The 144,179-nt window shown below is 41.7% G+C and overlaps 3 protein-coding genes across 8 annotated transcripts; 1 reads left to right on the top strand and 2 right to left on the bottom strand.

Annotated features, from left to right (window-relative positions):
* The first annotated feature begins 26,828 nt into the window (after nucleotides 1–26,828).
* LOC308103681 (uncharacterized protein) lies at nucleotides 26,829–30,152 on the top strand. 2 transcript variants are annotated; one of them, XM_080453802.1, is made up of 11 exons: nucleotides 26,829–27,219; nucleotides 27,303–27,354; nucleotides 27,498–27,557; nucleotides 27,674–27,724; nucleotides 27,809–27,835; nucleotides 28,085–28,249; nucleotides 28,443–28,491; nucleotides 28,743–28,880; nucleotides 29,012–29,076; nucleotides 29,185–29,270; nucleotides 29,910–30,152. In XM_080453802.1, the coding sequence occupies exons 8-11, from the start codon at nucleotides 28,818–28,820 to the stop codon at nucleotides 30,128–30,130; spliced, it is 435 nt and encodes a 144-aa protein (XP_080309928.1). In that variant the 5' UTR covers nucleotides 26,829–27,219; nucleotides 27,303–27,354; nucleotides 27,498–27,557; nucleotides 27,674–27,724; nucleotides 27,809–27,835; nucleotides 28,085–28,249; nucleotides 28,443–28,491; nucleotides 28,743–28,817; the 3' UTR covers nucleotides 30,131–30,152. Both variants share the same exon structure in this region, with proteins under 2 accessions (XP_080309928.1, XP_080309929.1).
* An 11,721-nt stretch (nucleotides 30,153–41,873) lies between these two features.
* On the bottom strand, nucleotides 41,874–85,819 carry LOC308103670 (serine/threonine-protein kinase PAK 6-like). Of its 4 annotated transcripts, XM_080453783.1 has the most exons (14): nucleotides 85,558–85,819; nucleotides 69,152–69,400; nucleotides 62,374–62,634; nucleotides 62,087–62,228; nucleotides 59,193–59,404; nucleotides 57,901–58,132; nucleotides 57,784–57,858; nucleotides 57,165–57,275; nucleotides 55,823–56,079; nucleotides 53,457–53,590; nucleotides 48,833–48,959; nucleotides 46,602–46,727; nucleotides 44,357–44,491; nucleotides 41,874–43,603 (listed from the first exon to the last, which is right to left on the bottom strand). In XM_080453783.1, the coding sequence occupies exons 2-14, from the start codon at nucleotides 69,368–69,370 to the stop codon at nucleotides 43,436–43,438; spliced, it is 2,199 nt and encodes a 732-aa protein (XP_080309909.1). In that variant the 5' UTR covers nucleotides 69,371–69,400; nucleotides 85,558–85,819; the 3' UTR covers nucleotides 41,874–43,435. The 4 variants fall into 4 exon arrangements, with proteins under 4 accessions (XP_080309909.1, XP_080309906.1, XP_080309907.1 ...); XM_080453780.1 differs by having other exon boundaries at nucleotides 57,784–58,132; nucleotides 85,558–85,818; XM_080453781.1 differs by having other exon boundaries at nucleotides 57,784–58,132; nucleotides 69,152–69,395; nucleotides 85,558–85,818.
* Nucleotides 85,820–89,765: 3,946 nt separating this feature from the next.
* bub1ba (BUB1 mitotic checkpoint serine/threonine kinase Ba) lies at nucleotides 89,766–124,109 on the bottom strand. Of its 2 annotated transcripts, none has more exons than XM_080453775.1 (23): nucleotides 124,002–124,109; nucleotides 121,533–121,620; nucleotides 120,285–120,344; nucleotides 118,951–119,095; nucleotides 117,603–117,799; nucleotides 115,769–115,899; nucleotides 114,181–114,299; nucleotides 112,524–112,574; nucleotides 112,169–112,269; nucleotides 111,670–111,824; nucleotides 110,545–110,651; nucleotides 109,809–109,909; nucleotides 109,190–109,269; nucleotides 105,867–105,901; nucleotides 105,451–105,625; nucleotides 104,408–104,689; nucleotides 99,609–99,734; nucleotides 97,939–98,045; nucleotides 96,414–96,581; nucleotides 94,784–94,914; nucleotides 93,491–93,644; nucleotides 91,393–91,511; nucleotides 89,766–89,928 (listed from the first exon to the last, which is right to left on the bottom strand). In XM_080453775.1, the coding sequence occupies exons 2-23, from the start codon at nucleotides 121,616–121,618 to the stop codon at nucleotides 89,811–89,813; spliced, it is 2,748 nt and encodes a 915-aa protein (XP_080309901.1). In that variant the 5' UTR covers nucleotides 121,619–121,620; nucleotides 124,002–124,109; the 3' UTR covers nucleotides 89,766–89,810. The 2 variants fall into 2 exon arrangements, with proteins under 2 accessions (XP_080309901.1, XP_080309902.1); XM_080453776.1 differs by having other exon boundaries at nucleotides 94,784–94,911.
* Nucleotides 124,110–144,179: the final 20,070 nt, after the last annotated feature.

Genomic DNA, 144,179 nt, shown 5'->3' with positions numbered 1-144,179 from the left:
CCCCTATAAGTGAGATTTGGAAAAATGTACAAATATCTTGGGCAGTGAAACCGCCCCTAAAAGTGAGGTTTGGAAATTTGTACAATTATCCTGCGCTGTGATTGGCCAATCACAGCCTATTCAGGACTGTGATTGGCCAGTGTCACATGACACATGTGCATAGCCCTATATAAGCAAACATAACTTGAAAAAAAAACATAAATTTGTTTTTTTCAAGTTATGGTTTTGTCCAATCATAAAGAGTGTTTCAATAAATGTATTTATCCTTTGTACATGATTGATCGACTCCATTCAGTATTGTGATTAGCTAGCAAGACACCGCCCACTTCACACAGGGTGTGATTTTTTTTAAGACTATGACTAAAACCAAATCAAAATGTGCTGTCAAAATCAACACTGGTTCACAAGTCTGGTGGCTTAGGGCAGGGGTCTTCAACGTTTTCAGGCCAAGGACCCCCTAGATGAGAGAGAGATGAAGCAGGGACCCCCTCTATATTGTATAAAATTGTGTTTCAGATTGAACTTATTTTTTGCCGCTCTTTTTCCCTCTACACCTATAACTCTTTGCCAAAAATAGCAGATCTACAAGCTCACAACGCCTCGCAGTGCGAGGCGTTGTGTGCTTGTAGATCTGCTTTTTTTTGGCTAAAGTTCTCCTCAGAAAAGGGATGCTAGGGTTCAAGTGGTTCATGTAAAAACAATATCACACAAAGATTTGGCGGACCCCCTGTAGTAACTCTGAGGACCCCCTTTCGAAGACCCCTGGCTTAGGGGGAAAAAAAACTCTTGCGGAATCTGTCCGTTCTGGTCCCGATGCTGCGGTACCTTTTGGCCGGAGGGCAACAGGGTGAACAGTCCATGATGTGGGTGGGTATAGGGTCAGTCAGCCGTGATATTTTTGGCCCTTGACAAACTATGTAGCTCGTCTCATGTCTACTTATAGAAACACAGAGCACAAGCTGTAGTCTCTTAAAATACCAGCTGATAAGCTCCTTTTATCTGAACACATGTAGCTCAGACGGCAGGGGTGGGCACAAGCGGCTATTCAACCTCTGTATTTAGAGTACTGGAGAACGTGCCTTTAAAAAATTATGTAAGTATTCACAAGTACATGGTTTTAAAAAATGACTTAAAAGAGTAGTTCACCCAAAAAATGACTTATTTCCTATCGATTGCACACCCCATGAAGCCTTGAATTAATGGTGATTTTTTTTGGTATTTGTCGCATTCCTAAGCCAATAATTTGATGACCAGTCTATCCGGTAGGAGACACAAAGAGTCTCCTTTGTGTCTCCTACCGGATACATGAGCATCTTTAGTTACTTAGTAGATTTTGATTATTATTACAAAACATACATTAACCTCTTCAGCCCTTTATACATTTCGGCCATTTGAAAATAGCAGATCGACACGATTGTGAGCTTGTAGATCTGCTATTTTCATAGTCATTTTATACATTTGAAAACTTGTGAAACGGGACATTCTGCATAATTAGTACTTTCTACTTTTGGTACTTTAAGTACATTTTGATACCAATACTTTTGTACTTTTACTCAAGTAAGTTTTGAATTCCGGACTTTTACTTTTTAGAGAAAAGGAGATAATGAGAAAACAGTGGACCAAAGTCTACTACAGTAGTACAGACTCTAAGCATTCCACTCCATGACACACATTTCCTACACCGCCTGTTTTAGTGTACAGGAGCTTCCCTGTGAGTTTATTGCTAATAATGCCCTTTATTCAAACAGATTAACTATTTTAGTAGTGATTTTAGTCATGATTCTTTTAATAATTATTATTACAATTATTTAGAACTCTATGAAAAGTCAGTGCATTTATTGAGTCTGTCCAAGAACCTGCCAAGTTTACAATTATTATTGGTTACAATTATTAAGGTAAAGTTAGGCTTTTCCATATGGCCTGATTTAAAAATAGATGTTTGACGTACATGAACTCCACTTTACTTGTTATGGGAAATTGTACAATGACAGCACTAATCTGCACAGGTTTTACCTATATAGGCCTCCGTCGGTCAGGGTGACCATGGTTGGCACATCCTATGGGTCTGAGCTCAAATGACCGCATCTATAAGAACTTGTTTTCCTTTCTCAATTCATTCTTTTTTTTACTCACCAATTGTGGCCATCTTTTTGACTGGATCAAGGGCCTCCAACTGTTCCCCATCGTCACGCTTTGGCTCTTGACCTTAAGTAATATTATGCAATTATTATTTTGCAAAAGAAAGACATCTCAGATCTAGCTTATGGGGATATAGAGTGAACCCAAAGTGGTACAAAGCTGAGCCAGCATTTTAAAAGGCTTGAGTGTAAAAAAAATAGTTGGTTTACGGTGTGTGTGTGTGTGTGTGTGTGTGTGTGTGTGTGTGTGTGTGTGTGTGTGTGTGTGTGTGTGTGTGTGTGTGTGTGTGTGTGTGTGTGTGTGTGGGCGAGCTCTAGACGTGGTGAGCAGTGATTAATTAGGTACTGTAGTTACTAGTTACTTTGTAGATTTAGATTATTACTACAAAACGTACATTAACCATTTCAGCCCTATATAAACTTTGGCTATTTGAAAATAGCAGATCTACAAGCTCACAACGCGTCACATGGCGATGCGTTGTGAGCTTGTAGATCTGCTATTTTCAAAAGCCTTTTACACACACACTTTTTTCTCCTCCTACAGATTTCCTCAAGTCTCACCAAAACCTGCACACATGATCTCTGGAGCCATGTGATGAAACACATCACACACAACATTTGTTTGGCCGGATGTTTTTTTTTTGAGGGATGGGGTTAAACTATTCCAAACCTGGGTGGCAGTGCTGTAGAAGGAGAATCTGCCCATGTCTGTTTTCATGGGTGGGTGGTACCAGATCGTTGTTATCGCTCCCTCTAGTTTTGTGACTGTGGGTGTCGCTAACTTTTTGGAGGTTTTTAGTCAGATATGCGGGTATAGGGGGCATTTCGGGCACATTTTCATTTACATTTTGAAGACCAGTCCCATTTTTAGTTGTTTAACCCAGTCTTCTACCCTGAGCCAGCCTAGGCTAGCAAAATGAGTTGGAGAAAGGTGGGTCATGGGCCTCAGGCTGAGAAGCAGTCGAATCAGTTTGTTTTGGGAGGTTTGAAGCTTAGTCTTCAGTGACATTGAGATGTTGGAGTACTAATGTGACACTGCCACATAAATGTGTGAAATAATGTATTTCCTGTCCAGGTATGATGAGTATTGAAAGAAAAAGATACACAAGAAACATAACGTACTTGGTGATAACAGGGAATATGTTGGTTAAGATACGGTTGAATATTTAACACCTAAATGTAGTGTATAGTTTTTTGTTTGTTTTATGTAAGGTGATTATTGCCATTATGATTCATTTTCTGTTGACATGGTTCACTCATAGGGGGAGCTGTTGGGGAAAAAGCAGCAAAAGTTCCACAGGAAGTGAGGTATCAGGAACAGCTAAAAAACTACAGGAAGTGAGGCGGCCGGGGGTTCCATTTTAGGTATTGAAAAAGAGTGTTTGTTGGTGTTTGAGAAAGAGACTCTTGCAAGCCTATATACTAAACCAAAATCAGGAATTGATAAACCACTGAGTAGTGTGGCCAGAGAACTTATGGATCTGGAAGGAGAGAAGTTTGGTCGAGGAACATTTCTAAGGGTTTAGCTCTGAATAAATTCAGAGCTTTTGGACAAAGGAACCCATGTGGCCTCCTGACTTGAAGGTTGGGTGAGGATTATATGTTTTCCTTTTTATGCAATGCATTGCCTTTTTATTTGCTGACTTTGCGGATTATTGGATTATCGGAAAATAGAAGAGCTACAATACTTTTGGATGACTTTTGGGAAACTTTACTCTTTGGAGACATTTAAAATAACTTTGCGTTGCGGACTAAAGATCAGAGTTGGATCATTCTTCATTTGTATTTTGAAGTGTACTGATCGTTTAATTGAATTGAATTATTATTTTGTTTGATTAATATTGGGTCAGATCAAATACTGCATTTAATTTCAAAAGCAGCAATTTTGTGAATAATTTTTGGTCTGCAATACAGTTTGTTTAAGAATTACTGTCGCAGGTACAGCACCTTTATTTCTTTAATATAACTCAGACATACAATTTTATGGTTCTGATTGTTATAGTTGAATGCTAAAAATCACTATTCGTGAATGCCTTACTACACACTATGCCTGTCCCTGACTAAGGATTTCTATAGTCGAATCTGATTGGCCAAATATTGCCTATAGTCGACTAATAGTCGACTGATGCAACGCCACAAAAAAAATATATATAAATATATATGTATTTATTTTTTGTTGAAATAACTGAGATTGGCAAACAAAAGATGTTTTGATGCCAATACTTTTGTACTTTTACTCAAGTAAATTTAGAATTCTGGACTTTAACTTGTAACAGAGTATTTCTACAGTGCAGTATTGATACTTTTACTTAATGGTAGGTGTGACGCCCACCCACTCTGTCTACCAGTGCTAGTCTGTTGTGGATGCCTGGTAGGTGGAGCAGGGAGGCCATCAGCTCTGATCTGGAGCACCTGAGCCTATTGCTCTGAGGGCTTTAAAAGCAGACCGTCCTGTCAGATCCTCTCTCCCCAGGTTGTTTGTTAACCTACCTTGGTTTACACCTTGCATATATATTATATATATATATATATTCACGCACGCGTGCGTGCGCACACACACACACACACACACACACACACACACACACACACAGATTTACACACTCTATGTGTGTAAATCAAATCATGATGTGTATGTAAATCATCAGTTCTGTTAAATCTGTCTACGGATATTTTGTAACTTATCAACTGCACCACAAATGATCTGTTTTTATTAGTGTGGACTATAGTAATCTTCCGACTTTATTCTCCTTCTTTCTTTCAAGATAAACTTTATTTTGCCGCGCTACTACTCCTAAAGTTTGGGCCTGACAGACTGCACAGTATGCTTATGCAGACTGCCTAAATGGTAAATGGTGCATTTATATAGCGCTTTTATCCAAAGCGCTTTACATTGATTGTGCCATCCACCCATTCACACACACATTCATACACCGATGGCGGAGGAAACCATGCAAGGCACCAGCCTTCTCATCGGGAGCAATTAGGGATCAGCGTCTTGCTCAAGGACACTTCGACACTAACTCTGAGGGAGCGCCCCAGCACCGGATCGAACTGGGAACCTTACGGTTTCCAGTTCACTCTACCCGGCCACTCTACCCCTGAGCCACTGCATATCACATAATCACCTCTGTGTCCTGTACAGACCATCATCGGAGGCCGGTCTCTTTGATGTGGGACCTGAGACGAGGGCGTGGCTGCACGTCATTGAGCTGGACATCTGATGATGACACACGAAAGAAGGAAGACGCCTGAGTATCACTTCTGTTTTTAATATATTGTAATATATGTATGATCTGTTTGTTCACAATCCAAACCCCTACGTGTGTGTGTGTGTGTGTGTGTGTGTGTGTGTGTGTGTGTGTGTGTGTGTGTGTGTGTGTGTGGCTGCACCACAAAATTATTCACCTGTGTGTGTGTGTGTGCGCACACACACACACACACAGATTTACACACTATATGTGTGTATATCAAATCATGATGTGTACGTAGATCATCAGTTCTGTTAAATCTGTCTACGGATATTTTGTAACTAATAAGAACAGATAATTTGTGGTGCAGTTGATTAGTGTGGACTATAGTAGACTATAGTAATCTTCCGACTTTATTCTTCTTTCTTTCTAGATAAACTGTATTTTGCCGTGCTACTACTCCCACAGGTTGGGCCTGACAGACTGCACAGTATGCTTATGCAGACTGCCGATCACATAATCACCTCTGTGTCCTGTACAGACCACCATCGGAGGCCGGTCTCTTTGATGTGGGACCTGAGAAGAGGGCGTGGCTGCACGTCATTGAGCTGGACATCTGATGATGACACACGAAAGAAGAAGACGCCTGAGTATCACTTCTGTTTGTAATGTATTGTAATATCTGTTTCATTTTGTCTCGCTGTTGATCTGCAGTGACCTTCAGATTAATTAAACTGTGTGATGAAGCAAGGGAAAGTCATTCATCATTGGTGGTTTTGCTATTACCTGAGGAGGAAATTGCAAGGCAAAATGCATGGTTTCAACCAAAAATGTATATTCTGGAAGGTTTTTTACAGGATGTACACCTGTGGCTATCAGAGGTGAAACAGCAAATGCATGTCATTGTTCAGGAGGAACCACCATTACATGTCACTGTTGAAAAGGAGCCACAAACACCGGTCACTGCTGAAAGTGAAATGTTGAGTGCTGTATATTCTGATGATATTGGACCCCATGACAGTATATCAAATGTTTCAAAATCCACATACAAATCCACTGCATCAAAAGCATCTTCAACTTCATCTTCTCATCATAGCTCAGGCTGAAAAGGCTGCTCTCATGGAACAGGTGGCTGCCTTACACAAAAAAACATGAAATTGAAGCACAACAGGAACAACTCGGAATGCAAAAGGAGCAACTGGAAATGGACTCAGCTGGCAGCAGCAAATGCAAAGGTCCAAGTACTGGAAACCATGGGCCCAAGGAACTCATCAAGAGTGTCATGTGGGACAAACTCAAAGAAAGGAGCTGCTGCTCCAAAGGAAACAACCCCATTCAACCCAAATGTAAATACATACCTACCTGATCAAACTCAACAAAAAGGAAATGTGACAATGGCCAAAACAACCACAATCACAGCTCATTACATGACTCCTCTATTGCAATACTCTCTCCCCAGGTAAAATGTTCAAACCGAAAATCTAATGAATCAAAATGTGCAAACTGAAAATATAACAAATCAAAATGTGCAAACTGAAAATGTACAGGTTCATGGGAAAAATAATGTTCAAGGTCATTTCACTCACACTACACCCCCTGCAGGTGATATTTGCAATGTGCTACGAAGACAAAATGAAATAACTGCTTTATTGGTTAAGCAAAATCTGTATTCCACTTTACCACCAAGAGACATTCCAGTCTATGATGGTGACCCATTGCAATATGAAATGTTTATCAGGGCATTTGAGAGAGGAGTGGAGAAAAAGACTGACCATTACAGTGACTGCTTACATTACTTTGAACAATATACAAAAGGCCATCCAAAAGACCTGATTCAAAGCTGCCAACATATATGCCGCCATCCCAGGGCTATCAAAGAGCAAAAGAGCATTTTGGGAATGAGCACAAGATAGCAACGGCATATATGGAAAAGGCTTTTGCCTGGGCAGCTATCAAAATGGAGGATGTGAAAGGATTGCTGGCATTTTCTCTCTTCCTCAGAGGCTGCTGCAATGTGATGGAAAATATGGCTTATATGGAGGAGATGAACGTTGTTTCAAATATGAGGACCATTCTCATGAAGCTGCCATACAAGCTCAGATAAAACTGGAGGAACAAGGCATGTGAGCTACAGGACAGGCATGGACACCGTGGTAAGCTTTCTGACCTTGTACAATTCATAGAGAGACAGGTAAAAAATACTCTCTGACCCGCTGTTTGGAAACATCCAAGATGCTAAGCAAACTACAACTGTCAAAACCTTAGAAACAGCAGTGCAGTCAAATGGAGTGGAAAGAAGTGTATTCATCAGCTGTCATAATTATTGTCTTTTCTGCAATAAGTGGTCACACATTGGAGCGGTGTCCACAGATGAAAGAGAGAAGACACAGAGAGAAGACGGACTTCTTAAAGGAAAAGGGAGTCTGTTTTGGCTGTTTGAAAAGAGGACACTTAAGCAGAGACTGCACAAATCGTTTAACCTGTGATACATGTGAACAAAACCATCCTGATATACTCCACATTGAAGAAACTGAAAATAAATCAATAGGAAACAATGCTGTCGTCTCACCTCACACATGTGGTCATATTGGGGCCGGTGATGAAACCTCCATCTTCTCCATAGTACCCGTTCAAGTGAAGAGCCACAAGGGAGACACAGTGTTGCAAACTTATGCATTTTTGGACCATGGAAGCACATCCACATTCTGCACTGAAAACCTAATGAGAAGGCTAAACATTACCGGACAAAAAACAAATCTACTTCTCCGCACAATGAACCAAGTGAAGCCTGAGACCAGTCACCATATCTCAGGTTTGGAAATAGCCAAGTTGGACACAAATGATTTCATACAACTCCCTAATCTAATGTGTTCACTCATAAAACCATGCCCGTTTCACAACACAATATTCCAAAACAACAGGACTTGTCACCATGGCCTTATTTGAAAAACATCAAACTGCAAGAAATAGACTCTGGTGTTGACCTACTGATCGGCAGAAATGCTTCAAAGTTATTGGAACCTTTGGAGGTGGTCAACAGCCAGGCAGATGGACCATATGCTGTGAGGACCCTATTGGGGTGGGTCATCTATGGTCCCTTGATGGGAGACGACAATGTCAGGGATGAGACTGGCTGCCCTGCTGCGGCTGTCAATCATATCTCCATCCAGAAAAACAATCAGGACTTCAATGAAAGAACAAGCAAGGAAATGGAAGCCAGGGCCATGGTTAAATTCTACAAGAACTGGAAGTAAAACAATGGAAATGTGGCCAGACAGCCAACTGGAGACAGGAAAATGAAGTGGAGAGACAAATGGAGAGACAACAAGTCCTCAACACACACTGAGCCAATTCCATCAAAGAAACACAAGGAGGAGAAGATGCCAGCTAAAGCTCGCAAAGCACCTCAGACAGCAAGGTTCTATGGAAACACAGATGGCTACCGTGCAGCGGTGCCTCTGGACTTCAACACACACATTCCAACGTACAGATCCCAACACGGGTTATGTACTCGAACCTCTAGCCATAAGAAAAGAAAAAGACTGAAAGACTAATGAACATTGAATGCCAACACTACATTTTTTCTTTTCTTTTGAAATTGGCAAAGAAATTGTGAAAAAAAAGAAATGCCAAAAAGAAATGTAAATTTGATAATGGCTCCTATGTTTTATTTTGTAATTGTGCCGTTACACTTAAGACAATTAGGGGACGGTATGGTGGAGCCATTTCGATGGTGTTATATGATTTGGTAGTTTGGCATTATTACTTTTGGACACAGGGTGGCGGACTCTAGTTTGGACAGCACTGGGTGGTTATTTAAGGGGTCACAGGTGCACTGATTAGGTAGATCACAGGACAGAGGACACAGGTTGGTGAGGAGCCACACAAGTGTGTGTGTGTGTGTGTGTGTTTGCGCGCACACACACACAAACATGTACAGATTTACACACTATATGTGTGTAAATCAAATTATGATGTGTACGTAAATCATCAGTTCTGTTAAATCTGTATACGGATATTAATCAACTGCACCACAAATTATCTATTTTTATTAGTGTGGACTATAGTAGACTATAGTAATCCTCCGACTTTATTCTTCTTCTTTCATTCAAGATAAACTTTATTTTGCAGCGCTACTACTCCCACAGTTTGGGCCTGACAGACTGCACAGTATGCTTATGCAGACTTCCTATCACATAATCACCTCTGTGTCCTGTACAGACCACCATCGGAGGCCGGTCTCTTTGATGTGGAACCTGAGACGTGGGCGTGGCTGCATGTCATTGAGTTGGACATCTGATGATGACACACGAAAGAAGGAAGACGCCTGAGTATCACTTCTGTTTTTAATATATTGTAATATATGTATTATCTGTTTGTTTTTAATATACGTTTCATTTTGTCTCTCTGTTGATTTTCAGTGACCTTTGGAGTTACATCTTGGCAAGGTAACGACACAATCCAAACCCCTACCAAAGTGTATGTTTGCGTGCGCGCGCACACACACACACACACACACACACACACACACACACACACAGACACACATACAGATTTACACACTCTATGTGTGTAAATCAAATCATGATGTGTACGTAAATCATCAGTTCTGTTAAATCAAGATTATTTTGCCGTGCTACTACTCCCACAGTTTGGGCCTGACAGACTGCACAGTATGCTTATGCAGACTGCCTATCACACAAGTAAGACGCGCGAACGCGGGAAGCGAACGCAAAAAAAAGTTTAAAAAAAAGTAACCAATGAAAAAATAAAATACAAAAAAAATCTGCGTTAAAAGGAGCATCTTAGAAAAATACAAATTCACAAAAAAAAAACTTTTAATGTTTTTGAACAATTCAACAAAGTGTTTGAAGTGCCTGTTTCACCCACTTCCGGGGGGCGGAGCCAAAATCGGAGCCCGAAGTATTTGTACGTAGACCCCCACTTAGGGGGGGTAGAAAAAGTTTCGGAGCGATTCGGGCACTTTTCATTTAACATGGGGTTTCAATGGGGAGTTTTTAGGAGCCTTCTCCGGGGCGTGGCTTCCGGGGGAAGGGGCGGGCTTAAACGCAACCTTGACAGGTGTGTTCAGTTTTCAAAGACCTTTCATTTGATGTATGGTACGTCTAAATTGGACATTTACTTATGTCAGAGGAGCTGCACACAGGCAGTGCACACAGAGACACAGAGAGAGAGAGACACAACCCGAGCACGGTTTCATAGTAAGCTCCACTTGCGCGGAGGCGCGCCTCCGGCGCGCCTCCTTCCGCTGCGTTCGCAATAATCACCTCTGTGTCCTGTACAGACCACCATCGGAGGCCGGTCTCTTTGATGTGGGACCTGAGACGAGGGCGTGGCTGCACGTCATTGAGATGGACATCTGATGGTGACACACGAAAGAAGGAAGACGCCTGAGTATCACTTCTGTTTTTACTATATTGTAATATATGTATGATCTGTTTGTTTGTTTTTAATATAAGTTTCATTTTGTCTCTCTGTTGATTTTCAGTGACCTTTGGAGTTACATCATGGCAAGGTAACGACACAATCAAAACCCCTACCAAAGTGTGTATGTGCGCACACACACACACACATACAAACACCAGATTTACACACTATATGTGTGTAAATCAAATGTGTACGTAAATCATCAGTTCTGTTAAATCTGTCTACGGATATTTTGTAACTAATCAACTGCACCACAAATTATCTCTTTTTATTAGTGTGGACTATAGTAGACTATAGTAATCCTCCGACTTTATTCTTCTTCTTTCATTCAAGATAAACTTTATTTTGCCGCGCTACTACTCCTACAGTTTGGGCCTGACAGACTGCACAGTAAGCTTATGCAGACTGCCTATCACATAATCACCTCTGTGTCCTGTACAGACCACCATCGGAGGCCGGTCTCTTTGATGTGGGACCTGAGACGAGGGCGTGGCTGCACGTCATTGAGATGGACATCTGATGGTGACACACGAAAGAAGGAAGACGCCTGAGTATCACTTCTGTTTTTACTATATTGTAATATATGTATGATCTGTTTGTTTGTTTTTAATATAAGTTTCATTTTGTCTCTCTGTTGATTTTCAGTGACCTTTGGAGTTACATCATGGCAAGGTAACGACACAATCAAAACCCCTACCAAAATGTGTGTGTGTGTGTGTGTGTGTGTGTGTGTGCGCGCGCACACGCACACACACACAAACACCAGATTTACACACTATATGTGTGTAAATCAAATCATGATGTGTACGTAAATCATCAGTTCTGTTAAATCTGTCTACGGATATTTTGTAACTTATCAACTGCACCTCAAATTATCTCTTTTTATTAGTGTGGACTATAGTAGACTATAGCAATCCTCCGACTTTATTCTTCTTCTTTCATTCAAGATAAACTTTATTTTGCAGCGCTACTACTCCCACAGTTTGGGCCTGACAGACTGCACAGTATGCTTATGCAGACTGCCTATCACATAATCACCTCTGTGTCCTGTACAGACCACCATCGGAGGCCGGTCTCTTTGATGTGGGACCTTTGACGAGGGCGTGGCTGCACGTCATTGAGATGGACATCTGATGATGACACACGAAAGAAGGAAGACGCCTGAGTATCACTTCCGTTTTTACTATATTGTAATATATGTATGATCTGTTTGTTTGTTTTTAATATACGTTTCATTTTGTCTCTGTTGATTTTCAGTGACCTTTGGAGTTACATCATGGCAAGGTAACGACACAATCCACACCCCTACCAAAGTGTGTATGTGCGCACACACACACACACATACAAACACCAGATTTACACACTATATGTGTGTAAATCAAATGTGTACGTAAATCATCAGTTCTGTTAAATCTGTCTACGGATATTTTGTAACTAATCAACTGCACCACAAATTATCTCTTTTTATTAGTGTGGACTATAGTAGACTATAGTAATCCTCCGACTTTATTCTTCTTCTTTCATTCAAGATAAACTTTATTTTGCCGCGCTACTACTCCTACAGTTTGGGCCTGACAGACTGCACAGTAAGCTTATGCAGACTGCCTATCACATAATCACCTCTGTGTCCTGTACAGACCACCATCGGAGGCCGGTCTCTTTGATATGGGACCTGAGACGTGGGCGTGGCTGCATGTCATTGAGTTGGACATCTGATGATGACACACGAAAGAAGGAAGACGCCTGAGTAACACTTTTGTTTTTAATATATTGTAATATATGTATTATCTGTTTGTTTATGTTTTTAATATATGTTTCATCTTGTCTCTCTGTTGATTTTCAGTGACCTTTGGAGTTACATCATGGCAAGGTAACGACACAATCCAAACCCCTACCAAAGTGTATGTGTGCGTGCACACACACACACACACACACACACACACACACACACACACACACACATACAGATTTACAAACTCTATATGTTTAAATCAAATCATGATGTGTACGTATATCATCAGTTCTGTTAAATCTGTCTACGGATATTTTGTAACTTATCAACTGCACCACAAATTATCTGTTTTTATTAGTGTGGACTATAGTAGACTATAGTAATCTTCCGACTTTATTCTTCTTCTTTCTTTCAAGATAAACTTTATTTTGCCACGCTACTACTCCCACAGTTTGGACCTGACAGACTGCACAGTATGCTTATGCAGACTGCCTATCACATAATCACCTCTGTGTCCTGTACAGACCACCATCGGAGGCCGGTCTCTTTGATGTGGGACCTGAGACGTGGGCGTGGCTGCATGTCATTGAGTTGGACATCTGATGATGACACACGAAAGAAGGAAGACGCCTGAGTATCACTTTTGTTTTTAATATATTGTAATATATGTATTATCTGTTTGTTTATGTTTTTAATATATGTTTCATCTTGTCTCTCTGTTGATTTTCAGTGACCTTTGGAGTTACATCATGGCAAGGTAAATACACAATCCAAACCCCTACCAAAGTGTATGTTTGCGTGCGCACACACACACACACACACATACAGATTTACACACTCTATGTGTGTAAATCAAATCATGATGTGTACGTAAATCATCAGTTCTGTTAAATCAAGATAAGCTTTATTTTGCCGTGCTACTACTCCTACAGTTTGGGCCTGACAGACTGCACAGTATGCTTATGCAGACTGCCTATCACATAATCACCTCTGTGTCCTGTACAGACCACCATCGGAGGCCGGTCTCTTTGATGTGGGACCTGAGACGAGGGCGTGGCTGCACGTCATTGAGATGGACATCTGATGGTGACACACGAAAGAAGGAAGACGCCTGAGTATCACTTCTGTTTTTAATATATTGTAATATATGTATGATCTGTTTGTTTGTTTTTAATATACGTTTCATTTTGTCTCTCTGTTGATTTTCAGTGACCTTTGGAGTTACATCATGGCAAGGTAACGACACAATCCAAACCCCTACCAAAGTGTGTATGTGTGCACACACACACACACACACACACACACACACACACACACACACACACACACACACACACACACATACAGATTTACACACTATATGTGTGTGTAAATCAAATCATGATGTGTACCTAAATCATCAGTTCTGTTATATCTGCCTATGGATATTTTGTAACTAATCAACTACACCACAAATGATCTGTATGATATTTCTTGCTTTCTTTCTTTCCCGTGATCTTCAACACCAAGGCCAACACAGGAGTGGGCACCTGAAATGTCCGAACACTCTTCCAGTGTGGTCGTGTGGACCAGGTGCTGAAGACGATGACAGATTATCGCCTCGACATACTAGGCGTTAGTGAGATGAGCTGGACTGGGCAAGGGCACCTCGTGATGGATGGAGCAACTGTTCCCTACGCCGATGAGCAAATGCATCATCACGGCAAGGCTCTACACCAGGCTGTACGTTTTGATGTGTACGTAATTCATCAGTTCTGTTAAATCTGTCTATGGATATTTTGTAACTAATCAACTGCACCACAAATTATCTGTTTTTATTAGTGTGGACTATAGTAATCTTCCGACTTTATTCTTCTTTCTTTCTAGATAAGCTTTATTTTGCTGCGCTACTACTTCCACAGTTGGGGCCTGACAGACTGCACAGTATGCTTATGCAGATTGCCGATCACATAATCACCTCTGTGTCCTCTACAGACCACCATCGGAGGCCGGTCTCTTTGATGTGGGACCTGAGACGAGGGCGTGGCTGCACGTCATTGAGCTGGACATCTGATGATGACACACGAAAAAGAAGAAGACGCCTGAGTATCACTTCTGTTTGTAATGTATTGTAATATCTGTTTGTTTATGTTTGTAATATATGTTTCATTTTGTCTCGCTGTTGATCTGCAGTGACCTTCAGATTAATTAAACTGTGTGATGAAGCAAGGGAAAGTCATTCATCAATGGTGGTTTTGCCATTACCTGAGGAGGAAATCGCAAGGCAAAATGCATGGTTTCAACCAAAAATTGATATTCTGGTAGGTTTTTACAGGATGTACAACTGTGGCTATTAGAGGTGAAACAGCAAATGCATGTCATTGTTCAGAAGGAACCACCAATACATGTCACTGTTGAAAAGGAGCCACAAACACCGGTCACTGCTGAAAGTGAAATGTTGAGTGCTGTATATTCTGATGATATTGGACACCATGACAGTATATCAAATGTTTCAAAATCCACACACAAATCCACTGCATCAAAAGCATCTTCAACTTCATCTGCTCATCATAGCTCAGGCTGAAAAGGCTGCTCTCATGGAACAGGTGGCTGCCTTACACAAAAAAACATCAAATTGAAGCCCAACAGGAACAACTCAGAATGCAAAAGGAGCAACTGGAAATGGACTCAGCTGGCAGCAGCAAATGCAAAGGTCCATGTACTGGAAACCATGGGCCCAAGGAACTCATCAAGAGTGTCATGTAGGACAAACTCAAAGAAAGGAGCTGCTGCTCCAAAGGAAACAACCCCATTCAACCCAAATGCAAATACATACTTACCTGATCAAACTCCACAAAAAGGAAATGTGACAATGGCCAAAACAACCACTTCATGAAAAATCTGCCAAAGCTCATTACATGACTCCTCTAATGCAATACTCTCTCCCCAGGCAAAATGTTCAAACCGAAAATATAACAAATCAAAATGTGCAAACTGAAAATGTACAGGTTCATGGGAAAAAGAATGTTAAAGGTCATGTCACTCACACTACACCCCATGCAGGTGATATTTGCAATGTGCTGTGAACTGCTTTACTGGTTAAGCAAAATCTGTATTCCACTTTACCACCAAGAGACATTCCAGTCTATGATGGTGACCCATTGCAATATGAAATGTTTATCAGGGCATTTGAGAGAGGAGTGGAGAAAAAGACTGACCATTACAGTGACTGCTTACATTACTTTGAACAATATACAAAAGGCCATCCAAAAGACCTGATTCAAAGCTGCCAACATATGCCTCCATCCCAGGGCTATCAAAGAGCAAAAGAGCTGCTCAAAGAGCATTTTGGGAATGAGCACAAGATAGCAACGGCATATATGGAAAAGGCTTTTGCCTGGGCAGCTATCAAAATGGAGGATGTGAAAGGATTGCTGGAATTTTCTCTCTTCCTCAGAGGCTGCTGCAATGTGATGGAAAATATGGCTTATATGGAGGAGATGAACATTGTTTCAAATATGAGGACCATTCTCATGAAGCTGCCATACAAGCTCAGATAAAACTGGAGGAACAAGGCATGTGAGCTACAGGACAGGCATGGACATCGTGGTAAGCTTTCTGACCTTGTACAATTCATAGAGAGACAGGTAAAAAATACTCTCTGACCCGCTGTTTGGAAACATCCAAGATGCTAAGCAAACTGTCAAAACCTTAGAAACAGCAGTGCAGTCAAATGCAGCAGTGCAGTCAAATGGAGAGGAAAGAAGTGTATTCATCAGCTGTCATAATTATTGTCTTTTCTGCAATAAAAGTGGTCACACATTGGAGCGGTGTCCACAGATGAAAGAGAGAAGACACAGAGAGAAGACAGACTTCTTAAAGGAAAGGGGAGTCTGTTTTGGCTGTTTGAAAAGAGGACACTTAAGCAGAGACTGCAAAAATCGTTTAACCTGTGATACATGTGAACAAAACCATCCTGATATACTCCACATTGAAGAAACTGAAAATAAATCAATAGGAAACAATGCTGTCGTCTCACCTCACACATGTGGTCATATTGGGGCCGGTGATGAAACCTCCATCTTCTCCATAGTTACCCGTTCAAGTGAAGAGCCACAAGGGAGACACAGTGTTGCAAACTTATGCATTTTTGGACCATGGGAGCACATCCACATTCTGCACTGAAAACCTAATGAGAAGGCTAAACATTACCGGACAAAAAACAAATCTACTTCTCCGCACAATGAACCAAGTGAAGCCTGAGACCAGTCACCATATCTCAGGTTTGGAAATAGCCAAGTTGGACACAAATGATTTCATACAACTCCCTAATCTAATGTGTTCACTCATAAAACCATGCCTGTTTCACAACACAATATTCCAAAACAACAGGACTTGTCACCATGGCCTTATTTGAAAAACATCAAACTGCAAGAAATAGACTCTGGTGTTGACCTACTGATCGGCAGAAATGCTTCAAAGTTATTGGAACCTTTGGAGGTGGTCAACAGCCAGGCAGATGGACCATATGCTGTGAGGACCCTATTGGGGTGGGTCATCTATGGTCCCTTGATGGGAGACGACAATGTCAGGGATGAGACTGGCTGCCCTGCTGCGGCTGTCAATCATATCTCCATCCAGAAAAACAATCAGGACTTCAATGAAAGAACAAGCAAGGAAATGGAAGCCAGGGCCATGGTTAAATTCTACAAGAACAGGAAGTAAAACAATGGAAATGTGGCCAGACAGCCAACTGGAGACAGGAAAATGAAGTGGAGAGAAAAATGGAGAGACAACAAGTCCTCAACACACACTGAGCCAATTCCATCAAAGAAACACAGGGAGGAGAAGATGCCAGCTAAAGCTCGCAAAGCACCTCAGACAGCAAGGTTCTATGGAAACACAGATGGCTACCGTGCAGCAGTGCCTCTGGACTTAAACACACACATTCCAACGTACAGATCCCAACACGGGTTATGTACTCGAACCTCTGGCCATAGGAAAAGAAAAAGACTGAAAGACTAATGAACATTGAATGCCAACACTACATTTTTTCTTTTCTTTTGAAATTGGCAAAGAAATTGTGAAAAAAAAGAAATGTAAATTTGATTATGGCTCCTTATGTTTTATTTTGTAATTGTGCCGTTACACTTAAGACAATTAGGGGACGGTATGGTGGAGCTATTTCGATGGTGTTATATGGTTTGGTAGTTTGGCATTATTACTTTTGGACACAGGGTGGCGGACTCTAGTTTGGACAGCACTGGGTGGTTATTTAAGGGGTCACAGGTGCACTGATTAGGTAGATCAAAGGAGAGAGGACACAGGTTGGTGAGGAGCCACACAAGTGTGTGTGTGTGTGTGTTTGCGCGCACACACACACACATACAGATTTACACACTATATGTGTGTAAATCAAATCATGATGTGTACGTAAATCATCAGTTCTGTTAAATCTGTCTACGGATATTTTGTAACTAATCAACTGCACCACAAATTATCTATTTTTATTAGTGTGGACTATAGTAGACTATAGTAATCCTCCGACTTTATTCTTCTTCTTTCATTCAAGAAACTTTATTTTGCCGCGCTACTACTCCCACAGTTTGGGCCTGACAGACTGCACAGTATGCTTATGCAGACTGCCTATCACATAATCACCTCTGTGTCCTGTACAGACCACCATCGGAGGCCGGTCTCTTTGATGTGGGACCTGAGACGAGGGCGTGGCTTCACGCCATTGAGATGGACATCTGATGATGACACACGAAAGAAGGAAGACGCCTGAGTATCACTTCTGTTTTTAATATATTGTAATATATGTATGATCTGTTTGTTTGTTTTTAATATACGTTTCATTTTGTCTCTCTGTTGATTTTCAGTGACCTTTGGAGTTACATCGTGGCAAGGTAACGACACAATCCACACCCCTACCAAAGTGTGTATGTTTGTGCGCGCACACACACACACACACACAAACACATACAGATTTACACACTATATGTGTGTAAATCAAATCATGATGTGTACGTAAATCATCAGTTCTGTTAAATCTGTCTACGGATATTTTGTAACTAATCAACTGCACCACAAATTATCTCTTTTTATTAGTGTGGACTATAGTAGACTATAGTAATCCTCCGACTTTATTCTTCTTCTTTCATTCAAGATAAACTTTATTTTGCAGCGCTACTACTCCTACAGTTTGGGCCTGACAGACTGCACACTATGCTTATGCAGACTGCCTATCACATAATCACCTCTGTGTCCTGTACAGACCACCATCGGAGGCCGGTCTCTTTGATGTGGGACCTGAGACGAGGGCGTGGCTGCATGTCATTCAGTTGGACATCTGATGATGACACACGAAAGAAGGAAGACGCCTGAGTATCACTTTTGTTTTTAATATATTGTAATATATGTATTATCTGTTTGTTTATGTTTTTAATATATGTTTTATCTTGTCTCTCTGTTGATTTTCAGTGACCTTTGGAGTTACATCATGGCAAGGTAACGACACAATCCAAACCCCTACCAAAGTGTATGTTTGCATGCGCACACACACACACACACATACATACAGATTTACACACTCTATGTGTGTAAATCAAATCATGATGTGTACGTAAATCATCAGTTCTGTTAAATCAAGATAAACTTTATTTTGCCGTGCTACTACTCCTACAGTTTGGGCCTGACAGACTGCACAGTATGCTTATGCAGACTGCCTATCACATAATCACCTCTGTGTCCTGTACAGACCACCATCGGAGGCCGTTCTCTTTGATGTGGGACCTGAGACGAGGGCGTGGCTGCACGTCATTGAGATGGACATCTGATGATGACACACGAAAGAAGGAAGACGCCTGAGTATCACTTTTTTTTTAAAATATATTGTAATATATGTATGATCTGTTTGTTTGTTTTTAATATAAGTTTCATTTTGTCTCTCTGTTGATTTGGAGTTACATCATGGCAAGGTAACGACACAATCCAAACCCCTACCAAAGTGTGTGTGTGTGTGTGTGCGCTTACACGCACACACACACAAACACCAGATTTACACACTATATGTGTGTAAATCAAATCATGATGTGTACGTAAATCATCAGTTCTGTTAAATCTGTCTACGGATATTTTGTAACTAATCAACTGCACCACAAATGATCTCTTTTTATTAGTGTGGACTATAGTAGACTATAGTAATCCTCCGACTTTATTCTTCTTCTTTCATTCAAGATAAACTTTATTTTGCAGCGCTACTACTCCTACAGTTTGGGCCTGACAGACTGCACACTATGCTTATGCAGACTGCCTATCACATAATCACCTCTGTGTCCTGTACAGACCACCATCGGAGGCCGGTCTCTTTGATGTGGGACCTGAGACGAGGGCGTGGCTGCATGTCATTCAGTTGGACATCTGATGATGACACACGAAAGAAGGAAGACGCCTGAGTATCACTTTTGTTTTTAATATATTGTAATATATGTATTATCTGTTTGTTTATGTTTTTAATATATGTTTTATCTTGTCTCTCTGTTGATTTTCAGTGACCTTTGGAGTTACATCATGGCAAGGTAACGACACAATCCAAACCCCTACCAAAGTGTATGTTTGCATGCGCACACACACACACACATACATACAGATTTACACACTCTATGTGTGTAAATCAAATCATGATGTGTACGTAAATCATCAGTTCTGTTAAATCAAGATAAACTTTATTTTGCCGTGCTACTACTCCTACAGTTTGGGCCTGACAGACTGCACAGTATGCTTATGCAGACTGCCTATCACATAATCACCTCTGTGTCCTGTACAGACCACCATCGGAGGCCGTTCTCTTTGATGTGGGACCTGAGACGAGGGCGTGGCTGCACGTCATTGAGATGGACATCTGATGATGACACACGAAAGAAGGAAGATGCCTGAGTATCACTTTTTTTTTTAAATATATTGTAATATATGTATGATCTGTTTGTTTGTTTTTAATATAAGTTTCATTTTGTCTCTCTGTTGATTTGGAGTTACATCATGGCAAGGTAACGACACAATCCAAACCCCTACCAAAGTGTGTGTGTGTGTGTGTGCGCTTACACGCACACACACACAAACACCAGATTTACACACTATATGTGTGTAAATCAAATCATGATGTGTACGTAAATCATCAGTTCTGTTAAATCTGTCTACGGATATTTTGTAACTAATCAACTGCACCACAAATTATCTCTTTTTATTAGTGTGGACTATAGTAGACTATAGTAATCCTCCGACTTTATTCTTCTTCTTTCATTCAAGATAAACTTTATTTTGCAGCGCTACTACTCCTACAGTTTGGGCCTGACAGACTGCACAGTATGCTTATGCAGACTGCCTATCCCATAATCACCTCTGTGTCCTGTACAGACCACCATCGGAGGCCGGTCTCTTTGATGTGGGACCTGAGACGAGGGTGTGGCTGCATGTCATTGAGCTGGACATCTGATGATGACACACGAAAGAAGGAAGACGCCTGAGTATCGCTTTTGTTTTTAATATATTGTAATATATGTATTATCTGTTTGTTTATGTTTTTAATATATGTTTCATCTTGTCTCTCTGTTGATTTTCAGTGACCTTTGGAGTTACATCATGGCAAGGTAACGACACAATCCAAACCCCTACCAAAGTGTATGTGTGCGTGCGCACACACACACACACACATACAGATTTACACATTCTATGTGTGTAAATCAAATCATGATGTGTACGAAAATCATCAGTTCTGTTAAATCTGTCTACGGATATTTTGTAACTTATCAACTGCACCACAAATTATCTGTTTTTATTAGTGTGGACTATAGTAGACTATAGTAATCTTCCGACTTTATTCTTCTTCTTTCTTTCAAGATAAACTTTATTTTACCACGCTACTACTCCTACAGTTTGGGCCTGACAGACTGCACAGTATGCTTATGCAGACTGCCTATCACATAATCACCTCTGTGTCCTGTACAGACCACCATCGGAGGCCGGTCTCTTTGATGTGGGACCTGAGACGAGGGCGTGGCTGCACGTTATTGAGTTGGACATCTGATGATGACACACGAAAGAAGGAAGACGCCTGAGTATCACTTCTGTTTTTAATATATTGTAATATATGTATGATCTGTTTGTTTATGTTTTAAATATATGTTTCATTTTGTCTCTGTTGATTTTCAGTGACCTTTTGGAGTTACATCATGGCAAGGTAACGACACAATCCAAACCCCTACCAAAGTGTGTATGTGTGTGTGTGTGTGTGCGCGCACACGCACACACACACAAACACCAGATTTACACACTATATGTGTGTAAATCAAATCATGATGTGTACGTAAATCATCAGTTCTGTTAAATCTGTCTACGGATATTTTGTAACTAATCAACTGCACCACAAATGATCTCTTTTTATTAGTGTGGACTATAGTAGACTATAGCAATCCTCCGACTTTATTCTTCTTCTTTAATTCAAGATAAACTTTATTTTGCCACGCTACTACTCCCACAGTTTGGGCCTGACAGACTGCACAGTATGCTTATGCAGACTGCCTATCACATAATCACCTCTGTGTCCTGTACAGACCACCATCGGAGGCCGGTCTCTTTGATGTGGGACCTGAGACGAGGGCGTGGCTGCACGTCATTGAGTTGGACATCTGATGATGACACTAGAAAGAAGGAAGACGCCTGAGTATCACTTCTGTTTTTAATATATTGTAATATGTATGATCTGTTTGTTTATGTTTTAAATATAAGTTTCATTTTGTCTCGCTGTTGATTTTCAGTGCCCTTTGGAGTTACATCATGGCAAGGTAACGACACAATCCAAACCCCTACCAAATTGTGTGTGTGTGTGTGTGTGTGTGTGTGTGTGTGTGTGTGTGTGTGCACACACAAACACATACAGATGTACACACTATGTGTGTAAATCAAATCATGATGTGTACGTAAATAATAATTTCTGTTAAATCTGTCTACGGATATTTTGTAACTTATCAACTGCACCACAAATTATCTGTTTTTATTAGTGTGGACATCATGGCAAGGTAACGACACAATCCAAACCCCTACCAAAGTGTGTATGTGTGTGCACACACACACACACACACACACACACACACACACACACACACACACACACACACACATACAGATTTACACACTATATGTGTGTGTAAATCAAATCATGATGTGTACCTAAATCATCAGTTCTGTCTGCCTACGGATGTTTTGTAACTAATCAACTGCACCACAAATGATCTGTATGATCTTTCTTTCTTTCTTGCTTTCTTTCTTTCCCGTGATCTTCAACACCAAGGCCAACACAGGAGTGGGCACCTGAAACGTCCGAACACTGTTCCAGTGTGGTCGTGTGGACCAGGTGCTGAAGACTATGACAGATTATCGCCTCGACATACTAGGCGTTAGTGAGATGAGCTGGACTGGGCAGGGGCACCTCGTGATGGATGGAGCAACTGTTCCCTACGCCGATGAGCAAATGCATCATCACGGCAAGGCTCTACACCAGGCTGTACGTTTTGATGTGTACGTAATTCATCAGTTCTGTTAAATCTGATATTTTGTAACTAATCAACTGCACCACAAATTATCTGTTTTTATTAGTGTGGACTATAGTAATCTTCCGACTTTATTCTTCTTTCTTTCTAGATAAGCTTTATTTTGCTGCGCTACTACTTCCACAGTTTGGGCCTGACAGACTGCACAGTATGCTTATGCAGACTGCCGATCACATAATCACCTCTGTGTCCTGTACAGACCACCATCGGAGGCCGGTCTCTTTGATGTGGGACCTGAGACGAGGGCGTGGCTGCACGTCATTGAGCTGGACATCTGATGATGACACACGAAAGAAGAAGACGCCTGAGTATCACTTCTGTTTGTAATGTATTGTAATATCTGTTTGTTTATGTTTGTAATATGTTTCATTTTGTCTCGCTGTTGATCTGCAGTGACCTTCAGATTAATTAAACTGTGTGATGAAGCAAGGGAAAGTCATTCATCAATGGTGGTTTTGCCATTACCTGAGGAGGAAATCGCAAGGCAAAATGCATGGTTTCAACCAAAAATTTATATTCTGGAAGGTTTTTACAGGATGTACAACTGTGGCTATTAGAGGTGAAACAGCAAATGCATGTCATTGTTCAGAAGGAACCACCAATACATGTCACTGTTGAAAAGGAGCCACAAACACCGGTCACTGCTGAAAGTGAAATGTTGAGTGCTGTACATTCTGATGATATTGGACACCATGACAGTATATCAAATGTTTCAAAATCCACACACAAATCCACTTCATCAAAAGCATCTTCAACTTCATCTGCTCATCATAGCTCAGGCTGAAAAGGCTGCTCTCATGGAACAGGTGGCTGCCTTACACAAAAAAACATCAAATTGAAGCACAACAGGAACAACTCAGAATGCAAAAGGAGCAACTGGAAATGGACTCAGCTGGCAGCAGCAAATGCAAAGGTCCATGTACTGGAAACCATGAGTCCAAGGAACTCATCAAGAGTGTCAAGTGGGACAAACTCAAAGAAAGGAGCTGCTGCTCCAAAGGAAACGACCCCATTCAACCCAAATGCAAATACATACCTACCTGATCAAACTCCACAAAAACGAAATGTGACAATGGCCAAAACAACCACTTCATGAAAAATCTGCCAAAGCTCATTGCATGACTCCTCTAATGCAACACTCTCTCCCCAGGCAAAATGTTCAAACCGAAAATATAACAAATCAAAATATAACAAACTGAAAATGTACAGGTTCATGGGAAAAAGAATGTTCAAGGTCATGTCACTCACACTACACCCCCTGCAGGTGATATTTGCAATGTGCTACGAACTGCTTTACTGGTTAAGCAAAATCTGTATTCCACTTTACCACCAAGAGACATTCCAGTCTATGATGGTGACCCATTGCAATATGAAATGTTTATCAGGGCATTTGAGAGAGGAGTGGAGAAAAAGACTGACCATTACAGTGACTGCTTACATTACTTTGAACAATATACAAAAGGCCATCCAAAAGACCTGATTCAAAGCTGCCAACATATGCCTCCATCCCAGGGCTATCAAAGAGCAAAAGAGCTGCTCAAAGAGCATTTTGGGAATGAGCACAAGATAGCAACGGCATATATGGAAAAGGTTTTTGTCTGGGCAGCTATCAAAATGGAGGATGTGAAAGCATTGCAGGCATTTTCTCTCTTCCTCAGAGGCTGCTGCAATGTGATGGAAAATATGGCTTATATGGAGGAGATGAACGTTGTTGGCATGGACAGCGTGCTAACCTTTCCGACCTTGTAAAATTCATAGAGGAACATGTTAGAATACTGTCTGACCCGCTGTTTGGAAGCAGCCACGATGCTAAGCAAACTACAACTGTCAAAACCTCAACCATCATCAAACCAAGAGACACAAGAGACATTCCAAGAAGAAGCAGTTTTGCCACAACAGTAACACCCATAGAAACAGCAGTGAGGTCAAATGGAGTGGAAAGAAGTGTATTCATCAGCTATCATAATTATTGTCTTTTCTGCAATAAAAGTGGTCACACATTGGAGCGGTGTCCACAGATGAAAGAGAGAAGACACAGAGAGAAGATGGACTACTTAAAGGAAAAGGGAGTCTGTTTTGGCTGTTTGAAAAGAGGACACTTAAGCAGAGACTGCACAAGTCGTTTAACCTGCGATACATGTGAACAAAACCATCCTGATATACTCCACATTGAAGAAACGGAAGAGAAATCAATAGGGAACAATGCTGTCGTCTCACCTCACACATGTGCTCATATTGGGGCCGGTGATGAAACCATCTTCTCCATAGTTACCCGTTCAAGTGAAGAGACATAGTTTTGCAAACCTATGCATTTTTGGACCATGGAAGCACATCCACATTCTGCACTGAAAACTTAATGAGAAGGCTAAACATTACCGGATAAAAAACTAATATTCTTCTCCGCACCATGAACCAAGTGAAGCCTGAGACCAGTCACCATATCTCAGGTTTGGAAATAGCCAAGTTGGACACAAATGATTTCATACAACTCCCTAATGTGTTCACTCATAAAGCCTTATTTGAAACGCATCAAACTGCAAGAAATAGACTCTGGTGTTGACCTACAAATGCTTCAAAGTTATTGGAACCTTTTGGAGGTGGTCAACAGCCAGGCAGATGGACCATATGCTGTGAGGACCCTATTGGGGTGGGTCATCTATGGTCCCTCGATAGGAGACGACAATGTCAGGGATGAGACTGGCTGCCCTGCTGCGGCTGTCAATCATATCTCCATCCAGAAAAACAATCAGGACTTCAGTGAAAGAACAAGCAAGGAAATGGAGGCCCAGTCAGGGTAGGATGAAAGATGGACTACCGCGTGAAACGGATCTGTTCCGCAAGGTGGCTTGCCTCCCACAAGAAACGTTGGTGGTTATGTCCTCATACCCTTTCGCCATGGTCTGGAACAGCAATATTAAAGGTTACATTTTCTTTTTCTTTCAGCTAGTTTCCAAATCAGCTATTTGTCTTGTGTTTCAGCATCCTTCTCCCAATGTCACCTCCCTCCGCCGCAGATAAACCATCTCTACCTCACCTCTCGCTTTATCCACCTCTCATGCTTTATTGTCTAACCTTCTAACCTGGGCTTATACTCAAATGTAGTCATTTCTGTTCTCATCCCTCCATGTTGCTTCTAATGAGAATCGTAGCATTTTCAAGCCGTGATTTATTGACTATGGTTCACGTAATTTATTTTCTGATATTGCACTAACATGTTTGTGCTGTCTTTTTCAGGTATGCCAGGGATGTGTGGTTGGAGGATGGAAAGGAGACTGAGGGTACAATTCCTAATAATTGGATCGACAGGGGTAAGGGAACCATTAGATGGCCAAATGCCAAACAAACCCAACTTACAAGATGAGGAAGGTCCCACAGGAGGACTGGCTGACGTTCCAGTTAGTCAAGATAAAGATGACTTAAGGCAGGTTTTGTTTTTGGATCATTTACTCAATAATTCAAGTACAAATAGTTGAATCAATGTTTACAGTTGAATTGTATAACTTCTAGTTAAAGCTTGTGAATGTGACAACTACAACCTGACCAGCCAAGCAGAGGAGGAAGAGGTGATAAGAGGGAAGAGGAAACCTGTTAAAAGACAAGATGATGACTGATGTAGAGTTCATATGTTTATGTTATGTATGAAATATGTTAACAGAAACTGGGCCTCACATTGTAGACCATTCACGTTTTGTACTTTAACAGAATCTGATGATGATCCGGGGGAGGCGAGCATGATGGGTAACTTTCTTCTACCCATCATGTCCAATGTCAAAAATGACAATCAAATGCTTTAATAAGGCTGTCTATTTTAGATATGGATATGTTTATTTTTACGTTATATTGCAGCCGTATAGGTGCCCTCCTTTCCTATCGCATCAAGGAAGTTGCAGTCCAGCCAGGACAACAATGTGTTACTCAATGCTTGTTGAGTATTTATGTCAATTTATGAAATATGATAATGATGTATTGGGTACACACAACATGAAATCAGTTACAAGCTGATTGTTATGTTTCAGACTCTGAAAATCAAGCCCTGGATGGCCTGGTGGATGTCTTGGTGGATACCATGTCTGTCGAGTTGGAGCATGCCGAGGGGTCTCGGCACAGGGAAATGTCTACACACAGTGAGAGTGCATCACATTTAAGCAGTCACCTTTTGTTTACAAATCAATATTTGGTATCTAAGAACATTCTTTGTCTTTTCCAGGCTCCCGACAATGCAAGTGTTGCACCTCGGAGCAGAGAAATGTCCACACTCCGTGAGTATTCACTTTCTCCATTGCACCAACACATTTAAAGTACATTCAGTACAAGGTGTTACATGTTGTGCATACTAAATAAATCATTACCATACCTAATTCACAAGGAATGAGTAAGTAGTTACAGGCTCGATGTGTTTCAGGCTTGCCTCGCCCGGTGGAGCGTGCTGAGGAATCGCGGTGCAGGGAAATGTCTACACACAGTGAGTGTGCATCACATTTAAACATTCACCAATGTGTTTACAAATTGATATTTGGAATCTCACCAATTTGTTTACAAATTGATATTTGGAATCTAAGCACATTCATTTTTTTACAGGCTCTCGACATGCAAGCCTAGCATCTAGGAGCAGAGAAACGTCCACACCCAGTCAGTATAAATATCATTTAAACAGTCACCTTTTTCCTTACAAATCAATATTTGGAATCTAAGAACATTATTTATCTTTTCCAGGCTCTGGACATGCAAGCCTAGCACCAGGTAAGGTTAGGGCACAGCATCAGTAGCGACTGACTTCTACTGGTTGGTGTCCAGCCCTTATCGCTGCCCTAGTGATTTCCTACAGCTTGGTCTATGCCACCTGTCAGCAGGGCCACTGAACTATGTGTATCAGAGGAGATGTGTGATTGTCAACATCTAAGACCAACCAGTAGGGGTAGTCTTTTTCAGTGTGACATGGTATTGTAGTAGTATTATGTCCAAGTATTAAGTCTTTAGTGATGGCTCCAGCCATCAGGCACAGCATCAGGTCCAGGACCAGCCACGACTCCAGGTACAGCAATAGCTCGGAGAAACTCTGTCAGGTCCAGACATGATGACAGGTCCCACCGCAGTGATGGGTCGAGGGACACGTCAGGTCCAGACATGACAGATCCAGGGACATCGTCAGGTATGGTGAGTTGTCCAAAGGCCCCAAGTAATCAAAACCTTTAATTCAGCAAGTAGTATTTTGCACCCATAATTGTTACAATATGACATATTTATTATTTCTCATCTAATATATAGTATATAGTCATCTCCCTTGGAAAGTTTTAATGCAAAAATATCAGTTTGTAATTTCTAAAACGTACTTTTGTTCTTATTACAGGTGCTATGCAGTGAGAGTCCAACATGGGCATTCCCATTGCCAACACAAGGTAAGTTCTGAGCTATTTCAATGAAGACAGGACACTGGCCAAGAAAACTGGGGGACACTTAATTTGCAACCCTTCTCTCTTCTGCCCTTTCTCTCCTTTCTTCCTTTACTGTTCTCTCTGTCTCCTCTCCTATCCTATCGGGACACAAAAACTGCTCTTCAATTATAGCAGTGTTTTGTATCATTGTAGTGTGGTGTCTATAATGTCAGATAACATTTCTTTGTGTTAATATACACTTACTTATTTTTCAGTATACCAGAAGAAAGTCCTGACCATATTAATAGACATTAAAGAACCTGCCTGCAGCGGCCAGTCATGTTGAGAGAATGGAGAACATGGAGGACTTCCAGAGAGAGGAGCAACTCCTCAGTGATGTCCAAGCTTTTAAGGTAGGCTTTACAAGAGCCCAGGTAGGCTTTACAAGAGTCTGGAAGTAATGAACAGCATAAGATGCACTCGCACACTTTATATGTTCCTCTGGGGTATGTCAGTGAAAGTTTTCATGGACTTATTCCAACAGGTGCTGCAACTTTCCCGTAATGGAGGGAAGGACGTTAAGGACTGTGTCCACAAAGTTCTTGACAGGTATGTTTAAACATACACTATGAATTAACCCTTGTGTGATGTTTGGGTGTGCTGTGGTTTTCAATGTCTGAACACTTATTTGGTTAATTCTTCTTTGTTTTTCTTCAGGCTCTTCAGTAACAGTCTGATGGCACAGTTGATCATGAAGGGGAAGGGGGAAAAAGAGAAGACTAAGACTTTTAGTGCAATACAAGGTAAGCCCATATTTCATGTTGACCAAGGACAAGTCTAAATTTAATTGGGTAAAACATGTCCTTCCCTGTTGACATAAAAAAATAATACAATGCCAACTGTCTACCGTTGGCTATCATAACATTTTAAATAACTGTGGTGGTTAGGTGTAGAAGGGAGATGGCTTTGTATTAAACTAGTTGTGGATGTACAAGCAACACATTTTTGCATGTCAATATGGACACTCACAATCAGTTTTATTGTCACTTCCACAATACACACTAGGCATAGAGGGGAGCAAAATACCATTTTCCACAACTCATGGTGCACATAAAAAAGAGGCAAACATTAAAAAGTAGAGAGCAGACAACATTGGTAAAAAAAAAAGTGCTGCTGCATTCAAAGTGCAATATAGATACAGTACTATTCAAAGTGCTATCCATCTTTCAAGATGTTGGTTTTGGGGGCAATATATGGCGAGCATGGGTTCAGGGTTCTGATGGTTTGGGGCAGCTGTTGGATGACCTGCTGGTGCTTCCCCCTGAGCTCTTGAACCTCCTACCAGATGGCAGGAGTTCAATCGATCTGTGTATTATGTCAGATAGGGACTAGGACAGCATGTTGCCGTTGCACATTTTTTATTGTCTTTTTCTACTATGCAGATGCAGTCATGAAATTCGACCCAAAAGCCACAGAGGACCTCATAAGGCAGCATGCCGCAGACCACCTCAAGCATGCTCCAGCGAGAAGGGGAGGCGGAGGACACACAGCAGTCATTAACTTGAACTTTCACTGTCCATTGTGGGGGATCTTAGTGTCACAGTATTGTACAGTACTGTGTATTTTGAACTTGTCTTCTTTTCTGTTCTGTTCAACGAAGTAGCTCTGGTTGGACCTTACCCTGGTAGCTCACTGGCTATTCAGTACAGCACTTGTTTAATGTTTTTCAGTTGTTGTGGAACCGGCCCAAGCAAAAAGAGTCCCTGCAAAGTAGGCTGTGCTATTATGTTTTATTATTATTTTATTTTCATTCAACTAGTGACGTGTAAAAAAAAAAAGAGGTTAACTGTTCTGTTCTGGATCAAGCTTAATCAGCCCTAGTGTGTGTGTGTGTGTGTGTGTGTGTGTGTGTGTGCTTCTGTATGACCTTCTGTATTCAGTCTTGAGCTAGACAGCATGGAACAACACTGTGGGAGTTAAGTGGCTGTCCCGCTTCTGTTCTGTCAAAAATAATTAAAAGCTGGCTTGATCTGCTGTTTGTTTGAATACTTAGTCAGAAAGGTAAACGTCATGAGGTACGTTAAGGCTAAAAGGATAACACAAGTCCTGGGGACTTGTTTCCATTGTGGTCCTATGAACTAGATTCCCTTTCAGGGGGTCTAGTTCCAGTCCACAAATATTCCACAATCATATGGAATATTTGTGGAATACTGTAAATGTGGAACATTTGTTTGCGCAGCGTGTATTCACAAGAAAAATAAAGAGACGATAAGGAAATAAGTGTGTATTGAATTGTGATTTATTTGTAAACCTCTGTGTACTGTATTCCCAGTTTTCAGAAGGTGGCATAACCATTTGATCCTGTTCATTTTCCTGTAGCTTTGTTTGATTAGCTTAGCAGCATGAGCCACTTTCTGAAAATGGGGATTACAGTTATGCACCGAGCCTAGAAGAAGTATAAAAAAGATGTCTATAATTAGTCTAAATTTGACGTAGAAAAGATGACTATTAGTGGAGCAGATTGCTGAAACGATCTTTCACTTGGTGATACAAGCACCAAATTTGGCACACAAGTGCTTCAGAACCTACTCTCTCAGAAAAGTACGTAATCCACTTGAAAAACAAAATGGCCGCCATTTTTCAAGATGGTCGCCATTCGAAGTGGTTTTAAACGGTGTTTGAACTATATCTTGATTGAATAATCCTATTTTGATGGTCTATACATCAAAATATATGTTTTTGAATATGTGAAATCCAATTCTGCATTTACAAAATTTTAATTATTGAATATTATGATGATACAATAGGAATTAAACGAAGAAACACTCTCTCTGTGATGTTTCCAAAGTGATGTCTTGGTACATGACCACCCAATGTAGAGACATGTGGTAGGACAGTAAACTGTGCATATTGCAATTGAACAGTGCTGGAAGATGTAATATGGCTTGTCTGGGGTTGACTAGTGCATTAGAAATATGATTACACTTTTCCGATATATAGGGTAATGTTAACTTCTATGTTTTACAAACAATATAAACAAACTGATTGACTTGTGTTTTTTTTTTCTTTTGGGACCCGCCACCACCCCCCCCTCTACGGAGGACAACTTTATTTTTATTTATAAATAGGAAAATAGAACATCCAAAAGTTTTTTGTTTTTGTTTACTAACTTGCTGTTGATGTACAGCTTTGATTGTTCTTAGTCATCACAATTGCAGGCACACAACTGTGTACACTTGAGCATGAAGCGATTGCATTTGCATCGTCCTCGGCATTCAGTCTTGCAGCCGCACTTTGTCAACTGCTCACAAGTCTGAACAATAGGTGGAAGGGTTGTCCAGAGAACTTGCCAGACCTCTCCATCTTTTTGCCAGCCCCAGTTGGCAGGGCTCTCAGTTTGCATTTTGCTCACTGTTGCCTGGCCCCATATGCAGGCAGCTTGGAAGGCAGAACGTTTCACATGCTGAACAAGGGATGCGCTTGTCGGTGGGATGGCATCATAAGACCTTTGCTTCCGAGCAAACAAGTCCAGTCTTGCCTCATCAACCTTGTCTGTAGTGCTGTGCTTGTCATACATGGTGATGACAAACTTCTCAAGGATGTTGACGTCTGCATCTTCTATGATAGGTGGGTATTGACTGAGCTTTTTGAAGACAGGGCTCACTTCAGGGTAAACCTCCCATGGTTGCCATTCTGTTTTTTTGCCTTTACCACGAAAAGCTGACACAACATCACAGCCAGTGAAGGCGTGGAAGAACAGCATGCCACTGGATTTCTCTGGGCCAAGATTCACTACCATTTCATGAATTGACAACCACCTAATGGACTGACCCTGGCCGAATTCTACCCACATCTTGTCTAAGCCTGCATCCTGAAGACTCGACAAAAACACTGACTGCAACAACAAGAATATCAGTGTTGCATGCCTTAATCAACACAGACTTCATCTGTTGCTTGGCTGCATGGAGAGCATGTGTGAAGATCCTGGAGTCAGCTTCTTCATGGTTGCAAGGGCTTAAGCCTTCAAGGCTGATGAGTTTGTTTGAAAGAGCCTGCTCTCCTTTGGTCACAACTATGACATTGTCGGGACACAGGGTCACTATCTTGTCAGCTAGGAACGCAAAGAGCTCAGTCTTGTTGTCGCTGTCTCGCAGGAAGCTTTTCCAGTTGGTCGGTAGTTTGGTTTTGTCTGTCACTCTACGTCGAACTCCCTTACCTCTGTTTGACCTTGTTTCAGCCTTCAGGCTCGAAGTCCAGTAGACATCAAAAACTATGTCTGTTCGCTCATACTTTGATGAGTATGTCTGGATCTTTGGAACTACATCTTGGATAGCATATTCCTCAAAGGTCTTTGATGTCTTTGGAGACAATGAATTCACAAGAGCGGAACCATCAACGATAATAGCATCACATTCTGGTTGTTTGTCAGGAGGAGAAATGGTAGCTTCCAGAATTTTTGCAAGCTGGTACTTCTGACCGGAGTGGAGTTTCCCTGTGTCACTCAGTGCTGCAGGGAAAGACTGATTCTCTTGCTTGAAGAACTCAAGCAGGTCACACTCTCGTGATTGGCAGGATATAAAGAGCTGCGAGAACAGACAACAGTCGTCTTTGAGTACCTGCTTCTTCATGTCACTGGAAGCTGCAGCTGCCTCTTGGCGAAAGAAGTCAACTTTGTTCGACATCACTCTTATAAAAATTCAATAGAGCTTGACCACAGCATTTCAATGAAGTATCATGGATGTTTCCCTTCAACTTAATGCAATATCTGTGATCAGACAGAAAATGCTCATTTTGAGTCACGTAATAGCAGCCATTTTGAAAACTGGCGGCCATATTGGAATACAATTGACAGTATTGAGTTCTTCCAGTCAGAATACATTCATTTTGATGTTTGGATCATTAATACATTTCTGTTCATTCAAGTTCTACTTCAAAAAAAATAAAATTGCATTTGATGAGGCGGCCATCTTGAAAACTGGCGGCCATCTTGGATTGTCAGCTGGATTACGTACTTTTCTTAGATAGTACATCCTGGACATCATTTGTGCCAATTTTGGTGCTTGTATCACCAAGTGAAAGATTCTGATGGAATATTGACTTAAACTGCCGCGCTATATATATGGACTAGAATAAGCCCTTATATAGAGGTTTGGACGTTCAGAGGACGTCGGATAAAGACGTAATAAAAACGTTCATTCTGCACCCTCCAGGGACCAAAATGGGACGTTCAAAAATGACCTCATTGCACAGTGGGAATAGAATAATATACTGTATATGTGAAAACATCTGTTCCATTCCTGTTGTCCTCTGATGAAAAGGTCGAGCTCGTTTCCCTGACACCCAATTGTTATAATCGATCGTTCGTTCGTTCCGTACCGAAGTGGAAGGGCAACACTGCCCTCTAGTGGATAAATCCAGTTTGTACATGCACATGTTAACCCAGAGTACAGAAGTCCTGACGTCACTCGTCCATCCCCTGGGTCGTAAAGTAATTTCCCTATGGAAAATAACATTGGGTCATCATAAAATCGTCTCGTATAAGAATTGTGGTCCAAAAATAAACAAACTGCCTCTGCGATATTGTCAGGGAGGAGCCTCTGTATCGTTTATGATAATCAGTCACTCATATTTGAAACAGTCCGTTTCTGGCGAAAAAACTAATTCGGCGGAAGTAACATTAGCGTTTTCTCACCGTCAGTTGATGCTTCATATCCATAAGAGTAAAACCGCCGGGGTCATTTGTTTATTTTTGGAACACAGTTCTTATTTGACGCGATATTAAACACGTCTATGGGAATTCAGAACGGGGTGAAAAGGTTTTAAATCTTCTAAAGGTCTAAGGTATTCTCTAAAATTCAAAATGTAGCCGATATGTCTTAAGTAGGCCGAACGTTGTAGAGTTGGAACGGAGTTTGTAGCTAAAAGTATGAAGGACTAGTTAGGGGTCAAAAAACGGGCCGAATAAGTAGTGGCAATAAAGTCAGTGGGCTCGCTATGTATATACTGTTAGGCACATAATGTGAAATGTGTCCTCTGCACTTTTACAAATAACAGCCTCAAATCACTCTAAGGCACACACATTGCCACATTGTTGACCTGACCTGGAATCGTACCCAGGACATCCAGGCCCTCTGGTTCACCAGGCAGGCCCACTAACCACTCAGCTATGGCACTCCGATTAAAATTATATAATTAAAATATATTCAGAAAATGAAAGGCAACAAAAGTCTGACTTTACTAAGTCAGAGTCAAGCTTTACAAAGTGTAAGTTGTGTAAAAAAAAGTCTGACTATACTAAGTTATTATTATTTGTTTGTTTAAGTCAGGCTATACTATCTCCATCACTGAAAATAACATACATGTAAACAGATATAAAACTGCTGTCCTGTGCAGTTGGGGTGAAAAAACACAACCATTTCACTCCTAATAGTACCTATTTGATCCTTTGGGGGAAATGCAGCTTTCAGCTTTACCCAGTTGATGTCTGCCCTCAGAGGAGCAGTTAGAAATGTCTTGCTCAGGGACATTCTGACTTGCTGAGCCTTGAACCTGTTACCAGTGACTCATTAGTCAGTCACTCTATCCATTCACCTACTGTTCAGCTCAATGGGTTGAGACGCAGTATTCATGATCCAGAGGCCATGACTTCGAATCCCTCTGGTGTCTTTTCTGTGATGCTTTCCTTTGCAGACTGGCTTCCAGAAGATCAAGTGAAAGCAACCAGGAAGGCTGTATCTGTCAGCCAACTGTTAGCTCAATGGGTTGAGACGCAGTATGCATGATCCAGATGCCATGAGTTCAAATCCCTCTGCAAAGGAAAGCATCACAGTAAAGACACCAGAGGGATTTGAACTCATGGCATCTGGATCATGCATACTGCGTCTCAACCCATTGAGCTAACAGTTGGCTGACAAATACAGCCTTCCTGGTGGTTTTCATTTGATCTTCTGGAAGCCAGTCTGCAAAGGAAAGCATCACAGTAAAGACACCAGACTGGCTTCCAGAAGATCAAATTAAAACCACCAGGAAGGCTGTATTTGTCAGCCAACTGTTAGCTCAATGGGTTGAGATGCAATACACATGATCCATAGGCCATGAGTTCAAATCCCACTGGTGTCTTTACTGTGATGCTTTCCTTTGCAGACTGGCTTCCAGAAGATCACGTTAAATCCACCAAGAAAGGTGTATCTTTCAGCCAACAGCTAGCTCAATGGAAGAGCGTCTGTCCAATAACTTGACTTGACTTGACTTGAGTGGGTTCGATTCCCACTCAGGTCAAGTGTCCCCGGTAAATTGGGGTAGTGGATAAATTGACTGATATCTGTAGAATAACTTGTAGGAGTGTCCTGGTTCAAATCCAGTCACCACCTTAATAACTGAGACCAAATCTGGTCAAGTGTCCCCAATAAATTGGGGCAGTGGATAAATTGACTGAAATCCATAGAATAACTTGTAGCAGTGTCCTGGTTCAAAACCAGTCATCACCTTAGTAACTGTGACCAAATCTGGCCAATTTGATCTCAGTTACTAAGAGATAGAGGTAGAATAGGAGGAGTAGTAGGAGGTAGAGTAGTAGTAGGAGGTAGAATAGGGGGAGGAGTAGTAGGGGGAGGAGTAATAGGAGGAGGTAAAATAGGGGGGGTAGTAGTAAGGGGGAGGAGTAGTAGTAGGAGGTAGAATAGGGGGAGGAGTAATAGGAGTAGTAGGGGGAGTAGTAGGGGGAGGAGTAGTAGGGGGAGTAGTAGGAGGCAGAATAGGGGGAGGTAGAATAGGGGGAGTAGTAGGAGGTAGAATAGGGGGAGGTTAGTAGGAGGCAGAATAGGGGGAGTAGTAGGAGGCAGAATAGGGGGAGTAGTAGGAGGCAGAATAGGGGGAGGTAGAATAGGGGGAGTAGTAGGAGGTAGAATAGGGGGAGGGAGTAGTAGGGGGGAGGAGTTAGTAGGAGGCAGAATAGGGGGAGGAGTAGGAGGTAGAATAGGAGGAGGAGTAGGAGGTAGAATAGTGGGACGAGTAGTAGGAGGCACAGTGGATGGTTCTGTGTCGAGGTGAAATTTTATTAGAGATTTGCAAAGCGCGTGTGGAGGTGAAATTTTATTAGAGATTTGCAATATAATGCGTGTGTGGAGTTGAACTTTCATTCGAAATTTGCAATAATAGGAAGACAAAAATAGGAGTGTTGGCACTATCCCCCTATTCTGCCTCCTACTACTCCCCCTATTCTGCCTCCTACTAACTCCTCCCCCTACTACTCCTCCCCCTATTCTACCTCCCCCTATTCTGCCTCCTACTAACTCCTCCCCCTACTACTCCTCCCCCTATTCTACCTCCCCCTATTCTGCCTCCTACTAACTCCTCCCCCTATTCTGCCTCCTACTAACTCCTCCCCCTCCCCCTATTCTGCCTCCTACTACTCCCCCTATTCTGCCTCCCCCTATTCTACCTCCTACTACTCCCCCTATTCTACCTCCCCCTATTCTGCCTCCTACTACTCCTCCCCCTATTCTACCTCCCCCTATTCTGCCTCCTACTACTCCCCTACTCCTCCCCCTATTCTGCCTCCTACTAACTCCTCCCCCTATTCTACCTCCTACTACTCCCCCTATTCTGCCTCCCCCTATTCTACCTCCTACTACTCCTCCCCCTATTCTGCCTCCTACTACTCCTCCCCCTATTCTACCTCCCCCTATTCTACCTCCTACTACTCCCCCTATTCTGCCTCCCCCTATTCTACCTCCTACTACTCCCCCTATTCTACCTCCCCCTATTCTGCCTCCTACTACTCCTCCCCCTATTCTACCTCCCCCTATTCTGCCTCCTACTACTCCCCTACTCCTCCCCCTATTCTGCCTCCTACTAACTCCTCCCCCTATTCTACCTCCTACTACTCCCCCTATTCTGCCTCCCCCTATTCTACCTCCTACTACTCCTCCCCCTATTCTGCCTCCTACTACTCCTCCCCCTATTCTACCTCCCCCTATTCTGCCTCCTACTACTCCCCCTATTCTGCCTCCCCCTAGTCTACCTACTACTCCCCCTATTCTGCCTCCTAGTACTCCCCCTATTCTACCTCCTACTACTCCCCCTATTCTACCTCCCCCTATTCTACCTCCTACTACTCCCCCTATTCTGCCTCCCCCTATTCTACCTCCTACTACTCCCCCTATTCTACCTCCTACTACTCCTACTCCCCCTATTCTACCTCCTACTACTCCCCCTATTCTGCCTCCCCCTATTCTACCTCCTACTACTACTCCCCCTATTCTACCTCCTACTACTCCCCCTACTACTACTCCCCCTATTTTACCTCCTCCTACTCCTCCTATTACTCCTCCCCCTACTACTCCTACTCCTCCCCCTATTCTACCTCCTACTACTCCCCCTATTCTGCCTCCCCCTATTCTACCTCCTACTATTCTACCTCCTACTACTCCTCCTATTACTCCTCCCCCTACTACACCCCCTATTACTCCTCCCCCTACTACACCCCCTATTCTACCTCTATCTCTTAGTAACTGAGATCAAATTGGCCAGATTTGGTCACAGTTACTAAGGTGATGACTGGTTTTGAACCAGGACACTGCTACAAGTTATTCTATGGATTTCAGTCAATTTATCCACTGCCCCAATTTATTGGGGACACTTGACCAGATTTGGTCTCAGTTATTAAGGTGGTGACTGGATTTGAACCAGGACACTCCTACAAGTTATTCTACGGATATCAGTCAATTTATCCACTGCCCCAATTTACCGGGGACATCAGTTACTGCGGTGGTGACTGGATTTGAACCAGTACACTCCTACAAGTTATTCTACAGATATCAGTCAATTTATTCACTACCCCAATTTACCGGGGACACTTGACCTGAGTGGGAATCGAACCCACTCAAGTCAAGTCAAGTCAAGTTATTGGACAGACGCTCTTCCATTGAGCTAGCTGTTGGCTGAAAGATACACCTTTCTTGGTGGATTTAACTTGATCTTCTGGAAGCCAGTCTGCAAAGGAAAGCATCACAGTAAAGACACCAGTGGGATTTGAACTCATGGCCTCTGGATCATGTGTACTGCGTCTCAACCCATTGAACTAACAGTTGGCTGACAAATACAGCCTTCCTGGTGGTTTTCATTTGATCTTCTGGAAGCCAGTCTGCAAAGGAAAGCATCACAGTAAAGACACCAGAGGGATTTGAACTCATGGCATCTGGATCATGTATACTGCGTCTCAACCCTTTGAGCTAACAGTTGGCCAACAAATACAGCCTTCCTGGTGTTTTGACTTGAACAACAAACAAGACAAATAATTTTAAAAAAAATGTGTAACAGCATAAATTCATGGGGGGCCCTGACACTACATCTTTTCACATTGGGGTCCACTGCCCAAATACATATCAATTTGGGGGGTTGACATCAAAACATTTTGAACCACAGATTCCAAGGAGACAGCTGTAGGTGAATGGATAGAGTGACTGACTAGTGGGCCACAGGTAACAGGTTCAAGGCTCAGCCACAGGAGCAAGCCAGGATGTCCCTGAGCAAGACATTTCTAACTGCTCCTCTGAGGGCAGACATCAACTGGATAAAGCTGAAAGCTGCATTTACACCAAAGGATCAAATAGCTATTATTAGAAGTGAAATGGTTGTGTTTTTTCACCCCAACTGCACAGGACAGCAGTTTTATATCTGTTTACATGTATGTTATTTTCAGTGATGGAGACAAACAGCACAGATATTCACTGTACTTTAGTACATTTTGTAAACTTATGACTCTGAGTATAGTATAGACTGACTTAAACAAACAAATAATAACTTAGTATAGTCAGACTTTTTTTTACACAACTTACATTTTGTAAAGCTTGACTCTGACTTATTATAGTCAGACTTTTGTTGCCTTTCGTTTTCTGACATCCTGCTACCATAATTGACGAGCCCACTCATGGAGTTGCATGTTGAGGCTCTCCAAGCAGACACATGGCCCAAATAACTCCAAACTTTCCATTAAAATTCCTCAATATTCTGCCTGTGTCCACACCTGCTTCCCATACCGTTACTGTACTTGCAGGATTTACAATTAATATGAAACGCATTATGCCCCAATACTTATGCAAATCACTTCACCAGCTCGCAATTTACTTCCGGATGGTTCTTTTGACAGCCAATCATCATCATCTGCGTCAAAAACTGAGCACCTTCGTTGCCACATCCGTGAAACGGGCAAGAAACAAGCGCTGCCGTGGTCTATGCAAGCTAGCCCCAAAAGCGCGGCCAAATAAGCCCAAAATCCCTTATACAAAAGGCAGACCTGGCTACGCCAATCATGTTCTAGAGATCTACAGGCTATGGGGCAGAGACGTTATGTGCCACACACCGTATCTTAGCAACAACGAAAGCGCTACCCCTCATTGGTCGTGTCATGCTGAGGGCAGTTTCCAGATAGCAGCATCCAATACTCGCTCAGACACACAGCTCTCTGCCGACATCACAGACGCAGTAACGGCAGGGCTCCGTGATAGTTGGCAGAGCTGAGCAGCACAGCACAATCACTGTCATTTCTCCAATAAATCGCCCTGTCATTCCTATTGTCAAGACTTTTAGGTCACTGCAGCCTGCTACTAATGTAACAAATGTTTAAGTCCACTACTGTATTTGAATGATTATTGGCCAGGGGTGCTTAACATGAGCCGTTAGCATGCGGCTAACGCTAACGCAGTTTTACCGTAGCATGTAGCTAACGCTAACGTGGTTGTCGTGGCTGACGCAGCTGTGAAATCACGTTGTCAACAATGACAGTTATAGTGTGGTGAATGTTACTATTCCTGCTCAGTTAGTCCATTGTAGATGGTGCGCCCACATTAGCCCAAAATCGCTTATACAACCCTCATCGTACACAAACAGCATTAGCTGCTATCGTGGCCTGCAACTTGAATTCTGTTGCTGCTGGTTGTTAATGCAGCCTGCTAATAGTGTCTAAAGCATGTATGTGAATGTTTATGTCCATTACTGTGTTGCCGTTACTTGGGTTACATGACTATTAGCCAAGCACTGCCTATAATGAGCCGTTAGCGTGTAGCTAAGCTAACGAACGAGTAGCGCTAGCATGCGGCTAATGCTAACGCTGTTGTCGTGACTGAAACGGCTATGTTAAACATCTTACCAACAACCTGTATGAACGTTAGTCTGGTAAATGTCATCAATGCTACCTAATTAGCCCGTTGAAGAGTTTCATTTAGTGTATTTTGTGGGTTTTTGGGACACGGCAGCGACGCGTTGCTGCACCATCACAGGGCATCATGGGAAATGTAGTCATTTCTGCTAATTTCGGTTCTACTGTTAAGCTTGTGTTACATTACTGCTGCTTAAGGCCCCTGCATGCTACCAAATGAGGTGGTCACCCTAGCACCGTTTGTGACCACCGAAACGGGTCTTAGCTGGACACCACCTGGCAATTCTATGTGGGGCAGAGGTGGGTCTTAACTGGGATGCACATGTGTGCTATAAGTGGGTTCTACCTGGGCCCTAGGCGTATTCCAACCAACCAGAGTGCAGTGGCCATCACTCCAAATGTTGTCACGTCAGGGCTCTCAATACTACACATTGGGGGAGTAGGAGGGGCGCAGGGCGGGCGCACAGATCGCTGAACCAATGGTAGCCCACGGATGTTTTCTCTCAAGATTTTAAATCCGCCCTTCTATGCCACATATCAGACGCGCTACAGGGTCTTAACTGACTGAGCCATGGCCCCACTGGCTACGCCGCTGATATGCGCTGCCAAGTGGGCGCGGGCGCTACGTGGGCGCGGGCGCTAGGGGTTCGGCCCCGCGACTTCTAGTTATTTTAATCAGAGTGCCATAGCTGAGTGGTTAGTGGGCCTGCCTGGTGAACCAGAGGTCCTGGATGTCCTGGGTACGATTCCAGGTCAGGTCAACAATGTGGCAATGTGTTTGCCTTAGAGTGATTTGAGGCTGTTAGTTGTAAAAGCGCAGAGGACACATTTTACGTATGTGCCTAACAGTATATACTTAGCGAGCACACTGACGTTATTGCCACTACTTATTCTTTTAGCTACAAACTTTGGCAGGCTACTGGTCCTACATACTTACACCTAGAACCCCCATTCAAACTTCAAAAATTCCACCTTACTGTGGACATGCATCCTTGAGATGTTTTACTTTGAAATGTTCTGTAGATTTTGAAATATTTAACTTTAAGCGCCCAATGCATTGTCAATTGCAATGGACACAAAGGGAAAAGTACAAACTTTGGCAGGCTACTACACTACATACGTACACCTAGAACCTTATGGGGGTCATGCCTCGGACCCGTTTATTGCTGTTTCACAACGGCCGACTTGCGGGCCTTCATTCCAGACACAGTCACATATAAATTACAGGAAAAGAATGCAATTCAGCAGCATCATTTTGAAACCCCAGATTTATTCTTCTCCAAATAATCATTAAATTCCAGGAGAGACATTTGTTTTATTCTCATATTCACAACCAACACAGCAATGTACACATTGTCATAGTGAATGAAGTACAGAAACGTTATAGAGAAATAATTTGTCATCTTAAATAGGTAACAAATGGTCCAGACATGATGAGTAGGCTATTGTATTATTAAATAATAACAATAACATAATAAACGTGTGTCGTTGTTTAGCACAGTCTCTTGTGGAACATGTCCCAAGAACATTTCACGGTGCAGTGGTTCCCAAATTTTTTTTGCGCAAGACCCAAGTTCACAAGTTTGTGAGCTTGTAGATCAGCTATTTTTTTTAATGAAATAGGCCTACCTCCCCCTTCAGGGGTTGTGGTTATAAAAAAAAACATCATAGGCAGAGCTTTGCGGGTTCTGGAAAGTTTCGGGAAGGATCTGTTACTCCATTCCATGGCCCCAAGGTGGTCCGGCACCCCATGTTTGGAAACCAGCGCGTTAAGTTGATACAGTTTACAATGATTCAGTAACATTAAAGGAGTAGTTCGCCCCCAAAATAATCTTAATTTCAATCAATTACACACCCCATGAAGCCTTAAATTCATGGAGATTTTTTTGTTTTTGTCACATTCCTTTTTTCCATTTTAAGCTTTTTATTCAGCATAGGGTAGGGTGTACTTAGACAGGGCAAAGTATACGGTAGCCTACATATGCTTCTTTTTTCTTTTGCATATGTACAGACGAATAGACGAACAGAACTTGTACAGAACTTCACAGTAAACATAACAACAAGATAATCGAATGGTTTAAGTAAATGAGGATGTTAAAGGTAGGGTAAGTGATAGAGGGTAAGCTGGAGAGACATGGGAGACTCCTTTTACTGAACAAACACTGAAACAAACACTTATTTTAACCAAAGTAAATCACTTACCCTAGCTTTAAGGTAAGTGCCTACGGGGCTCCAGGAAGGCATAAATCCCCCTGGAGACCTTCGCAGGGCATATAAAAAATGTTTTGTCCCATTCCTAAGCCAATAATTTGATGACCGGCGGAGTCTCCTTCCAGAGACGTTAGCATATTTCCGCCGGTCAATTATTGGCTACGGAATGCGACAAAAACATTTCAAGGATTCATGGGGTGTGTAATTGATAGAAAATACGTATTTTTTGGGGTGAACTACTCCTTTAAGTTCACCAGTCGAGTGTTGCACACACCATGCAGGTTGAGATGCTTAATAATCCTTCCCACGGCGATTTCTTTTCCTTTTTTAAATCCAGTTCACACGTGGCTTTCTGAACTATAGTTTGGAGAGTCAAGACATCTGGAGGTGCCCAAATTCTCGAGAAAAAGGTTCAGGCAGTTCAGAATGACAGCTATTTGTAGTTAAATCACCTCTCTTTACGAAGAAAAGTCCAGACCATAGACTGTATTAAAATATGGACAAAGGGGACCGTTGAGTGTTGTGTACAGTAGCTAGCAGTTATGTGTTGTTTAGTTGTGCGTGCCAGCGTGTGGGCGTGGGCGTGTGGACGTGTGTGTGTTAGCAGGTGGACATGCGTTTGCGGTACTGTTGGACCAGAGGCACCAGGCAGTCGGGTGACGCAGCCTGCAGGAGGAAGGGATGCTGCAGCAGAGATGCGGCGCTGGAGCGCCCCCTGGTGTCCCTCATTAACATACACGACAGGAAGTCCTTTAATACCGGAGATATCTGGACAGAAAGGCAGGCAGGAGGCAGGCAGGCAGGCAGGCAGGCAGACACAGACAGACAGACAGACAGACAGACAGACAGTAGTTAGATTTACTCATTTGATATTCTTGGCTCACAGTATTCCCTGGATGGGAATAGTTCAGATTGGCCTGTTATTGCCGATTTTTGCAAATGAATTCAATAAATATATAAAAAATTACTCCTACAGATTGTGTCCAAACATCACACACATCGGTATCTCTATAGTCATTAAACCAAATGGATCTTTCAGATTTTTCACATTCCATCCTGATTGGCTAAGATTGGCTTCCAAAGTTTGCAGTGGTCGGTTTCGAACAAAATGCCTCAAATCATGAACACAGCGTGCGATTGCCGTGAAGCGCACGCATATTGCCACTATCCCAGGAAAGAATGCCACCCTACATCTTTCAAATCGGCTTTATGGTGGCATTATAACAGGCCGATTCGCCTAACATCTGGACCGATCGGCGTGAAACTTTGCACGCACACTCCCTAGAAGCCAAGGAAAAACCTCTGCCTTGCATTTTTCACATCTGCCTTATATAGCGCCACCAGGAGGCCAATTTTTTGCTAAACACATTTTTTGATATTACTCCTACAGATTGTGTCCAAACATCATCAAATCTGTACACATTATCTCTATAGTCATGTGATCAGACCTCTGAGGAGCACCTTTTCTAGTTTTTACTTTTGTTTGCGGTGCATGTGTGTGTGTGCGTGCATGTTGAGTACCTTATGGGGGTTCCTGACAGTAGGGGCGGGCTCATCTCTCAGTCTCTTCATGGCTGCTACAGGGGTTTCACTGAAGTACGGAGGTTCACCGTCCACCATCTCTACTACCATGATACCCAGAGACCACACGTCCACCTACAACAACATTATTACATTACCACACGTCCACCTACAGCAACACTAATACATTACCACACGTCCACCTACAACAACATTATTACATTACCACACGTCCACCTACAACAACATTATTACATTACCACACATCCACCTACAACCACATTATTACATTACCACACGTCCACCTACAACAACATTATTACATTACCACACGTCCACCTACAGCAACACTAATACATTACCACACGTCCACCTACAACAACATTATTACATTACCACACGTCCACCTACAACAACATTATTACATTACCACACGTCCACCTACAACAACATTATTACATTACCACACATCCACCTACAGCAACACTAATACATTACCACACATCCACCTACAACAACATTATTACATTACCACACGTCCACCTACAACAACATTATCACATTACCACACGTCCACCTACAGCAACATTATTACATTACCACACGTCCACCTACAGCAACATTAATACATTACCACACGTCCACCTACAACAACATTATTGCATTACCACACATCCACCTACAACAACATTAATACATTACCACACGTCGTCCACCTACAACAACATTATTTCATTACCACACATCCACCTACAACAACATTAATATAATAAATGCATTAATGACCACATATCCACCTCTAACAACATTAATACATAAATGCATTTACTGAATAAACACTCTGTAGCAATGAGGACTCTCAGAATATAGAGCTATTTAACACTTATTTTAACCCAAAAATATCACTTACCCTACCTTTAAATGTAAGATAAGTGATCTTTTTTGGTTAAAACAAAACGCACTATATTGTGATAGAAACCATTGCTATAGAGTGTTTGTTCAGTGTTTCAACAGGAGTCTCCCCATCAGGGCCGCAGGAAGGGTAGTGCGAACTGTGCGGTCGCACAGGGCCCCACGCTTGGGGGAGCCCGCGCAAAAAAAATAATTAGTGAACAGAATCACATTTATTAAGGTTTTTTTTTATTTTACTTCCCCCAGTGCCAGTGTTTAATTTTTTTTTACACAGGAGCCGAGATACAGGATTTTAAAGTAATAAGTTAACCAAGGAGTGAATGGAGCTAGAAATCTTTGGATCGTGATATCTCTGGTTCTGTGTGAAAAAAAATGAACTTTTTTTTTTTTTTTTTTTTAAAACGGTTATACTCGTGGATGGCAGTAAACGGGTAAAGTGTTAAGAGTTATAAATAGAAATAACCGCAAATAACCACCAAAAACTCGGAAATATTCACCCAAAACCGCCAAAAAATCGCGCGCTCGCTTCGCACAGGGCCCCGCATTTCTCCCAGACGGCTCTGCTCCCCATCTCTCCAGCTCTTGAATAAACAGAAAATACATGTTCAGGTAGGTGACAACATTTCAGCCAATCAGGAGAGAGTACCCATTTATCAGCTTCATTTTTATAATGTTCCAGTTCCAATTTTGTCTGCTCATTTCTTTGTGTCATCACTTCCAATTGCTCTTGTTTAATCTGTATCCTGTCTGAGTTCTCTGTCCTGATTGGGGGAAAAATGGTGCCCTGACCTGAAAATGCATTTTCTGTTTAATAAAGAGCTGGAGAGACATGGAGACTCCTGTTACTGAACAAACACTCTATAGCAATGAGTACTATCAGAATATAAAGCTATTTAACACTTATTTTAACCAAAGAAAATCACTCACCCTACCTGTAAAGGTTGTGTCTATAATGCATTATAATCACATTTATAATGCATTATGATGCACGTATAAGGCTTCATAACATTGTTATAAATGTTTATAATTATGCACAACAACTTATAACAAAGACACTTTATAACTATAATGTGCTATTCCGCTGAACTTATGATGCATTATGACCAGCACTTAACCTGGTTTAAAATGGACCCTTGCGAGTCCATTTGGTTCCTTACGGGTCCATTTGGTTCCATCTGTACACTCCCAGACTTACAGACCCGTAAGGGTCCATTTGATTCCTAACTTATCGCTCATTTAGCCGGGGACCCCCTGGAGCCCCCTCGAGGACCCCTGGGGGTCCCTGGACCCCACGCTGAGAACCACTGGGTGTACCGTGTCAGCGTGGTTATACCTCGGTTCCGTACGGTGTCTTGGCGATGACCTCGGGAGCCATCCAGTACGGCGTTCCTACCAGAGACTTCCTCTTTGAAACCTCGGCACTGATCTGAGCACAGAACCCAAAGTCTGACAGCTTGATCTGAGGAGAAAGTACAAATAAATTAAAACTCTTTACTGCAGGGGTCTTCAACAGGGGGTCCGGGACCCCTAGGGGGTCCTCAGAGTTACTACAGGGGGGCCACCGAATCTCAGTAAGATTGAAACTTCTATTTTTAACTACTTGAACCGTAGCATCCCTATTCTGAGGGGAACATTAGCCGAAAATAGCCAATCTACAAGCTCACAACACCTCGCGCTGCAAGGCGTTGTGAGCTTGTAGATCGGCTATTTTTGGCAAAAGGTTTGGTGTAGGGGGAAAAAAAGAGCTGACAGGTTTTCTAATTGAGGGTTTAAGGGGTTTAACTGTCTGAAAATACACATTAACATGAATCCAACACAACATTGACAGTGCTGTCAAACAAGTTTATGAAGGTACAGTATCTATGAAATCTAGGAAAAAGTTGAATCTGCAACACAATATGTAGTGGGGGTCCCTGCTTCATCACTCTCTCAGCTAAGGGGCCCTTGAGGGTCCCTGCTTCATCACTCTCTTAGCTATAGGGGCCATTGAAGACCCCTGCTTTACTCATCTGATGAGGAAGAGGAAAAAAGAGGAGGAAGAGGTAAGAGGCGGAAGAGGAGGGAAAGAGGAGAAAATGGGAGTTTGAATAGGGCTGAAGTGGTTAATGTATGTTCTGTAATAATAATTCAAATCTACAAAGTGATTGGTAACTAAAGCTTTCAAATAGTTGTAGTGGAGTGAAAAGTACAATAGTTGCCTCTGAGATGTAGTGGAGTAGAAGTAAAAGTATCTCAAAATTGTACTTAAAGGGCAAGACCACTTTGGTAGAGGTTTGGGTTGTGTAGTTACCTTGCCATGATGTAACTCCAAAGGTGGGCAAGAAATAAAAAAATATTGCTCCATTGATTAGAAATTGATAATTCAAAACTTACATTGTACGGTAAAACAGCTCTCAAAGTCACTCTTTTAGCACATAAACTAACGCAAACAAAGTTGATTCAGACAATATAGAACATCACCAAACCCAGTACTGTTTTTTTTTTAAATAAAAATGTCAACTTCCTGTTGATTTTGCCATTTTAAATAAGTAGAAAACCTGGACTGGATCCGCGGATCCGGATCCAGATCTTCAAATAGTAAAATCAACAGGAAGTTGACATTTTTATTAAAAAAACAAACAGTACTGGGTTTGGTGATGGAGGCACGGTGGCGCAGTCGGTAGCGCTGTCGCCTCACAGCTAGAAGGTCCTGGGTTCGATTCCCGCCGGGGACGCTGTGGGCGCTGGGGGCGTGTCTTCTCCTCCGCGTCATCAGCGCCCATACCCTAGGTGGGGTTGGCGAAAGGGCCTACTCTGTGTGGAGTTTGCATGTTCTCCCCGTGTCTCCAAGGGTAGTTAATACCCTCACAAAAACATGTAGTAATCCTGGTCACTATACCGCCTCCCCCATGACAGCCGGGGCGCCTGATGGAGGGGAAGGGAACTGGTTGGAATAACGTGTTCCTTCCACGCGCTACGTCCAACAAGGGAAACTCCCCCCTGTCAGGTGACAAGAAGGTCAGTTGGCTCTCATGCCTGAAGGAAGCATGAGCTCGGCCCTGGCCTCCCTACTGTGGGGGACTGGTGTAATGCTGGTGTAGGGCTGGTGTAGCGCCCAGGATCACTTAGGAAATTGGCACCGGGTGAAAAAAATGGGTTACAAAAATCGTGGGATAAAAAATAAAAAAAATAAAAAAAAAGAGTGACTTTGAGAGCTGTTTTACCGTACATTGTACAAGTACAAGTCAATGAGGAGCATATTTTGAATTATCAATTTCTAATCAATGGAGCAATTATTTTTGATTTCTAGCCCACCTTTGGGGTTACATCATGGCAAGGTAACTACACAACCCAAACCTCTACCAAAGTGGTCTTACCCTTTAAGAACTTGTACTTGAGTAAATGTACTTAGTTACTTTCCACCACTGCTCGTTGCCCAGCTGATACTGACAGTAAGCCGCCCCCACCTTACTTACAAATGACTGTGTTTGTGTGTGCGTGCCTGCGCGCGCGTGCGTGCGTGCGTGCGTGCGTGCGTGCGTGCGTGCGTGCGTGCGTGCGTGCGTGCGTGTGTTTGTGCATTACCCTGCCGTCCAGCGTGAGCAGTATGGAGTCACTCTTGATGTCTCTGTGAATCACTCCCTGAGAGTGAAGATAAGCAAGCGCTTGAAGAACGGCCTCACACACTGTAGCTATCTGCTCCTCGTTCAACCTAACACACACACAAACACACACACACACACACACACACACACCATGTATGGGCATAAAAGGGGCAACGACTGACAGATACAGAGATCTCCATATATGGGCATAAAAGGGACAGGTAGACAAACTAGTGCAGCTATCTCCATATATGGGCACAAAAGGAACAGAGCCACAACAGAACAGGCCCCAGAGGCCCCGCCGAATGCACATATATGGAGATTCACATATACTGTATGGAGTCAAATGCATGATGGGCGGTGCGACATAGGTGTGAACCTCTAGTGGGTGTAAAAAGGGATTAGTCCAACGGTTCAAACAGCGATTGTGTGGATTCTTCAGGGATCTCCATATATGGAGATCCATTGCCGCATGGCGGTTCTGGAAAACGGCCAATCAGAGCACAGTCCTACTCGACAAATGGCTCCCTCCGGCCCTCAGTGATACGCACAGCGAGTTTGAAGTCCATCAGTTGGACGGTTCTCAAGATATGCAGGGGACACATGGACACACACGCAGACAGGTATAGAGATCTCCAAATATACCCTTATATGGGCATATCAGTCGGATAAGCGGTTCTGGACAACCGGATCCCCATATATGCCTGTATATGGGCATATCATATGGGCGATATGCAGGGATGAACTCAGGCGTTGTCTAATCTAACTGTCAGCGTGAATATCGACCCAAACTCCATAAATGGTAGTGATCGTTTTAGAGCTCCATATATGGAACTGGCTGATTTGCTTGAGTGTGATGTCATGCTGACACAGTTAGTTTAGATGACAGTGGGAACTCTATATATGGTGATGGCTGAGTCACAGTGACATCAGCGGGACATAGGCACAGTATAAAAGGGGTGAGTGCAGACACAGAACCACTACATTTCTGTGACGTCACACTTGACTCAAAACCCAAACTCAACAATTGTTCATTGAAGTCAGACGAAGAAATGGCGAACATGAAATATAAGCTCAAACTGAACGAAGCTCTTGAGGACTCAAAGATGTTTCTCTCTCAGAGGAAGCTGGAAGAAATCAATTCGAGACTAGAACAACTGTCTAAGAGGAACTACCACCGAAAGATGGTCCATTCCCTTCAGTCCTCTCTGTGGAGTTACGTGAAAATGGTTGTTTCCCTACATTCCTCTCTGAGGAATTACCGGACAATCGTTGACTCCATTCAGTCCTCACTAAGGAGCTACCAAAGAATGACGGATTCCCTGCAGTCCTCTCTGGAGGAAGATACCAGGAGCCGCAAGGAGGCCCTGAGGGTGAAGAAGGTGATGGAGGGCGACCTCAATGAGATGGAGATCCAGCTGAGCCAAGCTAACCGCCAGGCAGTTGATGCCCAGAAGCAGCTGAAGACCCTCCAGGCCTTTCTGAAAGATCTACAGTCGGATGACACCTCGCACGGCGATGAGGACCTGAAGGAGAACATGGCTCTGCTGGAACGTCGCTTTGACTCGATTCAGGCGGAGCTAGAGAAGATTAGGCTTCACAATTAAATTCATACTATGTCACTTTTTCAATTAAACAATTTTTGTTATCATCTTTAACTGGTATATTTTTCACCATAACCATTCCATATAGTGCAAATGTGTTTTTTTGACAGTTTCTCTAAACACTTTTAAACACTATTTTTAATTGTAGTGTCAACCTCCGACACAAAATGAAGTTGGCACCGGAAATGTACCGTGAATGTACCATAATATCCTTCACATTTCAAATAAATTAAAGTAGGGTTTACTATTATTAGGACCACTAGGACCAGCGGGTGGGCGGGTGGACCACGCCGTCACGCTCATGTCACCATGACTCAGCCATAACCATATCAGGAGTTCCCAATGCAGCTACGCCCAAATATGGAGTGTGCTGTCTAACCTCAATGTGTCGTCATGGCGTCAGGCGCAAAAAAATCAGTCAGCTCCATATATTGGCACAAAAGAGGGCATGCCCATACATGGGCATATACTGATCTCCATATATGGACATAAAAGTTACAAGGACTGACAGATACAGAAATCTCCATTTATGGGCATAAAAGGGACAATAACTGACAGAGAGAGAGAGATCTCCATATATGGGCATATATATTCCTAGGAGGAATAATCTGATCTGCCTCAAAGTTTATAAAAAAAGACTTTATTTTACAGATGAGTAAAGTTTTAAGAAACAATAGTTTTGGTCATCAGTTGGACGGTTCTCAATATGTAGGGGACACATGGACACACGCAGACAGACAGGTATAGATATCTCCATATATGGCCTTATATGGGCATATCAATCGGATAAGCGGTTCTGGACGACCGGATCCCCATATGTGCCGGTATATGGGCATATCATATGGCCGATATGCAGGGATGAACTCTTGCTTGAGTGTGATGTCATGCTGACACAGTTAGTTTAGACGACAGTGGGAACTCTATAAATGGTGATGGCTGAGTCAAAGTGACATCAGCGGGACATAGGCACAGTATAAAATGGGTGAGTGCAGACACAGAACCACTACATTTCTGTGACGTCACACTAGCACAGCGACCGACTATCTTTCTACATTGCAGAAACGCAGAACTGAAACATACTTTCAGCCCTCTTTCCAGTTGACTCCACCTGCAGTTCACTAGAGGGTATCTGTATCTAGTTCTCATCGGCAAGACATAATTTGGTTAAGTTCTAATTGACCACTACCGAAAACCCAAACTCAACAATTTTTCATTGGAGTTAGACAAAGAAATGGCCAACATGAAATATAAGCTCAAGCTGAACGAAGCTCTGGAGGACTCAAAGATGTTTTTCTCTCACCTTCAGAAGAAGCTGGAAGAAATTAAGCCGAAACTAGAACAACTGTCCAAGAGGAGCTACCACCGAAGGATGGTTCATTCCCTTAAGTCCTCTCTGTGGAGTTACGAGAAAATGGCTGTTTCCCTACATTCCTCTCGGAGGAGTTACCAGAAAATCGTTGACTCCATTCAGTCGTCACTGAAGAGCTACCAAAGAATGACGGATTCCCTGCAGTCCCTCAACGAGATGGAGATCCAGCTGAGCCAAGCCAATCGCCAGGCAGTCGATGCCCAGCAGCAGCTGAAGACCCTCCAGGCGTTCCTGAAAGATCTACAGTCGGATGACACCTCGCACGGCGATGAGGACCTGAAGGAGAACATGGCTCTGCTGGAACGTCGCTTCGACTCGATTCAGGCGGAGCTAGAGAAGCTGACGGCGGTGCTGGAGCAGACGGAGCGCGCCAGGAAGCTGGCGGAGCAGGAGCTGACCGCCGCCGCCGCCGCCGAGCGCATGCAGCTGCTGCACTCCCAGAACACCAGCCTCATCGACCAGAAGAAGAAGCACGAGGCTGACCTCATGCACCTGTAGGCCGAGGTGGAGGAGGCCATACGGGAGAACAGCAAGGCCCAGGAAAAGGCCAAGAAGGCCATCGCTAACAGTGCCATGATTAGGGTCCGGATCCTTTAGGATTCCATGATTAGGGTCCGGGTCCTTTAGGATTCCATGATTAGGGTTCGGATCCATTAGGGTTTCCAATTAAATTCATACCATGACACTTTTTCAATTAAAAAAGTTATTAACACATTCCCTGCCATTGACGGAGATCTCCGTCAATTTAAATTCCACAAGAGGGCACTCTAACGCCACTTAGGAATGATCCTAGGACCCTGAAAGAAGGAATGGACGGATGTGATGTCATCCCACAAAATGACACTCCTGTCCACTCCTTTTTTATGAGTTTTAGAAAAACACTCAAACACTTTCAACTTTTTGGGTGAAAACGGCTGAAATTGTGAGTGTTAAAAATCTATCGTTTTTTGATGATTTAGTGATTTTTAACTGGGGGGGCGGGGGCATTCGATCCATTGGTAAATAGTCATGAACGCAGCATCCGATTTCCGTGAAACTTTGTACGTACATCCCCACTAGGCCAAGGAAGAAATGCGACCCTACATTTTTCAAATCAGCCTCATGCCAGATTCACGTTTTGGCATAACTAAAAATTACAAAAAATCTAATATAGCAGATATACAAGCTCGGTGCAGCGCTATGAGCTTGTAGATCTGCTATTTTTGAATAGCCAAAGACAGCCAATGACAGAGCTGTATTCCCGGTCTTAATGGATTAAGAGCCACCTACTGGTGACTGGAGGTTATTGTTGTCTCCGCCAGGCCGTAGGCATTGGGAGACTATGTTTTGCACCCTGTCCGTCCGTCCGTGTGTGTGTGTGTGTGTGTGTCCGTGTGTCCGTCTGTGAACAGCTAATCTCCGCCACCGTTGGCTTGACAGAAGCGAAACTGTGTACGCACACTCCCTGGATGCCAGAGCAGAACCCCTGCCCCACATTTTTCACATGGGTCTGTCATAGCGCCACCAGGAGGCCGTTTTTTTTTTCATTTTTTGACAGTACAGATTTTGTCTAAACATCACGCAAATCGGTACACAGTATCTCTATAGTCATAATACTAAACGGGCTCTTTCAGATTTTTCATATTTCTAACCTGGTTTCGTTGACGATGTTGGTGAGCGCCCCGCCCTGTAGATACTCCATGATTACCCAGAGTTCCTCTCCGACCAGAGCACTGCGGTACATCTGCACCACGTTGGCATGTCTGTAGTCCCTCATGATTACCACCTGGAAGACGCGCGCGCACACACACACACACACACACACACACGTTTGTATTACCATACTTTTGAGCAGGGACGCAGGAGAGGGGGGGGGGGGTTGAACATACTCAGTTATCAGGGACTCAGGGATACCCACCCCACTTTTGGGATGAAGAAAAAAGAAAAAGAAAAAACCTCCGACATCTACACTTCATGGAGTACATTTTGTACCGAATTAAAGTAACAGAAACACCCAAAAGAGTAACAAACCCGGCAAAAAAAGAGCAAAAAAATAGCGCGAACACGCACGGAGCACGTCCTCTTCCATTCTAAAATGCCCTTCTGCGTCCCTGCTTGTGAGGACATCAACATGTTTTAACCGTAAAATAGCTGATCTACAAGCTCACAACGTGTCACAGTGCGACATGCTGTGAGCTTGTAGATCTTGCTATTTAGATCTGCTATTCCGGGTGATGAAGACCCCTGTGCTTCGCGTCGTGGGTCTAATCACCCTTTTGGGGTTTATTTCTCAATAATGACCTCTCACTCGCTCCCCATTGGTTATCCCTTGCATGATCACCAGTGGTGGAAAGTAACTAAGTACATTTACTTAAGTACTGTACTTAAGTAAGATTTTGAGGTATTTGTACTTTACTTGAGTACAAATAATTGACTACTCTAAGTAAAATAAAATAAAATGTCACGTCTGATTGTCCTGGTTGTGTGTGACGACCCACTCCATATTTACTGTTATTTCAACATTTGTGCCAAACAATATTCAAAAATTTTCCATTTTTTGCAGATCTGCTATTTTCAAATAGCTGATGTATAACCTACAGTAGCGGTTAAAGTGGTTAAACTGTTAAAATTCTGAGAATTCTGAGTGTGTAGTGACTCTGCTTTGCCACCAGATGGGGTGATTTCCTAACCTCGTAGTATGTCCAAAGTGAAAGCCTACAGTATATGTTTTATACCTGTACAGTTTAGAATATAGTACATTAGTATGTTGGATTCATGTTAATGTGTATTTTTCAGACATTTGACAACTTAAACTGTCAATAATTTGTAAACTTGAGCTTTCACTCTGTACTTGGTGCTATGCACTTTTTCCCCTCTACATCAAACCTCTTTGTCTATAGCAGATCTACAAAAATAGCAGATCTACAAGCTTGCTTATAGATCTGCTATTTTCGGCTAAAGTACTCCACAGAATAGGGATGCTAGGGTTCAAGTGGTTAATGTAAAAACAAATGTATCCTATCACGCAAAGATTTGCATACTGTACAGCTGATACTGTACAGTAAGCTGAAAATAGCACACAGTTTAGAATGTAGTAAGTTGTAGTCAGTGGTGTAAAGTAACTAAGTACATTTACTCAAGCACTGTAGGCAAGTACAATTTTGAGGTATTTTTTTTACTTTACTGTAGTATTTCCAATTGTCAGTACTTTTACTTCTACTCCACTACATCTCAGAGGCAAATAATGTACTTTTACTCCACTACAATTATTTGAAAACTTTAGTTACTAGTTACTTTGTAGATTTTGATTATTATTACAAAACATACATTTCCCACTTCAGCCCTCCAGTATATACATTTCGGCCATTTGAAAATAGCCGATCTACAAGCTCACAATGCGTCGCGATGCGACGCATTGTGAGCTTGTATATTTAAAAAAATGTTTTATACATTTGAAAAGTTGTGAAATGGGGACATTCTGCATAATGAGTACTTTCTACTTTTGTTACTTTAATTACATTTTGATACCAATACTTTTGTACTTTTACTCAAGTAAATGTTGAAATCCGGATTGTACCTTGCAGTATTAATCCTTTAACATGCGAGTACTTTTTCCACCACTGATTATATAATGTCTTGGATTCATGATTGACTGCCAGAATTATTTCATATTTTTTTAGCCAGTGCCAGAGTTTTTCATTGGAAAAAAAAAAGTACTCAGGAGCCGAAATACAGCATTTTTAAGTTTTAAGTTAACAAGGAAGTGGATAGGAGTCTAGATCTTCAACTAATCATATCTCCTTGGTCTTTGGGTGAAATTGGAAGAAAAAAAAAAGTAAAAAAAAAAAAAAAAAATATATATATATATATATATATATATATTTTTTTTTCACTTCACGTAGATCTACGCGATTGGCACGTGGCGGCTTTAAAGCGGTTCGCGTAGATCTACGTGATTGGCAGTCAATGTGTTGTGCATTTTCCAGATTTCGGGACACGACCCCGGGCCCAGTCTGACCTCGTTGAAGAGCAGCTCCCGCCGTTGCTGTTTCTTCAGGTCCATCATCTTCACCGCCACCTGCCGGCCGCTCTGCTTCTCCCTGGCGATGCAGACCACCCCCGTGGACCCCTCCCCGATCTTCACGAAGTTCTCCAGGCTCGTCCTGGGGTCGCCCTTGTCCACCACCATCTGCAGGGCCGCCTTGAACTGCTCGTGGGTCACCTTCACGGGAGGGTCCGACGTGGGGGTCTGCTCTGGGGGTCTGGAGGTCTGCTCTGGAAGCGGGGTTAATAATGTAACTTTTTTTTTATTTTATTTTTTTAATAAATTTTCATCCCACGATTTTGTAACCCATTTTTTCACCCAGTGCCAATTGCCTATGTAATCCTGGGCGCTACTCTCCCTCTGCCAACTTGGGGAGAGCCCAGAACTGAGCTCATGCCTCCTTCAATGCATCACCTGACAGGGGGGAGTTTCCCCGGCAGGACGTAGCGCGTGGAAGGAACACGTTATTCCAACCAGTTCCTTTTCCCTCCATCAGGCGCGCCCTGGCTGACCAGGGGGAGGCAGTATAGAGACCACGATTACAGCATGTTTTTTTGTGAGGGTAGTAGGGTACCTACCCTAGGGGACACGGGGAGAACATGCAGACTCCACACAGAAAGGCCCTTTCACCAACCCCACCTAGGGTACGGGCACTGATGACTCAGAGGAGAGGACACTCCCCCAGCGTCCCCGGCGGGAATCAAACCCAGGACCTTCTAGCTTTGAGGCGACATAGCGCTACCGATTCCGCTATAATGTAACTTTGTTGAGTGAAATTGTAATTTATTTTCTACAGTGATGTCGTTGAATGCAATGTATTAGCCTACTCGACAACACTGCAAATGAGTTTAACTACTCAGTGAAATTTCGAGAATAAATCAATCTTGAATGAATGAATGAATAAATGAATTAATGAATGGATGAAATGTAATGTTGCCCAATCTGTATGTTAATACAATAACATTTGAGTGGTTGTATTTGGTCCCCGTGCTCTTCTATTGAGACATTTAGATCCCGTTTCTGGTTTGACACAAATTTTGATTGAAATTCAATTTCTCCCCTGAGCAATTTGTTCAGTGGTTAAAAAAATTAATAAATATGAAATCCAATACTTTTAGCTGTCCCAGTGTTATGACCTGTTGTCATAAATCTTCACAATGACAAAAGATAGCAGATCTACAAGGTCACAACGTGTCGCATCATGACACTTTGTGACCTTGTAGATCTGCTAAACACTAAAGCTTTTATTTATTTTTTATTTTTTTTAAGTTAAACTAAACTAAAAGAGGCATTTCAAATTCGAAACTATAACCACCTTGGTCTGGCGGTCTAGAGTTCTGCTCTGGAGGTCTGGCGGTCTGATCTGAAGGTCTGGAGGTGGCGTCTGGAGATCTGGGGATCCGGTCTGGAGGTCTGGAGATCTGGTCTGGAACAGGATTATCATAGTTAAAGCTGCACTATGTAACTTTCCTCTTCTACCCCCGATTTGAGCCGGCCTGCTTGCTCAGGGGATAAATTGAATCTTGATCATCAGGTCAAAATGTGTGTCAGATCCTGTGTCTACGTGAGACATGACCTTTGACATGATCTAAATGTCTCAATAGAAGAGCAGGGAGAGAAAATACAACCACCCCAATTGTATTACATAGAGCCGCTTTGTAAATATCCAATATTCTTCTTCCAAAATAGAGACAATAGCAGATCTACAAGCTCACAACATGTTGTGAGCGTGCATATCTGCCGTTTTCACTATTTTCCTGCGATGTTTGGATCTCGCCCCTGATTATCCCCTCAAACTAAAACTAATAGATTTTTTCACAAAATAAAAACTGAACTAATCTAGCAAACCCACTTTAAAAAGTAATCAAAACTAAAACTGAAATTGAAAACAAAAAGTAAAAACAAAATGGAAGAAATGCAAAACTAACGATAACCTTGGTCTGGAAGTCTGGAGATCTGGTCTGGGGGTCTGGAGATCTTGTCTGGGGGTCTGGAGATCTGGTCTGTGGGTCTGGAGATCTGGTCTGTGGGTCTGGAGATCTGGTCTGTGGCTCTGTGGGTCTGGGTGGATTTGGCCGTCGTCGCGGAGCAGGTGGAGGAGCCGGTGGGGGAGGGCCGCGGCTGGGAGGGGCTGGGGGGTTTGTTGTGGGCGGAGCTGTGAGACTGGGCGGGGCGCGCCAGGATGGGGGAGATCCCGGTGGCGAAGGTGGAGGAAGAGGAGCGCGGCAGTCGCCCCGCGATGGGACTGCTGGTGCCGTTAGGGAGCGGAAGAGCACAGGACGTCTGAGGGACAGAGACAGAGATGTTATGGAAGACATCTGAGGCACAGAGACAGAGATGTTATGGAAGACATATGTGGGACAGAGACAGAGATGTTATGGAAGACATCTGAGGGACAGAGACAGAGATGTTATGGAAGACATCTGAGGGACAGAGACAGAGATGTTATGGAAGACATCTGAGGCACAGAGACAGAGATGTTATGGAAGACATCTGAGGGACAGAGACAGAGATGTTATGGAAGACATCTGAGGGACAGAGACAGAGATGTTATGGAAGACATATGAGGCACAGAGACAGAGATGTTATGGAAGACATCTGAGGGACAGAGACAGAGATGTTATGGAAGACATCTGAGGGACAGAGACAGAGATGTTATGGAAGACATCTGAGGGACAGAGACGTTATGGAAGACATCTGAGGCACAGAGACAGAGATGTTATGGAAGACATATGTGGAACAGAGACATTATTGAAGACATATGTGGGACAGAGACGTTATTGAAGACATATGTGGGACAGAGACAGAGATGTTATAGAAGACATCTGAGGCAGTGTTAATTTTGTCGACTAAAACTATGACGAAAAATGTTCGTCGACTACCTTTTTTTAATTGACGAAAACTAAATAAAAACTAAGCTGTGATGACTAAGACTCTATTATTATATCAAATATATCAGGTGTTGCTCTCGGAAAATAGCAGATCTACAAGCTTGTAGATAGGCATTTTTCAGCATGCAACCAAATGTAAAATCAGCCATTACGACGCCATATCAAGGCCCGCCAACATACATTTTTGTCGACAAAATCAACTGTAGATTTAGTCGACTAAAACTAGACCTTTCAAGATGACTAAAATATGACTAAAACTAAATGGCATTTTATTCAAAAGACTATAACTAAAACTAAATATCCCTATATGCCTATAAATGGGCATATCGGTCGGATCGGTGGTTCTGGACAACCACCGTTCCAACACGGCATATGAAAACAGCAGATCTTCACGCTCACCACACGCGTGCTGTGAGCTTGTAGCTCTGCTATTTTTTTTTTTGCTGTCTCACCTTCAGGTCGTAGGTGGAGTGCGGCCTCCTGCCGCCGTTCCGGGACGAGGTCAGGAGGTCAGGCAGCTGATCGACCGGCGGTCTGGCCCTGACGTTGACCCGGGCGTTGGTCTCCAGCGTCTGCAGGTTGTAGTGACAGGAAGCGGGCCGTTGTTGCCTGGACATCCTGTCCGTCACGCTGACGCTACCGCTCATCCCGCCGTGGGCGTGGCCTGTCACGATGACATTTTACTTAACGATTAACAGTTAATTCGCATTGCAGACATGACGTCTGACTAGAGATCCTCACGGGTCCAAAATGCGGGTCTCAGGGCTTATGGCAAATCGTTGTTTGTTGTTTTGTTTGCTGGTCGTTCATTGTTTTTGAGTTTTTTAAAGCGTCCTTGGGTTCATGAAAGGCATTTAAAGGTAGGGTAAGTGATTTGCTTTGGTTAAAATAAGTGTTAAATAGCTCTATATTCTGATAGTACTCATTGCTACAGAGTGTTTGTTCAGTATTAGGAGTCTCCTTGTCTCTCCACCTCTTTATTAAACAGAAAATGCATTTTCGTTTCAGTTTCAGTTTCATTTCCAATTTTATCCAACCAGGACAGAGAACTCAATCAGGATACAGATTAAACAAGTGAAATTTGAAGTGATGACACTAAGAAATGAGCAGACAAAATTGGAACTGGAACACTATACAAATTAAGCTTAAAAATGGGTACTTTCTCCTGATTGGCTGAGATTTTGACACCTACCGAAAAATGTATTTTCTGTTTATTAAGGAGCTGGAGAGACATGGAGACATCTGTTACTGAAAAAACACTCTATAGCAATGATTACTATCAGAATATAGTATTTTAACCTTTTAACAAAATACTTTTTGTTTTAACCAAAAAATATCACTTACCCTACCTTTAAGCTATTATTATTATTACTATTAAAATGACGGACCCAGACCTCAATGGACCCGTGAATTTTATTCCGAGACCGACTGGTTCCGAGATTTAAAAAAAAAAGATGGACCCTGGTTCATTCCCATTCCCAGATCCGATGTATCCGATATATCACAGATCCAACCTGTTATTTTATAGACACGACATAATTATGTCGCGTATTTTCAGAATCGGTGGACCCGTGAAGAGCTCTACATCTGACCTCTTCACACTTTCCTGATCTTTACCTGTAAAGTATTTTTTTACCCTCCATTGTCGCGCCTGATTTGCCATTGTATTGCCACCCAGGTGTGAAATGACACCATTTCACCATGACAAGGCCTGGACTTCCCACTGTGAGTGCCAATGGCAGCAGGCCCTTTGAAATTCTCAGATGTCACATCTGTAATTTAAACTGCTGAGGAGTGCATGCACACGTAAAGCCACGTTTTTTTCTTTCTTTAGAAACTAGGTTGATTTTTCAGCGCAAATAAAACCATCAACCTGTTTGAACGGACGCAACACCAAAATAAAAGCTTGATGTGAAATAATTGCGACGCATTTTAGTGTCGTTTATTCGCGTCACTCCCGGTGTGTAATGACCTTAACTTGCGCTTAGCAATTTCATCGTTTTTATTTTGCAATTGAACATTGAAGGCATTGAATAATAATGTGAGTAATATGACAAATAACTTATATATACAAAGAAATAACTGACAAATGACTGGTGGCCATAATCAAAATAGGCCAGAACAGGCCAATGCATTTAATAATGTAATACCTTCAACAGTTTTCCCCGAAATAGCGTAAATAGCCGACAGTTCTTGTTATCCATTTCTGAATGGAGAGTTGCGCGATGGAGAGACGTTTCCTTTTTGCCACACATCTACACTTCATGGAGTAAATTTTTTTGTACCGAATTAAAGTAAGAAAAATCTGAAATAAAAGGAAACGAAAATGCAAAAAAAACGCTGCAAAAATGTTCGCAAGCGCTCTGGACACGCATGCACACGCGTGTGCACGTGTCCCCCTTGGTTCTCAAATGCTCTCTGCGTCCTTGGGTTAGGGTTAAGGTTAGGCTTAGGCATAGTTTTTGTGAGGTCAGGGGGTTAGGCATAATTTCACCACATTAGGCATAATTTCACCACATTTTTAGGCATAATTGCGCTACATTAGGCTTAATTTCGCCACTTCAGGCAAACTTTCACCACTTTTGGCATAGTTCCAAGTCTCAGAAGGCACACCTGCCAATCAAAGTGACTACTAGCCAATCACAGCGTGACCTTTCCGGGACTTGTCAAAAAACAGTTTTATAACAATAGCGCGCGCTGGTCAGCTCAGCGTGTCTATTGATCCCATAGTCCGAGTGGACGGGGCTGTCGGTTGCTACTGGTTGCATCTGTGATTTGTTGATGCGCAGTTTTTTAAACTGCTGAGGAGTGCATGCACACGTAAAGCCACGTTTTTTTCTTTCTTTAGAAACTAGGTTGATTTTTCAGCGCAAATAAAACCATCAACCTGTTTGAACGGACGCAACACCAAAATAAAAGCTTGATGTGAAATAATTGCGACGCATTTTAGTGTCGTTTATTCGCGTCACTCCCGGTGTGTAATGACCTTAACTTGCGCTTAGCAATTTCATCGTTTTTATTTTGCAATTGAACATTGAAGGCATTGAATAATAATGTGAGTAATATGACAAATAACTTATATATACAAAGAAATAACTGACAAATGACTGGTGGCCATAATCAAAATAGGCCAGAACAGGCCAATGCATTTAATAATGTAATACCTTCAACAGTTTTCCCCGAAATAGCGTAAATAGCCGATCCACAAGCTCACAACGTTCCGCGGTGCAACACATTGTGAGCTTGATTCATTTGTATATATGAATGGAGGCGATTATGCAAAAACAATTGCAGATTATCAAATAAATGTGATAAGGCGATTATGAAATAATTTTGACAGGCCTACTGTGGGTGTGGTGTCCAGACAGGCCCCTAGGGGCCCCCGACGTCCCCATCTCATAGGTGGAGGTGGCCCTCGGAAGAGCTCTGCTATCCGGGACCGCGGTGGTCCTCTGTACGAGTTTAGGGCTCCCGCTTTCGCTGCGTACCTGTTAGGGGTGGAAAAATACCTGTTAAATTCAGGGGGTCTTCAACAGGGGGTCTGTGACCCCTCTTCTGAGTTACTACCAAATCTTTGTGTGATAGGAATTTCACATTAACCACTTGAACCCTAGCATCCCTATTAGGGATTACCTGTCGTATCCTGTCCTGCCAGTAGGTGCCGCCCTCGCTCCTCTTGCGGCGGCTCTGGTGGTCGCTGAGCTCCAGGTACTGGTATGAGGCCCCACCCCCCTCCGTCAGCTCGCCCAGGCGTCCCATGGACTGGGCTCGTTTGCGCGCCGACGGGCTGCTCTTCCTCAGGGAGTTGGACCCGCTGACGGACACGCGCGTCATCTCTGCGATGACGTGGGAGATGTAGTCTCCGTGTCCGATGACACTACCCCGAACGATGCTCTGGAAGGACATGGGTCAGAGGTTAACCGCATAGACCACTGTTTCCCAAACCCATATTTGGGCCGCGGACGAATTTTTGTGGGTCGCGACTGAATATCAAATTTTCCTTCAGATTAAAAAAAAAAGTTAGAAAACAGAAATCACAACTTTATCTAGTAAAAACTATTCCAACATTTTCAAAAGTATTTCATGAATACGGGGGAGTTTAGACGTATCCAGTTGCATTGGGAACTGGATATCATTTTTGATATATATAAAAAAGAAAAAGAAAAGAACTCCGACGAGCCGGAGGTTTTTCCGGGTGGAAAACGGAACGCTCGTCCTAAAACACACTGCCCCATTTTTTCCGCGGACCGAGGCCGCCGGATTAGACCCGGGGCGAGGGTGTTTTAGGACGACAGTTCTTGTTATCCATTTCTGAATGGAGAGTTGCGCGATGGAGAGACGTTTCCTTTTTGCCACACATCTACACTTCATGGAGTAAATTTTTTTGTACCGAATTAAAGTAAGAAAAATCTGAAATAAAAGGAAACGAAAATGCAAAAAAAATGCAAAAAAATGTTCGCAAGCGCTCTGGACACGCATGCACACGCGTGTGCACGTGTCCCCCTTGGTTCTCAAATGCTCTCTGCGTCCTTGGGTTAGGGTTAAGGTTAGGCTTAGGCATAGTTTTTGTGAGGTCAGGGGGTTAGGCATAATTTCACCACATTAGGCATAATTTCACCACATTTTTAGGCATAATTGCGCTACATTAGGCTTAATTTCGCCACTTCAGGCAAACTTTCACCACTTTTGGCATAGTTCCAAGTCTCAGAAGGCACACCTGCCAATCAAAGTGACTACTAGCCAATCACAGCGTGACCTTTCCGGGACTTGTCAAAAAACAGTTTTATAACAATAGCGCGCGCTGGTCAGCTCAGCGTGTCTATTGATCCCATAGTCCGAGTGGACGGGGCTGTCGGTTGCTACTGGTTGCATCTGTGATTTGTTGATGCGCAGTTTTCATTTAGCAAATTAGCTGACCTGCTGGCAAAAAAGCCATTTCACAACGTCTTTAAACACATTACATCCGACGCCCCTATTTCGGACAAGTCGTTATTGATTGATTGATTGAATACTTTATTATCAGTTTGCAAAAACAAGGCACGGTGGCACAGATTTATACAAAAGAATGCTGAAAGGATAACCCAGATAAGCCCTCAGCAGGGCTTGTTTCCATTAAGGTCCTGTGTATTCAATTCATCAAGACATTTAAAGACAAATAATAATATACAATAATATGTAAAAAAAAACATCATATATACGAGTAGTAATTTAAAAAAAGATAGATATGTACAGTGAACAGTTGGGGAGGGGGTCATTTCCGGTGATGAGCTTAGACCTTTTACTTTTTACAGGGGCCAGTTACAATTTGCAGCCACCTGTAGGTGCTCTTTTAGAGCGGTTTTGAAGGAGGGTAAGGAGCCACACTTTTTTATGACTGCTGGTAGGGCATTCCACATTCTGGTGGCATAGCATTAGAATGAATTTGGCCCATTTTTTGTGCCGAAACTGGGTTCAGTGAGATCAGTGAGGCTCCTTCTCGTGTTGTGCCTGTGTGTATCTTTTACGCTATTGAAGTAGTCTGACAGGTACATGGGTATCGTATCCCTGTTTTCTCGCGTATCTTGAAGACCAGGCCCATTGCAAGTTGCTTTACTCTATCCTCTACCTTAAAGCTAGACTGAAATTGAAAACAAAAAGTCAAAAAGAAGTAAATAATAATAACTAACAAAAAATGCTAAATGATATAGGCCTAACTTCTTTTGAACACAGTACATCAAATACGGTATTATAATATCTTTCTGTTGATACAGTGAAACAGCCTGCAGCTTGCATCTCTCTCTCTGTGTGTGTGTGTGTGTGTGTGTGTGTGTGTGTGTGTGTGTGTGTGTGTGTGAGAGAGAAACACAAAAAACAAAAACAGGCTCTTCTAGTTGAATGGAGTCAGACCTACATACACATGACATTTAATCACTTCCTGCAACAACACCTGGCAGCTTACATTACAGTACGTATGTCATATTACATTACTGTCTGGCAGAAACCTTGTATCTCCATGTCACTTTTTGAAATGTTTTTTTTTTCATTAAATTGACGCCCTCCTTTGATGTATGACATGGTCGAACAAAAGTCTTGGAAATAGCCAATCTACAAGCTCACAACGCATCCGCTTTGAGCCTGTAGATCGGCTATTTTCGGCTTGTGACTAAATAATAACTACATTGGATCCATCGAGAACGCAGGTTGTTTTTTTCTTTTCTTATTTTCCATTTCCTGAAATGTAACGTTTCATGAAAGGCAACAGTTTTGGACATACCAGGTCTTCCCCCGACAGAGACCATATGTCATATTACATTACACATGGCATTGTTGTGGGTTTGCACTCAGGACTTTAGAACTACAAAAGCAGGTTTCATTCCAGGGCTGGTGTTTAGGTGTCCCGGAGGCGGGGGGAGGGGGGAGGGGAGCAGGGGGTGCGATCGCCACCCCCTAGTGTTCACATTTAACCTCAGATGCACTTTGATGATTTGGCAGTGGTGGAAGAAGAAGGCTACTCTGATTTGTATTTACCTAAAGGAGGACTTCACCCTTTTTCAACCTATCTTCATCTAATTGGTCCTGTGTAGAAAAAAAAGTGGTACCATTTTACCATGAACATTAGTGAGGACCAATTAGATGAAGGTATAGGTTGAAAATGGGTGAAGTCAAGCGAAAACAGAAAAGTTACTGGTATAGAGAGACTCCGCTTCACAACGTATAGTAGTTCTCAAACTTTTTAATGTCAAGGACCCCCAAATTGATATATATTTGGCTGCGGACCCGCATCTGAAAATATTTAGCGCCAGGGACACCCAGAAGAGAAGATTTTTTATTTATTTTTTATGTTATAAAAATTATTTAAAATTGTCCGAAGAATTGCGATATAAAAAATAAAAAAAAGATATGTACAAGCTCACAGTGCGGCACAAAGTGACACGCTGTGAGCTTGTACATCTGGTATTTTTGAATAGCCAACGTATAAATGATTAAAGTGGTTAAAATGATTGATGCTATATTAACCATAGGGGACCCCCTGGAACCCCCCAAGGACCCCTGGGGGTCAGAACCACTGACGTATGGGGTTTACGTGGTTAAGGTGTAGGAACGCATACAGTCACAGATGCCCTGTTGTCACAATCCACTGCTGTAATAAAGTTTTTTTTAATTTATTTTATTACAAAGACATTTATTTTGCGGAACAAGTATAACAGCTACTGTAGACTAGTGAGACGTGAACTAAGGATCAAAGTGTGCGCGTGCACGTGTGTGTGTGTGTGTGTGTGTGTGTGTGTGTGTGTGTGTGTGTGTGTGTGTGTGTGTGTGTGTGTGTGTGTGTGTGTGTGTGTGTGTGTGTGTGTGTGTGTGTGTTATATGTATCCGGCTTGACAAGTTACTTTTAGACACATATCACATAGCCCAGGGGGCAGGATGTTCTTTTAAAGGACAATTTCACACGCTTTGTTAGACCTATCACTGTCTCTCTCACACACATACACACACACACACGTTTGTATTACTATACTTGCGAGGACGTCTACATTTTAGGACAATAATCTTATGAATGTCATTGCACACACACACAGTTCACACAGTTCATTTGGTGTGCAATGTGGGGCAGGTGTGTATTTTCCCACATTTACTGACAACATTGAAAACATACAGTCAGCTACCTTCACACTGATAAAGACCTGTGTCACGCACGCACGCGCACACACACACAACCACACACACACAAACAATATCTATCTACAAGATCTATGTCTATATCTAAGATACATGTTTGCCAAATCTTTGTGCGATAGGATTTTTTTTTTACATGAACCACTTGAACCCGAGCATCACTATTCTGAGGAGAACTTTAGCCAAGAATTGCATATTATAAAAAAATCACACCCTGTGTGAAGTGGGCGGTGTCTTGCTAGCTAATCACAATACTGAATGGAGTCAACCAATCATGTACAAAAAATAAATACATTTATTGAAACACTCTTTATGATGGAAGAAACCATAACTTGAAAAAAACCAATTTATGTTTTTTTTCAAGTTATGGTTTCTTATATAGGGCTATGCACATGTGTCATGTGACACTGGCCAATCACAGTCCTGAATAGACTGTGATTGGCCAATCACGGTGCATTGTACAAATTGTACAAATAAAATTGTACAAAATTGTACAAATATCCAAACCTCACTTATAGGGGCGGTTTCACCGCCCAAAAATTGCATATTTTTGGCAAAGAGGTGATAGAGGGAAGAAAAGAGCAGACCAAGTAAAATAAAAAAGGTTAATCTGAAACACAATATTATACAATATCGAGGGGGGTCCCTGCTTCATCTCTCTGTCAGCTATAGGGGGTCCTTGGCCTGAAAAACGTTGAAGACCCCTGGCTCTATAACACTCAATGTCTGTCTGTCGCCATGGTGACGTCATGTTATGGGTGACGCTGCCATGGAATGCCCTCAGACCCAGTGACCCTGCTGATAACCAGCCTGCTGCCTGTCCTGCTGTCACGTTATGTCAGAGGATGACCCTCTGACCTTCCTATGGGGTCGCTGCTGAAACTTTCCGCTTCTTCAGAGTGGTGAGGGGTGGGACGCGTTTCATCTCAGCAGACCCCCCCCCCCCCCGGGACACTATTTCGGTGCCGTTACTTGCAACCACGTTTTTGTTTTATTTTAGACCGTGAATAAAAGGAGAAAGTTCCACACATCCGTCTTGATGCTCCCAACATAATTTAATAAATAGAGCGGTCAATAAATAACAACGTTTGGGCCTTCGTCAGGTATACTGAGCTGAGTGAGAAAGACGACGGGTATATAAAGACAATAGTGGGCAGAGTTCACAAATCACTGAAGAATGAAGACACCCGGGGGACAACGCCCCGATTTGGAATTGGAATTAACAGTCAGAGTCAACAGATGAAGGGGTCTGCTGGTCTTTCCTATACGTACCCCAAGCCACAGGGACATTTGATAAGGTACACCACATTTGTGGAACTACAGGTGATCACACCACAGATCTTAACGGGTTTTCCACTGTATGTGTGTAGGTCTTACACTTGGCCACATTGGGCACAACTACCGCACCTGTATAGTTCCCATCAAGGAATGTCATCTAAAAAGGTGCTTTTCTTCTGTTCAGGCGTGTTTGATCCAACTGGTCCCTCAGAATAGGGGGGGGGGGTTTAAAGACCACAGCTGGGGCTTCTTTAAAGGGACTACACCATGAATTTTAACGTTTCCTTCTTTTTTGTGTGTTTTTGGTCTCCCCTACCTCTCTTCTATCCCCAAAAAATACCCCAGTTTGAGCACTCAGGCTTTCACAGCATATCTGGGGTTTTATGTAAATTGGTCTCAAAACAGGCCAAACTGATTTAGCCCCGAAAGTGACGTCACTAGCGGTACAATCCCTCCTGTTTTTCAGTTCCAACTTAGAAAAAAATAATATATATCTTTTTTTTCTTTTTACTTTTTCCACTCAGAACCAGGAGATAACATGCATACAAACTGGCTCAATAGCGCCACGTGCAAATCAGGACAATGTGGTATTGGAGGTGTAAGTGCTTTATAAGCCAGAGAGAAGTTAGTTGGCTTGATTTAAGCTCAAACCTTTTGAAAAACGTTTGAGGGACATAAACAATATTAAATATTAAATATTAGTTTTAAATTCATGGTGTAGATCCTTTAAAAACAGTGTTGAGTCTTGGGTCTGATTGAATTCTATATATGCCAGCGTTTCGAAATTATTTTTTTGAATTCAAACCCCATGGGTGAGTACCTGATGACACAGAAGGGAGAGTTTGCCTTTTGAGGTCTAATTTTAGGTATGAGAGGCATTCCTCTTGCGTCACATGGCTTTAAAACGATCAGCAGCGACATCAACCCATTCCTGCTTATACCCTCTTTCTACAAATCTATCGGTCAGATCAGTTGCCTGTGTGTTATAACACGTGTCAGTGCCCTCTGAAACTGACTGATGGATGGGCAGACTTCGAATCAGGGGTGTGTGGGGTGAAAACTATCCCCTCGTAACAGAGTATAAACAAAGTACTTTTGTTACTGTGCACCAGTGGTTCCCAAACTTTTTTAGCTCAAGAACCAAAATAGAATGTTTGCTCAGGACCCAAAGTAGTGAAAATAGCAGATCTACAAGCTCACAACACGTTGCGAGCTTGCAGATCTGCTATTTTCACTAGTTCTTAAACATGTGTTCTCTAATTTAGGGAATTTCTTAGATTATTAAAAATTTTATTCATGAAAGTCTTTTTGAAAAAATAAATTTGTTTTCAACTCATGAAAATGAGTGAATGACAAAATCTAGGAAACAAGAATAATATGAAAGAATATTCACAAACACAAATCATTTGTGGGCATCGGGACCCATTGCCCCACCGTTTGGGACACAGCGCTGTACACCCCACTGTGTGTCCCTTACCTTCTTGGGTCCCAGTTCGATGTCAGTGATCCTGGACGGGTCCACCATGGGCTTGGGTCTCCTCAGGGTGTCTATGATGCTCTGCCACTGGGAGGGCAGGCCCACGTAGCAGCCCCGCAGCGGGTCGAAGGACGTGTGCACGCGGTGCTCAAAGTCCCGCGGCGTCGAGATGTCCGGCCGCCGCCGCTGCTGCTGCTGCCTCTTCTTCCGGCGGAACATCCTGAGCCCGGTGGAGAAGAAGACTCTGCTCTGACGGAGACAACACGCACCGTCAGCACAACCCAGCCCGGGCCTCCAGCACGCCATGGTGGACTCACACACACACACACGGAAAATACTCTCACATGCTAGATGCAGTTCCGCAACAACACACACACACACACACAAACACGTACATGCGAACACTTACGCCCGCACACACACACACACACACACACACACACACACACACACACACACACACGTACGTACAGGTAGCTCACGTTTTGCTCATACACTTACGCACACGATAGCACACGCACAGAAACACACCGGCCACAGTCACTCCCGCCACCACTAAACATATGGTGAACCACGTGTCATTCATGTCGTTCATGTCCAGCTAAGGTCTGGTTAAAGTCTAGTAATGTCTGGTTAAGGTCTGGTTAATGTCTAGTTATGTCTAGTTAAGGTCTATATAGTTAAAGTCTGTAGTTCAGGTGTAAGTTCAGAGAGCTCTGCACAGTAAGTGCACAGTATATGTGCGTCTCTTGACTCCTCAGTAAAGTCTCTCTGGTCCCGCCTCCTCTGATCAAATAAAAACAAACCTAACCAGCTCTCTACATGAATGACACTCCTCTCCTACTCTCCTCTCTCCTTCCCCTCTCAGTCGCCTGCCTTGCCTCACCTTACTCTCCTCTCCTCTAAATTTTCTCCCCATTATTTCACATTGCCCCCCCCGCCCCCATTGTACCCCCAAGTACCTGGGGGTACATGGGGCCCATGGTGTCGTAGGGGGCTCTGTCATACCACTCCAACAGAGGTCTGTTACAGTGGGATCCTATGGTTTAAAAAAAAACTCCATAAAAACAGAGGGACTCGGGGTCAGCAGGTGTATGGGGAAACGAAGGCCTGTCCCTCGGATAAGATTAGCGGAGCGGCCCCTCAGTGGTCTGGAGGGTCTGTTAAGAGTGGGATTCTATGGGGAGACACGGAGACCCCCAGGTACGCCCCAAATACCATGATAACTGTGGGGGCACCTGAGGTAGGAAGCTATTGACAAGAGTCAATAGCAACAACAGAATACGCTGTTTGGCACTGGCAGAGAGATGAATCAAATTGTTCATGGGCGCAATCCCACAAATGTTCCTTACAGTGACTGACATCATAGCACTGACGTCCTAGTAGCAGCATCTGTGACAAATCTGATCCAGCAACCAGACGTCCAGATGGGATTTATGCTCCTGATGGCGGCTGGATTTGCAAAACAGCGACCGCTGGAGTCACTGACTTAAGTAGGTCACCAATTTCGAGGTAGCTAGCTTTGTGTGTGCGTGTGTGTGCGTGTGTGTGTGTGTGTGTGTGTGTGTGTGTGTGTGTGTGTGTGTGTGTGTGTGTGTGTGTGTGTACACACGTGGCAGTCAGGTGACGGTATGTACATAAGGAAGCAATCTATTTAAGCTGGCCTGAGGCTGGCCTGATGGTATGTAGTCATGCTACTGCTCAACTAACCCATTAAGACCTGAAGCTGATTCTAGAAATGTCTTCTAAATCCCAACGGTATTCTGAAAAACGTATGTTTCTATATCAGTGGTTCTCAAACGTTTTCATGTCAAGGACCCTCAAAATGATATGTATTTGACCGCGGACCCCGATCACAAAATATGTTGTTCCAGGGACCCCCAGAAGCAAATATTTGAGTTAAAATGCTTTTCAATGCGTTCCTGAATGTGGCAGCATATAGATCTGAAAATGGTGGCCCATGGGCCCAGTGGCCCACCCATCTGAACACTTAACAATCTTAAGAATAGCCCAATCCGAAGGACTCTTTGCTCTGAAGTAGGTGAAGAAGGCTTATACACTCGACACCACAGCACATCTACCAGGAAAAAAAGACTACTGTACACAAATAGCGGACATTGATAACACAGTTTTAAACTAGCAGACGTGCAGCTTGACAGCGTGCCGCGGGTTCGAGTCCCGATCCCGACTGCCTTCGTTGCACGTCGCTCCCCATCGCTCTCTCCCCATTTCCCGTCAGCCTACTGTCCTATCAATAAAGGGCATATAAAGGGGTCTTCAACGTTTTCCCCAGGCCAAGGGACCCCTTAGTTCAGAAAGAGACAAAGCAGGGACCCCCATTACATATCCTATCCCATTATTACAATTGCCTAATGGTTGGTAAAGGGCCTCTCTGTGTGGAGTTAGCATGTTCTCCCCGTGTCCCCTATAGGTAGGTACCCTAACAAAAACAGAGTAATCCTGGTCTCTATACTGCCTCCCCCTGGTCAGCTGGGGCGCCTGATGGAGGGGAAGCGAACTGGTTGGAATAGCGTGTTCCTTCCATGCGCTACGTCCTACCGGGGAAACTCCCCCCTGTCAGGTGACAAGAAGCGGCTTGCTAGCTCCTCATGCATTGAAGGAGGCATGAGCTCGGCTCTAGGCTCTCCCTAGGCTGGCAGAGGGAGTGTAGCGCCCAGGATTACTTAGACAATTGGCACTGGGTGAAAAAAAATGGGTTACAAAATCGTGGGATAAAAATGTAAATAGGGTGGATGGTGGACGTCACAAACGTAACATGCAGACCTGCGAGGCGCACCGTTGCTCCGATCCACACTAAACTTGGCAGAAACACCGGTCAGGGTTCCGCCATCAGAATAGCCACACCAAGGTCCACGTGTGGCCCCCAGGGGACCCCGGGGGCCCACAGGCACACTGTTGCTCCAAACTGCACCAAACTTTGCACAGACTGTTCAGGGGTCTGCCATGACAATAGTCACACCACATGGGGGCGCCCTGGAGGCCACAGACACGCTGTCGCTCCAATCCACACCAAATGTGCCTCAAACACTGTTCAGGGGTTGGCCATGAGGATAGTCACACCTGTGGCCCTGTCAGAGACCTCATAACCTAAACGGCACACATATGAGGCGTTACAGCAGTGTTACAGCAGTGTTTAACATTTCAAATGGCCATAACTCTGTGACCATTGCTCTGATCAGCGCAATATACACACACACACACTTCCAGGATGTATGTGTCGTATCTCAGTGTGTTTGTTCTGTTGTACAAACTGTATCTGGACTTTAACAGTGTGTCTGTGTCATATGGAGCTTTTAGTGTGTGTGTATGTGTGTGTGTGTGTGTGTGTCTCTCTCTCTCTCTCTCTCTCTCTCTCTCTCTCTCTCTCTCATGGACCTTTTAGTATCATGTCTGTGTGTGTCTCTTATGGAGCATTTAGTATCGTGTGTGTGTGTGTGTGTGTGTGTGTGTGTGTGTGTGTGTGTGTGTGTGTGTGTGTGTGTGTGTGTGTGTGTGTGTGTGTGTGTGTGTGTGTGTGTGTGTGTGTGTGTGTGTGTGTGTCTCTCTCTCTCTCTCTTATGGAGCATTTAGTATCATGTCTGTGTGTGTGTGTGTCTTATGGACCTTTTAGTATCATGACACAATCATTTATTATCATTACATAACTGTAGATGATGTAATTATTATGTCATGTACATTAGTTTGTCTGTGTGTGTGTGTGTGTGTGTGTGTGTGTGTGTGTGTGTGTGTGTGTGTGTGTGTGTGTGTGTGTGTGTGTGTGTAATATACATACCAGTCTGGCTCCAAGTGCTGGGTGGGCGTTCTTGCAAAAAACAAAAAGCGGAAGAGCCAATCGGTGTCTGTCAATGACAGGGCCCCGAGTGCAGACGCCGATTGGCTCTTCCACTTTTTGACTTCTGCAAAACGCCCACCCACCGCTCGGGGTCAGACCCAAAGGGGGCGCCACAAGTGTCCAAATGGCTGCACCCCATGACTGACACATCCCCTGGTTAGGCAACCCGGCCTGGCAGAGATCTGCGCTCCGAGGAGCACACTTTTCTAACTTTGCATAATTATGCACGATTACATAATAACTGAAGCAAAGACATAAAGAGTCACGTTTTGACAGAGATGGAAGCACGGAGTGGTTCCCAACCTTTTACCGGTGGAGCCCCTCCCTCTTACATCTGACAAAAACTGAGACCCCTCCACATGTACACACACACACACACACACGCACACACACACCTGTACAACGGATAGTGAAAACAGCCAATCTACATGCTCTAATTACAATTTATAAGTGTGAATAAAGTCAGATTTAAATGACTCAGTCTGGGAAGTTCGACATGCTCATATAATCATAATCAGCACACCTTAAAGTGTTTTATTATTATGTGACAACTGATTAATATGATCACGGTGATTAAGATGATCGGCGACAATGTCACCTTCATTGAACGACTTACGGAATATCTTTCATGTCAATTTGATTTCTTACATACAAAGAGCACACCATTCAAAGTGATATGGGCCGAAAGAATAGAACGTGCGGTCGCGTCCATTGAGTTCAATGGAGAAAGTGTTATATTCGGTTCCTCAAGCTCTGTCAAGTACAAATCTATGGTGGAAAAAGTACTCACAATTTGTACTTAAGTAAAAGTATCAATACTGCAATATAGAAATACTCTGTTACACGTAAAAGTCTGGAATTCAAAATGTGCTTGAGTAAAAGTACAAAAGTATTGGTATACCAAAATGTAATATAATTACAGTGGAGTAATTATAATTGTAGTGGAGTAAAAGCACAATATTTGCCTCTGAGATGTAGTGGAGTAGAAGTAAAAGCATTGGAAATTGGAAATACTCAAGTAAAGTACAAATGCCTCCAAATTTTACTTAAGTACAGTGCTACATGTACCTAGTTACTTTACACCACTGCATCTGACAGACTGCATAGTTCTCTCTCACCTGTCAGGTGTGTTATGTCTCCCCACCGTTGTCTCTCTCCCTCTCTCTCTCGGTCTCTCTAATCCCACATGATCATGTATTCTTCAGTGTGATCTCGTTTCCCAGGCGTCATAGTGTCTGTCTGTGAGTGTCTCCCTTCGTCTTGGTGTGGACAGACAGACAGACATCCAGACCTCCATACATGTCTAACTCCTTCTCATACTCTACATCCTCATTCTACCCTGTTTGATTTACCAGACTCAAACAGGATCTGTCTCCTCCCCTCCTCTCCTCTCCTCCCCTCTCTCTCCCCCTTCCTTTCCTCTCAATCCTCTCCTCCAGTGGTGTAAAGTAACTAAGTACATTTACTCAAGTACTGTACTTAAGTACAATTTTGAGGTACTTTTACTTTACTGGAGTATTTCCAATTGTCTATACTTTTATTTCTACTCCACTACATCTCAGAGGTAAATATTGTACTTTTACTCCACTACACTTATTTGAAAACTTTAGTTACTAGTAACTTTGCAGATATAAATTATGACATTATAAAACATACATTAACCACTTCAGCCCTATTTTAAACCTGGGCTATTTGAAAATAGTAGATCTACTATTTTCAAACATTTGAATACTTTTACTTTTGGTACTTTAAGTACATTTGGATACCTAATACTTATGTACTTTTACTCAAGTCAATTTTTAATTCTAGACTTTTACTTGTAACCGAGTACTTCTACATTGCAGTATTGATACTTTTTCTTGAGTAAAACATTTGAGTACTTTTTCCACCACTGCTTTCCTCTCCTCTCAATCCTCTCCTGTTTGTCTTTAAGGAGAGGTGATGTTTGTTTAATTTGTTCCGTTTAAGCAATCAAGCCATATTTTATAGTTCATCATTTTTATGGTGTCAAACAGCGAGAATAGCCGATCTACAAGCTCATAACATATTGCATCACAACGCGCTGTGTGCTTGTAGATCTGCTATTTTCACTATTTGGAATAGGGTTAAAGTGGTTAATTAATAACGTACTTTTTCCCTTCCTAGAAATGTAGTGGAGTCAAAAGTACAATATTTGCCTTTGAGACGTATTGGAGTGAAAAAATAATAATACTCAAGTAATGTACAGATATTTAAAAATAAATTCCTTAAAGGACGACTTCACCCATTTTCAACCTATCTTCATATAATTGGTCCTCACTAATGCTCATGATAATATGGTATCATTGCCGTCTACTTGGTCTGTGTCTCACAGAGGAGGGCTGTGGACAGTTCAGAACCCCGTCTACCAGTGACATCATCGATGGGGAGTCCAAACTAATCGAAATTGCAGGCTTTCTATTCCTGGATATGTAGCATGCTATAATGGAAGCCATTGTTCTCGCATAAAAAAAATAAGAAGAAAAAAACGTCTTTAAAATTACCATACCAGCCATACCGATGATGTCACTGGTAGGCGAGTTTCGGAACTGTCCACAGCCCTTATCAGTGGTGGAAAGTAACTAAGTACATTTACTTAAGTACTGTACTTAAGTAAAATGTTGAGGTATTTGTACTTTACTTGAGTATTTCCAATTTCCAATACTTTTACTTCTCAGAGGCAAATATTGTACTTTTACTCCACTACAATTATTTGAAATCTTTAGTTACTAGTTACTTTGCAGATAAGATTATGATATAAGCATACATTAACAACTTTAGCCCTACTTTATACATAGGCTATTTGAAAATAGCATATCTACAAGCTCACAGCGCGTCACAATGCGACGCGCTGTGAGCTTGTAGATCTGCTATTTTCAAACAGTTTTTGTACTTTAAGTACAATTTGTACAACTTTGTACTTTTACTCAAGTAAATTTTTAATTCTGGACTTTTACTTGTAACAGAGTATTTCATATATATATATATTTCAAACATTGTACCATATTATAATGAGCACTAGTGAGGACCAGTTATATGAAGATAGGTTGAAAATGGGTGAAGTGGTCCTTTAAACACAGTACTCAAGTAGATGCACTTGGTTTACTGTCCACCACTATTCAGAGGAAAGGAGAGCAGTCTCTCCTCTGCTCTGAGCATCAGACTCAAAGACCTGATTAGAGGAGAATAGACCATCAGCATCAATTAAGACTAATTGAGTCCAATTAGCTGCTATAAATGATGTGATGTCACAGAGAGGAACTATTACAGCCCTGTCATCGAGAGAGAGAGGGTGGGGAGAGAGAGAGAGAGAGAGAGGAGGAGAGGGAGAGAGGGAGAGAGGGAGAGAGGGAGAGAGAGAGAGAGAGGAAGAGGGGGAGAGGGGGAGAGAGGAGAGAGAGGAGAGAAAGCGAGAGAGATTTGTGGCCATTTGTTCCCAAAGGTTTTATACCGTGCAATTTTGGAACCCATTTAGTAAAACAGAAAAGAAAAGAAAAAGCAGAATCTGTCTTGAGAGATTATACCAAGTGAATGCAAAACGTTGAGATATTGCTACCATTTGTTTCAAAAGTTTTTCCCAAGCTAACCTTTCCTGTGTGTATTATGCAACTATTTCTGACAGCAAATGCACTATTCTAATGGTGCGTTCACACGGGCAGATTAAAAGATACAAAAATACAAAGATACACAGCATCTTTGTCGCTGTGTTGCTTTGTATCTGTGTTGCTCAATGCGGTCGCTGACGTCATCAAACGTGCAGACGTCGGAGCTACAGTTGTAGCTTTGTATCTTTGTATCTGGAAGTTGAATCCAGCTCAACTTGAATTTGTGGCTTTGTATCTTTGTCGCTAGAGCTACGCATTGTGAGCTTGTAGATCTGCTATTTTCAAGATATTTATTTGAAAACTTGAAATGGGATATTCTGCATAATGAGTACAGTACTTTTGGTACTTTGAGTACATTTTGATGCCAATACTTTTGTACTTTTACACCCAGTACATTTTGAATTCTGGACTTTTTACACCACTGTGTAAATGTATGTTTTCTCATGTCAATAAAGAACGACACACACACACACACACACACACACACAGAGAGAGCGAGAGAGAGAGAGACAGAGAGACAGAGAGAGAGAGACGCAGCAGCATGTGTGAGTTGTTTTGACAGGTTGACATCCAATGGAACACAGCCATACAGGCTGTCAATCATGATGTATTCCTGCACTATCTGCACCGTCCTGATCTCAATCTCTTCTATTTTTTGCATTTTAAAGTTATTTGTGTTTATATGTATATACTGTATGTTCCAACAGCAAAAGCAAACAAATATAAATAAACTGGGTTGTATTTTATTTGCATTACTTAAGTTAGTTTTAGCCGACCTACAAGCTCACAACGTGTCGCGGTAAACAGCTCTGTTTGGAAATTTCCCTTATCGTTTCCTTGCTAAACTAATGGCCTGTAATTTTTTTTAACTTTTTCAGGAAAAATTCAAAACTGATCCAAAACAAAACTATGATATTTCTTAATCATTTCACCCAAAATGTTTATAACAAATTATGACTATTTAAATAGAAATAACACTGTCTGTCAGTTATGTAACATAAGAGATTTAAATGTTTAAATAAGTAAATAAATCTGACTAAAGGCCAAAAAAATTATTTAAAAATGGCCTAAATCAGTAAATAATTTGGCCTAAGTCACAAAACCATGTGACTTCGGCCAAAAAAAAGGCCTATTTTGGCCTAAGTCACACTAGGGAGTTAGGCCATTATACTAAAAGGGGAGGGAACATCATGATCCTTTTCAATTAGGAGATGGGCGATTTTACCAGAGGTAGACAGTGTCATGAGGAGCTGACTTAGGCAAACATATCATTTTCCTCATAAAATGACTTAGGCCATTAGTTTAGCAAGGTGACGTTATTCTAGTTTAGGGCTACAATAGTTACAGTATTTGTGCATACATTTCCTAGCTTTTGGTTTGTTTTAATTCAAAGTATATTAAAGTATAGTAGTAGAATATGAGAAATACACGTTGTGAGGGTGCGACGGTTGTCCTGGTCAAGAAGAATGGTTGTTTTAGGGCTGAAAAAACATCTTTAGAGATAGGCTTACAATGAGAAAAAGATTCAGGTTGGGGTGTTAGTGTTAGGATTAGACATTTAAGATGTTTGGTTTAGGGATTAGAGATAAAGAGTCATGCCTGATTTACACTTAGTTGCGCGCTGGTGTCACGCACCGACAAATAGCCGATGCACAAGCACACAGCGCGTCACAGCACAGCGCGTTGTGGGATTGTAGATCGGCTATTTTTCGGGGGGGAAATTGCACAAAAAAAAAAAAGGCATTAAACAAATTGCCGTCGAAATTAAATGTCGATGGCCTCACAAGTATAGTAATACAAACCTGTGTGTGTGTGTGTGTGTGTGTGTGTGTGTGTGTGTGTGTGTGTGTGTGTGTGTGTGTGTCAGGTGACTAACATACCTGGAATCAGTAGCAGTTATACATGACCAGACAGCTACCACTGGCACACTGCTGCACCCTACTACTACTGCTACTAATATTACTACTACACATTTAGGCCTGTCACCATTACACATTGAAGTTTTCATTGGTTTAATTGTGTTTTTTGGCATTGAACATGGGAACAGAATACAACATTTTAATTTGTTTAATTTGTGTTGGGCGGGAGGAGTAGGACGAGGGCTCTATGTCTTCCCGGTGGGGGCTCCTCGCTGGCAGGTGAGTCAGTAGGATATAAGAGCAGTGACAACGCAGAAATGCATGTCAATCGGCATAACGACTAAATTGGGGGGGAAAAATGGACTCGAGAAGGTCTAACTAGCTGGACTGGACATGGAATGAATGTGCTTGGCTTAGAGATCCTTATATGGTCATGGACCGACTCATTGGAGACTGAACGGACTCAGACAGGTCAGAGGTCATACAGTATATACACAGTGGTGTAAAGTTAACCAAGTACATTTACTTAAGTACTGTACTTAAGTACACTTTTGAGGTATGTGTACTTTTACTTGAGTATTTCCAATTTCCAATACTTTTACTTCTACTCCACTACATCTCAGAGGCAAATATTGTACTTTTACTCCGCTGCAATTATTTGAAAACTTAGTTACTAGTTACTTTGAAGATATGAATTATGATATTGTGAAACGTACATTAACTAATTTAGCCCCATTTTATACCTATCTACAAGCTCACAACGCGTCGCATCGCGAGCTTGTAGATCTGTTATTTTCAAACATGTTAGTACTTTTACTCAAGTAAATTATGAATTCTGGACTTTTACTTGTAACAGAGTATTTCTATATTGTAGTATTGGTACTTTTAATTAAGTAAAGAATTTTTGCACTTTTCCCACCACTGTATATTCACCATATTTAGGCGTAGATGTTGAGGATCTCCATAATAGGGAAAGGATGGGCTCGCCATGAGACATACTGTATTAGGGCAGTGGTTCTCAAACTTTTTCATGTCAAGGACCCCCAAAATGATATGCATTTAGCCGCAGACCCCCATCTAAAAATATTTTGTTCCAGGGACCCCTGGAAGCAAAGATTTGAGTTACAAATATTGGGTTTAAAATATATATTCAAAGATTTGCACAGATTTATAGCCAACGTATAAAATATGGATAAAGGGGTTGAAACGATTGAGACGCCATATTAACACATTTTGCTGGGGACCCCCTGGTACCCCCCCAAGGACCCCTGGGGGTCCCCGGACACCACTTTGAGAACCAATGTATCAACAGAGATCAACAGTCCTCTGCTTCCTTGATTGGCCAAACTTTGCGTGACATCTGTGCCACTGAACCAATATAAGTGATGACGAGCACACTAGGACTCCATTGTGTCTTAGAGCAAGGCTTTACAAATCCGGTTCCACTGTAGAGAGTGAGAAATGTTCTGCTGGACGGTACATCTGATTGGAAACCCATATATATATGGTTATGCTGCTGTTGCAGTGGAGCACAAGCTGTACTGCTTTGCAGGGTCCTATGGGTACAAGATGGATGTCCTCGTTTTCAACACAGTGTCTTTACTCTGGAGTGAGTTGACCCCGGAAGAGACAGCAGGAAGAGAACGTGAGCTCAGCGGCCACACAGCTGTGCTGATAGAAGGTCTCGTCTACATCTGGGGAGGGTGGTGTAAGTTCCTAAGGGAGTACTGCAGCGTGCTTCATGCTTTTGATGTCGACACCCACGGGTGGATCAAACCCAGGGTTTCTGGAGCTGTTCCAGAGGGAAGGAGGAACCACTCAGCCTGCGTCTTGGGGAAGGTCATGTATATCGTTGGAGGATGGAACCCGCTGACTGGATACCATAATGACATCTACAAGTTGGACACCGCCACAGTGGTCTGGTCTTTAATTAACACCAGAGGCACTCCACCGCCTGCTTCATCAGGTCACTCTACGACCATCATCGGGACAAAGGTGTTTGCATTTGGAGGCTACGGGGGCCAGAGGGACCACTACGACAGCATCAGAGTGTTTGACACAGAGACCAGCTGCTGGCTGAGCACGCCTTCTGCTCGGCCTCTTCCAGGCGGAGGACGCCTGGGTCATTCAGCCTTTTGCCTACAATGGAGAGCTGTACATAGTTGGTGGTCTATCTAGCCAGACCCTCAATCATATGTGGAAATTCAGTCCAGAGACCTTCTCCTGGAAGAAGGTTGGGCCCAAGGGGAAAGGAGGACCGGGTCCAATGGATGCTAGGTGCTGGTGCATCGTGGGAGATCGTATTGTCCTCTTTGGAGGATGCAAATACAAATGCTCAGACACTGAAGACCTGCACATCTTAGACTTAAGTCCTAGTCTGAAGACGTTGTGCAAGCTAGCAGTTATTCGGTACAATCTGGAGCAGTCAGAACTCCCACACAACATCAGGTGGGAACTGGCAGCCGTGACTAGCCAACAGCAACAGAAATGAATGCGTCAACGAAAAAAAATATTAAATAAAATTAGCAAGCAAAAAAACGACTTTCCACAGATCACTTGAGCACAATAAGAATGATTCTTGTTTGTTTTGGGCTCTGATCCAGAAAAGGTTTAGCCCCACTGCTGTAGTGCTGTACTACAAGCATCCGTTTTTTTTTTTTTAAATGAAGCCAATAATTAAGTGACAAATTCCCTGCAGTTCTCATTGAATGGCCTAGCTGGTGTCGTCGACACCTGCTAGGTTCTGCTTAATGTTCTGCGGCCAGCAAGGGGGAATATCAACACTGTAGATATTTCCTCACTGCTGGCTGCAGAAGGATTACGCCAATGTTTTTCGGGGACAGGAAGTTCCAAGATGGTGGATTTGAATTTGCCGAAATAGCGGCTTCAAAACGGTTCCGTAGAAACCAATGGGTGACGTCACCGTTCCCTTAGTCCATATTTTTTTACAGTCTTTGGTCGACACTAAGGTCTCAAAATGCAAGTGCAAGTCATGTTCTACTTGCCCGAAGGTCAAGTCCACTTCAAGTGCGTGCGTGTGTGTGTGGTGGGGGTCACCATTACTGGTGGTGGATTGACTTGTCTGATGTCTTAATGGCGCTCAACTGTTCTCATGTGTAGCATGGCCTATCACAGGGTTTCCCCAACAGTGGGTCAGGAGTCCCATTTTTGGGTTGTGGACCCATTATCCCTTATTTGTGGGCGGTGAAACCGCCCCTATAAGTGAGGTTTGGATATTTGTACAACAAATCCTGCGCTGTGATTGGCCAAAAAGTACCCCGCCTAACCCTGCACCGTGATTGGCCAATCACAGTCTATTCAGGACTGTGATTGGCCAGTGTCACATGACACATGTGCTTAGCCCTATATAAGAAACCATAACTAAACCATAAAAAAAAACATAAGTTTGTTTTTTTTAAGTTATGGTTTCTTCCATCATAAAGAGTGTTTCAATAAATGTATTTATTATTTGTACATGATTAGTTGACTCCATTCAGTATTGTGATTAGCTAGCAAGACACCGCCCACTTCACACAGGGCGTGATTTTTTTTCCTTTTCATGCAATACTATACTGCTACTACTTCTACTTCTACTACTACTAATAATAATAATAATCTGGGAACCTCTCGTCAAATAAAAAGGAAAAACAGTGCCCCCAGCGTTTTTCACTTTTGCATTTGACTCTGGGGGGGGAATTAACCATTGTAAGTCGCTTTGGATAAACCGTCTGCTAAATGACTGTAATGTAACCAGACCTATGCTCACTGGAAACCGGGGTTTGGACATGCCCTCAGCCCTCCACTTCCGGTGGTGCACCTATGTTTTCATTCCAACTAGATAACATTTCTTCCACCACGGAACACTATGGGCCGCACAGTGGCAACCAAAAAAAAAAAGGCTGAGGCACACAAACTGATTTAGCTCTGTTCATAAACAATTTACTTAGGAATTATGTTCAATATGAGCGGTTGGCTTAAAAGAGCCATTTTGGCTGTTTTTGTTAGTCGGAGAGAGAGAGGGTCCACGGATCCCTGTGTTTCCATCTGTACCCTCGCGGAATTTTATTTAGATCGCGATGTAACGTTACCGTGCGGCGACAGACGCCGGGGAGATCATTCTCACAGGCAGACAACCACACCAGTTACCAACGGTTGCCGCGATGGAGATATAACTTAACTGACACGGTATTTATAAGAATACTTGTGTGGATTACGGATTTTTTTTTATTAAATCTTGACGTGTGCTATGCACTATTTGTATCAGTCCGGGCCGCGGACCATATGTTTCGCCTCGCAGACATAGAAAGTCCGACCGTGGAGACTAGAGCGGCTTTGATTGGTTAAAGAGCGGCTTGCTTCCGGATCTAAGGCCTGCCCACTTGTAGGCCAATGTGCATACGTTCTGAACGACCGTCCCGACAGATTCAGATTGCGAAGCTCTGAATCTGTTCTTGAGATATTATAATAATAATAAATTAAAAAAATAAGAAAATTAGAAATGTAAAAAAAAACAAAAAAACTTATTGTCTAAAACAATCTCATACATTTTCCCCAAAAATATAAGAAATTCCAATTAAAAACACTTTATAAATAGGTAGTGAAAATAGCCGTCTACAAGCTCACAAGGCGTCACATCGCGACACGTTGTGATGGCCAATGGCCTATCATATATATATTTTTTAATCATTAAAAGCACCTGCTTATTTGTACACAATGCTCCCTAGGTATATGCACCCGACAGGGCCCTTAGATCCTCTGGCGCTGGTCTCCAAACCGTTACTAGACTAGAACTAAAAAGTATGGAGAAGAAGCTTTTAGCTTTTGGAACAGCCTGTCTGGGATTTGCTGGTCTCTGAATCTGTGGACATTTTTTAAAGAAATATTAAGACACATATTGCTTTTACTTAGATTTCTGCATTTCTCTCCCTGCTTTTAATTGTTCCTTTAAATAAAAATATGAATGTATTTGTGTGTATATCGGGTGAAGCACATTGAACAGCACTTGTGGTCTAAATTGTGCTACACATATTGATAGCCTGTGGGGACCACCAGCGCTACTACAGATCCCATAGCCTGTGGGGACCGCCAGCGCCACTACAGATCCCATAGCCTGTGGGGAAACATGCCAATAAACAGCTTAAATGAGGGAAAAGTGAATAATGGGTTAACTATTAACAACTATCAACTTTACTTGAGTACTGTACTTTACTTGAGGATTATAGGATTTTTGAATACTATTCACCTCCACCACACTTAAAAGACAAATATTGTAGGCTATTTAATTCCACTACATTTCTAGGAAGGGGAAAAAGTACATTGTGAATTAGCCCTATTTCTAATATAGTGAAAATAGCCGAGCTAAGCGCGTTGTGAGCTTGAAGATCTGCCATTTTCACTATTATTGGATTTATTTTTTATTTTTAGGAAGGTTTTACAAAGCGATACATTGATATTTAAAAAGAAAATGTACTTTGTAATTGGTACTTCTGGTAAAAAAAAAACATGCACTTTTGAATACCTAACTATTTTTAAAAGCAAGTACCCCAGTACTTTTACTCAAGTACAAGTCTGACAGAGCAACTTTCACTTGTAGTTGAGTAATATTTGACCAGGAATATCTATACTTTGACTCAATTACTGGGTTTGAGTACTGTGCCGCCCACTGTGAGAGACTTTGTGGAGTTGTGTTGATTTAATCCCTGTGTATTACTACCTGACAACTATTCTACAATCTTTGATTGCTACATACAGCCGAGTCTGGAACTACGCCTCCTGAAAGTTGCGAACGCGCATTGTCATCTGGTTGTCATTTCTGTCGTTTCTGAGTATCTTTGAAGAATATTTTTTTTCATTTTCATTGCCGTTATGCAGCAGACTAGAAATGCTTCCACTAATTTGATTTACAGAAGGATTTATATATGCAACTGCAAAGACACAATCTCTCTCTCTCTCTCTCCCCATCCATCCATATACATCCATTCATACATCGAACCATCTATCATCTAATCGTAGGTTACAAGCCAGGACAAGTTTATTTGTAGAGCACGTTTCTACAACAAGGCAATTCAGGGCTGAAATCAACCAATAGTAAGTATGTGCATGTGTGTGTGTGTGTGTGTGTGTGTGTGTGCGCGCGCGCGCGCGCACACGGGTGTGTACAAACAGGTTGCTGTGGTGTCCCACTTATCAGCTGTATGTTTTGTGTAAAAAAGCGCCTGTGTGAATCCCTCCATAGAAATCCCACATATCACTTTACACACACACACACACACACACACACACTCTTACCAGCACTATTTCGTTTCAACCCCATTCAGCTTGTCGAAACTTCTCATGTATTAACTATATTATATAATACTTTTCATGAATTTCAAACACTTAAACCCAGATATACTAGGTCGACCGGAGTCCTCCAGAGCTCTGCGTTAGGCCTTTTTTGCTCAATACATATCTTTGCCAGAACAATAGCCGATGTACAAGCTCACAACGCGTCGGAACGCGGCGCGTTGTGAGCTTGTACATCGGCTGTATTCGCCTGAAGGTTCGCCTGAGAATAGGGATGCTAGGGGTCAAGTGGTTAAAGGTCAAAGGTCATGGCTAGACATACATACAGACAGACTTACGGACAGCCAGAGCCATGTCTCAGACCTTAAAGCATGCATGTAACTTTTTTTGTAGTGATTACACTTGTTATTTTGTCCAATCTTTTATGGTAGCGTATGTTGATATAATACAAACTCACACAACCGGGGTGGTCGAATTTGGTCTCCCTGCTCTTCTATTGAGACATCGAAATCCTGTGCTACACTGCCAATATTAAATTTCTCCCCTGAGCAAGCAGACAGGCTCCATTAGATCAGTGGTAAAAAAAAAAAAAATCAGTGCTTAAGCAGGAGACCAAGGGTTCAACAGGAACGTTACAGAGGTTACATTTAAGTTCTAGTCACTGAAACAATCCACCGAATACAAAAAAAATAAAAATAAAAGTCCAGGAGAAACATTGTCAACTATTTCAAACAGACGGTGTCAATACATTATGTCAATAAACAGAGCAGAAGCATTCCAACTCACCTGGTGTTATACGAGTGTCCAGGTGAACTGGGAAGACACCACCGGTGTTACTGGTATAGGTTTAGCACTGGTTCGGCTCTCTCTCCCTCCTCGCTCTGTCGTTCCACACACACCACATCTCTCTCGCTCTCTTTCCTCTCCTTTCTGTTTCTTTCTTACTTTCTTTGGGCTTCTCTTTCTGTTCTTGAGCAGTTGGAAGTGTCTCTCTCTCTCTCTCTCCTCCCCCGCTCAGCGCATGTCTCACCTTGTCCCACTGAGACAAGCCTCTCCTCTCAATCGCTCTTTCTGTCTGACACCCCCCCCCCCCCCCCCTCTCTCTATTGCCCTCTCTCTCTCTGTGTCAGTTTCTCTCTCTCTCTCTGAGCAGACAGGCTCATGCATGTCTCGTTGGCTGTGTCTTCGGGGCGTAGCTTCACACTGACTCATCTTCAGGACAAAGCTAGACTAGATAACGCACCGATTATAAATCCTGTTCAATCTCAAGGACCCCCCAGTTTGACATGCATCAGACCAGTCCTTTGCAATTAATGACATTTATTTATTTTAATTCAGGGATTAAAATAATTTCACCGTTTACAAAAGGACTGACTGTCCACACAGTTATTTAATCTGATTTTAAGGACTGACTGTCAACACTGTTATTAAATGTGATCTTTAGGACTGACTGTCCACACTGTTATTTAATCTGATCTTTAGGACTGACTGACCACACTGTTATTTAATCTGATCTTTAGAACTGACTGTCCACAGTTATTAAATATGATCTTTAGGACTGAATGACCACACGGTTATTAAATGTGATCTTTAGGACTGACTGTCCAGTTATTAAATATGATCTTTAGGACTGAATGACCACACTGTTATTAAATATGATCTTTAGGACTGACTGTCCACACTGTTATTTAATCTGATCTTTAGGACTGACTGTCCACACTGTTATTTAATCTGATCTTTAGGACTGACTGACCACACTGTTATTTAATCTGATCTTTAGAACTGACTGTCCACACTGTTATTTAATCTGATCTTTAGGACTGACTGACCACACTGTTATTTAATCTGATCTTTAGAACTGACTGTCCACAGTTATTAAATATGATCTTTAGGACTGAATGACCACACTGTTATTAAATATGATCTTTAGAACTGACTGTCCACACTGTTATTTAATCTGATCTTTAGGACTGACTGTCCACACTGTTATTTAATCTGATCTTTAGGACTGACTGACCACACTGTTATTTAATCTGATCTTTAGAACTGACTGTCCACAGTTATTAAATATGATCTTTAGGACTGAATGACCACACTGTTATTAAATATGATCTTTAGGACTGACTGTCCACACTGTTATTAAATGTGATCTTTAGGACTGAATGACCACACTGTTATTAAATATGATCTTTAGGACTGAATGACCACAGTTATTAAATATGATCTTTAGGACTGAATGACCACACTGTTATTAAATGTGATCTTTAGGACTGACTGTCTACACAGTTATTAAATATGATCTTTAGGACTGACTGACCAGTTATTAAATATGATCTTTAGGACTGACTGTCCAGTTATTAAATATGATCTTTAGGACTGACTGTCCAGTTATTAAATATGATCTTTAGGACTGACTGACCACACTATTAAATGTGATCTTTAGGACTGACTTTCAACACTGTTATTAAATGTGATCTTTAGGACTGACTGTCCACAGTTATTAAATATGATCTTTAGGACTGACTGACCACACTGTTATTAAATGTGATCTTTAGGACTGACTTTCAACACTGTTATTAAATGTGATCTTTAGGACCAACTGTCAACACTGTTAACCCATTTAGACCTGAGGCCGATTCTAAAAACACCTTCCAAATCCTGACATAAGTTTTCTGAAAAACTTCAAATAATTATTCAAACTTCAAATAATTATTCAGACATTATTCATCGTATTATGCCAAGAGGCATAGCTCTGGTGTAGAGGCGGTGACCACATTTAAACTGAAGCCAAACAAAAAGACAGATTGACGGGTAAATCATGCACCCCACTCTCTGATTCCAGCAGCCAGTAGAACTGAAATACTGGCTGCTGCTTCTGATGATAAAAACATGCACAGTGTGGATGAATCCACTGACTGACACCACCGCTGAATAATGCTCAGTTCAAGGTGGTATTTCAATCTTGTGTACAGGTACATAAGAATAGCAGTAGCCTACGTATTTATGTTGTATTGAATAGTTAGTCCTTTAGCAGAAACCAACCTGTTATGAATATTATTAAACATCTGCATCAGACAGCATACGGTTATTGAAATAAATACATGCAATTACAACGTACAGTACAAGATGAGCCTGTAATAAGTCTCACGCTACAAGGCAGTCGGGCGGTTCCACACACACGCCGCACAAGATGCCCTTTTTTTTCTCTCCACTTGAGCACCTGCCCCTCGAAATGTCTGTGCACGCCACTGTGTTTAATACTAAAGCAAGTATATGGAACTCAAAACACATCTCCACTTCAACTCCAAACGTCAAATCAGTCTTACTGTATGGGGCGGAAACATGGAGAACCACAAAAGCGACATCAAACATACTGCAAACATCCATAAAACAGATGCTTACGTTAGGACACATCCTGGGAATCTACTGGCCAAATACCATCACAAAATGAAGAGCTCTGGCAAACCACACAACAAGAACTAATTGAAACCCAAATTAACCGTTTAAGACCGGGAACGCATCCGTGTCACTTAAGATTTCTTTGGCTGTTCAAAAATAGCAGATCTACAAGCTCATAGCGCGGCACCGAGTGCCGCGCTACGAGCTTGTAGATCTGCTATTTTTGAAAAATAGTGAAAATGTGTGGGGGGTTTTTTAAGCCAACATTTCTGGATTAAAAAACTTCTGGGGGTCCCTGGAACAAAATATTTTGAGATGGGGGTCCACGGCCAAACACATTTTCAAATAAACTGTTATTCTAAAAACAGTTATTCTATTTTTGACCTGCTATTCAAAAATAGCAGATCTACAAGTATATCTGCTATTTATGAATAGTCAAAAGAAATCAAAAAAATTACACAGATTCGTTCCCCCGGTCTTAAAGCGTTAAATGCTGCTGGATTGGTCACACTTTGAGGAAACCACACTCCAACAACAACCAGGCAGGCCTGAACCTGGAACCCTCGGGCGAAAAGAAAACCAGGAAGACCCAGAAACAGCTGGAAAAGGTCTGTCGAGACAGAACTCGGGGGGGGGGGGGGGGGGGGGGAAAGAACATCTTGGAAGGAAGCAGCACACTTGTAGTGTTGTTGTTAGTAGGAATAAGCACAGAAGCACACCGGAGGAAGTGGACTAAGAAAGGGGAGGAGACAAACAAAAGTTCCCGTTTCTACACAAAGGCGGAGCCCCCAGAGACAAAAACAAAGGGAAACAAAAAGGGAATGGGTTCCCAGATTGGTCTATACGATAAACAGAGGATCATACAATTATTATTATGAACAACATTTTATTTTAGATGCAAAAAATTTAAATACAGGCAACATGTAGTGCAGAATAAACTGTGCAGGAACTGCTCAAAACATGTAAACAAAATGATTACCCATCAAGAGATACAAAATAATACCTCCGAGTACCCCTAGGGGTACATGTATCCCCCATTTGAGAAACACCGGGTTAGAACATTGCTGGCATACAAAAATGCTGCGTGTGAGGGCTCTGGGACACAATATTCGATCGCTCCTCTGCAAAAGAACGCTTTTCTGTGGGAACGATGCCATAGTTGTATAGTGCTAGCAGCAACACAAAGCAACAGGTTACAAGACATTTTTTACTATAAGCAGTGTTAAAGGTAGGGTGGTTGAAACTAACACCAACCTACCATTTGGTTCCTCCTAACCAACCATCAATGATTTATCTGGGGACCCCCTAGAACTCCCTCAACTCAAGGACCCTACTTTGAGAACAACCGTCTTAGAGCAGACAATAACAAATCAGTCACTAACGGCCCTATCTTGCCCTTATGCCTAAGTAAACTTATAAGCCATATTTTACTATTTTGAAAAACAAAATTAACTAAAAATAGTTCAACTAGCCGATCTTGAGCTTGTAGATCGGCTATTTGAACTATTACAATGTTTAACATGTTTAAAAACTATTTAAAATGTTTTTCAACAAAACAAAATGGCAAAAAAAAGTTTAGGAACAAGGGGTAAGGCGGCACGCAAGATTCACTCATAGAGGCCGAGCACAAACAAACGTGGTTAGATTTCTATTCCAGCAGAAGCCATCAAGTCCAGTAGCTCAGACAGGACGGTGACTGACGTCTTCTGTCCTGCTGGGTTCAGAAGCATTCGGAACATCTTGGCCCACATCTCACACCTAAAAAACAAAACGATGGACACAAAAAAAAACAGTGTTCATTTTGTATAATATAGGGCTTAAAGGGCTAGTTCTCCCCTAAAATGTTTTCCCTATAATTTGCTCACACCATGAAGCCTTGAATTAATGTTTTTTCTGTTTGTTTTGTTGCAATTCTTGATGCGACAAACTATATTTCAATCGATATTTGATTAAAGGTAGGGTAAGTGATATTTTTGGGTTAAAACAAAAATGTTTGTGTTAAAAGGTTAAATCACTATATTGTGATAATAATCATTGCTATAAAGTGTTTGTTCAGTAACAGGGGTATCCCTGTCTCTCCAGCTCTTTAACACATCCACCGCCAGAGGTTAATCTCATAATGTACTCACCAGTGCCAAGGTGTTTTTGTTGTTTTTTTGTTTTTTTCATGTCGCCATAGATCTTGTTAAAATCCTTAAGATTGAGCCGTGAACGGTCTGTTTACATCCGCGAGATCTCCCTGTATCTCCCAGTGAAAACCACGTGTCAAACGGGGCATCCATGTTTGAGTTAGAGCGGATTACGTTAAACAGTGAAATGCGAGGAGAAAAAACTACAGGAAGAGAATTGAGTTTCAGTTTCGTCTGTAGAATGGGAGCGGGCGTGATCGTCGAAACCGGATCCCAAATAATTCTATTTCCTGTCATCAAACCGGAAACGGAAGTGGATCAAAAAAATTCCGAAAGTGCACCCGGACCGCGCATGCGCGAAAAGACCGCAGCCCGTAGGACTACGGGCTCGGCGCTTAACCGTTGGATTTAACGGCCCGTAGAACTACGGGCCCGGCGGTAAAGGTGTTAATAAACAGAAAATACATTTTCAGGTAGGTGACAACATTTCAGCCCATCAGCAAAGAGTACCCATTTATCAGCTTAATTTTGACAGGGTTCCAGTTCCAGTTGTGTCAGCTCATTTCTTAGTGCCATCACTTCCAATTTCACTGATTTAATCTGTATCCTGACTGAGTTCTCTATCCTGATTGGATAAAATGGATATCCTGACCTGAATTTGCATTTTCTGTTTATTAAAGAGCTGGAGAGACATGGAGACTCCTGTTACTGAACAAACACTCTATATAGCAATGAGTACTGTCAGAATATAGAGCTATTTAACACTTATTTTAACCATTGAAAATCACTTACCCTACCTTTAATTGAATTAAGTAAATAGAAGGCCAAACTATATTTAAAACCTTTGCTTATTACTTGGACAGTACTGTAGGTGTTCTCTCTGCATTACACTGTGACAGTTGTTTGGGAGTTATTGTTTTTTTATATAGTTTTAACTTGGCCTCATATTTACTTAATTTCATCCAAAAAAATAATAATCTTGATTATTCAATTAATGGATCAAGTAATAGAGAGTAAAAGTACACAACATCATGGATGTCTGCATCCCCTAACGGTGTTTAGTTTAGGATGTTCTGGGAACAGTGGCCGGTACCGGATGTTGTAGGGATCCAATCCATCCACGGTCCATCCACGCTGGTCCTGGACCAGATCCATCCTGTGCTTTTTGGTCAGCATGGTGTAGATGGTCTCAGCCACTATGGCCAGATCCACCTGAACGCAACACACACACACACACACACACACACACACACACACACACACATTTACATCAGTGTTTCCCAACCTTTCCTGTCTTCCCAGGACCCAAACTTACAAATACATTTTGAAATAATCACTTATATGCCCTATTTAGTAGTGAAAATGGCCGACCTGCAAGCTCACAACGAGCCATGATGCAACGCAAGGCGAGCTTGTAGAGCTGCAATTTTGGCGTGCATGTATAAAATTGGGCTAAAGTGGTGAATGTATGTTTCACAATATCGTAATTTATATCTGAAAAGTAACTAAAGTTCTCAAATAATTGTGGTGGAGTAAAAGTACAATATTTGCCTCTGAGATGTAGTGGAGTAAAAGTAAAACTATTGGAAATTGGAAATACTCAAGTACTGTACTTAAGTAAAATTTTGAGGTATTTGTACTTTACTTAAGTAAATGTACTTAGTTACTTTCCACCACTGCATTTTCTAAAAAGCAACCGTTTTGGATGTACAAGTTTCCAAGCCGAGAGCGACTATATACTCTAGCCTTACAAAGACAAAGCGACTTTGGGTACTTAGAAAAGCGCTATACAAGTCTGAGCTATTATTATTAACTCATTGAGTGACATTCGTGTTTTTGAAAAAATATATAAAATTTGTTCAGAACCCAAGATATCATTATCTGAAGATTCGCAGCTCCATCCACTCCTTGTTTAACTTATAACTCAAAAAGGCTGTATCTCGCTTCCTAAGCACTTTTTTTTTACTTTGAAAAAAAATAAAAAATAATCCGCACTGACCAGAAATAGCCAGAAATAATTTGGGCACTGAATGAGTTAAACCAGGCTCTACCTATGTGTTAATAAAAAAAACACTTAAATCTTGAACTTTGGTGAGTTATATTGCAAATCCCTTCCGTCATAGGAACTTTTTCTTCTTCTTCTTTATTTTACATTAACCACTTGAACTCAAACATCCCTATCCTGAAGAGAACATTAGCTGAACAAAGCCGATCTACAAGCTCACAATGGTAACAAACAAAAGAACACACCACTAATGACAGTCAAACAAGTCTACTATGAAATCTATAAATAAAAATAAATGTAACACACTTGTATACAATATGTAGTGGGGGTCCCTGCTTCATCTCTCTGTCTGCTAAGGGGTCCTTGGCCTGACAAAATGACGCCTAGTTTTAAGCACATACTGTAAGGCAGTGGTTCCCAAACTTTTTCATGTCAAGGACCCCCACATTAGTATTTGTCCACGGACCCCCATACAAGACTTGTGTTGTTGAAATATTTCCAAAATATTCCAAACCGTTCACATATTATATAAATAGCCGATCTACAAGCTCACACGCGGTGCCTTGTGAGCTTGTGATGTACATTATATAAAGGGGTAAAGGTGGTTCAACTGATTTTGATGCTATATATAATTTTGCTGTGGTCCCCGGACCCCACTTTGAGAGCCCCTGCTGTAAGCTGTGAATAAGATATAATAGAATATTTTACATTGCCTTATGACAGCTTAAAGGAGTAGTTCACCCAAAACATGACGCTTCATGGGTAATTGATGGAAAATAAGTATTTTTTTGAGTGAACTACTCCTTTAAAAAGGAACGGTTCACGGACCCAAATCGTACGACAGATCCCATTAATGGCCTAGATGTGGCGCCTGCTGGTTGCAGAAAACATTTCATCCCGTCAAAGAGAATGGAAATATTGACTGGACTTTACACATGGTTTTATTACCCCAGTAAACCTTTAAATCCATGGTTTCAAGTCTTTTTTTCACACAGCATGATACGTGTTTTATGTAAATTATTATTTTATATATATATATTTTTACAGTCTGATTATAACTTGTAATATGCACTGGATCCAACACACATGTGTGTGTGTGTGTGTGTGTGTGTGTGTGTGTGTGTGTGTGTGTGTGTGTGTGTGTGTGTGTGTGTGTGTGTGTGTGTGTGTGTGTGTGTGTGTGTACCTGGTAAGGTGAGTCAGACGGTCGTATCAGACCCTGGGTGATATAGGGCAGTGCGTGTGGCAGTTGCCGTGCTGATGTCACTTCCTGCTGGCTCAGGAGGTCCAATGAGGAGGCCAGATCAACAGGAAGTAAGCAGTCCACATCCTGTGTCACGCTGCAGTGCACATCAACATCATTTACATTAGATTCAATACTGTGAGGAAAAAGATGTCCTTCGACTACTAAATAAAAACAAAGATATGATGACTAAAACTATGACTAAACATATTGGCAATTTCGTCAATAAATAAACTATACTAAAATGTTAGGGAGGGACGAGTGGAGAAGACATCCAATAGAACAAGTAATTTTATGCTTGGTTGCGCTCCGACAATATCTGATCTACAAGCTAACTGCGACATGTTATTAGCTTGTAGCCATCACGGCCCGCCACAATATATCTTAGTCGATTAAATCGGTGGTTCTCAAAGTGGGGTCCGGGGACCCCCAGGGGTACTTGAGGGGGTTCCCAGCTAAATGATGGATAGGAACCTTATGGGTCTGTAACTCTGAGAGTGTACACTATCGGAGTTAAATTAACATTGATTTTACAATATGAATTGGGGTCCCAGAGATACGAACGCCATTAAATGGGGGTCTGTAGCCTAATAATGCATGTCAAACTGGGGGGTCCTTGAAATTAAAATGGTTGAGAATCACTGCTAGAGCCGTAAAAAAATAATCTTCTCTTATGGGGGTCCCATGGCATATCTTTTCAAATGGGGGGTCCACGGGCTAGTAAGTGTCAATTTGGGGGTCCTTGACATGAAAAAGTTTGAGAACCACTGGACTAAATCAACTAACACTGGTGCAGAGACTGGTAGAAGGGCCCCCCCCCCAAAAAAAAAAAACGTCCCTGTGATCGGTAAAACTTTGAGAGTGTGAGAGAGACTTGACTAATAAGAACAGTTTGTAATGCTTTGTTTTGGTTTTGTCCACACATACCTCATCTCAGAGAGACCACTCGCCTGGAAATATGTGTGTGTGAGTTTGGTTTCGATTTACTTAAGGGTTTGACTTGTCCCGCACCACAAACAGCCAATAAGCCATTTGTCTAAATAACATTGTGTACGTTTGAAACTGTGGGATACCAGGTAAACAATGAAGCTATAGCATCTGTCTCAACAACATGCCATCTAAATAACACGTTGTACATTTTGGATCACAAAACAAACAAACAAACTAACTAAAAACTATAGCAATGATTACTATCAGAATATAGAGCACACACACGCACACACACACACGTATTACCAGTTGACAGCGAAGATCATGTGTGGTTGTCCTTGCAGCAGATGGGAGGCATGCAGACTTCTGGTCAGTTTCAACACACAGGCCACCCGCTGAGGAACCACCGTCTCATCATCATCATCCTGATACAGCTCCTACACAGGGGGCAAAGGTCAGAGTTTAGAGGTGGACCATGCAGACGTCTTTGGGTCGCGGGCCAATTTGTATAGGTCGGTATATGTAAATAGGTAAATATATGTTTTCCGTTTCCTACATCAACTTTTCATCAATTCAAAACAATTACAAAAATTAAAAAAAATGGAAATAATCTATTCATTTCATGTTTATTCATGTTAATGTGCATTTTCAGACAAGTTCCGAGATCAAAAAAAGAAAAAAACGGTTGTCAAACAGTTAGTACCGTTGACTGACAACAGCCAATCAGCAGTTCAATCCCCTTCAGTCAATGAGCAGCTCCTTTTCCCCCCCATCTCCAGCCAATATGACGCAGGGGGACTTTAGAAGGGGCCATGCCGAAAATAAGTTGCTTTATTCGGATACAAACGTGTCACTGCCCGCCCCTGCCGGTTCTCTCAATTTGTATTTTTTAATAGGCTCCGTCATGATAAATTGACCACATATATGAAGTTAAACAACTAAATTCTATCCAAACGATATCTTAAAAGTAAATTCCGTGCCTCAAAAAAGAAGCTTGAGAGCGTTTTAAAACCGAAAGTAAAAAGTAAAAACTGCTCACAGAAAAAAATGGCGGCTCGTTCCATTTTTGGTCGGCTGCACTCGGTTCCATTCGGTTTCACTCGAACAGTTCACAAGGACACGGACGCGCACGGACGCGCACATGCGTGCATTTCATTTACGTCCAGGATACCCGGATGTCAAAACATAAACAGTAGGGAAAATACGGATTTCAGAAAGAATACTGTGTTTCAATGCAGGAAAACACCCAGCATTATTATATAGTGGCTGATAGAGGGGGAAAAATGCAGAATATATATATATAAATATTTTTTAAATTTAGGCTTAATGTTGCCTAGATTCCCTTTAAACCCTCAATTGTGCCAACTTGACCTCAAACCTCTTTACTGATAGCTTGTAGATCTGCTATATCCGACTAATCTTCCCCCCAGAATGTGGATGCTATGGTTCAAGTGGTTAATGAAAAAAATAACAATAAAAATCCTATCACATAATGATTTAGCGACCCTATCGTAGTAACTCTGAGGATCCCTTGGGGTCTTGGACGGACCTCCTGTTGAAGACCGGCTGCTCTACACCAAATCTCTTCGGCAAAAAATAGCTGATCTACAGCCACAGCCACCGATCCACCCAATTTTTACCGATCGGGGCAACATCACTCCCTCTGGTGCTCGTTCATAAGCATCGCCAGGTTTGAAAAGATTTTAGAAACAAAAAAAACTGTTGCAAATGTACGTGGCTACCGTCCCACCGCTATGTTAAGAAGCACCGTGGGTGATTCCAAAGTTGCACATGAGACCGCCCCTTGTGAAAAAAAAAAAAAAAAAAGGATAAAAATAGCCTCACGGAGATCTCCGGTTATGGCACTCAACGTGCGTCTTTGCAAAACCGTGAATTCCCGGGTTTTGGCACCCAATGTGTTGGAAGTGGAACTCACGGTGTCCAGTGTGTGTTCCGGGGGGAGCTTGTACACTGTGACACAGCCGTCCAGGAAGAGGAAACAGCTGACGTCGGGGAGGGGCGGGGCCCGGGGGTCTTCATCAGCCTGTCTGTCTCTCAGACGGCTGGCCATGTAGAAGTCCCACGGCACGGGACAACTGTCTACCTGCAACACGGACGGATGGACGGACACAGACAGACAGACAGACAGACCGTTATAGGCAGTGGTGTAAAGTAACTAAGTACATTTACTCAAGTACTGTACTTAAGTACAATTTTGAGGTACTTTCTACTCCACTACATCTCAGAAGCAAATATTCTACTTTTACTCCAAAACAATTATTTGACAGCTTTAGTTACTAGTTACTTTGCAGATATAAATTATTACATCATAAAACACACATTAACCACTTTAGCCCTATTTTATACCTAAGCCATTTGAAAATAGCAGATCTACAAGCTCACAACGCATCACAACACGTTGTGAGCTTCTAGATCTGCTATTTTCAAACATTTTTGTACTTTTACTTTTGGTACTTTTAAGTACATTTTGACACCAATACTTTTGGTCTTTTACTCAAGTAAATTTTTTATTCCGGACTAATTCCGGAATTCCGGCACTGCCGGAGAACGCATTTCTAGAACCTACTACTGTTAACCCTAACCCCTAATCTCAAACCCTAATCCCCCCAAACCATACCCTGGTCTTATTGCCCCTAGCAGCAGCTCATTAACCGGACGTTTCGGCCCACAGGCCTTCCTCAGTGTGTGTGACACACACGCTCACGGATGAAAGAGAGCACTGGTATTCTTTTCAAAGAAACAGTTTCTGCCTGAACCGTGCACATGAGTGCTTCCTTCTTTGTTTTTCTGGTCAACAAATGAACCTTGCATTTGACTAAATAACATGCTAAGGTGGAGTCTGAAGAGGTGAGTCTTCAGATTACGGCGGAAAATTGGGAGTGAGTCTGCACAGTTCTAAGTGCAATGGGGAGTTTGTTCCATCAACTGATGCGCAACATTATAGCAATATGCACATGTGAGCCTTATTAAATTCATCTTCCTTTTTTTGTATAGTTGGCGGGAAAAGCTTTATTAGAACGACATATTTTTGTGCCAGTGATTTGTTTTCAATGACATAACTCTTGTCTCTCGAGACATGGCGTCAGGTCCCGCAAGAATCGATAAGCCAAAACCTTATTGATTTCCGGTTCTCAATAACTTCGGAATCGGTTCCGTGACAGAACCAGTTCTCCCATCCCCATCCCTAGTCTCAAGGTAGTTTTATACCTTTAAAAGCACATGGTCTCAAGGTAGTTTTATACCTTTAAAAAACACGTCTCTCCTTCTATACCTTTAAAAGCATGTGGTCTCATGGTAGATTTTACCTTTAAAAGCACATGGTCTTAAGGTAGTTTTATACCTTTAAAAGCACATGGTCTCAAGGTAGTTTTATACCTTTAAAAACACAATGTCTCTCTTCTATACCTTTAAAAGGCACATGGCCTCATGGTAATTTTTACCTTTAAAAGCACATTCATGTCACAACTGTCATGGTTGGTTGTGTGTGCTGCGTAGACAGCGGTACTGGCAGAATCACACAGGGACAGGACATAGAAGCTCTGTGAACCTGGAGAGAAACAAAACGTCACACATTATAATTAATACTACCAGCACTAGTATTGATACTCTGCTATTACTAGTGTACGGCAGTAGCTACTTACCAATAGTAGCTGCTACTGTACTCTAGTAATAGCAAAGTATTCAAGTATCAATATTACTTTGTGCGATTTGTGAAACAGTGTGCAAGGAGCCCCGTCACACTAGCGCCGTTTCCTCAACAATTAACACAATAATTGATGTAAAATAATGATGTTTTAGTAATATTGTTCCTACTGTTCTACATACTGCCAACCAGGTGAAGAAATCACAGACTGAGGCTTTAAACTATTTAGACCGGGAAATAATCTGTGTCATTTTTAGATAAAAACAAGCTCATAGCTCATAGCGCAGCACAGAGTGCCACGCTATGAGCTTGTAGATCTGCTATTTTTGAAAAAACTTGAACATTAAGTGCAAATCTTTGAATATGTATTTTCTTTTAAGAGAACATTTTTAACTCAACCTACAACTTCTGTGGGTCCCTGGAACAAAATATTTTGAAATGGGGGTAAAAAAAAATAATTATTTTTTATTTAGAAGACATTTGTAGAAGCAAAGATTAGATTGCTTTAAAAATATATATAAATATTCAAAGATTTGCACAAAATTTCCAAGATTTTTCCAAAAAATTGCAGATCTACAAGATCATAGCGCGGCACTTGTGGGCACCTCAATGCAATCCCCCAGAACTACGGTCGAACAGTGAGGCGGCCAAGCCTGGTGGTCAAATCTGAGAATGCACTTAAATGCTATTGCGCGTTCGTCTCCCGTTTTGTGCGCATGCTCACGACGCGTCACGATCCATGGGTTCATATTGGTTCCATATTGGTTCCATATTGGTTCCTATTCTTACTTCCGGGTGCTTCAAAACGCCACTGAGCACTTTAATAGAAATTAATAGCTGGGGGCGGGGCAATCCGCCCTCTAGATATATTATAACTATGCCTCAATGTCAAATGTCAAAAATAAATGGGGGGCGGGGCAATCCGCCCTCTAGATATATTATAACTCTATGCCTCAATGTCAAATGTCAAAAATAAATAAATGTATGTTTTGGAAAACGGTCGGAATAATTGAAAGGATACATGATTTGAACATCATTACCAGACCTAAATTTACCCTTCAACTTGTTTATGTCCACAACGACTGGCTATACACATCAATGTGTAGCAACTGTAGACATAGCAGGCCTTAAATGTCATTAAATACATGTGTTATATGTAAATACAAATATAAATAAATAAAATGACTGGAGTTCTCAGGTGCACACTGTTCCGGTTGCCCTTGTACTAGATGTACTGTATGTCATCCTGTATGTGGGGGAACATTAGTTCATTTATAATGATATATAGTTTTTGTAATAATAGTAAAAAATAATAATAATCTGTCCTTAGTATCAATGCACCATCATATATTTGTGGGAATTAATAACAATAATAATCTGTACATAGAAACAATGCACCATCCTATATTTGTGAGGGATGATTAGTTAATTATTATTAACAACAACATCATCATCATCACATATTACCTAGGGTTAGTTGACCATCCTGTATTGTGGGCATGGCAGTGCGCTCAGAGTGGAAGTTCGGGGAGGAAGTGATGTCACTTTGATCCACTATGAGCTTCCTCACGTCCACACTGCAGGGATTGACAGCTGGAGACACAGACACACACACACACACACACACACGCGCGTGTATTACTATACTTGTGAGCCATTTTAAAGCCATGTTTAACCCCAACTCTATAGGGTATAGCAGTGGCGGCCATTTTGTGGTATCACACAATCCGAAAGCTCATTTTTCCCCATAGAGATTTCCGAAAATATTTTTTACGCCTGGAACTAAGCCATCCAGGCTTCTGGTGAATCAGGACCATAAAACATTTGTTTCTGTGTAAAAATATATTTGAATATTTTATCATATGATATACTATATTTAACTCTTTGCCTGCCGTTTTTCTCTGCAATGGCGTTGCATGCCGTCGACGAGAAAAACAAGATTGTGTTTTTTTGTGGTTTAATAAACGATCGCGCTGTTCTCTGTAACATCCGTCATCAGGTTCCTTTCCACTCACTTTCCCACTCACCCGGAATGCGGAAATAGCATTATCCGTTTCCTGTTTCCGGTTTTATCTTGAGTTAACTGGTTTTGCCCTGGTTTTGGCTAGACAGCGTAGTTTTCACATGGTATTAAAAAACCAAGGGAAAGCTCTGGTTATATTTTCTTTTCTCTGGACGACGAACAGTCCCTTTGTGTTTACCAACGGTCTGACACGCGATCAGAATATATATAAATGTTCTGTGGCCAGCGGGAGTGGGGAGGGGGGGGGATACGTGCATTATTGCCGGTATATATGGCTCACTACAGCTCGCCTCTGAAAACTTAACCCTCTGGGGGTTGGTGCATGGATCGTGTTTGTTTACACACACGATCCGACCATGGATTAAGATGGATTTTTTAATAAAAAAAAACAGCCGATAAATAGCCGATCTACAAGCACACAATGTGTTGCGCTGCCACGCATTGTGTGCTTCTATATCGGCTACGTTTCGATGCACAACACTGGCACGCAACTATGTATGGAGGGGAGCCCACCAAAATCTGACCAACTGGTGACTTTGATTACAACTACACAAAATGAGTACAAACATTCCGGTCTCATTTGTCTAACGTAATCGTGGCCGGATAGTTACTGTACTGACATGCCAATCTCTTTTTTAAGTTAATTTTTATTTTCACATTTTGCATATATATATATATATATATATATATAAATGAATCAAAATGAAAAAAATAAAGAAATTATTATATCTAATAGTTATAATTATATATTATTTAATATATATAACGACTCACTCGATAAGGCTGGCTGATTAAAACCTAAGCCCTATTAAATACTATTTTATTATCGTGTTGAGCTCAAGTCTCCCTATAATTTTCAATGTCGCATTAGTAATTTTTATCGGTTACCCTTTTATTAGCAATTCTGTATCCCCTGATGTGATTCTCTGTGCTGCACTTTGTAACTTCTGTTTAAAAAGTGTTAAATAGTGCTATACATATATATATATATTTTTTTAAATGTTTTATTACTTACTGACTCGAGAACTATGCACGTTGGAAATGTATGCCCCAACCAGTTTCGCAATACCCGTTGCCTGTGTAATTTAATTCCCATATATGGAGATTTCAGCATCTGTCTGTGTCCCTTGCATGCCCATATATGGAGTTATGTCTCAGGCATGGCCAAACATGTACTCTAGGCCAGTCTATGACGTCAGTACTACGACATCGCGTGAATGACATCAGGGTACTCCATATATTGGGATTTGCAGTTTTAGCCTTGCTTTTTGCCAGACCCAGGGGGTCGGGCCTACATGAGGCTTTACGGTCCCCTTTTGCAATATGGACGAAATCGTTTTCTTACACGTCTCTCTTTTTGATTGGCCAAGCTTAGCGTGACGTAGTTTAGAAACCATTCAGATTTCAACCACTAGGGTTCTGGCAGTACCAGGTCCCCTGGTTCCCTTGTTTACACACGTCTGTCTGTCTGTCTGTGTGTGTCTCTTTTATACCCATATTTGAAGATCTGTACCTGTCGGTCTGCCCGTGTCCGTTTTATGCTCATGTATGGAGTTGCCTGATGTCATCAGTCATCAAACATTAAGGGCATATCTGTCGGATCAGCGGTTCTAGACAACCGGATCTCCATATATGGGGCCATATATCCATAATATGGGGCGGCAGTGGCTCAGGGGTAGAGTGGCCGGGTAGAGTGAACTGGAAATCGCAAGGTTCCCAGGGTGCTCCCCCAGAGTTAGTGTCGAAGCGTCCTTGAGCAAGACACTGAACCCCTAATTGCTCCCGATGAGCAGGTTGGTGCCTTGCATGGTTTCCTCCGCCATCGGTGTATGAAAGTGTGTGAATGGATGAATGTAATGCACAATCTATGTAAAGCGCTTTGGATAAAAGCGCTATACAAATGCACCATTTACCATATATTGTATGCCTTTCTTTGGGTGTATCGGTTGGATCGGCGGTTCCAGACAACCGCCGATCTGACCGACTCAATGGCGGGCACGGCATTCGCTGGGGCGCGCCAGGGGGCATGCGTGCAGAGTTTGAAGTCAGTCGGTAGGTCAAGACCGCAAGGACTTTTTTGGGTGTTTTTAGACTAAAGTGTTGACTGTACTCCTGCCGTTTTCAGGGTTGCCAGATCTGCTTATTATAATTTCCCCGCAAGATTTTATTTGAAAATAGCCGATCTACAAGCTCACAACGCGATGCGACGCGTTGTGAGCTTGTAGATCTGCTATTTTCAAATAGCTGATGTATGTGTTAAAGTGCTCATGTGGCCCATAGTCGCTTCTTTTGGGCTGGTTTTCCTAGACCTGGTTGCTTGTTTCTCTCACAGAATCTGGCAACACATTTCTGTCTAATAGAATATTCAATCAATCAAACTCCTCAGAGGAAGAGGAGTAGGGGGACAAGGAAGAACAAGGGGTTGAGGAGGAGGAGGTGGAGGAGTCCGACTCCTCGGCTGCATGCGTTTTCCGACGTTCCCCGTTTTTGTTCAAAGCGTTAGAAGATAGAAGATAAAGTCGGAACCAAACATCCGTCTCGGATTCCTCCGATTCCACGGCCGCGTCCATTGTCCAACGTTTCCTTTCAGGCGTTCTGTTCGGAGGTTTCGGAACCACGGCCGCATCCGTTTCCTGACGTTTCTTCGACAGGAACGTCTCGCACAGGTTCTTCAAAGCCAGGTTGCAGGGTGGATGTTTGATTTTGTTCGTCGTCTTACAAAAGTGGACATTGCTTTATTTCCCCGACGTCTCCACCACTCCTGCAGACAGGCATTGCAGAAGCTGTGGCTACACGACAGGAGGACGGGATCTTTAAATACGTCATGGCACACGGAACAGGAGAAATCCTCTTCCGAAAAGGACACCAGGGAAGCCATTTTGGTTCTCTTGAGTGAAGCTGCAAACACCCTTGCTGCTCAAGACAGGAAATCACGTTAGTCAAGTTGTGGTAAAACTCCCTCCTTTAGAATGTTTACGTTGGATCCTTGGTTGTTAAAATCACTCTCGGTAGACCAGGGTTGGGTCAGTATTGCCTCTTGTAGCTGTGCTCCCGTTCTGTTTTTTCTAGATATAGAGCCGTGTAGAGTGACGTCACAATGACATCACTGTGACATCACAGTGACATCACAGTGACATCACAGTGACATCACAGTGACATCAGAGCTGTTACAGTACATTTTGCGAAACCAGTGCGCTCTTTCTTTAAAGGGATTCTAGGTAACTTTAAGCCTAAATTTAAAAATATTTATCTATCAGCCACTATATAATGACTGCATTGAAACACAGACCTCTTTCTGAAATCCGTATTTTCTCTACTATTTATATTTTACTTTCGGTTTTAAAACGCTCTAAAACTTCTTTTTTGAGGTACGGAATTTACTTTTAAGATAGCGTTTTGATAGAATTTAGTTGTTTAACTTCATATATGTGGTCAATTAATCATGACGGAGCCTATTTAAAAAAAAAAAATCAGAGTACCGGCAGGGGCGGGCACTGACACGCATTGTATCCGAATAAAGCAACTTATTTTCGGCAAGCCCGTTCAGAAGTCCCCCCTGCGTCACCCCCTGGTGGTCGGGAAACAAACTGCTGATGAGGAGGAGGAGGGGGGGGGTAGAGGGGCGGTGTTTAACACGACATTTTTTTCCCTTTTTTTTATCTCTGAAGTTGCCTAGAATCCCTTTAAAGGTTTAATGATGTTCAGTTTTACCACACATTAAAAGTCTTTGTCATGGTCCTTCAAACGTGTATAGAAAGTTTTAACAAAAAAGATCCACTCCATTGAGCCATGGCAGGTGTTTTTCTCTTACATTTCTAAAGCCTTTTCAACTGCAATGAAAAAATAAATCTTGCCTGCGGGTGTTGCTGGTGAGGGATTTTGCCTGTCAATCATCGCCTCTGCTCCGCCCCCCCCCAAAGGAAAGGGGAGGGGCGAGGAGGAGAGTGGGCGGGATTAATCAGCTGTGACCTCACTGCCGAAGGGCCAAGCTGAGATTACTTTTCAGCCTAATTATTCAGAAAACCCCAGACCACAGATAATCCACTGAATGTTCAAAGTTCAGATTTTTGGAGGTCATAAAACCCCCCAAAAAACATAAAAAATAAAAAAAAAGTGAAAATGAATGTCATAGAACCTTTAACACTGGTATGTATGTGTTGGCCTTTAGTGTGTGTACCAGTAGAGTGGGCGTGGCTTTTAGTGTGTGTACCAGTAGAGTGGGCGTGGCTTTTAGTGTGTGTACCAGTAGAGTGGGCGTGGTCTATGCTCTCCTCCAGTCGGGTGGCGGTGGGCGCGGTCGACGACGACGACGACAGCGAGGAGGCGGGGCCAGAGGCCGCGGAGGCGGAGCTGCTCCAGCCCTCCTGCGACATCTCGTGGATGGGGCTCAGCTGGAGCCGCTGCTGCGTGGCGCCGGGGGCGGAGTCAGGCTGAGGAGGCGGAGTCTCGTCGCAGGGAGGTTGGCTCGCCGCCGCCTGTGATCGCCGGTGCTCCGTCAGGTCCTCAGTTAGGCCTCCCCGGGAAGCTACGCACAAAACTAAATGCATTATAATATACCTAAATCAATGCCATTTGGGCCGCAACGGTTAAGAAGGTAGGGTAAGTTATATTTTTGGTTAAAAATACTTTATCCTTTTAACAAAAACATTTTTGTTAAAATGTTTAAAGTATTCATTGATATCCAGCTCTTTAGTAAACAGAAAATAAATGTTCAGGTGGGTGAACAATCAGGAGAGAGTACCCATTTATCAACTTTAAATGTATGGTGTTCCAGTTCCAATTGTGTCTGCTCATGTCTTTGTGTCATCACTTCCAATTTCACTTTGTTTATCCTGTATGAGTTCCCTCTCCTGATTGGATAGCATTGGTATCCCGACCTGAAAATTACATTTCTGTTCAGTAACAGGAGTCTCCCAGTCTCTTCAGCTCTTTAATTAACTCTTTAACTGACAGATTGAAATTGTAAGTGTCACCCCAGTGCCAGCGAAAACTAGTGTTTTTTACCTACCTTTGAAAAATCATGAAATATTTTCTGTGAGCACTGTCCGCACGGTGATCCCTCTCGTTACACGCACAGGGATCTCGTAGAATTTGGATGTTTTGCCAAAAATACATAGTAAAACACAGGAGCCGAGATACAGAATATTTCCCTAATATTTTAACAGGGAAGTGAATGGAGCAGCAAGTCTTTGGATTTGCGTTCTCCTGGTTCTGAGTGAATAACGAAAAAATAATAATGTGTAAAAGCGATATAATGCATTGTTATTATTTATTTGTATTATTAACCTGTGTTAGGTGTACGCGGTGGCCTCTGGCTTGCGGCTCTGTTGCAGGGAGTCGACGCCATCTTGGCGGCCGCGGCAAAGTCGCAGGTGTTGTCAGGAACGGAAAACAGGGTCTTGTTCTGGTAGCCGTACACCGTCATCTCCTCACTCATAGACTCCGTCTTCTCTGGAAAACTCTGGAGAGAGCGAGGGAGGGATCAAACACACACAGTGTATTGATCACTGCGAGTACTTTAGGCACATTTTGATGCCAATACTTTTACTCAAGTACATTTTGAATTCCGGACTTTTACAGAGTATTTCTACATTGCAGTATTGATACTTTTACTAAGTAAAAAATGTGAGTACTTTTTCCGCCACTGTTGATAAGTGAACAATAAAGACAGATGAAGAGAGGTTTTATTTAAAGAAACCAACCTTATTATTCATGGAGAGCTCAGAGTTCACTGCACCTTAAAAAAACACACACCACAATGTTTAGATATCTGAACATGCATGCAAGTGTGCGTACGCGCACATTTTATACATCTGAACACACACACACACACACACACACACACACACACACACACACACACACATCATAATGTTTAGATATCATTCATTCATTCATACACTTTTTATATATACACACACACACACACACATCATAATGTTTAGATATCATTCATTCACACACTTTTTATATATCTGAACACACACAGGTTAGACTTGTGACATTAACCCATTAAAACCTGAAGCCGATTCTACAAATGTCTCCTAAATCCTAACAGTTTTCTGAAAAACGTATGTTGCTATATCAGTGGTACTTAATCTTTTTCATGCCAAGGACCCCCAAAATTATATGCATTTGGCCGGCACCCCATCTCAAAATATGTTGTTCCAGGGACCCCCCAGAAGCAAAGATTTGAGTTAAAAATGTTTGCTTTAAAAAAAAATATATATATATATATATTCAAAGATTTGCACACATTTTCACGAGTGCCGCGCTACGAGCTTGTAGATCTGCTATTTTTGAATAGCCAGAGTGTAAAATAATGTTTTTTAGCTCAAATCTAAAAATGACACAGATGCGTTCCAGGTCTTAATGTTGTTAACCACATAAAGCCTATATCAGTGATCTTCAATAGAGGATAAGGTGGGCACCAATTATTTGTGTGATAGGAACTGTTTGCTGTCGTTTGTTTTGTTTTACATTAACCACTTGAACCCTAGCAGCATCCCTATTCTTTGGTGTAGAGGTCAAACGGAGCATACCAAGTACAGAGCCAAAAGGCCAAGTTTTGTATTTTCCATCATATGATGGAGTATACATTTTGCATGAGTTGTATAGCTGTGAAATCGGGTATTTTCCATTGGGCAAACTATGATAGATAAACATTATACACCGATGTGTGTATTCTTTCTCAATGCAAACCTTGGAGCTTTTATAGAGTTCAGTGTGTACTACTGTTAAAACACTTTGTGTGCCAAAAACGGTCCGGACCGTTTTTGAGAATCCAAACGAGGAGTGCCGAAAACGGTCCGGACCGTTTTTTGACCCAATTTTATTTGTATACGTGGGGCGCTCTAACGAAACTTTGGGATCATCCAAGGAGTTTCTGAGAAGGAGAGGCCGGATGTGGATCCATGTCAAAAAATCCTTCCGGTCGGCCGCTCCAATGTTAACTCCTTGACTAAAAGCTTAATATCTCCATTTCTTTTTAACGTGGTGGAAGCGAGCCATTTTCGATCGGCGATCACTCTGCAATGGAGGGTCGCGTTAGAAATATTATTGTTCCAGGCGTTAGTCGGGACCCTCCGCCGTCTCGCACGCACGCACGCTTTGTTTACATGCACTTCCGCGTCGGGGCTTCTACAACACGAAACATATCAACGTAAGTGGATGGAAGAATAGCCGGCACTGAACGTATGATATTTTAATAAACCTCTGGCACCCAATGTGTTAAAACACTTTGGAGCTGATAATGGTTCACAAAGAAGTGTATCAGGGAGGGAGGGTTTCTCTAGCTGTAGGGGTCGTTAATTGTTTTGCTGTAAATGTGTTATTTTCGGAAGTATTGAGGGTTTAAGTGGTTAAATGCCTGAAAATACAGGGATAGTTCCCCCCCAAAATGACTTTTTTTTCCTATGGATTAGTCACCCCATGGTTGCATTCCTAAGCCAATCATTTGATGACCGGCAGCGGTTCCGGTAGGAGACACAAAGAGTCTCCCTTTGTGTCTCCTACCGGAACCGCTGCCTACCGGTCCGCTGGTCATCACCTTAGGAATGTGTGACAAAAACAACAAAATATCCATGAATTCAAGTCTCCATGGTCTCCAACCTTTTTGGGTGAACTATACCTTTAACATGAATCCAACATATTAATAGAAAAGATAAACAAACACATTAAGACAACACTGATGACATTGCTGTCAAACAAGTCGATGAAACGTATCTATGGTTATGAAATGTATGAAAAATGTTTCATCTGTAACACAATGTTATGCCATATGTAGACCCCTGCTTACATTGAACAAGCCTACACGATGCTGTGACGACATAAAAATATAAGCATTTGCTATATCATATGTTTATATTTGCTATATTTTAGATTTTAGTTTAGAACAGAACATTTTCAAACTAGGTCTGTATAGCAGTGGTTCTCAACGTAGGGCCTGGGGACCACCAAGGGGTCCAAATGGACCCTTACAGGTCTGTAACTCTGAGAGTGTACAAATGGAACCTTACAGGTCTGTAACTCTGAGAGTGTACAAATGGAACCTTACAGGTCTGTAACTCTGAGAGTGTACAAATGGAACCAAATGGACCCTTACAGGTCTGTAACTCTGAAGGCGGTTACACACCAGCAAATATGCGAATATACGCAAAATTCGGACTCGTTCCGAATAATTAAAAGACGCTTTTTTTGCTCCGCGAAACTGGTGTGGAAGCTTGCATTGACTTTATAAGGGTTAAAAGAAAAACGTATTATTCGGATGAAAAAAAATCGCCCCGGTGTGTAAGGACCTTGAGAGTGTACAAATGGCCCTTACGGGTCCATTTGGTTCTATTTGTACTGTACTGTGTTAAATTAACAGAGGATTTTACAGTAGGGATGCACTGATGTATCGGCCGATATTCACTGCCATCGGCATATCTGCAAATAAGATGACATTCGCAGATGGCAGAAGGCGATATTTGTTCTTGTGAAGCATGCATTTTTACTGCTATGTTGGTGTGTTGGTTATCTGCATACCAGGCTGAAGATTTGGAACAGTTTTTTTTTATAATGAAAATGTATTTATTTCCCCTGGCATAAAAGGGGGAATAATTTAATAAATTACTTTTCTTTTACAATTATCTTATCTATTTTCTTTTTTTTTTAATCATGAAAATGTGTGCAAATCTATATAAATATACATCTTTAACTCAAATCTTTGCTTCTGGGGGTCCCTGGAACAAAACATTTTGAGATGGGGGGGTCCACATACAAATACATATCATTTTGGGGGTCCTTGACATGAAAAAAAGTTAGAGAACCACTGATATCATAGCAACATAAGTTTAAAAAATCATAGTAATAACTGTTAGGATTTAGAAGACATTTGTAGAATCCCCCAGAAAGCAAAGATTTGAGTAAAAAAAATATCAAAGATTCAAAGATTTGCACAAATTTTGTGGATTAAAAAAATAAAGCTCAAATCTAAAATGACACAGTTCTGCGTTCCCGGTCTTGCTGTGTTAAAAGGCATTACCTGGTTGTGGAGGCCGAAAACGCCGCGCCTCATGCAAGCTGCCTTCCTGTGAGGCCCCACCTGCACCTCGCTGCTTGTACCTGTATGCAGGGATTAAAGTAAGAGTTGATCCCATACCGATCAGGGGTGTAATACTACATTTTAACAGCGATTCGATACACGTCACGATACATGGTTGATGATACGATACATGGACGATATTGGTTCATTCGTGGCGATACGATACTATTTGATGATTTACGATTGAATGATTTAAAATAGACACAGTAACTATTTAGCAAAACAAAAATAATCTGTTTGAAACATGTGGATAGTGCAGGTTTTTTAAAGGGAAAAAAATATTATTATATATGGATATTAATGAGTAAACAGTGATTCTCTGGCAAATATATGGACATTGTATTTGAACACATATGGACAAATATAGCTCGGCTCTGGGCTCCTTAAGCTGGCGGGGGGAGTGTAGCACCCAGGATCACTTAGACAATTGGCACTGGGTGAAAAAGGGTTGCAAAGTCGTGGGATAGAAAAAAAAATAAGACTGAAATCAGTCTTACAGACAAATAAACCTTCTAGTGTGTGTGTGTGTGTGTGTGTGTGTGTGTGTGTGTGTGTGTACCCAGCATGTTGTGTGTGTGTAGACTCGTCTTGCATGTCTTCATAGACCGTAAAGGGGACGGACAGCTGTTCCTCCATCTCACCGCTCTCTGATCTGGACGCCTGGAAACATGATCAACACCACATTTATTTAAACCTCACTGTCCTACATAAAGACATTAATTTAAACCCCTCTATCCTACATGCAATAATATTTCGAGGATTTAAATGTCCGTATTATGACGTATTTCCTAGTGAAACGTCCAATCACAGCGATGGGGGCAGGGTTGAACCTTCCACACATCCACAAGGGGGCAGTGGTACATCGGAGTACTTTTTCCATAATATCCATAATACATACAAGCTCCGCAAAGACCCGCCCTTGGAAACGCCCCGCCTGCCTCTGAAACGCCCCTCCAACCTCTTTTTCGCCGTCGATAAAGTACGGTTTTGGACCGCGACGGAGGGGCTCAGTCTCAAGCGAACTTGAGCCACGTTAAGGCAGCCTGAGGGCGCCAAAGCGTGCGAGTTGCTATGCCGAACGTTGCGATGTTCGCTTTGAGACTACTCAGCCCCGTCCGAGTTACGTACCGATAGGCAGAAAAATCGTAAATGATGTCGTAGGGAGCGTTTGCCCCAACTCGCCAGGCTCTCCCTGCGTTAAGGCCAATCAGAGGCAGGCGGGGCGTTTCCGAGGGCGGGTCTTTGCGGAGCTTTATGGAGCATTACACGGCTGGCGGTGGGTGCGGTCTACGTACCTGTGAGAGGTGTAGGGGGGCGGGGCCTGCTGCGACTTCCTGCTGTGACCTCCTGATCAGTATCTCTTTAAGACGTAGTTTTTCCTGCTCAACCTGAGCGAGTCTCTCTGAGGGAACACACACACACACACACACACACAACTATTAACACATTGCCTGCCAAAGACGCATATATGCGTCCATTAAAAATAAATCATGTCTTTAGTGATTATGCTAGAGGGTGCTCTTCGCCAACCTATGAATGATTTCTTCACTGCTAGAGAAGGATAGAACCGGAAATGACGTCATCCAATAATACCGATGCCCTGGTCATCAAATTATTGGCTCATGAATGCGACAAAAACTAAAAAATCTCCATGAATTCAAGGCTTCACGGGGTGTGTAATTGATAGAAACGTTTTTTTTGGTGAACTACTCCTCCAATGCTATATTTAAAACATTCACTTATAGTCTCCTCAGTGAAGTCTTCCTTGGATTACGTAAGCGTTGTTTTGGAGTTCATAAATCTATTTTATTTGTATATAGTTCTAAGGTGGCCTCCTATAGAGGCTATGCGTATGACATCATCGTACCCGGAAGTTATGCGGGAAAGCCTACTGAGTGGCAAAAAACTACTTTCTGGCCTTGACAGCCCACACATCCAAACAGAAAAGTCCTATCTGATTGTATTAAACGACGTTAAACTCACCAACATGGCAGCTGTACGGAAAGCTTGAATTATCCTCTTTCTATCTGCTTTTTTAGTTTTTGTTTCATAACAAGACTCTCTATTTACTCGATGTAATTTTTTTTTTTTTTTTTTAACATGGTATTTTGTTTTCTTTAAAACCTGGAAAATGTTTTGTTCTCTTTGTGACAGAACGCTAGGTTCCACTGATCCAAGCCGCAACACAATTGATTGATCGATTAAAAAAAAACATGCTCTGAAAATGCAACGCGGCCCACCGGCCGCGAACACTTGCACAATTTGTCAAGTGGACCCAAGTGATCCAGAAAAGGTTGAGGACCGCTGGGATATTGGATCAGGGATGTGGAGAGAATAACACATCTCCATGAATTCAAGGCTTCCTGAGGTAGTGGTTTTGGGGGGTGACCTTCCCCTTTAAATGTCATGATTGTCAGTACCTTCGACTTGGCGTTTCTTTCCGTCAAAGTAGATCTGGGCTCTCAGCTCCTCGAAGCTGAACTCCACCGCCGCCTCTCCCTTCAACTGCTCCTTGCAGTACATAGGCCGCACGTTGTCTCCGCCCCTTTCCTCAAGCCCCGCCTCCTCCAAGGAACTGAGGTGGACAAAGTGCATCGTTGCGGTCGAGTGGAAAACCTCTGTGTCTCCAAAACTGTTACTTTTTTTTAAAGAAACGGTGAGAACGGCAGATCTACAAGCTCACAACGCGTCGCATTTGCGACGCGTTGCGAGCTTGTAGATCTGCCGTTTTCACAGAGAAACTCTTGTATGACGAAGTAGGGCATTAATTTACAAAATATGGAAATACAGACAGAGACAATATCAGCAATGTTGGGCGTGTGACACTGACAAAATGTGTTCACACTGTTTGTGTGCGTGTGTGTGTGTGTGTGTGTGTGTGTGTGTGTGTGTGTGTGTGTGTGTGTGTGTGTGTGTTACCCAGTAGGTTGCGTGTGTGTAGACTCGTCTTGCATGTCTTCATAGACAGTAAAGGGGACGGACAGCTGTTCCTCCATCTCACTGCTCTCTGATCTGGACGCCTGGAAACATCAACACCATATTTATTTAAAACCTCACTGTCCTACATAAAGGCATTGATTTAAACCTCACTGTCCTATGTCTTTCAACATGGGGTTTAAATAAAGCCAACACAAAAATGTATGAAAAACTAAGCCTTTTCCAAAAATACAAAATAAACAACACTAGCAAACTCATATTAAAAACTAATCAAAAACAAAATGAAAATAAAAGAGGAATCAAAAGCTCAAAACTATAATAACCTTGGTCTACGTACCTGTGGGAGGTGCCTGGGAACACTGGTTGGAATGGCCAGCGTATTACCAGTCTGCTCATAACGACAAAACACAACGGGAAAGTACGTTTAAACTAAACTGTCAAGAGTGAGGCTCATCCTTTTGAATTATTATTCATTATATGATGACATATTTGTGCTAATGGTTAACCCATTAAGACCTGGAACGCGTCACTTTGGATTTCTTTTGCTATTCAAAAATATCAGATCTGATATTTTAGAAAAATCTTGAATATTTGTTTTTTTGTTTTTTCCAAAAAAACGTTAGGATTTAGAAAACATTTTTAAGAATCGCCTCAGGTCTTAATGGGTTAACAGGGAGGTCGACCGACTGATGGTCCATCAGACCAAGGTAAACTTTTCGGATCTTCAGATGTCTTCCCTCAGTCCCAGCGTGTGTGTGTGTGTGTGTGTGTGTGATGTGTTATGATTCAAATTGTGAATGAACAATTGCGGTGCAGCCGTATATAATAGAATATTTGACGCTTTCAATGTGGACAAGTGTCCTAACTTGACACTCGGCTCTTTGCATCGGTCAGGGCCTAATAGCGGCACCATGAAACGTTCCTCTTCTACCCCGGTTCACTAAACAAGTGCTGACATTTTTACCATTGAGCTAATAGAGCCTGCCTGCTTGCTAAGGGGATAAATTTAATCTTGACCATCAGGTCAAAATTCATGTCAGATCCTGTGTCTAGGTGAGACATGACCTTTTGACACTATCTAAATGTCTCAATAGAAGAGCACACTGGAGACAAAATACAAAGAGTCAACCAACCCAATTGTATTGACACTAAGGTCTCAGAGGCACTGGCCCGTCGGGCAAGCACAGGTCATGTTCTACTTGCCCAAAAAGTTAATCGTCCATTATAAAATGATAGGCAGAAGTTATGCTTGTAGAACAAATTGATGATAAATCCAATTGATAACTGCAGAGTTGCGACAGTCAGAACAGAATGAGTGCAACTGCTAGTTGTTAAAAGGTAAATTATGATGAAGATTATGAAAAGGTTCTTCATAAATAGACAATATTTAATGAAGACGGAATGCACTTGCCCGTTGGGCATCCTGAAAGGAAACTCCACTTGCCCGAACGTTTTATCTACTTGCCACGGGCAGCCGTTAGTGTCAATCACTGGTTATATTGTATTAACCCAGTAAGACCGGGAACGCAGCACGTGTGTCATTTTTAGATTTCTACGGCTATTCAAAAATAGCAGATATACAAGCTCGATATATATTTGAAAATCGTGAAAATGTGTGCGACTCTTTGAATATATATTTTATGAAGCGAACATTTGTAACTCCAATCTTTGCTTCTGGAGGTCCCTGGAACAAAATATTTTACAAATGTTCGCTTTCAAAAATATATATATATATTCAAAGATTTGCACAAATATTCAAGATTTTAGAAAAATAGTAGATCTACAAGCTCATAGCACGGCACTCGGTGCCGTGCTATGAGCTTGTAGATCTGCTGTTTTTGAATAGCCAAAGAAATCTAAAATGACACAGATGCGTTCCCGGATTGAATGGGTTAACATACTCTACCATACAGATTGGACCGAGTTACATGCATTTAAAAAAAAAAGAGTTACATAATGAGGCTTTTAAGATGTAACAATAAAGATGTCTTGACCTTGGTTACTTTCCCTGGCTGTGGTAGGCTGTGGGGTTCTGGTGCCGTAGCCCGCCGGGCTGAGTCCACATCAGATGTCTGGAAGGTTCTGCCGGGGCTCACGCTTCTAGACGAGACGCCTGACGGGAACGTAAGACAAACAACATCCTGTCAGGGCTTTGGTTCTCAAAGTGGGGTCCGGGGACCCCCAGGGGTCCCCAGCAAAAAGCGTCACTATACTTTTAACCCCTTTATCCATATTTTATACTTTGGCTGTTCAAAAATAGCAGATATACAAGCTCATAGCGCAGCACCGAGTGCCGCTTGTAGATCTGCTATTTTTAGAAAATCGTGAAAATTTGTGCAGATTTTATTTTTATTTTTAAGCGAAACATGCGCCTCAAATCTTTGCTTCTGGGGGGTCCCTGGAAAGACATATTTTGATGGGGTCTGCAGCCATCATTTTGGGGGTCCTTGACATGGAAAAGTTTGAGAACCACTGTGTCAGGGTAATACTTTTTTTTATTTATTGTGAGAGCTGTATGTTAATAATATTAGTCTCTCATAGCCAGACGATAAGAGAATCTCCTCCTTCCGATATGTGTGATGTCATCTAGGGCTGTGACCATCTGATGACATTTTAGCGATTCATTGTCATACAAATAATTGTGATCAATGATTTAATTATGTTTTTGGCGTTGAACATTGAAGCATAAGAAGAGGGACACTGGGCTATGGGAATGACACATTGAGCTATCACGGAAGAAATATATTGACAATTTCACAAATAAAAACTAGACTAAAATGTCAGGGAGGGATCTAGTGGGGAAGAGATCCAGTAGAACTAAAAGACAAGCCATTTTATGTTTGGTTGCGCTTGGGTGTTGGCTCTGAAAATAGCAGATCTACAAGCTCACAACGCGTTTGCTGTTGGGGGCACTAAGTATTCCCATTACTTGCATGATTCCTGGTACAGTTCTTTGTCACCGTGTGAATTGTCACATCGAAAGTGTATATGGACATGATGAGATTTGTTGACTCAACGTCAATTCTGTGAGTTAGATTTGGTGAGGGAAGACCGTCACTTCAGCAAAAGCGTTGTGAGCTTGTAGATCTGCTATTTTCAGCATGCAACCAAGTGTGGAAATCAGGCATTACGGCGCCATCAAGGCCCGGCAAAATATTTTTTTTCCCCCCCGACAAAATCAACTGTCGATTTAGTCGACTAAAATCTTATGCTATTTACTAAAACTAGACCAAAACATTGCAGATGACTAAAATATGACTAAAACTAAACGAAATTGCATTCAAAAGACTATGACTTAACTAAATGATTAAGACCTGAGAAGATTCTAGAAATGTCTTCTAAATCCTAACAATTTTTTGAAAGAAAAACCCATTTTTTTTTCCCCTCGATTTTTCAAAAATAGCAGATCTACAAGCTCATAGCGCGGCACTCGGTGCCGCGCTATGAGCTTGTATATCTGCTATTTTTGAATAGCCAAAGAAATCTAAAGTGACACAGAAGCGTTCCAGGTATCAATGGGTTAAATCAATCACGTTTTTTCTCATTTCTAAATATTTCCGGTAATTTCCTGAGCGTGGGAACCTGTGTATGAAGCCGATGTGCTCAGATCTCTCCTCCTCCTGCGACGATTCACACTGGTGCTGAGGGGAGCTTCTGGTGCCTCCTCCGGGGGGGCTGGACCCGAGCCAGACTGATGCCCCTGCTGCAGAACACTGTAGAACCAACCAGGACATTCTATTAAATCATCTGTTCATTTGTGAAGAATACTCTCGTATTCCAAAGTACAAATTATGAAGCATATTTTCTTTTTAACCCATTGAAACCGGGAAAGCATCATTCATCATTATTTTAGCCATATTTTATACTTTGGCTATTATAAAAAAATAGCAGATATGCAAGCTCATCACTTTGTGCTGCGCTATGAGCTGGTAGATCTGCTATTTTAGAAACATAGAAAAATGTGTGCACAATATCTTTGAATATATAAATATTTTTTATATAATATATATTAACCCATTAAGACCGGGAACGCATTTGTGTGTCATTTTTAGATTTCTTTGGCTATTCAAAAATAGCAGATCTACAAGCTCATAGCGCGGCACTCGGTGCCGCGCTATGAGCTTGTAGATCTGCTATTTTTGAATATTTTTTTTTAAAGCGAACATTTGTAAAATATTTAGTTCCAGGAACCCCCCAGAAGCAAAGATTTGAGTTACAAATGTCCGCCAAAAAAAAAAGAAAATAAATCAAATATTTGCACAACTTTTCATGATTTTTCAAAAAATAGCAGATCTACAAGCTCATAGCGTTCCCGGTCTTAAAGAGTTAACATTTTTAACTCAAGTCAAGTGGAAGTGTTCCTATGGATCCAATGTAATTATCATTTAGTCACAAGCTCCTGTTAATACTTTTCATTGGTTCAAAATTTACAGACACTTAAAACACATTCACTTTAATTTTGTTAACACATTCCCTGCCAGAGGGTTTTTTTTATTTTACTTCCCCCAGTGCCAGTGTTTAATTTTTTTTTACACAGGAGCCGAGATACAGGATTTTAAAGTAATAAGTTAACCAAGGAGTGAATGGAGCTAGAAATCTTTGGATCGTGATATCTCTGGTTCTGTGTGGATAAATTGAAAAAAAAAAACAAAAAAAAAACAAAAACTGTTATACTCGTTGATGGCAGTAAACGGGTGTATTTTTCATCAACGGTTATACTCGTGATTGGCAGGTAAAGTGTTAAAAAAGAAACTAGCAAAACTAGCCGATCTACAAGCTCACAACACATCATGATGCGACACGTTGTGAGCCTGCAGATCGGCTATTATTGCTTCCTCTGTGTAACAAACGTAGTATGACATGGTACCGTATTAATTTACATACATCCAGTGGTGGAAAGTAACAAAGTACATTTACTCAAGTACTGTACTTAAGTACACTTTTGAGGAATGTTCACTTTACTGGAGTATTTCCCATTTTCAGTACTTTTACTCCACTACATCTCAGAGGCAAATATTGTACTTTTACTCCACTACAATTATTAGAAAACTTTAGTAACTAGTTACAGTTCAGATATAAATTATGATATTAGGAAACACATAAATCACTTTAGCCCTATTTTATACATAGACTATTTGAAAATAGCAGATCTACAAGCTCACAACGCGTTGCATATGTGAGCTTGTAGATCAGCTATTTTCAAATATTTAGTACTTTTACTTTTGGTGCTTTAAGTACATTTTGATGCCAATACTTTTGTACTTTTACTCAAGTACATTTTTAATTCTGGACTTCTACTTGTAACAGAGTATTTCTATATTGCAGTATTGGTACTTTTACTTGAGTAAAGAATTTGAGTACTTTTTCCACCACTGCATATAAAGCTAAAATAATGGAGATACAAGGTTTCTGGTACCTTTGGTAGTGGAGGAGTTGGTCTGCAGGCTGGGCGTTGGAGGCCAGTCCCTGCTGGACGAGACGCAGCGCCATCTGGTGGTCCCCCTGGGACTGCAGGCACTTGGCCCAGGACAGGTAGAGGTCGGCGTTGGACACGCCGATGCCCTCCGCCTGCATGTAGCTGTACATGTCCCCCGGGGACGCACTCTGCTGGGCCTGGGGGACAAGAAAAAAACACCACCAGAGTTCATTTCCTCGACTAAAAACTATGACGAAAAAAAATTCTTTCACCGACCAAACCTAAATTAAAACTTCCATTCAATCCGGGAGAGCATCTGTGTCATTTCAAGATTTCTTTGACTATTCAAACATAGTAGATCTACAAGCTCATAGCGTGGCACCGAGTGCCGCGCTATGCTTGTAGATCTGTTATTTTTGAAAAATCTTGAACATTTGTGCATATCTTTGAATGTATGTATTTTTTAAAGCAAACTTTTGTAACTCAAACCTTTGCTTCTGGGGGGGGGGGGGTCTCTGGAACAAAACATTTTGAGACGGGGGTCTGCGGCCAAATGCATATAATTTTGGGGGGTCCTTGACATGAAAAAAGTTTGAGAACCACTGATATTACAGCAACATACGTTTTTTTCAATAAAACTGTTAAGATTTAGAAGACATTTGTAGAATCCCCAGAAGCAAAGATTTGAGTTAAAAATGTTCGCTTTAATATGTGTGTGTGTGTGTGTGTGTGTGTGTGTGTGTGTGTGTGTGTGTGTGTGTGTGTGTGTGTGTGTGTGTGTGTGTATATATATAAAAAACCGCGTTGCTCACTGCAACAAGCTCATAGGGGTTGACAAAAAAAAGAAAAAGCGTCTGAAAAGCCTAGACGAGGCTTGGTGAACGGTGTGTCATTTTACCAGTTGCAGTGGTGGAAAGTAACTAAGTACATTTACTTAAGTACTGTACTTAAGTAAACTTTTGAAGTATTTGTACTTTACTTCAGTATTTCAAATTTCCAATACTTTTACTTCTACTCCACTACATCTCAGAGGCAAATATTGTACTTTTACTCCACTACAATTATTTGAAAACTTTAATTAGTAGTTACTTTTCAAGTATAAAGTATGATATTATGAAACATACATTAACCACTTTATCCCTATTTTATACATAGGCTATTTGAAAATAGTCGATCTACAGATCTGCTATTTTCAAACATTCTAATACTTTTTGATGCCAATACTTTTGTACTTTTACTCAAGTAACATTTTGAGCACAGGCCTTTTACTTGTAACAAAGAATGTTTATATTGTGGTATTGGTACTTTTACTTAAGTAAAATATCTGAGTACTTCTTCCACCACTGACCAGCTGAATCCAGAGGTTGACGTAGCGAGTATCGTTGTTGTAGTTGTGTTGGTTGGCGAACTCGATGACGGCTCTCTCTAGCAGCTCATTGACTTTACTGCCCTTTCCGCCCTGTGGGAACACTTGCCACGCCCATTTGATGTACCTGAATGGGAACACACACACACACACACACACACACACACACGTCACTATTATTACATAATCACCTAACCGCAATTATTTGAGATAATCGTCCAGAATTGTTTTCATGTTGAAAATGTTTCATATTGTTCGCATGGTGAGCTTGTAGATAGTCTATTTTTGCTACTTTTTGTGTGTCACCGTAATATATTAGGGCTTAATTTCCACACCAAAGAAAACAAAAAAGTTTAAATATGGAGATACAAGGTTTCTGCCTAACAGCAACAACATTGTGATGAATAATATATATTTTTTTAAAGTGTATCAATGAGCATATTGTGTAGTGATGAATAATTAAAAAAATATATATTAATAGGAATGCAAAATGAATCAGTCATCATATCAGCATCGGCAATGCCAGCCTTAAAAATGCAATGTCAGTATCGAACCGATATCAAAATAATGTATTGGTTTTATTTTATCTGATCATATTTATGTTTGAACGTGACGCCGAAAAAGCCTTTTGTGATCATGATTGAAGCCAGCTGATTCACATTGTTTGAACTAAGAATGCACTGTTTATTAGAATTCTGCATCATTCTAATCTGCACACAGAATCACAGTTACTGTATAACAGGTGTACGGTAAAGCCTACTGGAAACGTCTATTAGTATCGGTATCTATATTTGGTCGATTAGACCGTGTAATTAATCAAAGGCTGATGAAGGCCTGAGTAGCGTTTTGTCATGACTGCTGCTGCTGTGGTCAATTCAAAACTTCAAAGACAAATTCACCTTGTGAGTGCGGGCTGTTTCTATAAGACCAGGGATCTTCAACAGGGGGTCCGAGGACCCCTAGGGGTTCGGGTCCTCAGAGTTACTACAGGGGGGGCCGCCAAATCTTTGTGTGATAGGATAATGAACCCTAGCGTCCCTATTCTGAGGGGAATTTTAGCCAAAAATAGCAGATCTACATGCTCACAACGCCTCGCACCGCAACTTTTTCTTTTTTCACGGATGCACAGTGAAACACCCAGTGATTACCAACTATCAGGGGATAGATCATACTGGAGATATAAATATTCTGTGACTTCTTCAAAAAAGGTAAGAAAATCGGGGGGAAAAAACGCTGGCAGTGGGAGGCACGCAGCCAGAAATAAGTCTGACAGTGAAAGAGTTAATGAATGGCGTATTGATGGATATTAGTCTCACCTGTCCCAGACATCCAGCAGCGCGTCTCCAGTCTGCGCACGGAGTTGTGCTTCAAACAATCTGAAGGAAATGAAGAAAGACATTCAATCAATTTGTTGAACCAGTGTTGTCCAGTAATCCTATTCTCAGGATGTCAGCCAGTGTTGATTTCGTCGACTAAAACTGTGACGAAAAATGTTCGTCGACGTCTACCTTTTTTCACTGAGGAAAACGAAATAAAAACGAAATAAAAACTAAGTTATGATGACTAAAAAACTAAATATACTGACAATTTCGTGAGCAAATAAAAACTAGACTGAATTGTTAAGGAGGTACTAGTGGAGAAGACATTCAGTAGAACTAGAAGTCATTTTATGTTTGGTTGCGCTTGGGGTGTTGCATTCTGAAAATAGCAGATCTACAAGCTCACAACGCGTCGCGCTGCGACGCGTTGTGAGCTTGCAGATCGGCTATTTTCAGAATGTAACCAAGTGTAAAATCAGCCATTATGACGCCATCGAGGCACTGCCAAAATAACTTTTTGTCGACAAAAACAACTGCAGATTTAGTCGACTAAAATCGTATGATATTTAAACTAGACTAAAACTAAAACTTTTCAGATGACAAAAATATGACTAAAACTAAACAGAATTGTATTCAAAAGACTATGTACAAAAACTAAACACAAATTTGCTGTCAAAATCAACACTGGTGTCAGCCTGTGACATCAGCCATCTAGAACAGTCAGGTGTCTAGGACAAATCTATGATATCACTGTCGGGGGGGAAACCTCGTACAGTATGTGTAGGCCTGTCACAATTATTACATAGTCACCTAATTGCAATTATTTGAGATAGTCGCAACTAATAGTCATAATCTCCAATCGTTTCTACGTAGAAAAATGTTCAGATATGATATATGTGTATTTTAGTTATTGGTACATAAAACTAATCTTTAGTCAAGTGTAAACAACTGGTTCGCAACAATATGTTATAGAACCTTACGGTTCTATAACATATAACTCAAATGGAACCAAATGGACCCCTATGGGTCTATAACGTATAACTCAAATGGGACCAAATGGACCCTTACGGGTCAATTTGGTTCCATTTGCACGCGCTCAGAGTTAAATTAACACTGGTAATTCTACAGTGTAGATTAGGGTCCCAGAGAATGGAATCTAATGGGGGTCCGTGGTCTAAATGCATCTCAAAATGGTGGTCCCTGAAATTAACAAAAAAAGGCAGAGAATCACAGATGTATACATACTCTCTTTGCTGCTGGATGTCAGCTGATGTTGATCCACCTGGGAGGTCCAATCCAGATGGATTATACCTCTGCTCTCCTTCAGCCATGGCTAGTAGAAGAGCACAATGTACAATTCAGGCATTATTTAAGCAGACACTCTTAATTCAGAGCCATTTACAGTAAGCAAGGTAAACACGAGGGAATTACATCAAATGCATAGAGATAGTAATCTAGGATCATAGGTAAACCAAGAACCTATCATCAGTCTACAACAGGGGTGGGCAACTTTGATGATGGGGAGGACCACTATATTTCCACACTCACTCCAGAGGGCCACACATTGCATATACTGTCGGGCCAATTCTATGTCACACAAAAGTAGCAAAAATAGCCGATCTACAAGCTCAAAAAGCGACGAGTTTTGAGCTTGTAGATCTGTTATTTTTGCATTGGAATCCTGTTTTTTGTTTTTGGCCAGTTTTCAATTGGAATACTGAAAAAGTTAAATTTTGTATTTAACTTCAAATGCATTTAGTTATACTTATGTTAACTTTATTAACTTAAATACAAGTACATTGGACATAAAAAAAGACAATAGAATTTTAATTCTAGTCACTCACAGTGGTGTAGTATTACGTTCTTTAGTTTTTTACTTAAGTATAAATAAGTATAAATAAATTGCTGATCTACAAGTTCACATTAACGCATCGTGGTGTTGTGTGAGCTTGTAGATCGTCTTTTTTCTAAAAAAGAAAAACATTTCATAATTTGAATTATTAATAATCAAAATATGCAAAGTACGGTAACTAAAGCTGTCAAAATGCACTGTGGAGTAAAAACTACAACATTTGCCTCTCAGATGCACTGGTGTAGAAATATAAAGTCTCAAGAAATGGAAATAAGCAAAGTAAAGTCAGAAAGCACTTTGAAATGGTACTACCGTACAAGAAGTGAGGGCACGGAAGAGTGGGCACCTCGATGTAAAATGTGTTATTTTGTCCCCAAAAAAATACAATATTTGAAACATGCCCTTCAGCTTCTTGTGTATGCGCAAAATGACTGGCTATACAGGTTTTGTAGCAATTCTAGAAATAGACCTTAGGAATAGTTCACCGAAAAAAATACAGATTTTCTATCAATTATACGCCCCATGAAGCCTTGAATTTATGGAGATGTTTTTGTTTTTGTCTCTTTGGTGAGCCAGTAATTTGATGACCGGCAGAGTCTCTAGCAGGAAACTCAATTAAACTGCATTTAAGCCGGTCATGAAATGATTGTCTCAGAAATGCGACAAAAACTAAAAAAATCTGTTAATTCAAGGCTTCATTGGGTGTGTAATTGATAGAAAATATTTCATTTTTTTTTGGTGAACAACTCCTTTAACTGTCAAATGTTCAACCATGTTCTAATCATGTATACTAATCACATTACTTAGATAGTTTTCCAATTATCATTATTATTATTATTATATGTTCGGCAAGCGACGCCGTCGGCTTCAGTGTCTAGACTAGCCTTGGATCAAGACCATCATAGATGTATTTTATCGATTTTCACATTTGCATATCTATGATAGTCTTGGGCTTTACCCCCCAGAATGCCCTGCACGTTCACCCGTAAAGTCTGCATTTCTCCAAACATGTACATACGCAAAATATAAGGTGCTTAAACGGTAGCCACGGATGTTAGCTCGGAATTCGGAGTCTGTGTGCAATGTATTAGTCCATAGTTTTCAATAGATATGTGTTTTAATCCCGTCTGTGCCTGAACGCCATTTTTCACCTAGCTTACTTCCAGTTTACATTGAGTGTAATGCCGGCTTTAACCTGATGCGCCCCGTCACCACCACCCTTTGAGGAATACAGGGAACTTCTGACAGAATCCGACACAGACGGGATTAAAACAGATCTATTGCAAAATACAGACTAATACAGTGAACAACAAATGTCCCGAATGTCTAGTTAACATCCGTGGCTACCGGTTAGATACTTAATATGATTGTTTTGAACATGTGAGGAGATGTACGGGCTTTTCGCGCGGATGTTCAGTGACTATTGGGGGGATTGAGACCAAGACTATCATAGATACGAAAGTAAAAGTCAAGACTCGATCAAATACATCTATGACAGACTTGATCCAAGTCCAAACAACCGACACACATCTTTACAAATCACATTTTAATCACGTTTCAACACACCTAGGAACGTTGTTCAAATCTGATTCACAAAAATAACATCTTTATTCAAATTAACAGTTCCATTTTTCAACTCTTGGGAGAGATTCAACAAAGAAATTAATTTTACTGAATTGCATATCAACAACTATAGCAAATCTACGCGTTGCGATGCAACGCGTTGTGAGCTTGTAGATCTGCTATTATTAAGCAAAACACACCCAAAATGTCCATGGCCAAAACACCAACGCCAGGTTGAACACTGTTAAACAAACCCACGGATATGATAAATAACAACGTTATTATGTTATCTCTCTTACCGTTTGGAGCTGGAATGTTGTTTTATTCAATGTTTTCGTCGTTCAAACCTCTCTGTAAACGTTAACAAACAAACCGCTGCCACCAAACGTTTGAACTGACGTCTTGACGTGTGTGCGTAGTCTGCGTGATAAGTAGAGAAGAGACGTAACGTAATGACGTCACATCTGGTTTGACCCTCCATTACGCTCTGATAATAATAATAATAATACATACGATTTATATAGCACTTTTCTAGATACTCAAAGTCACTATATTCTGTCAGTACTTTTTTTCTGAAGAACTGGGGAAAATAGCAGATCTACAATCTCACTAAATGTGAGCTTGTAAATCTGCTGTTTTTCTGAGATGTTTTCATCTCTTTTTGACTACCCCATATTACAATTTTTTTTTAAAAACTAAAGCTAAACTAAATCTATAGAACTAAAGCTAACTAAAGCGTTTTCGATGAATTGAGTATATAGGACCCCAATGGAAACAAGCCATAGTGCTTTCTTGGGTTTAAAATCCTCTTAACAGACCTTGTATTGAACTGTAGGCCTACTTCACTGTGTTTTATTAATTGTTTGTTTAATTGTTTGTTTAATTAATTAATTCAATCAATCAATCAAAGACTAAAACTAATAAAAAAATCTAATATTTTTTATAATAATCTATCATTAATTATATCACAGTCGTAAGACCATAATGCACTCAAATGGCATGTTTACAATCATGCATGACAGCGTATAACAATGTTCATAAAATATTATAAGAGCATTATACATTTTACAAACACGCTGTTCTCACGTTGGTAATGTTTTTTTTTAATATAAAAACTGAGTCCACAGAGTTACTGTATGTACTGTCTGTATGCAACATTTTGAGCATTAATGACTGAGCCTTGTTAGCAACATGGAAAGTACTCTATCACCACCTTGTGGTGGGTGAATGTTTCACTACTAGATGAAACAGAGTTTAGAAGGTTTATTCAAAAAGAAGTTGAACAGTACTTATAGTTTAATAGAACACCTGGTAGGCTGTACTGAGAGGACATATTATTGATTATACATCAGCAGCAACAACTTACATGAGAGAGCAGCATGAATTAGAAGATTGACACAGAAACATTAGAAAACAGTATCAGTTATCCTCAACACTAGCCCAACTAAAAGACGTGTTTTAAAAGAAAACTGTAACAGAAAAGCAGGCTTGTCTGCTTGAAAAATGGTAGCCTACTGTCAGCAGTCTTTGCAGACTTTTATTTATGTTTATTTTCACATCAGATACAGAGGTAAGTCCCGAACCTAATGAACTCAAATGTTTATTTCAAAACATTAAAGTCCCTCAGTAGACTAGCACAACAATGATGGAACTTGATAAACCCAACCCAATATTGCATTGGTCATGAACCAGTAACAGGAGCTGATATTACATTGGTCATGAACCAATAACAGAAGTTGATATTACATTGGTTATATTAATTATTATTAATATTAATTAGTGAGCTAGTTTGTGATGTTAGTTATCTTGTGCTATTTTTGGTTCTCTGTACATTTCTGATAATACACAGTAACATAATGTTCAAAGATTTTTATTTTCCAAATGTGTCATCAACAATATGTATGAATATGAAAAACACAATGAATTTAATGTAGTTCATGAACAGGTAAAATTATAGAGTGGATGACAGCGTTGGTAAAGGAAATGCTATTAACTGGTGTCAGAGCATGGCTTGGTGAACACTCTTCCAAGATCCTGTACCAAACTCTACACTAACTCTTAAATAAAGTTATCAGTTTAACCACCTGCAAGCTATAACCATTTGTATCACATCCTCCAATTCACCTGCTGTAAGAGTCCACTTTTGCACACTTTTACAGTAATTAATAGGCACACATGCCTTTAGCTTGAGAATTATTCTTTCTCATAAATGGAAAACAAACTATGTATGATGAACAACCATAATGTTATAATTGCAGTGTTCTCTACCATGAGTAATAATAGCTGAATCATTTACATAAGTTTCTTGGACACAGTGGAAGATTGTGTTTGAAATTGTGATTTCAACCATAATATTACACACAGGTCTGTAAAAAGATCTATTCTGCTTTCAGAGCCCCTTGAAGCATGGCAGTTTCCCAGCTTTGTGGATGAAGAGCAAAGGATGAGCAAGCCCTGACATCCTGACTAATATAAGTGTGATTAAAGTTGCATCTGGGTTGGACTGTCCCAGTAGTGCAGACAGATTAATGGGAAGATAGCTCATTATAATCATTACCATTACTACCAAGCTGATCAGAATAATCCTAAAAGCCCTTCTCTTCATGTTGTTTCCCTCCCCATTGTCCCTCTGTCCTTCTCCTGGTCCAGGCTGTTTCAGAGCTCTGAGGACCGAGAGGCAGCAGAAAGACATCACAGAGATGCACACAATGCAAAAGCCCAGAAAGGTGTAACATATCACTGTCACTGACCAAAAGTAAAACAAGCTGAATGCAAGCACCATCGGCCAGACAGCGCAGCTACAGGCCACCCTGTACCTAAGAGCTTTGTACCTGAGAAATACCACAGGGTGAACCACCGCTATGTAACGCTCCACACAGATACAGCACTGGAACGATGGAACAGAGAACCAGAAAAAACAAACAAGAGTAAAGTCTCCAACCATAAAAAGAATAACGTTGTGTGTGAAGAGCCACGCAACGCCAGAGACAGCAGTGGCCAGGGTAGAGATGATCACAGACACAGTCAGGTTGAGATAAAAGAACTCAGAGGCTATCGTCCCACCAGCTCCACTCAGTATCAGCCACAGAACGTAGCTGTTGCTGGGGAGAACCAGGATGAGGTTGACAGCCAGATCGGTGATGAGTGCTCGGGATATGAGGGAGATGGAGGAGTTGGTGCCATTTTCCAGGGTGTCATTCATCGTGAGGCTCAGTGTGTGCCCTGCAGCCGGTTCAGAAGAACAAGACATAATGGATGGATTTGAGTGCAGTTGACTGAATGTAACAATGACACAACTAAACATTTTAAACAACCATTCTCAATGTTCTTCTGAAAATAACAACTATTCTACTGAACAATGAACACAAGTGTAAAGTATCTCACGTTTTGGATGCCAGCCGAGTGTCACAGATCTCTGAGTCGGGTGTTTTGGTGAAGTCTCTTCTTCAGACAGTCACTGTCTTCCAGATAGAACATCCTTCAAATGATGCACTCTGCACTTTGCCTCCTATATCCATTCCCTTCCCTGCTTCTCTTTCCACTGTAAGGCTTGTTGTACAACTGCACATATAAGCATTTCTTTAGATGTTTATTCCATGGAAATTCATTATGTTATGCAAACGTTGCACATATTTGAATAACCTCTGGGAACAACGATGTGGCGATAAGTCATGTAGCCTTTATCTGCCCTGGCTTAAACACTTGAACCCCAGCATCCCTATCTTTGGGGGGAACGCCAAAACTAGCAGATCTACAAGCTCACCACGTGACGTGTTGTGAGCTTGTAGATTGGCCAGTTTTGACAGAGAGACTTGTTGTAGAGTGAAAACAGAGTGTAACAAGTACAGTTCCAACTCTGGTGCGATTTGCTAAGTATCATGGGTCTTCAATGTTCTTTAGGCCAAGGACCCCTTTGCTGACAGAGAGACGAAGCAGGGACCCCTACTACATATTGTAGGATAAAATAGTGTTGCAGATTCAAATGCAGATTTCATAGATAGCTTCATAGACTTGTTTGACAGCACTATCATCAGTGTTGTATAAATTACATGTTTTTTTGTTTGTTTACACAGTATCTCTTTGATCAATATGTTGGTTTCGTGTTATTGTGTTTTTTCAGACAATTAATGTAAAAGTTCCTATTATCACACAAAGATTTGGCGGCCTCAGTAACTCAGAGGACCCCAAGGGATCCCGGACCCCCTATTGAAGACCCATAGTATAGAGGTTTTAAGTGGTTATGGGCAGAGAAGGATGACTAACCAGCTTGCATTGGTTAGTCAGTTGCCGGTGATTAGAAATACAACCAATACAACAGACCGTTGATTGAATGTCTCTAATAGATAACTAACTAGAAAAAGTGCTCCTCGGAGCACAGGTCTCCGCCAGGTCAGGTACGTTATTCTGGCCTCCTGGTGGCGCTATAATAGGCCAATGTGAAAAGGGTGCCAACCGTGCCATTTATTCTTGCATTGACACTGCATTCATGATTTGAGGCATTTTGTTCCAAAAATGTGTTTTGCTAAATTAGACCTGCTGGTGGCGCTATAACAGGCCAATGTAAGAAGGGTGGCATTTCTTCCTCGGCCTAGTGGGAATGTGCGTGTGAAATTTCACGGAAAGCGCAAGCTGTGTGTATACTTTGAGGCTTTTTGTTCAAAACGGACCAATCTTGCAAACTTTGGAAGCCAACCTTAGGCAATGAGGATGGAATATGGGAAATCGGACAGATCCGTGTTGATCACATGACTATAGTGATACTGTGTACTGATTTGCATGACGTTTGGAAAAAAATTGTAGGAGTAATATTAAAAAAAAGGGTTTTGCACAAATCGGCCTCCTGGTGGCGCTATAACAGGCCCATGTGAAAGATTTGGGGCAGAAGTTCTGAATTGGCATCCAGGGAGTGTGTGTGCACAGTTTCAGAGCGACCGGGCCAACGGTGCCGGAGATTAGCTGGTGACAGACGGACACACACACACACACACACACACACACACACACACACACACACACACACACACACACACACACACACGGACGGACGGACGGACAGGGGGTAAAACATACTCTCTCGCCATGCCTTCGGTCTGGCGGAGACAATAACTAAATAGAAAAACAAACTAGATAGAAAGTGTTTTTTTGTTGTTTTCAAATGTTCTTTTAGGGCAGGGGTCTTCAACGTTTTCAGGCCAAGGACCCCTTGGCTGAGAGATTGATAAAGCAGGGACCCCCCCATTATATATTGTATAGAATATAATCTTTTCATAGATGTCATAGATAGCTCCATAGACTTGTTTGACAGCACTGTCATCAGTGTTGGATTCATGTTAATGTGTGTTTTCAGACTTTCAACCGCATAAACCGTCCATACTAAGTAAACTTGACCCACTCTGTACTTGGTCTGCTCTTTTTTCCCCTACACCAAACCTCTTTGCCGAAAATAGCAGATCTACAAGCGCACGACGGGCTTGTAGATCTGCTATTTTTGGCTAAAGTTCTCCTCAGAATAGGGATGCTTGGTTGAAGTGGTTAATGTAAAAATCACAAAGATTTGGCGGCCCCCCTGTAGTAACTCTGAGGACCCCCTAGGGGTCCCGGACCCCCTGTTGAAGACCCCTGTTCTAGGGTGCAGTCACACCGAACTTTGATTCTGCCAATGCTGCGGACTCTGACAATGCTTTTCAATGGGAACGGAGCATCTTTTTGTGTAAATCCGCAAATGGCAACAAACCGCTCCTTCCCATTGAAAAGCATTGGCAGAATCCGCCGCATAGGCAAAATAAAAGTGTCACTGCATCCGTATAATGTTTTTATTAGGCTCTTGATTTGCTAATGCTTAATTGTTTTATGTAAAGCACTTTGAATGGCCTTGTTGTTGCAATGTGCTATACAAATAAACGTGCTTCGCCTTGCTTTTCTGCCATCCTCCAGTTAAATGAGGCCTCTGTGTGACATTCAAATGAATGACTGGCGTGGTGCTCGATGATGCACAAACCACCATCATTCACCAACATGGCTTTTCAATGCAAAACTGTGTCCCTGACATCAACATGATTGAACTGTATTGTTGTCATCACAACCTCTAATGTTAAAGAGGTAGAACCCACACACCAAACCATGGTAAAAAACCTCTTTATTTGAAGAAAACAGACATTTTGATCCAATGTAAATCTTGAGGTCAAATCACCACAGCATCTCTCACAACAGCTCCAGACTGGCTATATCCTGGATGGACGCAGGATCCTCTGACATTATACATTTAAATAAAAAAGTTGTGGACGGATTTGAAAAAAATATTCAGGGAATGACTTCCCTGACATTTGACAATGATTGATTTAGTGGTTTGCGAGATTTCCACAGACAGACACAACAATTGGGGAGACACACATACAGCTAGGGGACATATACTGTAGACCATGATTGTCAATATGTTTTGGATTCAGTCACAGTGCCTGCTTTCCCTGATTTGTGAATCCAGGTACTACCTGACTACTATATATTTTACATCAAAAGTCAAGTTTTTATGTCAATTATGTTCAAAAGAAAACCTTTCTACCTGCTTTCTGAAACGTTCAGATAACCAAAAATAGGACAAGACAAATCCTCAGCTAAGATTGAGAGATTTGATTCAGTCGGGATAATTTTCCTAAGTGAAATAGTAAAATCCTAATTCATTGATCCAGTTTTCTTCTAACTAGTGAGCTAGTTTGTGATGTTAGTTATCTTGTGCTATTTTTGGTTGTCTGTACATTTCTGATAATGTAACATAATGTCAAAGATTTTTATTTTCCAAATGTTTTATCACCAATATGTATAAATATGAAAAACAATTAATTTAAAGTAGTTAGGAACAGGTCAAATTATTTAGACAGAGTGGATGACAGCCGTGGTAAAGGAAATGGTATTAACTGGTGTCAGAGAGTATGGCTTGGTGAAAACTCTTCCCAGATCCTGTACCAAACTCTACACTAACTCTAAAATAAAGTTATCAGTTTAACCACCTGCAAGCTATAACCATTTGATCACACTCCTGAGCAAAGGACATGTTCACTACTAATAATTTCATGTAACTTATCACCTGCTATGACATGCTACACACATCACAGCTATTCTAATGAACACAAGGTTAAAGCGATTGCACATTTTGCATACGTAGCACATCCTCCAATTCACCTGCTGTAAGAGTCCACTTGAGGAGCGATCATTTCAGCTTTTGCACACCTTTTTATTTTTAACTAAATTTTTTGCAGTTTCACACAGATCGTACCATGACAGAATATTCACACATTATAGCACAAATAACCATTTCTATCGTGAACAAAAACACACAAAAACTAAAACAAAAAAAGGACCGAAATACAGAAATAAGAAATGATGACTTGATATAAGAAGCAAAGGAACCGGCACACAATCAGATTCCAAGATCCAGTAATATAAGTGTCCATTTCTGCACAAAAGAAATTGAGAAAAAAAACATATATAATGAACAAAAGTAATGTTATAAATACAGTTTTCTCTACTATGAGTAATAATAGCTGAATAATTTACATACGTTTCTTGGACACAGTGGAAGATTGTGTTTGAAATTGTGATTTCACAGACACAGGTCTGGAAAAAGATCTATTCTGCTTTCAGAGCCCCTTGAAGCATGGCAGTTTCCCAGCTTTGTGGATGAAGAGCAAAGGATGAGCAAACCCTGACATCCTGACTAATATAAATGTGATTAACATAGCATCTGGGTTGAACTGTTCCAGTAGACTAAACACAATATAGGGAAGATAGCTGATTATAGTCACTACCATTACTATCAAGCTGATCAGAATAATCCTAAAAGCCCTTCTCTTCATGTCTTTGCCATTGTCCCTCTGTCCTTCTCCTGGTCCAGGCTGTTTCAGAGCTCTGAGGACAGAGAGGCAGCAGAAAGACATCAAAGCAATGCACACAATGCAAAAGCCCAGAAAGATGTAATACATCACTGTCTCTGACCAAATGTAAAACAAGCTGAATGCAAGGACCATCAGCCAGACAGCGCAGCTACAGGCCACCCTGTACCTAAGAGCTTTGTACCTGAGAAATACCACAGGGTGAACCACCGCTATGTAACGCTCCACACAGATACAACACTGGAACGATGGAACAGAGAACCAGAAAAACAAAACAAAAGTAAAGATTGCAAGTATTAAAAAAATATCGTTGTATTCGTGTGTAACTGTGAAGAGCCATGCAAAGCCAAAGACAGGGCCCAGGGTAGAGATGATCACAGATACAGTCAGGTTGAGATAAAATAACTCGGAGGCTATCGTCCCACCAGCTCCACTCAGAATCAGCCACAGAACGTAGCTGTTGCTGGGGAGAACCAGGATGAGGTTGATAGCCAGATCGGCGATGGGTATTCGGGGCATGAAGGAGATGGAGGAGTTGGTGCCATTTTCCAGGGTGTCATTCATCGTGAGGCTCTGTGTGTGCCCTGCAGCCGGTTCAGAAGAACAAAACATAATGGATGGATTTTAGTGCAGTTGACTGAATATAACAATGACACGACTAAACATTTTAAACAACTCTTCTCAGTGTTCTTCTGAAAACAACAACTAGTCAAGGGTAAAGTGATCTCACGTTTTAGATGCCAGCCGAGTGTCACAGATCTCTGAGTCGGGTGTTTCGGTGAAGTCTCTTCTTCAGACAGTCACTGTCTCCACTTTACCTCCTCTAACCATTCCCTTCCATGCTTCTCCTTCCACTGTAATGCTTGTTGTACAACTGCACATACTGTATAAGTATTTCTTTTGATGGTTATTCCATGGAAATTCATATGCAATCACCCGTCATCATCAGTCATTATGCAAACTTTGCCCTTGGTTGGACAACCTTGGGCAACAACGACGTGGCGATAATTTTTGCACCACACCCATGTAGCCTTTATTTGCCCAGGGTAAAGGGGTGACTAGTCACTTGCCACTGACTAGAAACACAACAGACCTGTCACTGAATGTCACACTGACTAACCTGCACTACATTCCTGTGTGTAGTCGGTCACTGATGTGGTCCCAGGACGTTAAAACTTAATTACCTTAGCTTTGATTATGTTTTGAACCTTCCTTGTTGCGATGTAGCTACACCTTTTTTTTTGGGGGGGGGGGGGGGTGAAGAACTTATAGAAACACATAGAAAGTGTCAACGACGATCATCATTATCATATATGAGGCCAACTGTTTACTATCGTTTCAACGCAATCATTATAACTACATTTTCAGGTCACTACGCAGCCTTCAAATCTAGCCCTATACTGTGCTGACCACAGATCTCAGTTATGTTCATTTGAAGCGTCAAACACTGCTGTGACACTGCTGTAGTGCCCCATGTGTGTGCAATTCAGTTTTTTTTTGTATGACCATTGTCATACCAGACCTCTGAACAGTGTTTGTGTCGAGTTTTGTGCGGATCGGAATAACGGTGTGCTTTGACAACGTGTGGCCCTCAGGGGCCCATGGTAGCAGTAAGGGTTGTACAACGTGGCCCCTGGGGGGCCCCCTGACACAATAAGCTGGGATGTACAGTGTGTCATCAGGTAAAGCACTTTGAATCACCTTGTTGTTGAAATGTGTTATGCAAATATACACTCGCCTCGCCTTACTTTTTTTTGCCCTCCTCTAATGAAATGACTCCTCTGTGTGACATACAAATAATGACTGGTGTGATACATACACCACCACCATCACCAATGGTTTTTCAATGCAATGAAAGTTTAAAAAAATACATATTATTTCCAAAAGTCCAAGTCCAAAGTATTATTTTGGACTTGCAAGATGTAAATACAATGTCATAACTTCAGTCTTTGGTTTGCCATTATAACCATAGCTTTAGAGGTCAGTGGTGATGATATATTGATATGATATTTCTAAAGCCCTGTCCACCTGGCGTACACAGATATTATAAAACTGGGCCTTTACTCCATATGCAAACATGCTTTTGTCCCTTAAAGAACTGGCTTAAAAAAAAACTCCTTCCTGAGAGAAGATATAACGAAAAAAGAAATGCTGTTTTTCCATTGACTAGACAAGATAAACAACGTTTTTGCGTCCATGTCATAGTGTGCACCAGAGTTATTTTTGCTTGTGACGTCATTTCCTTGCCGTTGTCTTTGTTTGTATGTATATGTACAGACACTCTAGGCGTGAACGCAGGTCATTGGTAGACACTCCCTAGAGTGTCTCCCCCACCTGCGCGAGACACTGCCAGGTGTTTTTTACTCAAGTGTTTACTCAAGCTCCGTTATGTTTGGAACCAGAAGAATGAAATAAACAACTTAACAAATAAATATAAAGTTACCCCAAATGGAGAGCTGTGAGCAGGCTGTTGCCAGGGAGTAGCAACTGCTAAAGCCACACCTGTGACAGTTCACAGATAAGTTAAATTATCGTCATGACAAACTGCTTGGGTGTTTACTTCCAAAATGAGGGGTTCTAGTGAGTTTAGCTACCTACAGTTAGCTGCTAAGCATTCACATTAGCCTACATGAAATGGAGCCGAATTAGTTTATTGAAAGGATCTACACCATGAATTAAAAAAAGTTGAGCCTAAATCAATTTGAGCCTAAATCAAGCCTCAGATATACTCATTCCAACTAACTTCTCTCTGGCTTATAAAGCACTTTCACCTGCAATACCACATTGTCCTGATTTGCACGTGGCGCTATTGAGACAGTAACAACATCCTAATTCTAAACACCTTATATCAATATTTGTCTCACTGTTTTCCAACTCATCTACTCCGTCAACAACCCTACATCAAGTCCGCCAGGGACGCCGATATTGGTGTGGAGCTGACGGAGGAGATGTGGTTCTGAAGAGGATCCACTTGGGTTCAGTCAATGTCAGGCTGCAGTTTTAAGTTATGCACAGATTATATTACTCTAAAGTTAAGATGGAAAAAGAAGTATCCTACTGTATCTGATATTTGCGATAGATCTCAAATGGCACGTTAGGTCATACTTTCTGGTTTTGTCCGAAAGTTGGTCCAACTTTAGCAGAGCATTTTTGCTTGGTATAGTCGAGTATACGGATTACAGATTGACCCTGATGTACTAACTGCCTTGTTTGGTTTCTCCGAAGCTTCTCATACTTGATCATACTCTGTTCAACAGACCCTTATGTATGGTATGCTTGTAGGAAAGAGAATCATTCCAACAGAGTGGAAGACTTTTACCGTTCCTTGTTTCTCTAGATGGCTTAATTTGTATCATTGATACACCTTGAGAGGCTGCGTAGCAATAAAGTAATTCAACACTATTTGAGAACATCTGGGGTCCTATTACGGGTCATCTTGACTCTCCTGCGTGTTGACTGTGCTGCCGATCGTTAATGTGTCCAACTTTTGAATTGTGTCTAGTACTTATTACTAATCATCGTAACAGGCTAATTAATGTTGAAACGTTGTTCAATAATATGTATATATTTTTACAAAAAAAAAAAAAGGTGAAGGTGAAGTTCTCTATAAGCCTCTGGGCTTCTAAACGTCTCCTGCGCATTATGGCAGAGATGCCCACGAGTCTCTGAGCTCGAGTCCGAGTCGAGTCTCAAGTCTTTAGCCACGAGTCCGAGTCAAGTCTCGAGTCTCTTTAAAAAATAAAAATAAAAACGTTTTTTTTAGGGTTCTTTTCTTAATTTCTTAATTTATTTATACGATGTTGCCTAAGGCTGAAATACAGTCATGATGGTCCACAAACCCAACCCGAAATGAGAAATGCACAGAATTAATGTTTAACAGAACAGTAGGATAGATACATTTAGGCTCCTTTGCATCTTATAGCGCAGCTCAACTGCGGAAGGTTGCGTGGACCACGGTTCGGTGCCCCCCGGGAGCTTTTTGTCAAGGGTGGGGGGGGGGTGCTGCGCGGAGCCGTGCTTATAAATTTCGACGTTTTTCGCAGTTTTTTTCCACGCCGTTTGGTGCCCCCCCGCAGGTTGGTGCCCTGTGCTTCAGCACCTCAAGCCCGTTGGATAAGCCACCACTGGCTGTGCTGTCTCTTGAGCGTAACGAGAACGCTCCTACAGACATGGACATCCTGTTACGCTCGTCCGGTGCTGCGTAGCCAAATGTGGCGGGGACCCCAAAGCCAAAGACACAGAGACAGGAATAGGGGTAAATGTATTTTATTAAATAATAAAGTTACGGTGGGAGAGAAAGTCCTGGGGAGGTGAGAGGGTTTTTGGAATCCAGGGAGTAAGGAAGTGGAGCGCTGGTGGAGAGGGCTGAGGAGTGTGGATGGAGCTGGGAGACACTGGGTTTGAGGAGGAGGGAGCCTTGAACAAAAAGAGAACAACGTTAGCATCAAACATACAAAGTAGCGTTTAGAGAACACTAGAACTGACTTTTAACAGCCGGCAACACTAACCACAGCGGTTAATATTCAAGCATCGGGCGTCGGCTCTCAGCAGCCTATATTGGCCAGCTCCTGTTGATGGTGATGTGGAGCAGCTGGGCTGATTGGGACCAGCCAGACCTGAGCTGGCTGCTGGCTGAGGGAGACGCCCGGCCCTTGCCCTTATATGGCGTGCAGGGGAGGGACCAGGAACGTGTGGCACAATCCCCCGACCGACCCCCGGCCGGGCGGTGGTACACAGTCACATACAGGAGCATATGGCTATAAATTGGCCAGTTTCAGGAAAGATATACAACGATATGTACTCACGTAAAGGAATCTTCACACTTTATATAGGCTGTTCAGAGTTATGGTCTTACATCACACACAACAGTGGTTCTTCAGGTCACATAACTGAACAAAACTCTTGTCACACTGTTTGCATTTGAAAGGAGTTTCTCCTACTGTGGATAAGTTGGTGTCTCTTTAGACTACCTGACACACTGAAAGTCTTGTCACACTGTTTACAGTGGAAAGGTCTTTCTCCAGTGTGGATACGGTGGTGTTTCTTCAGGTTGCCTAACTGACTGAAACTCTTTTCACACTGTTTACAGTGGGAGGTTCTCTCCACTGTGGATATGCAGGTGTGTCTTCAGGGTAGCTAACCTACTGAAACTCTTGTAACACCGTTTACAGTGGAAAGGTTTTTCTCCGGTGTGGATACGGTGGTGGTTCTTCAGGTTACTTAACTGAATAAAACCCTTGTCACACTGTTTACAATAGAAAGGTTTTTCTCCAGTGTGGATAAACTGGTGTTTCTGTAGACTACCTAACTCACTGAAACTCTTAAATGGTTGACTGAAAGATCTTGGTTCATCTGTGTCTCCTTGTTTCTGATTGGTTTCTCTTTGCCGAAAATAGCAGATCTACAAGCGCACAACGGGCTTGTAGATCTGCTATTTTTGGCTAAAGTTCTCCTCAGAATAGGGATGCTTGGTTGAAGTGGTTAAAGGTATAGTAGGCAACATTAAGCCTATATTTGAAAAATACCTCTATATATATATTTTGCATTTTTTCCCCTCTATCAGCCACTATATAATGATGCTGGGGTGTTTTCCTGCATTGAAAAACACTCCTCTTTCTGAAATCCGTATTTTCCCTACTATTTAGGTTACACATCCGGGTATCCGGTGCGTAAATTCACGCACGCATGTGCGCATCCGTGCGCGTCCGTGTCCGTGTGAACTTTTTACTTTCGGTTTTAAAATGCTCTCAAACTTCTTTTTTTAGGCACATAATTTACTTTTCAAAAAGCGTTTGGATAGAATTTAGTTGTTTAACTTCATATATGTGGTCAATTTGTCATGAAAGAGCCTATTTAAAAATAAAAATTTAGAGAACCGGCAGGGGCGGGCAGTTCCGCGAATTGTATCCGAAAAAAGTAACCTATATTCGGCATGGCCCGTTTAGAAGTCTGCTTACTCTATGGAAGTCCTCCGTGCGTCACCCCCTGGTGGTCGGGGAAACGAACTGCTGGATTTTTTTCCTTTGTTTATCTCTGAATCGCCTACAATCCCTTTAATGTAAAAATCACAAAGATTTGGCAGCCCCCCTGTAGTAACTCTGTGGACCCCCTAGGGGTCCCGGACCCCCTGTTGAAGACCGCTGTTCTAGGGTGCAGTCACACCGAACTTTGATTCTGCCAATGCTGCGGACTCTGACAATGCTTTTCAATGGGAACGGAGCATCTTTTTGTGTAAATCCGCAAATGGCAACAAACCGCTCCGTTCCCATTGAAAAGCATTGGCAGAATCCGCCGCATAGGCAAAATTAAAGTGTCACTGCATCCGTATAATGTTTTTATTAGGCTCTTGATTTGCTAATGCTTAATGTTTCATGTAAAGCACTTTGAATGGCCTTGTTGTTGCAATGTACTATACAAATAAACATGCTTCGCCTTGCTTTTCTGCCATCCTCCAGTTAAATGAGGCCTCTGTGTGACATTCAAATGAATGACTGGAGTGGTACTCGATGCTGCACAAACCACCATTATTCACCAACATGGCTTTTCAATGCAAAACTGTGTCCCTGACATCAACATGATTGAACTGTATTGTTGTCACCACAACCTCTAATGTTAAACAGGTAGAACCCACACACCAAACCATGGTAAAAACCTCTTTATTTGAAGAAAACAGACATTTTGATCCAATGTAAATCTTGAGGTCAAATCACCACAGCATCTCTCACAACAGCTCCAGACTGGCTATATCCTGGATGGACGCAGGATCCTCTGACATTATACATTTAAACAAAAAAGTTGTGGACGGATTTGAAAAAAATATTCAGGGAATGACTTCCCTGAATAATTTAGCATACTGCCTGCTGGCAGCATGCAAAAGACATTTGACAATGATTGATTTAGTGGTTTGCGAGATTTCCACAGACAGACACAACAATTGGGGAGACACACATACAGGGGACATATACTGTAGACCATGATTGTCAATATGTTTTGGATTCAGTCACAGTGCCCGCTTTCCCTGATTTGTGAATCCAGGTACTACTATATTTTTGACATAAAAAGTCAAGTTTTTATGTCAATTATGTTTTCTGCTTTCTGAAACGTCCAGAAAATAGGACAAGACAAATCCTCAGCTACGATTGAGAGATTTGATTCAGTCGGGATAATTTTCCTAACTGAAATAGTAAAATCTAAATTCATTGATCCAGTATTCTTCTAACTAGTGAGCTAGTTTGTGATGTTAGTTATCTTGTGCTATTTTTGGTTGTCTGTACATTTCTGATAATACACAGTAACATAATGTCAAAGATTTTTATTTTCCAAATGTTTCATCACCAATATGTATACAGTATAAATATGAAAAACAATTAATTTAAAGTAGTTATGAACAGGTCAAATTATTTAGACAGAGTGGATGACAGCTGTGGTAAAGGAAATGGTATTAACTGGTGTCAGAGCATGGCTTGGTGAACATTCTTCCCAGATCCTGTACCAAACTCTACACTAACTCTTAAATAAAGTTATCAGTTTAACCACATGCAAGCTATAACCATTTGATCACACTCCTGAGCAAAGGACATGTTCACTATAATTTCATGTAACTTATCACCTGCTATGACATTCTACACACATCACAGCTATTCTAATGAACACAAGGTTAAAGCGATCGCCAATTTTGCATACGTAGCACATCCTCCAATTCACCTGCTGTAAGAGTCCACTTGAGGAGCGATCATTTCAGCTTTTGCACACCTTTTTATTTTTAACTAATTTTTTTGCAGTTTCACACAGATCGTACCATGACAGAATATTCACACATTATAGCACAAATAACCATTTCTATCGTGAACAAAAACACACAAAAACAAAAACAAACCAAAGAAAGGACCATGAAATACAGAAATAAGAAATGATGACTTGATATAAGAAGCAAAGGAACCGGCACACAATCAGATTCCAAGATCCAGTAATATAAGTGTCCATTTCTGCACAAAACAAATCTATTTTCAACTGCAGATGAGCAGTTAAATGTTCCATCCTGTACACCTGCTTCAGTCTCTCTTCTGGCATCTGGCTTCTTCGAGTTAATTGTTATAATTTTTCGAGCAATCATCAAAAGTATGTGTAAAATATACCTAGATCTATATAGAAGATATATTCTGCTTTCAGAGCCCCTTGAAGCATGGCAGTTTCCCAGCTTTGTGGATGAAGAGCAAAGGATGAGCAAACCCTGACATCCTGACTAAAATAAATGTGATTAAAGTTGCATATGGGTTGAACTGTTCCAGTAGAATAGACACAATATAGGGAAGATAGCTCATTATAGTCACTACCATTACTACCAAGCTGATCAGAATAATCCTAAAAGCCCTTCTCTTCATGTCTTTGCCATTGTCCCTCTGTCCTTCTCCTGGTCCAGGCTGTTTCAGAGCTCTGAGGGCCGAGAGGCAGCAGAAAGACATCACAGCAATGCACACAATGCAAAAGCCCAGAAAGGTGTAACACATTATTGTCACTGACAAAATGCAAAACAAGCTGAATGCAAGCACCATCAGCAGCCAGACAGCGCAGCTACAGGCCACCCTGTACCTAAGAGCTTTGTACCTGAGAAATACTACCACAGGGTGAACCACCGCTATGTAACGCTCCACACAGATACAACACTGGAACGATGGAACAGAGAACGAGAAAAACCAAATATAAGTAGAGATTGCAACCATAATAGAAATATCGTTGTGTGTGAAGAGCCATGCAAAGCCAAAGACAGGGGCCAGGGTAGAGATGATCACAGATACAGTCAGGTTAAGATAAAAGAACTCGGAGGCTATCGTCCCACCAGCTCCACTCAGTATCAGCCACAGAACGTAGCTGTTGCTGGGGAGAACCAGGATGAGGTTGATAGCCAGATCGGCGATGAGTAATGGGGACATGAAGGAGATGGAGGAGTTGGTGCCATTTTCCAGGGTGTCATTCATCGTGAGGCTCTGTGTGTGCCCTGCAGCCGGTTCAGAAGAACAAGACATAATGGATGGATTTTAGTGCAGTTGACTGAATATAACAATGACACGACTAAACATTTTAAACAACTCTTCTCAGTGTTCTTCTGAAAACAACTATTCTACTGAACAATGAAGTCAAGGGTAAAGTATCTCACGTTTTAGATGCCAGCCGAGTGTCACAGATCTCTGAGTCGGGTGTTTCGGTGAAGTCTCTTCTTCAGACAGTCACTGTCTCCACTTTGCCTCCTCTAACCATTCCCTTCCATGCTTCTCCTTCCACTGTAATGTTTGTTGTACAACTGCACATACTGTATAAGTATTTCTTTTGAATTTATTCCATGGAAATTTATTCCATGGAAATTCATATGCAATCACCCGTCATCATCAGTCATTATGCAAACTTTGCCCTTGGTTGGACAACCTTGGGCAACAACGTAGTAGCTACACCTTTGGGGGGGGGGGGGGGGTGGGGGGGGTGAAGAACTTATAGAAACACATAGAAAGTGTCAACGACGATCATCATTATCATATATGAGGCCAACTGTTTACTATCGTTTCAACGCAATCATTATAACTACATTTTCAGGTCACTACGCAGCCTTCAAATCTAGCCCTATACTGTGCTGACCACAGATCTCAGTTATGTTCATTTGAAGCGTCAAACACTGCTGTGACACTGCTGTAGTGCCCCATGTGTGTGCAATTCAGTTTTTTTTTTGTATGACCATTGTCATACCAGACCTCTGAACAGTGTTTGTGTCGAGTTTTGTGCGGATCGGAATAACGGTGTGCTTTGACAACGTGTGGCCCTCAGGGGCCCATGGCAGCAGTAAGGGTTGTACAACGTGGTCCCTGGGGGGCCCCTGACACAATAAGCTGGGATGTGTACAGTGTGTCATCAGGTAAAGCACTTTGAATCGCCTTGTTGTTGAAATGTGTTATGCAAATATACACTCGCCTCGCCTTACTTTTTTTTGCCCTCCTCTAATGAAATGACTCCTCTGTGTGACATACAAATAATGACTGGTGTGATACATACACCACCACCATCACCAATGGTTTTTCAATGCAATGAAAGTTTTAAAAAATACATATTATTTCCAAAGTCCAAGTCCAAAGTATTATTTTGGACTTGGCAAGATGTAAATACAATGTCATAACTTCAGTCTTTGGTTTGCCATTATAACCATAGCTTTAGAGGTCAGTGGTGATGATATATTGATATGATATTTCTAAAGCCCTGTCCACCTGGCGTACACAGATATTATAAAACTGGGCCTTTACTCCATATGCAAACATGCTTTTGGCCCTTAAAGAACTGGCTTAAAAAAAAAATCCTTCCTGAGAGAAGATATAACGAAAAAAGAAATTCTGTTTTTCCATTGACTAGACAAGATAAACAACGTTTTTGCGTCCATGTCATAGTGTGCACCAGAGTTATTTTTGCTTGTGACGTCATTTCCTTGTGCCGTTGTCTTTGTTTGTATGTATATGTACAGACACTCTAGGCGTGAACGCAGGTCATTGGTAGACACTCCCTAGAGTGTCTCCCCCACCTGCGCGAGACACTGCCAGGTGTTTTTTACTCAAGTGTTTACTCAAGCTCCGTTATGTTTGGAACCAGAAGAATGAAATAAACAACTTAACAAATAAATATAAAGTTACCCCAAATGGAGAGCTGTGAGCAGGCTGTTGCCAGGGAGTAGCAACTGCTAAAGCCACACCTGTGACAGTTCACAGATAAGTTAAATTATCGTCATGACAAACTGCTTGGGTGTTTACTTCCAAAATGAGGGGTTCTAGTGAGTTTAGCTACCTACAGTTAGCTGCTAAGCATTCACATTAGCCTACATGAAATGGAGCCGAATTAGTTTATTGAAAGGATTTACACCATGAATTAAAAAAAGTTTAGCCTAAATCAATTTGAGCCTAAATCAAGCCTCAGATATACTCATTCCAACTAACTTCTCTCTAGCTTATAAAGCACTTTCACCTGCAATACCACATTGTCCTGATTTGCACGTGGCGCTATTGAGACAGTTTGTATGCATGTTATCTCCTGGTTCTGAGTGGAAAAAGTAAACAAAAACAAAAAAGTAAAAAAAAGTACCAAAAAAATCTTAGGTAGGCCTAGGGAGACCAAAAACACACAAAAAAGAAGGAAAGGTTAAAATTCATGGTGTAGTCCCTTGTAACAACATCCTAATTCTAAACACCTTATATCAATATTTGTCTCACTGTTTTCCAACTCATCTACTCCGTCAACAACCCTACATCAAGTCCGCCAGGGACGCCGATATTGGTGTGGAGCTGACGGAGGAGATGTGGTTCTGAAGAGGATCCACTTGGGTTCAGTCAATGTCAGGCTGCAGTTTTAAGTTATGCACAGATTATATTACTCTAAAGTTAAGATGGAAAAAGAAGTATCCTACTGTATCTGATATTTGCGATAGATCTCAAATGGCACGTTAGGTCACACTTTCTGGTTTTGTCCGAAAATCGTCCAACTTTGGCAGAGCGTTTTTGCTTGGTATAGTCGAGTATACGGATTACAGATTGACCCTGATGTACTAACTGCCTTGTTTGGTTTCTCCGAAGCTTCTCATACTTGATCATACTCTGTTCAACAGACCCTTATGTATGGTATGCTTGTAGGAAATAGAATCATTCTAACAGAGTGGAAGACTTTTACCGTTCCTTGTTTCTCTAGATGGCTTAATTTGTATCATTGATACACCTTGAGAGGCTGCGTAGCAATAAAGTAATTCAGCACTATTTGAGAACATCTGGGGTCCTATTACGGGTCATCTTGACACTCCTGCGTGTTGACTGTGCTGCTGATCGTTAATGTGTCCAACTTTTGAATTGTGTCTGGTACTTACTACTACATGTAATCATCGTAACAGGCTAATTAATGTTGAAACGTTGTTCAATAATATGTATATATTTTTTAAAAAAAGAAAAAAAGGTGAAGGTGAAGTTCTCTATAAGCCTCTGGGCTTCTAAACGTCTCCTGCGCAATATGGCAGAGATGCCCACAAGTCTCTGAGCTCGAGTCCGAGTCGAGTCTCAAGTCTTTAGCCACGAGTCCGAGTCAAGTCTCGAGTCTCTTTAACATTAAAAAAAAACGTTTTTTTAGGGTTCTTTTCTTAATTTCTTAATTTATTTATACGATGTAGCCTAAGGCTGAAATACAGTCATGATGGTCCACAAACCCAACCCGAAATGAGAAATGCACAGAATTAATGTTTAACAGAATAGTAGGATAGATTAATTTAGGCTTCTTTGCATCTTATAGCGCAGCTCAACTGCGGAAGGTTGCGTGGACCACGGTTCGGTGCCCCCGGGGAGCTTTTTGTCAAGGGGGGGGGGGGGGGGGTGCTGCGCGGAGCCGTGCTTCTAAATTTCGCCGTTTTTCTCCTTTTTTTCCATGCCGTTTGGTGCCCCCCCGCAGGTTGGTGCCCTGTGCTTCAGCACCTCAAGCCCGTTGTATAAGCCACCACTGGCTGTGCTGTCTCTTGAGCGTAACGAGAACGCTCCTACAGCCATGGACATCCTGTTACGCTCGTCCGGTGCTGCTTAGCCAAATGTG

This window comes from Gymnoscopelus braueri (genome assembly GCF_963280865.1).
Source record: "Gymnoscopelus braueri genome assembly, chromosome: 16".
In the NCBI taxonomy this organism is placed as follows: Eukaryota; Metazoa; Chordata; class Actinopteri; order Myctophiformes; family Myctophidae; genus Gymnoscopelus; species Gymnoscopelus braueri.
Note: the sequence above shows the minus strand (reverse complement) of the source record. Positions and strands in the feature narration are given on the sequence as shown.

Coding starts and splice junctions, on each gene's coding strand:
- LOC308103670 (XM_080453780.1), bottom strand. CDS start 69,370: ATGTTCCGCCGGAAGAAGAGGCAGCAGCAGCAGCGGCGGCGGCCGGAC. Junction 56,080..57,164: donor CTCTAGACCGCCAGACCAAG/GTGGTTATAGTT, acceptor CCCCGCTTCCAG/AGCAGACCTCCAGACCCCCA. Junction 43,604..44,356: donor CTGTCAGGAACCCCCATAAG/GTACTCAACATG, acceptor CTTTCTGTCCAG/ATATCTCCGGTATTAAAGGA.
- LOC308103681 (XM_080453802.1), top strand. CDS start 28,818: ATGGAGAACATGGAGGACTTCCAGAGAGAGGAGCAACTCCTCAGTGAT. Junction 28,881..29,011: donor GTGATGTCCAAGCTTTTAAG/GTAGGCTTTACA, acceptor TTATTCCAACAG/GTGCTGCAACTTTCCCGTAA. Junction 29,077..29,184: donor GTCCACAAAGTTCTTGACAG/GTATGTTTAAAC, acceptor GTTTTTCTTCAG/GCTCTTCAGTAACAGTCTGA.
- bub1ba (XM_080453775.1), bottom strand. CDS start 121,618: ATGGCTGAAGGAGAGCAGAGGTATAATCCATCTGGATTGGACCTCCCA. Junction 114,300..115,768: donor CACATCGGCTTCATACACAG/GTTCCCACGCTC, acceptor CGTTCCCGTCAG/GCGTCTCGTCTAGAAGCGTG. Junction 110,652..111,669: donor AAAGAAACGCCAAGTCGAAG/GTACTGACAATC, acceptor GTGTTCCCTCAG/AGAGACTCGCTCAGGTTGAG.